The 143,557-nt window shown below is 50.1% G+C and overlaps 1 protein-coding gene and 1 long non-coding RNA gene across 3 annotated transcripts; one reads left to right on the top strand and one right to left on the bottom strand.

The window, feature by feature from the left end:
- The first annotated feature begins 7,314 nt into the window (after positions 1–7,314).
- On the top strand, positions 7,315–10,083 carry LOC138416975 (uncharacterized). Its single transcript, XR_011247924.1, has 2 exons — positions 7,315–7,474; positions 9,679–10,083. It is a non-coding gene; the product is annotated as an uncharacterized lncRNA (long non-coding RNA).
- Positions 10,084–30,243: 20,160 nt separating this feature from the next.
- On the bottom strand, positions 30,244–139,225 carry SYNDIG1 (synapse differentiation inducing 1). 2 transcript variants are annotated; one of them, XM_069546519.1, is made up of 4 exons: positions 138,806–139,225; positions 83,071–83,628; positions 62,806–62,943; positions 30,244–31,396 (listed from the first exon to the last, which is right to left on the bottom strand). In XM_069546519.1, the coding sequence occupies exons 2-4, from the start codon at positions 83,548–83,550 to the stop codon at positions 31,238–31,240; spliced, it is 777 nt and encodes a 258-aa protein (XP_069402620.1). In that variant the 5' UTR covers positions 83,551–83,628; positions 138,806–139,225; the 3' UTR covers positions 30,244–31,237. The 2 variants fall into 2 exon arrangements, with proteins under 2 accessions (XP_069402620.1, XP_069402619.1); XM_069546518.1 differs by having other exon boundaries at positions 138,336–138,913.
- Positions 139,226–143,557: the final 4,332 nt, after the last annotated feature.

Here is a 143,557-nt window from a genome sequence, read left to right as displayed (position 1 = left end):
GCTGTATGATCTGGATTCCTGTTTAACAGAATAAGCCTTCGTACTGCATTATTCCAGCCACCACGTTCATTTTTCAAAATCACTTAGCAGTACTAATACCCTTAATTGCTAAATAAATATGGTTGCTGAAAATCGAAAATAATACATTATAAACTCTATTTAAAGTGGTAAAAGAATTCACACTATTAGGAGCTTGGAGGAAATCAGCTATCTTTAAATGCCTGGGTAAACAAAGACTGTGCAGGACTTTGTAGGAACAAAAATTGCAAAGAACTGCTTGTTTGTTTCAGAGGAGAGACACGCAGCACTGTTTGGTATTCAGGTGTTTGCCCACAGGTGTTTAGTTGCTTTGTGGGGGGTAAAAACCTGAGATCTCTCCACTGAGAGGCAGTTCTGGGTCCGGCACATGCCTGGACGAAAAGAACAGAGCTGGAATCCAGTGAGAATTCTTTCCGTCCTATATCACTGTGTGCACCCGTGTCCCTCTTTCCGTCCTTTCTGCAGCCTGGTTTCCTTTTCAGGAACTACGCTTTCTCCAAAGGGCTGGCGTAGCAGACCATTCAGGCCAAACCACCAGGTATTCCCACTATGGTGTTTGCATCTCATGTCAACAGTGGCTTCTGGGAGAGACTGCCCACTGCAGAGAGTTTTCATTTCTCTCCTGGTCTCTGGAGAACCTGTCCCCAGTCTTGCCCCTGGACCTATGGGCTTCCTATATGTTCGTGAATTCTCTGAGTTGGAGCAGTTCTTATGAGCACAGCATTCTAGCTGATACATTTCCCCTCCACCAGCTGCTCTTTTAACTCATGCCGTGAGTTAAAGGACCTTCCCTCCTCCTCACATCTCGTCAACAAAGTATGCACCGTCTGTGACTTAGTTTTGAGGACGCATGTTGTGCCAGAAGCTGCCTGGGGCCTGTCCTTTCCCCTGCAGCTCATGCCAGCCAGATTCCATGGCTAGCATCTGCATCTCTTAGTCGCCCCGATCCCAGGCACCCCAGATGAGGTAGGGCAGAGACAGCCAGCCCCGCGGTGCCCTTTCTGAAGTCCGGGTGCTAAGGCACCACAGCGGCCATCCTGAAATTAACGGAGTGAAGCATGATGGAGTGGTGCTTCCCACCATTAACTTCAGGCTGACTGCCGGGCTGCACTGGCTGCTGGAACGAGGGCAGAGGGATGGGAGCTGGGAGCACGGAGGGCACCCCTGGTTCACCCCAGGATGAGTCAAGGCCAAGGGGACATGGGATGGAGTGGAAGCCCCTGGGGGGAAGTGGCCAGGCTAGGGTGGGGCTCAGAAGCCACCCCAAGGCATCCGCAGGAGTGAACGCAGTGCCAGCTCGCTGTGCATTTAGGCTGTTGAGAAAGACTCTTAGACCTAGGTTCTCATGAACAAGTGGGTTAATAATTGTCCCCAAACCACAGGGTTGCTATGGGGCTTCCACTGAGTGACAAGTTCTCTGGTGCACAGTGTGGGTGATGGATGTGGCCGTCCTCACTGGTGGTTCCATTTCTGCTCCTTCAGTGATGACGGGGACGTGATTTCCAGACACTCCCTGCAGAGGCAGTGTCATCGACCCTGGGCCCTGGAAGCTGTTTGGGAAAGAAGGCTCTACCCCACTCCCTGGTAGATGAGAGTAGCAGCTAGAGCACAGAGGTGAGGGGCTGGCCCCAGCACAGGGCTGGGGACTGAGGTTTCAGGCATTTCTGAACAAGGGCTTGTTCATCCCGAACTGTGAGTAGAGAGATGCTTGGAGGCTGGGACATGACAAGCCCTCACTGGGCGGAAACTGGCGTGGACTCGCATCCTTACAGTCTCCGGGCTGAAGGGTTGGCCTTTGATAATGTGCAAATTCAGCTATCTTCTTTTGTTGGTACCTAGTTTATCCAGAAGCAACCAGAATATATATTGGGTAGTTCCCAGGGGCTAGGAAATTTTCTGGGTGCCTGGGGAGAAAGTGGTGAGATAAAGGGACGAAATTCCTTGTCCATTCAGAATTTCATCCCAGTGAGAAAAGAGGAAGGCTGTGGACAAGACAGGTAAGAACATGGCACAGGTTGTTGGGAGCTGGTGAGTTCCAGGATGGAGAATGAGGAAGGAGATGAGACCTGATGATGTGGGGAGGGCGGATGGGGGAGGGACAAGGGTGAAGGGTGCGGTCCAGGCGCGCCCCGCCCCATCCCCTCCCCCAGCTCTGAACAGAAGTTTGGGAAACTTCTCCAAGGAACTCCAGGGAATGGACCACTTCCCCCGTTCGTGGGGTGGAGATGTCCTAGGAAGCTGAGGGATGGGTTTCAAGTCAACACTGGCATCCACCTTTCACCCAGCCAGGGCGGAGAGAAACTATAACAGCCAGGACAGAAAGCTCAGCAAAAGCAACCAGAATTTTGATGTAAATGCCATTTTGGAGAACTGATTAATATGTCAAAATATTCAGCTCCCAAGGTCTGTGATAAAAATAACCAATTTCATGATTTAACATTCGAATGAATGATTTAAATTCCATTTCATCAACTGCTTTTCAAACCTATCCCCTCTTTCCAGGGGTTTTGGGGCGGCTTCTCTGCTGGACTCTGAATTGATACGGGTCAGAATTTCTGGGGAGGGGGGAACCACAGGCTCTGGAGGACTGGGGTGGGGGCTGTCTGTGGGTTATCCTGACCGGAGCGATTTGCCTTTGTAAGGCATGGCCTTTGTGTCCAGCAGGGGGACACAGGAGGAAGCAGGGACAGGGTGGCAGGGGGCACTCATAGCCCTGCTCCTGGCAGGAAGTGACTCCCAGTATGGGGTCACTTCTCGGTGGGGCCCGTCCTGGCCTCGGCTCCCCAGAAAGCAGAGCCTGAGACACACAGAGCCAGTGTTCCCCTTTTACAGGAGGGGATTAGGGAGGGGTGGAGTGGGGGCTGGGGAGTGTGATCCCGGGGGAGTGAGGCAGTGGGGGTGAGGAGGGAAGGTGGGGAGCAAGCAAATGGACCACTGGGTGGGTGAACACCTTCAGAGAGGCCTTAGAAACTGCGGGGAGGGGTGTGTACCCCATTTCTCACTGCCCGTAGGTCCAGTCACCGTTCTGTGTCTTCAGGGAGCCTTGTGAGCCTGGGAATCGATACCCCTTACTCTAACCACCCTGCATCTCCAACCCCGAGCCTCCTCGCCTGGCAGCTGGGGAGGGGGCCAGTGCTGCCCCAGAGCTCCGGCCAAGGAACAGAGGTCCTGGCAGCCCAGGGGGTCAGTCCAGGCCCGCCTGGCCAGAAGCACACAGTCCCGGGGTGCGAGGCTGCTGACACACGACCTTAGAAGGACTCGTTAAGAAACGGTCAACCCTCAGGATGGAAGGAACTCCTGCGAATCAGCATCTCCCACGTGGCCCACAGGTGGGGTTGACGTGGATGCTGTGAGCCTGCACGTGGAGCCACGGGGCGGGGGTGGGGGTGGGCAAGGCCCTGTGTTCCCTTCATCTCGGGGAAGCATGGCTGAGGCTGCGTCCCAATGGGGGAGCACCCTCTGCACCCAGAAGGCTCACCCCTGTACCCGTGCTCATAGAAGGCTCGGTTCAGGGTCCTTATTTAATCAGCCAAGGGCATGACATTTTTCCAGGGATTCGGGGGCCGAGGGGAGAAAGGGTAGGGTACTCCCTGTGGACCAGCCCCCTAGGGAGGCTGCAGGAACTCCTGAATGGTGGTCCTTAGAGGGTCCAGGGTTACCACTGAATTGATTGGCAGAGGCTGCACTGGGAGAAGTCTGGGCCTGAGTAGGGCCTCCAATGCCAGGCTAGAGCTGGGTAATGTTGCCCTCTGGCCCCAGGCTGGCGGAGAGGGCCTCTCCCCCGACCTTGCCAGGCCCCAGCCCAGAGGCTGCTAATTTTTCACTCTATTTTCTTGCTGCCCAGGTGGCCTGGGGTCCCTTTGCAGCAGTGCTCCAGGTGGCTGGCATCTGTGTGGCCGTCAGGAGCCTGGGCTGCTGTCTCTTAGGGGAGATTTGTTGTCTCTTCGCCAAGGAAAAGCCAGAAAAAGCATCCATGAGCCAGAAATAGAAGTTGAGGCTATTAAGCAAATGTCCAATTATCTTTCAAGATGGGGCCTAAGGACTGTCTGCCTGTGGCTTTGCAGCCTTTTGGAGCAGCCGGCTGCTGGCCCATGTAGGGACTATCTGGGGAGGGCGGTCTAGACAGAGGCCAGCTCACTGTCCTGGCAGGTGTTCATTTCAGGGCGCTAATGTGGACACAGGCGCTTGCTTCCACATGCAGCCGGACATGTTTTATCAGCACCTCTCTTCCTGCGACAGCAACATTCCGGTCTTTGTAGATCCCAGCCTGCACTTTATGAGGTGATTACCTCGCAGAGCCAGGTGGAATCAGTGAGCCGCCCGCATCTGGCTCTGATGGTGCTTCTGTCCTTTAGATGTGGCCATTAGATGGCCATTTTGTGGCAAGCAAGCACTCTCCCAGGAAAACCAGCAGAGAAAATAGGCAGCATCAAGCTCGCTCATCACTCGCGAGATGAGGCTGGGGTGGCACAGGGAGGCCGCTGCTGGGGGACAAGTGCGGTTGCTGGAGCCTTCAGGAGGTGCCGCCAAGGCTGACACCACAGCTTCAGGATGCGGGCTCAGGGTCGGCTCAGCGTCCTTGCCTGCAGGGACCTCGGGCCAGGCTTCTTCCTCACCTGCTCAGAGAGGCGGCTGCCCTTGCCACGTGGCTTGTCTGGTACCTACTGTACAGCAGGTGGTCAGCTACAGTGGCGGTGGCCCCAAGGAATGTGACTCTTCTGCTGGGGTCCTGACCCCGGCCTGGAACACGTCTTATAAAGGAGTTTGTGTGGTTTCCCCAGTCCAAAGGTCTGTCCGAAGGATGCTGTTTGGACTTCAAAATATTGGTTAAAATTTCTGGGAAAATGAAAGATTTGACATGGGGCCTGTTTTTAAAAGTCCGAGCTGACTGCTGCTATGTACACATGACCCCTGTCATCATTGCCACAAATAATTGGTAAAGCAAATAGCCAATGTTTGTTGAGTACACACAAGCCAGCCTGGGTCACAGGCCTGGCTGAAGTGGCCTCATCTGAATGAGGCGTTTACTGTGTAGGTGATGAAGCTGAGGCTTGGATGTGAAGTCATGGTTCAAGTTCAACCAGATGTGAGAGGAAGACCTGGAATTTAACCCAAGTGTCTGGCTCTTAACCCAAATTTTATCATCCCATTACACAACCCCTTTCCTTCCAAGAGTCGAAGATTAAAGGAATCAGTCCACGTAAACCCTCTGGGTGCTGCGTTTCCCAGCACAGTGGACAATAAGTGCCAGCTGTTTCCGTATCACTGTCACCATTGCTGTTTCTGGAGTAACTGAGGGGGCAGAGAGTTAAACCCGGGCACTTTGCCGCAGAAGGGGAGAGCCTGGCTGAGAAAATGCCAACACAGATGGACACGGAATTCTCCAGGCAAGAATACTAGAGTGGGTTGCCATTCTCTTCTCTGGGGTATCTTCTTGACCTAGGGATTGAACCCAGGTCTCCCACATTGCAGGTAGATTCTTTACCATCTGAGCCACCAGGGAAGCCTCCTCATAAGCCTCACCCATCCAAAAAATGAAAAGACAAAAAGAGCTTCCTGATGATACTTCCTGAGTTCCTAGAGGCAGCCACACCTGATATCCACTCCTGGAGTTTTCAGTGCTGTGGGCCACTGCGTGTGTGCTAAGTCACTCAGTCCTGTCTGACTCTTTGCGACCCCATGGACTGTAGCCCACCAGGCTCCTCTGTCCATGGGATTCTCCAGGCAAGAATTCTGGAGTGGGTTGCCATTCCCTTCTCCAGGGGATCTTCCCTACCCAGGGATGGAACCTGCATCTCTTCCATCTCCTGCTTTGGCAGGTGGGTTCTTTACCACTAGCGACACCCTGGGGAGCCCAGGTGATATAGCCAACTTGAATTGGGGTCCCTTCACTTACAACCAAGAGTTCTAACACGTTCAAGCAGAGACAACCTTATCTTGCCTACAATTCCCACAGCCTATGTCTGTCATATATCCCTTGAAAAGCCAGATTTTCTAAATCGAAATCATGATCAATGCTTTGACACAGAGTTTCTTTTCCTGACCTGCCGGAGTCCAGCTCCAGCACCGACCTGAATGTTTCGTTACAGGAACTTAGTGGTTTACTAAAAAGTCACCTTTATGAAAGAACCACTGTTCCCTGAGCGCACACACTGCAAACCCAGAGCAGCTTAGCACCCCTTGGCCACAGGCATCGGCTCTCTCTACATCCCCCTGAAGGGACCCGTGTGCCGGCCGATTTTACCTTCCTGGCTTCAGGCATTTCACTGGGGTCTGCATCTGGCTGATTTTTGTGTCCCCCATGGTGACTTACATGTAGTCCCCTAAAAGGCAGGTTTTTGGTGAAAGTATTGATATGCGATGTTGGTGTTGTTTTCTGGGAACTTCTCTTAAACCACGAAGTCCAAAGACATCAGTAGATTTTTTTAAAATTGGCTTTTCTAGACCCTAGAAACACTGAAAAATTAATTAAAGGGGCACAGTTCATGCTTCCCCAGCTGGCAGGAGCCTAATGCACAGCTTAAGCATCTGATTTGGAGCCAATACCATTAACCTCTAATTAACTTCTATCCTCCTGACACCCATAATGTTGTGATGATGCTAATATGTGAGGTTATTAATTATATCTAATTATTCAATTAACGAATAGCAAATACCAGTGGAGATGCAAGTTTGTGAATGATTAACAAGATGACTCCAGTTTGACAGGCTATGAGCTGCTTAGTGGCAAGAGAGAGGATTTCTGGGGCTTTGAGTGGCCTTCAGGGGAGGGAAGGGTGCTTACCTGGCGTCCCTGGAGATGGAGATTTGAGGCCTGGAGACCCAGGCTGTTTGTGGGCTCAGAGCTTGCCCTGCCAGGCAGAGTGTGTGTGTCTCTCTCTGTCTTAGCTAGAGCTGGGGTGCCCTGGTCCCAGGCCCAGATCTCCCCGGGGGTGGGCAGGGCTTTCTGGCCGCTGAGCAAGTGGGGCTTGTTTTTAATACTCAGTGACTCTGCACACAGTCCCTGAATGCTGGCTGGGCCTTGAATGAGATACTGAGAAAGTCATGGACCAGAGGGCAATGCGGACTCAATGTTAATTTGGGGATAAGCAGCAGATGTGAATTCTCACCTGGGCACTTGCACCCTGGGGCACATAGACACAGAGGAGAGATTCCCAGATCCTTAGCATCCACATGCTGGCCTCTTAAGTTGACTGGGAGGCACGCAGGGCCCCTGTCCCATTCCCTACTCATGGTGCCCACTGATACCTCATCTCTCCTGTTCTGGAAATCAAGGCTGCTGGAAGATGGCAGGTGACTGTGGGGACCCTTCCCACATGAAACTTGCTCTGCTGGGAAAAGTGCTGGAAGGGAGCAGCGGGGCTCTGCATGTATAGCCCAAATCAGCATCACTTTCGGGGGACAGTCACGTGGGAGTGAGGCAGAGAGATTACAGGTAAGAAACACTGAAATCAACTTCTTTCATGAATTTAAAAATATCAGCTTTCTCCCTAACTTTGTCAGTGCTTGTCATCTGGGTATGTCATTTGGCTGAAAGACAAGTATCTTTGAGCAGTGGAGCAGGGATGCTTATAGCTTAATAAGATTATGGTTTTAAATGTATTTTGGGTTTAGGCTGAAACACGGCTGAAATTTGTTTTCAATATAAACATAGGCTGAAATTTGCTGATTAAAATTTTGTGTGCATTATTCTAAAGGAAGCTAAAATCCATTTTTTCAAATCATAGAATGAAATATTTATTTGAATTATAGTCAATCCTCATCTTTATCAAAATAAATATTTACGAAATTTATAAATTCCTGTTTTCATTGAAAAAAAAATTGTAAGCAACCAACAGACCCTTAGCTTTTTAGCATTTTCACCTTCTCTTTTTCTTAAATATAAAAAGAAACTTTGGTTACTATGTCGTATAAGGTAGATAAGGCTATTTATGATTTTAATAGATTATGCTAAATTATTCTCAAGGATTTTATAATATATTTTATTTCATAAATAGTAATTTTTCCTACATCTGAGATTATGACATTGCATATGACAAGTCCAGTTATGAGAAATAGCCTTTAGACTTGTTTTCACAATCTATCATAATATGAATTAATTATATTAGTTTTTGCATTTTTAAAAATATACTTTCAAAATATTATAAATTATACCTAAAATATGCATTATTTTTGTATCATGGTAAAACAAATGTAACATAAAGTTTGCCATCTTAACCCTTGTTCAGTGCACAGTTGAGGGCACAGTAACACTCACATTGTGCCACCATCACCAGCATCTGTTTCCAGAATTTTTTCCATCTTGTAAACCTAAAACTTTGCACCCATTAAACTGTCTCCCCAGCCCCTGATCTCCAGGCCTTGGCAACCAGCATTTCACAGTCTAGAAATAGAAAGTGTAAGAGATTTCGACTATGGGCCCTTAGTGTAGTGAAGTCATACTACCTGTCTTTGTGGCTGACTTAATTCACTTAGTGCAATGTCCTCAAGATTCGCCCACGTTAGAGCAAATGGCAGAATCTCCTTTTTTGTAAGGCTGCATAAGTCACCATATGTATGGACCACGTTTTGCTTCTCTATTTACCTATCGATGGACTCAGGTTGCTTCCATGGTTTGCTGTTAAGACTCATGCTGTTATGAACTTGGATGTACTAATATCTCTAGAGGTTCTAAGAGATTTCAATTATTTTGGGTATAGACCCAGAAGCAGAATTGCTAAATTGTATGATGGTGCTGTTTTTAATTTTTTGAGGAACCTCTATACTATTTCCCACAACAATTGGATATTTCCCTGTCCAACCAAAGTGCACACAGGTTCCAATTTCTTCACATTCCTGTCAACACTTGCTTTTTTTTGTTTCCGCCCCCGCCATACTAGCCATTCTAATCGCAGTTTTGATTTGCATTTCCCTAATAATCAGTGATATTGAGCATTTTTTTACATGCTTATTGGACATTCATATAGCTTCTTTGGAGAAATGTCTATTCAAGTCCTTTGCCCATTTTCCCATTTTTGAATCAGGGTTTTTTTTTTTTGTTTTGTTTTGTTGTTGTTGTTGTTGAGTTCTAGTTTTCTCTATATTTCAGATATTAATCCCTTATTATCATTTTAATCTTGATGGCTGTTAGTAATCTTTTTTATTTTTTTTAGTAAGACACATTTCACAATTTATTTCTCAATGATTTTCATGCTGTTTCTTGAAACACACATTCACACGCTCGTTTGACTTGAGAAATGTCTTATGCCATCACTGGGAGAAGTCCTGCTGGCAGTTCCTTGAGCTGTTTGAAGACACAGCGGCTGGCTTTCTAAGCACCTGTGGGTGGCATACCCATATTTGGGTTGGCTGAGAGATTTAAGCCTATGATAAAACAAAGTCTAACTCTTTCTCAGTGGCTTGGACCAAGCGGGCAGAACTGATGGTCCCCTGGGAGTACTATAATGGGGCTTTGGGGCAGACTTTCCAGAGAAGGTGTAAGAATGATTTCACTGTCACCTCTCTAAGGCAGGTGCTTTCTAATTCTCAGCTTCCAACAAAGTCAAAAGGAGACTTAACTGCTGTGACTCAGCAGGGGTTCCAAGCTGGGTGATGCTGGTGGCAGAAGGAGGCGTGAGTACAATTCCTTGGTGCTTACAGGTATAACATAAAACCCTGAAAACAAAAGGTGAGGATAAATGGAATGCCAAGCCTGCCTTGCTAATTCCAGAATGAAGCAATATCCGCCTATAGTGAGGCCTCAGCTGGAAAGACAACAACAGGACCCCCAGCAAAGTGGATTTGCATGAGACACAGGAGAAGATGCTCAAGGGGCTTCTGTACCCATCCTGCCGCCTCTCCTGGCCTCATTCCAGGGGGTAGACAGTGGGCACCGCCTCAGGAAACAGCAGCAACTATAGAACCACCATCTTGTTTAGAGACGTTTTCCCGGCACAGCCTCACTTTCTACATGTAATCACTCATCAAAATCTCTACTGTCTTAACTTGCTCAGTAACATCAATAATAATCTTAATAAAACTCAGAGAAAACATTTAAAACACCTAGACCTTTTTGATCTTAAGAAACCAAAATAGTTTCCATTTATACATGTGTTTCTGTTGCAGGATTTTATGAGAATGATAATAAAGCATGTTCAGGCATAAAATTCTATAATATGAGGATAAAATTCTGGGAGTGGAATGTAATGAAATTATATTTAAGGAGAAAAGAGGAAAGGGTAAAGTTTTTAACTCCTGGAGTAGAAATTGCCTGTGTAGTAGTATCTTTTTCATGTATGTTTTTTAATACTTAGTGTATTTATTCTTAAGTATAATCTTTTCTAAAAAATTATTTAATTATTCTCACTGTTATTTTATTTACTTTTATATTTTGGCCATGCGGGATCTTAGTTTGCAGATCAGGGATTAACTGGAGCCCCCTGCATCAACAGGGCAGAGTCGTAGCCACCAGACCACCTGGGAAATCCTGCTCATGTATGCTTTATCTTTTGTTTTATTCTTTGGCATTACTGACTCGATAGACATGAGTCTATCACCAGGAGTTGGTGATGGACAGGGAGGCCTGGCGTGCTGCAGTCCATGGGGTCACAAAGAGTCGCACACGACTGAGCGCCTGCACTGAACTGATTTTTTGGGTCTTTGTTGGTGTGCGGGGGCTTTCTCTAGTTATGGCGAGTGGGAGCTACCCTTTTGCTGTGAAGCTTCTCATTGCAGTTGCTTGTCTTGTTGCAGAGCACAGGCTCCAGGCTCGAGGGCTTCGGAGCCATGACCTGTGTGCTCTGGAGTGCTGGCTTCAGTAGTTGCGGTGTGTGGGCCTGGTTGCTCCTTGGCACACGGAATCCTCCCAGACCAGGGGTCAAACCCGTGTCCCCTGCCCTGGCAGATGGGTTCTTATCCAGGGAAGTCCCCATTTATGTTTCATCAATCGTGGTGGGTCTTACACTGATGTGAAACTTGTTTTCTACGATGTACATTCCAAAGAGATCTGAGAGTTTTACATGAAAATAATTTATAATATACTATAATTTTATTTATATTTAATATTTCTATATTTACAAATATAAAATATAAAAATATAAATATACTTATAAATATACACTAGGGTGAAAAGGCACATGTAATCTTAAATGTATATGAGGGGAGCATCACAGTTTTGTTAAAACAGTTGAGGGCAGTGCAGCGGCAGATGCATTACCGTCGTGGAGGCTGCAGCATGGCCTGGGTGTAGACAGCGGGGTGTCCGGGTGAAGAGGGGAATGGGGAGCCCTGGAAGGGAGGGGGGAGTCTCTAAGTCCTCAGTGAGGAGCCGGGGGAGTGTCTGGGTGGCAGGCTAGCGATGGTGGAGGCCATGGCAGGCAGTGACTGACCGTGTGTGGGGAGGATGGCGGATCAGGCCCCAGGGGCTGAGGGAGGCAGAAGGACCCAGGCTGGGGTGGCAGCAGCAGGAGGGAGGTGGCAGTGTGCATGTTTGGCAGGTAGAACTGACAGGTGCTTGTGACTCACAAGGGAGCGGTGTGGGTGGGGCGGGTCCAGCTTCAGGCTCGTGACTCATCTCTGGGCACAAATGGTGCTGGGGGATGGTAGCATAACCGGAGTCCTCAGGTGATACCTCCAGCTCTCCTGGGCCTAAAGAAGGATGAGTTCTCATCACAGCCACCAGCATTTTGCTGAATGTATACAAATGTTCCTTTTGGTCTCTGAACTCTACTCTCAGTGATGGAAATGGGAGGAGAGGGCTGGACAGGTCCCTGGCTGGGCAGGGAGGCAGGTCTCATTTGCAGGTGGGCTTGTCAAAAGAATAGCAAACATCCATCCCAACTTCTTATGTTACAAAGGAGGGAGCTGAGCTGGAGGGGTAACATGATGGGCAAGGTGACCAACTAGGTGGGTGGCAGTGTTCTTGAAGATGCCTTGGCAAAGGAGTAGAACAAGCAATCATTTATGCTTCATGGGTAGAAGGTAAAGTAAGGCCCCTCTTCCCGTATCTCCAGTTGGAGGCAGATTTGTAAACGGGCCAAACGTTCTAATTAAAAGGCTGAGATAGGAAGAACAAGACAAAAACCATGATCCAGTGATATGATAACTAAGAAAAGACACACTGGAGATTTTAAGACACAAATGATTGAATGGGAAAGGATGAGAAAAGAGATTTCCTGGAAACAGCTACCCAAAGAGAGCTGGAGTAAATGTACCAAGAGCAGACAAAAAAGAGTTTAAGGCAACAATTATTGCTAGAGAAAATTAAGTAATTTTATAATGAAATAGAAAATCCATCAAAATGACATAGCAATGATAACAACAGAGTCCCAGATATGTGAAGCCAAACAGGCAGATTTAAAGAAGAAATAAGCAATTCAAAATAATAGCTGGAGACTTCAGTAGCTGTACAGACATTAGCAAATAGACTTCCAACATCATGAAACAATGAATCCTCACAACTGTCTATACAACACCCTACCCAACAATCGTAGAAGACGCATCCTTTCCAAGCACATTCCCCAGAAGAGACAATTTATCAGGCCACAAAACAAGTCTTTGTGCGTTTAAAAGGAGTAAAATCATACAAAGTATGTTCTCTGATCACAATAGAATGAAATTAGGAATCGATACGAGAAGGAAATTTAAGAATTTCACAAAAATGTGGAAAATAAACAGTATACTTCTAAATAATCAATAGCTCAAAAAGAACCACAAGGAACTGGCAAATATTTTGAGTTGAATGGAAGTGAAAACACAACATACCAGAATTTATGGATACGCTGAAAGTAGTGTCAGAACGAAAATTATACCCGTAAATGCTTACTTTAAAAAAGAAATATCTGAAGTCAATAACCTCACCATTCATCTTAAGAAACTAGAATAAGCAGAGCCGGAGTAGGAAGTAAATAAAGCAGACAGAATCACATGAAATAGAGGATGGGAAAACAATAGAGAAAATGACGCACAAATCCTCAAATCAGTTCTTTGTAAAGAAGAACAAAATTGACAATCCCCTGTAGCTGGACTGATCAAGAAAGGAAGAGAGATTCATATACTAGATCAGGAATGAAGAGGGACATTGTTACGTGCCACAGAGAGTAAAAAGGATTGTAAGGGGACACTGTGAATAACTGTGTGGCAACACATTAGGTGATTTATAGGAAATGGACACATTCCTAGAAAGACACAGACAGCCACAGCTGACTCAAGAAGAGACAGAAGATCAATAAATTTATAACTAGAGATTGGACTGGTAATAGAAATGCTTCACACACACACACAAACCCCAGAACCAGATGGCTTTCCTGGTGAATTGTTGACAAGTTTGAAGAAAAATAAACAGAGTGAGCATTCATTTTAGGCAAAGAGGGGAAAAAACACTAAGCAAGACAGGAAGTTAAGAACAATAAGAGCAGGAACTGGTGAATCTGAAAACAGAAAATGAGAAGTGAAAAATAATCTTAAGTTGAAGATACACGTGTGTGGCACTCACAAACTCTGAGTCTCCCACCCACACATATGCACACGTACAGACGCTCGGTAAACTCAGCCTCAAAGGACAATTTAAGATGAGAAAGTGTTAGAAGTCACAGATGCAGAAAAAACAGTCAGATTCAAATGGAAAAGGATACTTTGCTTCACTCTGTGGATTAGATGACTGATGCCAAAAGACCCAGGAAACTGAAGGGTCAGTGGACACGTGCGAAGCTGAGCGGTCCTTCAGATGACCTTCAAGAGGGGCTGTGAGAGGGGTGACCGTGTCCAGGAAACATCTCCAAGGTGCCCTGTGAGCTGCGGTAACATGGCGCACTGGTGAACGCCCACACGTGGTGTGTGCAGCCGCGCCTGTGACCTGAGTACACGGGCACGCTGGGCACCATTGTTCTCTGGGTACCCAGGGAGCAACCCTGGCATACTGAGCTGGGGCACTCACGTGTGCAGGTGGGAAGAACGTGATTTCCACTGCACATCCTTTTGATCTAGCTGGCTGATTTTTACCACTTCTTATCATTTACTAATGCAAAAAAAAAAAAAAAAAGCGGGGGGGATGTTCCATGGAAAAATGCCAAAGAGGTCTCTCCATACCATTTGCTGATAAACACCCTCAGATACAAGCCTCAGGGGAGCTTGGGACGTCAGCTGAGGGTGCAGAGTGTCCTGAATGGAGTGTGGAAGTTGGTCTCCTGTAATGACCCCATGTGTCTCACTGGCCAAGTACTCTGTTGGCGTTGGTAACACTCCGGGCCTGTGGCCAAGGTCTCTTGGCCAGTAGCAGTTCTAACCCATCCCTTCACGGTGAAATGATAAAACTGGGTTGGCAGAATGGTTTCTGAAATGAGAATGGTGATGAATGCCCACAGCTGTCAGTCTTTAGCAGAAATTTGTCTTATTATACACAGAATTAAATCTATCCTCCATTAAAAGTATGACAAAAAGAATTAATTCATTTTCAATGTAATGACTTAAGCAAGCAGATCTTGCATAACAATGAGGGTTTCTGAACTTCTAATGAACTGTTTAAAGTGTTCGAGCTGAATTTGGGTCTCTGATAATAATTTCTAAGATCCAAGACTCCCCAGTTGGATGGCATTACCAATTCAATGGTCATGAACTTGGGCAAATTCCAGGAGATGGCGAGGGACAGGGAAGCTTATTGTGCTGCAGTCCATGGGGTTGCAAAGAGTCGGACACGGGGTTGCAAAGAGTCGGACACGACTTGGCAACTGAATAACGAAAAACAGCAAGACTCCCCTGAAGGGGCTGTTTGCTGAGATACTCTCCAAGGGAACTCGTCTGGAGACAATGAACTTACCAGTGAAAAAGTCAGAGACCGTGGCAGTCTGCTGTATCTATGGCCCCATGGTGACCTTACTCCCTGTTGATCTGGAGGTTGGCCATGTGGTTGTTCAGGGTGAGGTATTAACAACTGTGAGCTTGCTAAGTGCCATTGTGTTGGGGTCTGTGTTCCTGGGACACTGCTTTGTGGAAGCCAGCTGCCATGTGCCAAGGCCAGTGGCCTGAGGCCACCTGCTGTCAGGAAGCCCAAGCTGCCCCGTGGAAGGTCACACGGAAAGAGCTCTGTGCCGTCGGCTCTCGGCTGGGTCAGCTGGTCTGGCCGAAGCCCCACAGCCCAAGTGTATGTTAGTTGGAGGGAAGGACTGCCCAGCTGAGCCCAGGTTCAAATTTTTACTGTTGCTCAAGCTGCTAAGTTTTGAAGCATCTTGTGCAGCTTAGGCAACGGCTGGGGGAGGGTGGGGGTCTGAGGTGAGATGCACCTGGAGGAAAGGGAGCAGGTGCAGGAAATAAATGCACCAAGAGTGGTAATCCTGTCATCGTAAAGTGGTCAGAACTCCGACTGGTTCACAAGGACTCTCTAGGTGACAGCATAGCCAAGATCCATGTGACTCAAGTGTGGTCCCCACACTGCAGCGCTGACGTGCTCTGGGAGCTTGTTCATTTCTTAGAAAACCTCAAACCTGGGACCCTGCCCCAGAAACCTAGCTCTCCACATAATGTCTAGGCACTCCATGAGGAGGTTCAGGTCTCAGAGGCCTGGGTTTTGGGTTGTGAGCCCTGGGGTTGCCACACTCTCGGCAGTGAGCAGGTCATGACCATCTGTACAAAGATGGATTTCAAGATGTCCATCTCCCTGGAGACCTTTGCGAAGGAGTGATTCATCCACTGCAGGTCTCACAACACCACCCCCCACACACCCCCCGAATAATCAGCCTTCACGTTCCCAACCAGGAGCACACTCGGTCATGTGGCCATCCTCAGAAAAGATCAGTAACAGGGGGCTTTGTTCACTGCTAATGCAGAGGCTCTGTGTCGGTTGGGAAGGTGATGGCCTGGGAAGGGGTCTTGGGGACGGGGGTTGATGGCAAGGGTTCCACGACTCTGAGCTGCTGGTCACGCAATGGAAAGGCTGGCCCAGTGGCCCCTGGAAGTCTCATTGCTGGTCAGAACCCAGAGGCCAGGCCCTGCCCCTGGTGCAGACTTTGCACCAGGGACTGGGGTGGACCCGAGACAGGGCCTGCAGTCTTGACAGGCAGTTCTGGAACCATCCTTCCTAATTTAACCTGAGCAGTAAGGCAGGAGTGTGCTGTGAACCGGCAAGGCGAGATGGAAACAACCCACAGCCCTGCTGCCGTGCAGTATCCCGAGGTCTGCCGTGTGGACACTGAGACCAGCACAGACTCCAAGCCGCCAACAGCTTAACCGCCAGCTCCCTAAACCTAGCCTGGCAGAGCCCGGGAATCCCCGTCAGACGCTCACAGAGGGGTGGGGGTAGGTGGGGGTTGAGGGGTGTCGGGGGGCTGGCCCATCCCCCGCCCCTCCTGACCACAGCTGCTGGGCAGATGGGATGAAGGCAACCGAGGCTGAACTCCCGCCCAGGCCCGGGATGGGTGTCTGGAATGGAGCCCGGGGCCCCATTGCCGCTGACCTAGGGAAGATCCCTGGCACATCTTTTCCTGGAGCTCCAGCGCCACCTGGTGGCGGGGTCCCCACGCCCGGGTGCATCTGGGATCCAGATGGTACCACCTGGGCGTGTCCTGGGTGAGCTCGCATCAGAGGGAGAGGGTCCCAAAGAAGTCCCAGGAGGCCTGTGCCCCCTGCCCAGCCTCGGCACCTCCTGCCTCACTGCTGTGTCCTACAGGTGTATTTCTGGGGAATGTGTCAGAGTGAGGCTGTTGCCCCAGGCTCTGCTTTACAGGGACAGAAATTGAACCTGGTCCTGGTCCCTGCTCGTGCCCCTGTGCTGCCTCCCCCCTCCCCGGTGGTGATGTGGGGGCGTAGGGTCCAGTGTCCCTGCCCTGGCCGGACATCTGGGCCTGAGCACCCCGTCCTGCAGCCTGACCCGCTTCAGGCAGGATGAACTCCAAGAGCCGGGCAGCAACAGCCCTGATCATCCCGAGAGCCCAGGGTTAGAAAAGTGACCAAAACAGGAAAGTTTTGCTTTCTACAAGCCTTTTAATATCTTCTCCAAATCCCAAATTTCCATATATGTCTTTATTATAGTATTAACATGCAACACATTCATATATTATATAAGGTTCCCCAGCGGCTCAGTGGAAAAGAATCTGCCTGCAGTGGAGGACACAAGGGAGATGTGGGTTCAATTCCTGGGTCAGTAAGATCTCCTGGAGAAGGGAAATGGCACTCCACTGCAGTATTCCTGCCTGGGAAATTCCATGGACAGAGGAGCCTGGCAGGCTGCAGTCCATAGGATCGCAAGGAACGCTCTGTACCCTATTACCTGCCCTGAAAGGGGCGCTCTGCCCTGCCTTTTGTTCCATTTGGCACATTGGCTGTTTGGCTGTTGTCAGCCATCAGAGACTCTAAAGCCACCTGAGAAAAGGCCCCGTGATATTTGGACAAAGAGATGTGACATGGGGGGCGGGCAGCAGAGGCTGAAGGATGAGCTGCCGCCCCCGGCCTGTAATGCCTTCTTCACCCAGTGTGTCCCCACAGGCTTTGAGCTCAAGCAAAGTTATCCTTGGAGACCCACCCATTGTTTCAGTTGCTATGGCTTCACAACAAACCAGCCCAGGCCTCAGCAATTTTAAACAACAGTGTTTGTTGACCTTGAGCGTGTGGGTCAGGAATGTGGACAAATACAGCGCTCTCCACATGGTCTCCTGCTCTGAGGTGGAGGGGGCCGGCCCCCATGTGGAGGCCATGCCCCAGGAGAGAGAGGTGGCTCAGCCTCGGACGTCAGCATCTTCTCCTGTGAGGTGCACCGAGGTCGGACACATTTCACAGCTGCCTTTAGAAATTCATCGTCCAGGCCGCCATTTCACAGACGTGACCCCATCAGCTGAGCAAACTGGACATTCAGGGACCACATTGCTAGGCTGGGACAGAACAGGCTGGGGCCAGGGACTGTCCCAGGGAGGACTCAGGGTGTCTTGGAGGGGCCTCGGCCCACCCAGGCCCTGGCGATACCCCAGGTGTAGGGGGATGACTGGAGGCTCCAGGCAGGGGAGGAAGTGGATCTTGGTGATGAAGGGCCCCCTGTTACTTGTGGATCAGCAGTTCCTTCTGACCAGGAGGCCAGCCAGTGGCAGAGGATGAAGAAAGGGAGTGGGTAGGGAGGGAACCACGCCACCAAGATTGCAGCCAAGCTCTGTAGCTGGACGCAGGCAAGAGGCAAGGTTTCCATCAGCCCCATGTCTTAGTCCAGGGAGCCTCCCCACACCAAGAGCCATCCAACAGCGAGCCTGAGGCCTTTATGCTGGGAAGACAGACTGGGGCCTCTAGCAGCCCTGTTGGGTGCGGAAGGCTGAGGCTTGCCTACTTGTCTGGTGTCCAAGGAGATGGTCATCCCTCAGATGAAATTTGGGTGGAGGGAGGGCTCCTGAGACTACAATCTCCCCTGCTCAGATGTGGCTCCCAAAGCCAGGGTTCAGTGGTTTGCCCTGAGCTGGGCTAAAAAAAATCCCAGGATTCCCACCCCTCCGCATTTCCCCCTTCCTTCAGGAAGCCCTCCGTGCCTTCCTGCAAACAGGGTTCCGGCCTCTGCCCTGATCGCCCACTGTTTCAAGGTGAGCGTGTGGTCGAGTACTCCAGGGACTAAGTGCTGTCTGGTCCACAGTGGAGCCCAGACCCCCTCGCAGGCCTTGCTGGGTTGAGAGCGCAAGACTGTGGTTACCATAGAGGGGGCGGGGTGCTCAGCGTGAAGGGTGTTATGTCCCGTACACTGGAAGGGAAGGGGTAACGGCACGTGTCGGGAGCCCGTCGGAGCCCTTGGCCCCTGGCTCTGGTCCTGTGGGCAGGAACGCGTTCATCCGTGTCCACCCTGGGACAACGAGCCTGCAGGCTTGGTGGCTGTTACCCCAGCGTGTGGGAAGGAGGCTTACATAACTTGTAGCCTGAGCAGGGCGGACCCTGGTGGGGAGAAACTGCAGCCTGGGTTCGGAGGAACGGCAGGGCTGTTCCCCCTGGGGGCGCCCCATTCCTGGACCAGTCGCTGCTACTCACAAGGGTGCCAACCTGCCTGGCTCTTGCCGTTGCACTTACTGTCTCCACAAAGAGCTGCCCTGCTGGGACCGCGGGCGTGGCTTCGGCTTCCCAGGTGGAGTCTGGGGCCCAGGTGACTGCCTGGAAGCCCCGCCCGCATCCTCAGCATCACCCTGTGATCCTGGTCTCCTCCTCCTGGGGCCCACACGCCCAGGCTCACTGCCATCGTTTGAGGGGGGTTTCTGGGGCTTGGCTTCTCTTTCCACTTGTCACACGTCCTCAGGAGACTAAAAGGGACTCTGTCTTGGTGCAGTTTTTGTTCCAACAGAAGGTGACTCTTGTTCGTGATGGAGAGAAGGGGGCACCAGCATGACCTTGAGGCTGAGGTAGGGGCAAGGATGCTGGTGGGAGGAGGGAGGAAGATGGGGGCATGTTAATACAAGAGGGCTTCTGAGTGCACCCCACGCCCCCAGAGCTCAGGAGGCTGGGAGCAGAGTCAGAACTCCACTCCCAGGGTCAGCCTCCACCCAGCACCCAAGCTCCGAGCTGAGCCCAAGAGGCTGGAAAGGAGCCTGTGTGAGCCACAGCTCTCTCTGGACGTGGCTCGGGGATGTTTGGACTCTTAATTAGTGTGAATGTTCCTTAATCATCCCTGGATGGAGCTCCTGATGAGGGTTGCCATGGCCACGGGGCTCTGGTGAGTGAAGGGCCCTCCAACTTTCACATCAGTCACCTCGCCCCTGTGGAGCTCAGGCAGCTCTGCTCTGAGCCTTGGGCGCCTCCAGGAGCTCTTGGCAGCTCCTCCTTTTGTGGCACCCTAGTGCTCTTGCCTGGAAAATCCCATGGGTGGAGGAGCCTGGTAGGCTGCAGTCCATGGGGTCGCTAAGTCAGACACGACTGAGCGACTTCACTTTCACTTTTCACTTCCATGCATTGGAGAAGGAAATGGCAACCCACTCCAGTGTTCTTGCCTGGAGAGTCCCAGGGACGGGGGAGCCTGGTGGGCTGCCGTCTATGGGGTTGCACAGAGTCAGACACGACTGAAGTGACTTAGCAGTTAGCAGGGTCCCTGTGTGCTCCTGGCAGGAACCCATCACCACAGGCTACCACGTGGTGTGTCCTCTGGGCCCTCCCAGGAGTACCATCAGGGGCGGTGGAAGAGGAAACAGAGGTTCACAGAGGACCAGTGACATGCCAAACCCAGTGATGACTGTCTGCGCCCTGTTCGGGTGAGGACGCGACGACAGCTCCACGGCACCAGATGTGGGCTCGAGGCCTGAATACCAGCAGCCTGTGAAGTAAGTGCAGGTAGCCATCCCTGCTTTGTAGGTGAGGTGAGCGGCTCGGAGAGGCTGAGTAACTTGCCCCAGGTCACGGAGCAAGTGCGAGGGCGAGGTGGGCTTCTGGGGCTGCTAGTGCCTGCTCTCAGGAGCAGAGGCAGGGCCCAGGGTTTGCTGCGGATCCTGGGTCTTCCTGGAGCATGGATGTTTCCCCTTCCACCCCCTCCACTGGCCTGCGGTGGCCCCGAGGGCCATGGCACCATGGCATGAGGCAGGAAAAGTGGCGGTGACGGGGTGCTCCATGCATAGGCACCTGCAACCCAGGGTGGGTTTCACAGTTCAGTGCCCCATGGGGACTGTCCCCAGCCTCAGCCCAGCAGCTCCCACAGTCTCCTTCAAAGGGGGCTGAGTCTTCCTGGCTCCTGCCAGTGCACATGATGGTCTAGGGGCCAGGCCAGATATGTGACACGTCCCATGCCAGCTGCGGACATGCTAAGGGCACGCGGGGGGTGGGGCAGCGAGTGCCAGATGCCCTCCAGAGGGGTGCTGACAGCTGGGTCTCCGTCCTCGTCATGAATGTCCTGACTGTCGCCTGCCCTGCTGTTCCCGGTCTCCTAATTAGAGTGAGACGAGGTCATCTGCATCCCCTGCAGCTTTTCCGGACTGTTTTTCACCCAGCTGAGCTGAGGCAGGGCTGTTAGTCCTCATCACGGTAGATGATCACGGGTCACGCGTGGTCAGATGCTTGTTCTGGGAAGCTGGGTCTTCAGAGCGCGAGACTGTTGCCGCTGCCCCTTGTCCGTGTGCTGGAGGCTCCTAATCCGTGAGACTTAAGGAGGCCCCAGCGCCCTGGCTGGCTGCTTCTCCCACCCCAGGCGTGTGCCTTCCTGGACTCAACCTGGTTGTAGGTGTGCAGTCCTCTCTCCTCTTTTGAACGCCTGACTTTGTTCACATGGGCGGGCCTCACGACAACCTTCTCCGTGAGACACTCTGCAGGTAACCCAGGTTCTGTCTCCGTGGGGGCCTGCGGGCTGCTGCAGCAGAAAGACCAACGTCCCGACTCTAAAGCACGGACGTTGGTGCTCCTTCACTGAGCCTGTTGGCAGGTGGCTGCCTCCATCGGGAGGCTCCTCCCGGGGGTGCGTTCTCTGTGTCCTTAGCCCCACGCCTCGTGGCCTGTCCCTGCATCCAGGTGCAGGTGGTGAGGAGTGTGGGGAAGGCACAGCCACTTCCCAAATCCTGGACCAGGTGCTGGCCGGCCTTGCTGGCCCACGTCCCTGGGGTGAGGACGCAGTTGTCACTGCCGCCTGCAGGGAGGTGGCAGGTGGTGCTCTGGGCGCCAGGAGGAAGAGGGGACGCAGCCTTGAGGGGCCTCGGGAGCAGGTGTGAGTGAAGAGGGGGGCTCCCGGGGCCCGGGACAGGCCTGTCCTCAGCACCTTCCTTGCATGCCCTCCTTCTTTGTGACCCGCTAGGAGCTCGTCCCAGACTTGGCCATCTCCCCAGATGTCCGTCCATTTCCAAGCTGGTTGTGCATCAGAATCACCACTGTTCTCTGGAGACACGGACGCCTGGAGACACGGACGCCTGGCCCCAGGCCCCCTGTGCTGCTTCACAGGCCCGAGCTGGGGCCTTGGGCACCTGCAGATGTAGCAAGTCCTGCAGGTCCAGCAGTCCCAGCCCCTACGCTTGGCCCTGGTTCTGCCCCAGGTCCAAGGAGACGCATCCGTTGCCCACATGGAGACAGCATCGTGGGTTCACTCCCTGCCCGGCTCCCACAGGATCTATGAGGGCCCCAGGGCAGAGTGGAGAGGACGTGCCCGCCTTGGGGAGACAGGAGCCGGGAGACATGATGTCCCCGTCTGGAGGCGCAAGCTGCTAATTGTTTTGTTTTGCGTTATCGGCATCTGCGGGAAGAGAGAGCAAACACTGCCACTGCCCAGCCTGCCATCCCTGGAGGTGACCACCCCGTGGTCAGGGCTCTTGGCACAGAACCTGTCAGATGCACAGCTGAGCACCCCGTCTGGCTGCCCCTGTGTCCTTGCTGCTAAGACAGTCGTGCCCACACGCTGCCCTGAGAACGGGTGCTGTGGTGACTGCCACCCCTTCCTGCAGCAGCATCAGGAACACACTTCTTTCTCCTTCTCGAAGATTCCAGGCGGAACCTCTCAGCTCGGTGCCACAAACTGAACGCCTCCACCAAGTTTTCTCTCTCTAATTTTAAGGGCACTTTTCTCCCCAAGCTGCAGCTCTGGGCTCTCAGAGGATGCTGGCAGGCCAGAGCACACAGGGGCGAGGGGTGGGGGAATGACTAGGGCCTCCCTTACAGAACACCTTCAATGTTTCTTTTTAATTGGGTGGGTGGGTTCTCAGATGCAGAGAAAACCCACAGTGGCAGCCCTGTGCCCCTAGTAGGAAGAGGAAGTGCCTTGTCTGTTGAGAGGAGCTCCATTCAGCCTCTGAGCCTCAGTTTCCCTGTTTGTGAAACCAAGAACTAATCCCCCCTGCAACTGCATCACAGGGCTTTCTCAAGAGGATCAAATTTAATCAGGTTCAACAAGCTGTGTATTAATACAACACTTAAACTGCTTCCCAAATGACGTGCTGAGGGAATACATTTGTGCATAAAATGAGATGTCGTTCCCAGAAGAAACGGAAAACGCAGAGAAAGGCACACTCGTGTCAGCAAGCAGGATGCAGCGCTGAATTAGTGATCGTGAGGCAACCACGGCCCCGGAAGCCCCGTCTCCATAGCAGGCTGTGCCCTTGCTGGCCTGTGCCCACCCTGCCCCCAAACGATGAGGGTCCATCACACGCCCACAAAGGGGAGAACCCAGCCCGTCCTGTTGGGAGTGGAGACGGTGACCCCTGGGCACAGGGGCCATGTCTCTTGAACCTCCTGGTGCCTCAAGCCCAGCAGAGTACCTGGCACAAGCTCAGCCTCTGAGCTTTTTTTAACCATGAAACAAACAGATGCACAGCGACCAGTATAACAGTTTGAGAACCACAGCACCGCCCCGCCCCAACTTGCTTCCCATCTTCTTCATCACCTAAGGAAGCATCACTACCGTTTAGCTTTTCCTCCTTTGAACCAGGTCTGAATGGACGTCAACAGGCATCTTCTGGGACGTGTGTTTCTGTTCTCCGCCGTATTGAGACTCAGTTAGTTAACGTTCTCTCCAGGGCAGGACTGATGGTGGTGGGTGCAGTCAATGCTGCTGAATGCAGGCAGGGGCTGTGAAGGCAAATACCCCATGTGCCCAGCCGAGGAGGAGAGAGTTGCGAGCCCGCGGGAGCCCGAAGGCCAGGCTGGGCAACAGCTGCATTGCTTGGACCCTGCAGGGCGTGCCTGTCTCAGCTGGGTGCCTGTGTGGGTGGGGCCGGGGGGTGTGGAAGCGGGGGGCCCTGCCCAGATGGGGTGCGGGATGCTGGGGTATCAGCAAGGGCAGGGGCAGGGATGGGCCTCCTGGGGCTGGGGCCGGAATCAGTCCCTGAGCACATGGCTGCCCCCCGCCTCTCACCCTCAGAGGAGGCCTCCACACGGAGTGAGGGCTGAACTGCCCATGCCCACTCCCCGCAGTGAACTCCACGTCGCTGGATCACAGCATTTCTAGGTGGGGCTCGTCTGGCTGTCTGCTTGGCCTGGGTCGTGTCCAGGTCCTCGGCCTTTTCCCGTCTAAGACACTTTCCGGGATGCATGTCCACCAGATACAGATGGGCAAAAACTGCAGTGGGCCTGGCCAAGCTAGACCGAGCATATCCCCAGATCAGACCTCCTTCTGCCTCGGTCCCCTGAGGGCCCCTCGCCATCCTTCTACGTGGTAGGCACTCAACAAACTCCTGTCCGGCAGCCCTGAGATGCTGCACCTTGGGTTTGGTGCCAAAGCGAAGCAGAAGGATCCAGAATAGATATGTTCTGTGCTGACCTGCTGACCCGCGTCCAACCTGGTTTACAAACCCCTCCCCACTCTTCCTGGAGAGGGGAAAGGGATGGCACCCCACCAGGGCCAGCTCTGGTCGTGGGATCTGACATCCCAGTTACCAGCTAGGGGTGGAGGCGTGTGGCCCCAGGCCACCTGCCTGAGCCTAAGTCCAGGTCTGTCCCCTCCTCGCAGGTGACATTGAGGCCAGCAGCCTCCGTAATCTCCATTTCCGTCTGAAACTGTGGATCTGACGGGCCTGGCACAGGACTGCTGTGGGTACAAAGTTGAGTCTACTTGCCAAGCCCTCTTCAAATGTAAGGCTCGTGTGATTTTTAAAAGACCTGGGGTCTGAGAGCCCCCACAATGCCAGATGGAGGGCTGCTTTGGGAATGGGACCAGCTGGGCTCCTCTTTGGGCCTGGAGAGCTCCGTCGTGGGGTCCTACGTTTCTCCCATATGAGCCAATGTGAGGGCTAGGGAGGCTGAAGTGGCCTGAATCTGTTTCTAAATCTGACACTGTTGTTGGACACTGGTCATTTCCAGCTCCTCTTTCACAGGCCCTCTTGAGTGAGAAAATGTGGCTGAGCTGGGAGGTTTCATAGCCCTTCACTCACCTCGTTCCTGGGGCGAGAGCTCTATCTGCTAGGAGACTCTGCTCCCAAGGCCAGAAAGCACACACCAAGCACACACCTTATAGAACGTGCTGCAGCCACATGCAGGGAACAAAAACGTCGCACTAGGTGAGGGCTTCCCTGGTGGCTCAGAGGTTAAAGCGTCTGCCTCCAATGCGGGAGACCGGGTTCGATTCCTGGGTTGGGAAGATCCCCTGGAGAAGGAAATGGCAACCCACTCCAGTATTCTTGCCTGGAGAATCCCATGGACTGAGGAGCCTGGTGGGCTGCAGTCCACGGGGTCACAAAGAGTTGGACACGACTGAGTGACTTTACTTACTTACTTACTTAGGTGACTGAGAAGGTGCTCAGTCTTCCCCACCTTGTCCCACCTGTGAGGAGCTGGGGCCCAAATACAGATTCTCTGGTGGCGGTAGACAGCAGCCCAAGTCACTGTATGCTGTTCAGCTGAGTCATGAGCTGGACTTTGGTGACCTGAGGGGTCACAACTGAAGGCCTGAGGGAATGGAGAGCTGCGTGTCATGCTTGGATTTTGTGGGACCCCCCCAACCAAAGACTTGCAGGTATTTTATCTATTGTCTATCTAGCGTGTGTCTATCTACCTATCATTAAACTGGCCCCAAATGACCTGATTCCAGTGAAAACTCAGGTCCCCTAGAGACCATGGGGCAGTGAATACCCTCTCTGGCGTTTCCATGGCCCCCATCGAGCACCTTGAATTTAATCAGTCTCTGCTGGTCAGTAGAGTGCGGGATTCAGACACATGGACCTCTCTCTCTCTGGCAGGGACACGCAGCCCCCCTCGCTGGCTGCTGGCAGGAAGTGCACCCCTGGGTGACAAGGATGCTGGGCTGTGCTCAGTTAAAGGGACAGTCATCTCAGTGGGGTGGCCGGGGGCTGGTGCAGAGGCAAAGAGGAACCGAGGCCCAAGGCAGGAGCAATCTGGAGGTTGCTGCTGGGCTGGGAGAGGGTGGGAAGCCAGAGCCATTTCAGACCAGTATACCTGCCCCCTAGAGAGCCCGGGCCCCCCCCCCAACCTCTGGGGGTGTCCACCTGGGGCTTCTCCTTGGAGGTCCCCACATTCTGCTCCTATCATCCCAACCACACTTCCTGATTCCTGAGCTATCTTCTCCATCCAGCAGATTCAGTCAAATCTTTAGAGCCCGAGGGGCTTCCATGCCCTGTGACTCACTCAAGACACCAGCAGGGAGCCCCACTCCCAGGGGTCACCACATCCTGCTGTGCGGGGCGTCTGTACTTGCCCTCGTCATCCACCCTGGAGCCTGCGGGAGGCTGCGGCAGGCAGACCCCACCTGTCGTTCCTCAAATGCCCTCTGCATCCTCACCCAGGTGGAACTTTGGCCCCTTCCCATGGGTCAGTGAGATGACAAATTCTTTACTTGAGTTGCACCCTTGTCTAGTGGGGAGGCGGCTGTCTGCAGGCCCAGGTGTCTGTGGGTTTGGCATCTGCCTTTGCTTTGCTACCAGAAGCAGAATCTTCAGGGGGTGAGAATCCCAGGGGGTGAAACCCCTGACCCCTGGGGGGAAGCTCAGCTGATCCTGAAGACCAGGGAGGGGCTGTCAAGAGGTCAGAGGGAGACAGCACAGCCCAGGCCTCACTCCACTTCTGGCGCCAAGGTCATCGACAGCAGAGCACCGACGTGAGCGTGGTCTCTAGTTGGTCAGAGATGGGACAGCTGCCTTTCGGAGAGGTCAGCCTTAGCTCAGGGTCTGAATCCACACTTAATGGTTTATTGACAAAGTGGGTCAACAGATGTCAATATCCATGGCAACAAAGGCAGGTGGACTTTGAGGGGATGAAACGAAACTGTCCCCAGGGCTGGTGCTGAAGCCAGTCTGCAGGGCCTCTGAAGGTTCCTACTAAGTCTCAGGGGCCCCGGAAAGGCAGATTAGTGCAGTGGCCACTGGGCATTCATGTCTGGAAGGGAAAGCATCTGTTGGTGATGATTTTAAATCCAGAGTCTATCCCCAAATGAGAGGTGGCCTCTGGCATCTGGAGAGGTGCAGGATGACTGGCAGGGCTGAGGGATGACTTGCCCAGCTCTTGGGGTCAGTGGCCCCTGTTCCCAGGCAGCTGTGTGGCCCCGCTGTGGCATCTCTGGCGAGTGCTAACTGCACAGCGACTGAGCGTGGCTTCCCTCATAAGGCTCTCCTGGGGACCCAGGCTCCTTCCCCAGAGAGAGTTGGAATAACTGGGCAAGCGGGGAAGCCTGGTGAGGTGGGAGCACCTAGTGGGGGAACACCTGGTGAGGTGGGGGCACCTGGTGAGGAGGGGGCGCCTGGTGAGGTGGGGGCACCTGGTGAGGTGGGGACACTTGGCTGGAGGTGGACACCTGGTGAGGTGGGTGCACCTGGTGAGGAGGGGGCGACTGGTGAGGTGGGGGCGCCCGGTGAGGTGGGGGCGCCCGGTGAGGTGGGGGCGCCCAGTGAGGAGGGTGCCTTGTGAGGAGGGGGTGCCTTGCGAGGAGAGGGCTCCTGGTGAGGTGGGGGCACCTGGTGAGGAGGGGATATCTGGTGAGGTGGGGGCGCCTGGTGAGGAGGGGACATCTGGTGAGGTGGGGGCACCTGGTGAGGAGGGGATATCTGGTGAGGTGGGGGCGGCTGGTGAGGTGGGGGCACCTGGTGAGGTGGGGCACCTGGTGAGGAGGGGACATCTGGTGAGGTAGGGGCGCACGGTGAGGTGTGGGCACCCAGTGAGGAGGGGGCACCTGGTGAGGAGGGGGTGCCTTGTGAGGAGGGGGCGCCTGGTGAGGTGGGGGCGCCTGGTGAGGTGGGGGAACACCAGGTGAGGAGGGGGCGCCTGGTAGGGGGACACCTGGTGAGGAGGGGGCGCCCGGTGAGGAGGGGGCGCCCGGTGAGGAGGGGCGCCCGGTAAGGAGGGGATGCCTTGTGAGGAGGGGGCACCTGGTGAGGAGGGGATGCCTGGTGAGGAGGGGACACCCAGTGAGGAGGGGACATCCAGTGAGGAGGGGGTGCCTTGTGAGGAGGGGGCACCTGGTGGGGGGACACCTGGTGAATCAGGATGCCCAGGGAAGCAGGGGAGAGAGGGGTCTGGGGCAGCAGGAGACCAGTAGGCCACAGGCATCTGCAAGGATATGGGAGGGCCTCACTTATGCGAAGCAACATTTCCATGGAGGTCAGAGTCGGACACGACTGAAGCGACTTAGCAGCAGCAGCAGCACCTAGGCTCCTGCCCGCCCTGCCCCCCTCACCCCACCACCCCTGCCAGAGATATGCTGAGAACATAATCCAATGTCTTTTCGGATCCCTAAGAGTCCTGACCCACTAACATCTGGGCCCAGATGTGATTTCACTCTTTGAAAACCACGGCTGAGGCCACGTGCCATAAGAGGGTGATGGATTAGGATCTGGCTGTTCGGGGGCAGCCTGACTTTGCTGTTTCCAGGGAGTGTAACTTTGGGGAGATTACAGGCACTGGTCTCCGTTGCAGAAAGGGTTTGGACAAGACTGCAGTGAGCTGGCCAAGGGGAGGCTGTGCCCTCAGGGAGACCGAGGAGGTGGCTTCCACCGGGCACTCTGTGGCCTGCAGGGGCCGCCGGGGTGGGCCTGTTCCCGCTGTACAGCTGCCACATAGGTGGGGCCGGGTGCATCACCTTCCCTGACCCTCAGCTCTGACTCCCACCCTCTGGCACTCTCAGGACTCCGTGGGGAAAGGGCCCAAGGGCTGGGGCGAGGCCTGCCCGGGCGGTGCCTATGGAGGCCGCCGTGATTGCAGGTCAGCTTAGGTCTAGGGAGGCATGGCGGCCTCATGCTTTTAGAAGATGGCGTGCAGGCAGCAGCGATGGACACAGTCCCCTCCCCAGCAAGGCCGCGGGGGCCATGGGGGCCGCCCTTAAGTGAGCTTCAGGCCACATGTGGCCAGTCATCAGTCATCCTCTGAAGATTTGGCCCTGGCCCCCCACCCTCAAGGCTACAAGGCACTGTGTGTGGTCATGGTGCTGGCCCTGGGAAGGCCTGGAGGAGCTGAGGGCATGGGGAGGGCTGAGCATTTCAGACGGAGGCTGAGGGGAGAGAGGATGGAGGTGCGGCAGCAGCCCTGAGGGGAACACCGCCCCCAAAGGTGGCAGGGTGGGTGGGTGGGAGGGACTTAAATCCAAAGATAGGCAACTCTGGGCACTGCTTGAGTGAAAAACGGGCATTTTAGGACAAATACAAAGAAGAGCACTTCACACAATGGCTCACAATGAATGAATTGGAGAGGCTAAGTTGAAAGGCTAGGAGGGTGGCACCAAGCCTGGGGACCGGTCCTCGGGGCCTGTGACCACCTATCTCTGCCCCCAGCGGCTGAACCTGGCCTCCAGCCTGCGTTCACCAGCATCTTCTCTCATCACCCTCCCCGAGAGATGAGAACCAAGAAGTGTGCCCACCTGCCCGGGATCACAGCTAAAACCTGGGTTGGTTCGGTCCCAAATCCAGCCTCTCTCATCAGGCTACTCTGACTGTTCCAGAAATCTCTGGGCTTCTTCCATATATCCTGCTTTGAGTGTGGTTGGTTTGCTGTTGGTTTTTATTTATTTTGGCCACGCAGTGTGGCATGTGGGGTCTTAGTTCCTCGACTAGGGATTGAACTTGTGTCCCCTGCGTTGGTCCACGCTGGTTGGTGGACCACCAGGGAACTCCCTAGGGCATGTGTTTGGCGCATCCATGATTCAAATGCCTGATGGAGCTCAGTTTTGACCGAGGAAGGCAGTGCTAATAATTTTCAGAATGGGTGCATGCTAAGTCGCTTCAGGCATGTCCGACTCTTTGAGACGCTATGGACTGTAGCCTGCCTGGCTTGCTGTCCATGGGATTTCCCAGGAAAGAATAACTAGAGTGGGTTGCCATTTCCTTCTCCAGGGGATCTTCCTGACTCAGGGATCGAACCTGTGTCTCCCGCACTGCAGGCAGATTCTTTACCATTAAGCCACCAGGAAGTGTTTAAGGTCGAAGAGAAGAGCAGCAGGTGAGGGGATCAAACCTGATCCCTTATCCTAGGACCGTGGTTCTTAATTTCCACTGCACCCTGAAATCACCAGGCTGCACCCCTGATCAATCACAGAAGATTCCTGCAGCTGGAACCCAGGAAGCAGGGCCGTCCTAAGTGCCGTGGGTGGAACCGCTGTCCTGGAGCGATGGCCTCTGCATGTGTTGAGGTCTCAGGATAAAAATATTTACGGACATGTTCATGCGGGAACCTCAGCACCTGGGGACACTGTGACCCCCCGGCACCCCCAGGATGCCCCACTGCTGCTCCTGGTGGCTCTGCAGTCACTTTAACAACAAGGAAAAAGCTTCAGTGAAACCCAAGGATTGATATTAATCAGAAAGAAAAGGTCTAAGCAAAAAAAACCCCAAAAACCTAGAAGATAATTTTTGTTAAATAATGAACACTCGTGAAACAGCCATGAAATGGTATTAAAATGTCTGTGATTACTTATTTCTCAGCATTCATCTGATAACTGAAGCAGCAGGAAGCAATAGTTGCACTTAAAAAAATGACAAGAAAATAGCTATTCATTTAGTCGTGTCCTCAGTAAGATCACTAGTGTCACTGTCGTCACCAAGGTGTCAGCAGGTGGGGAGAAGCATACCCTGGGGTGTCCGCGGCTCCTGGGCCTGGAGTTCCTGGAGCAAACCTGGGTCTTCCAGGGAGAAGTCTGGACAGGGGCCGGCCTGCCCCTGGCCCCAGATCAACGAGGACCCCAGGACTGCATATTGCTGCATGGTGGCTGCGGAGGTGGGACGTGTTCCAGAGGAGGCCTGACATTCCTCGGCCGGGGACAGCGTGGAGGGAGTGATGTTCTGGGCCTGGGGGCGATTCTGGATTTGCATTCTCAGGGCTGGGCTCATCTGAAGACCCGTGACTGCTGGGGGTCCTTCCAGCAGCTGCTCTGTCTCTCCCCCTACCTGGCCTATTTCCTTCCCGCAGGGAAGGTGCTTGGACAGAGGGGGCGGTGCTGCCAGTGGAGTCAGGCAGGGCCACCGGCAGAAGAGCATGCGTCCCCCGCCCTCTTCCTGTTGCACCATATTCCAAAATAAATAAATAAATGAACACATGTTCCTGTTTGTCTGTTGCTAATGCTCTGGCATTCTGGGCACTGGCCATTAATCCACCAGGATCCATGCGGAGACAGCCTTGAGGGTCAGGATCTTCGGAGCATCCACTGGGAATGGGTCAGCGGTGCCCCATTTGTCCCAAGCTCTACACAGTGCTGTGAAAACGATATGAAAGGGTGAAAACAAAGGGAATCCATAAATCCCAGGGCTTCGTGGCGTCATTGGCTATGACTTACACTGTAACAGCCTCACACAGGTGTATCTCCACCTGTGTGTCCACCCTGGCCAGCCTTGCTCCTCTGTGCCCGCACACGACTGGCCCAGGCTCCTCGTGCGCCCGGGGAAGCTCATAGGTGGTTGCTCTTGGAGAGGTAGGCGATGAGGGCCACGGCCACGCCCACGTAGATGCCGGTCCCTATGGTGATGGAGAGCACAGCCAGGAAGAGGGCCCGCCGGGAGCTGGTGCTGGCCTGGTGGAAGTCCCCCTTGGCCACAGCTTTGTTCGTCTGCAGAGGGAGGAGGGAGAAGAGAAAGGGAGCCAAGATGAGCGAGGGGAACAGAGAGGGGACTGCCTGATGGGAGGCCATGAGTGCTCCCAGCCTATGGGAGGGGAGGCAGAGGTGCTGTCACTCACCACCATCCCCTCTCCCCCTCACCTCTGCCCTGCAAGGCAGGCAAAGCTTAAGAGAAAGAAAGCGAAGCCCCAGGGATGTCCAGACCGGCAGTGGTCAGCTGAGCACCAGCCACTGGAGTCCTGGGTCTCGGGCACCAGGGTGGAGGGTGGGGACGTTACAAGTTGGTGCCTCCTTCTGCCCGGTAGACACTCGAATGATAGTTCTACAGGGTGTTCACACTCACCTCCTCTAGTCCTTACAGCATAGGGGCCCACAGGGAAGGAAACTGTAGTTCTTATACCTGGAGAGGAACCTGCCATCTAAGCTTGTCCAGTCCACTGAGGACACTGAGACTTCATTCCTCAGCCAGTGGCTGAGGATCTGTGTGCCCCACGTCCCCTTCCCGCCATGGAGGGGGTGGTAAATTCACCTACTGGGGAAATGACTCTGGGTGAGACCAACACCTCTATTTCTGGTCACCCAGTTGCACAACGACACGCTGGTTTCACTAGGTTCCCGATCTGTGGGGTCATGAGTTGGAGGGGAGCATGGAGGCTTTGGATGTCGTGTTGGATTTGATGCTTTGTGGGGTGCCCACCTCCCCACCGCCAGCCCCGTCCTCCTTGTCCCCTTGACAAGGGAGGCACTGGGCTGTGGGGACCGTACGTGATTCAACTGTGACATCATGGAGGGCCAGCTCTCTGAGTGATGGCAGGTGAGGGTGGAGCCCCCCAGGGCGGGTGCCCCTGGAGCCCCAGGGGATGGCCAGGAGGGCTGACCCCAGGCAGGGGGCAGGGGTGTTCTCATCAAGGCAAAGGTGGAGCCTGCTCCCCAGGTGGGACATCTCGACTCCCTCAGGACCCATCTCCAGAGACCGGCCTCTCACCAGATCCCACTTCTGTGTGTGTTACATGTACGTCTACATTTTGTGGGCAGGATGGGAGGTGGCACACTGTTTACTCAAACAGCAAACTTGATGTGGTCAGAGGGCAGACTCAGAGGTCACTAGGAAATGGCTTTCTGCCCTCTGTGGTCCTCCCGCACCCACTCAGTGAGATGTCGGCTGGAAAAGGGACTCCTTATTTCTCTAACTTCTGGATCTTGAGTTTTTATGTCTTCTTTCTCAATCTGGGGTCTTGGAAGTGGGCCTGGGGACTCCCTGTGGGTGATCTTTGATGAAGTGGAGTGAAGGCAACACAGTGGGAAGCTGCCAGGACAAGAGTGACCCTCTCGGGACTCTTGGTGGCGAGCCATCCCTGCTGGCATGCCTCACCCCTAAGGGGAAGACCCCACGGGGGCAGGCAGGGGTGGGGACAGACCACTGTCCCAAGAATGGCTCAGGTTTGCCCCACAGAGTACATCATAAAAGAACAGAGATACATGCCACCCCCAGAATGGCTCCAAGGGAAAGAGACAGCGGAAACCCACACTCTCATTTGATCCTGTTGAAAGTGTGAATTCCTGTAGATGGAGAAGAAAACAGATGAGAAGTTGAGCCTATTGTCATTAAATTGATTAAGGAGGAGTAGGCTTGTGGGCTGATTAGACTACTTGGGAAATGGAGCACTTGTTATAGCTGGATGTATAGACACACGCACGACACAGGTGTTACCCCCTCCTCTGCTGTCCCCGGCAAGCGCTCAAGGGAAATGATGCATTTGTGCACCAAAGACACCTTCAAGAATGTCTGTAGCCACACCGACTGTTGTAGCCCTGACCTGGAAGTCATCCCAACATCCAACCACAGCCGAAGAATAGATAGCAATGGTACCTGATGCAGTGGGCTTCCTAGGCGGCTCAGTGGTAAAGAAATCTGCCTGCCAAGGCAGGGGAGCTCTGTTGTGATGGAGGCGCTTAAGTCTGTGCCACCCAGCCTGGTGGCCACAGTGATGGAGGTGGTTAAGTTTGCGCCACCCAGCCTGGTGGACACAAGTCACCTGTAGCTTCAGAGCAGTGGGGTTGTGGTGAGTGTGACTGTAAGTTTTTAATATCATCTGATTTAAATTAATTAAAATGTAAATAGCCAAACGTTAGAGGCCACCATGTTGGGTAGCAGACACCCAGAAGAAATGAGCAGAGGGTCCCACGGGGAGCAGGGAGGAGAGGAAGCTCAAAGGAAGGGGGCAGGATGAACCCAAAGGAGGTGGAAACCCCGGAGGGTTGGTTCAGGCATCAGTGCTGGGGAGCTGTGGTGGGGGGTGTCCCGCAACCAGAAACTGTTCCACATACACACCTGCCTCTGCATTTACCTGTGAATTTGTTTTGGTGGCTCAGTGTCAGGCGGAGATAATGAAACAGAGGCAAGATAAAGGAGGCTGGGGTGACCCTGTGAGGGGGGAAGGCCCATGAAATCTGCAGATGATGGGAGCCTTAGGACTGGGGCATGGAGTGAGCATCCCGGCCGAGGCCCAGTGGCCTTGCTCCCAGATGGGACCTCTCAGGGGCTGATGCTGGTCTCCAGGTCTCGTGACACGTGGCAAAGCCCGGAGCTCCATCCCTGCTGGGGGACACCTCCCCCGAGCCCCCTACCCCCGGGAGACGATGCTCCCAGGGTCTGGCACTGGACTGGTTTTCCCACAAGCTTTTGCCAGAGTCCTCATTTCCTTTGGCTAAGAAATATCTACTGTTGTTTGAGGTTCAGGAGAAACATGACTTTCTCTGCAATATATCCCTGCTTTGGTTTTCTTTCTTTCTTTTTTTGATCACATGGGTTAGGGGATCTTAGCTCCATGACCAGGGATCAAACCTGGGCCCTGGCAACGAAAGCATGGAGTCCTAAGCGCTGGACCACCAAGAAGTTCCCATTGCTTTGTTTTTCTTATGATATTTTGTATTTTTATTATTAATGTTATTTCTATGGTCTCTTATTTTAGGGGCAAGAACCGCTGAGGTTGGATGAGTCCACATCCACGTGGCTCTCTGCTCGGGTTGAGGGGCCGGGTCCAGGCACAGCTGGGGCAGACTGGGCAGGACACAAGGCTGGTGCCAGACTCCCACCTCCAAGGAGCGCGAGGGACACACTCTCTGCCTCCCAACCACTTCTCTGGAAATTTAGAGAACGCTGGGCACTTTATGGCTCATTTTTCCTCTAGCGCCATATCTGTTGGGCTGGATTACATTTCCTTGCATTATCGCAAAGCTGATTTCCTTTCTTTATTACTGTCTCCTGCTCGCTGTGCGCCAACGGGCACTTGGAGCTGTGTGGGGGGAGGAGGTGATTGTGTGGCGGTTTAACAGGCTCCTTTGGGGAGGGAGACCCTCTGCGGCAGCGTCTCACTCAGCCCCACACACGCATTTCTTATGTGTGTTCAGCTCCACGTGCATTGCTGTGACCCTTCTCTCCTGCTTTCATTTATTTTTAATTAAAGGATAATTGCTTTACAGTATTGTGTTGGTGTCTGCCCTTTCTCAACCTGAGTCAGCCGTAGGTAGACATATGTCCCCTCCCTCTTGACCCTCCCTCCCACCTCCCTCCCCATCCCACCCCTCTAGATTGCCACAGAGCTCGGGTTTGAATTCCCTGAGTCATACAGCAGATTCCCATGGGCTATCTATTTTATATAGGGTAATGTCTGTTTCCATGTTACTTTCTCCATATATCCATATAAAGCAACTTTTCTATTTTAACCCATTAAGAAAAATAAACCTTGCTAGTTAGGTCTGAATGGCAGACAGATCAGCCATGAAACAAATGTATCCCCTATGAATGAATAAAACCTGATGGGAACATAGCTCCCCTGCCCACCGCAAGGCTGCTCCCCAATCTGGCCTTGGCTTGGGTCACAGATGGAAACCAGGCCTTAGGACCAGTGCGTGGAGTGGGCATCCTGACCGGGGCCCACTGGCCTTGCTCACAGATGGGACCTCTCAGGGGCTGACGCTGTGCTCCACGTCTCAGTGACATGTGGCAAAGCCCAGAGCTCCATTCCTGCTGGGGGACACCTCCCCCGATCCCCCTACCCCTGGGAGACGATGCTCCCAGGGTCTGGCACTGGACTGAATTTCCCACAAGCTTTTGCCAAAGGAGGGGCTTCCTATGGTGGCATCTGTCAGGAAGGTCATTTTGTAGGGAACACGACAAAAGCATCAGCAGGAGCAGCGGCCCCTGTGCCGTCTTGTGTGGACGCCTGAGTGGCCTTGTCTCCATCCTCCATCCTTCAGCTGAGCTTGGAGGAGTCCCAGACCTCATGGCTCCTGAGAGGCAACCCCCTCCCTGTGCTGCTCCTCCCTCCCCGTAGGCCTCTCCCGTGCTGATCACGGGGCCCTGCTGGACAGAAGCCCGCCTTGGTTTTCCCTGGTGAAGAATCATTATGAACTCGTGCTTAGCTTAATATAGGCACAGATGGATACATACAAAAATAATTTTACAAATAGGCTATTTATATATACAAAGATGCTGTTGCTGTTCAGTCAATAAGTTGTGTCCAACTCTTTTGTGACCCCATAGACTGCAGCCTGCCAGGCTCCTCTGTCCATGGGATTTCCCAGGCAAGAATAATGGAGTCGGTTGCCATTTCCTTCTCCAGGGGTAGACACATGTATTTCTACATATAGAACTAATAACATGTGAGTATACACATGTGTATTTCCTATTTCCTAGCTCTGTTACCAAGAAAATCCAGAACCAATGACACCTCAGTAGCAACAAACACACCCAGTGCCTAGATTGCGGTTTCTAAAACCATTTTTCCAAGAGAAGGGACTAGACCTCTATGGGGAAGTGGCTGATTTTACAACTTGGGCAGGAAATATATGAGATGAGGCTGGGTGGCATTTTAGAGTACAGAAAAGGAAAAATACTTCAAGATCAAAAGGAGAGGGGCATGTCAGGGGGACATAGGAAATTCTCCTAATGGCCAAGGGACAAAACATTGGGTTGGCTGAAAAGTTCACTTGGGTTTTTCTGTAAGGTAGTATGGAAAACCCAAACGAACTTTTTGGCCAACCCAATAATATTCAGTTCAGTTCAGTTCAGTCGCTCAGTCGTGTCTGACTTTGCAACCCCATGAATCACAGCACACCAGGCCTCCCTGTCCATCACTAGCTCCCGGAGTTCACTCAGACTCACGTCCATCGAGTCAGTGATGCCATCCAGCCATCTCATCCTCAGTCGTCCCCTTCTCCTCCTGCCCCTAATCCCTCCCAGCATCAGAGTCTTTTCCAATGAGTCAGCTCTTCGCGTGAGGTGGCCAAAGTACTGGAGCTTCAGCTTGAGCATTATTCCTTCCAAAGAAATCCCAGGGCTGATCTCCTTCAGAATGGATTGGTTGGATCTCCTTGCAGTCCAAGGGACTCTCAAAAGTCTTCTCCAACACCACAGTTCAAAACCATCAATTCTTCGGTGCTCAGCCTTCTTCACAGTCCAACTCTCTGGATTATAAGTCAAAGTGTAAAATAAACATCCCTACTGATATTTGGTATGGATGTTTGATCTATACTGATAAATAAATGATTAGATGGATCAGTCCACTGGAGAGAAGAGACAAATCTTCCATACAGACAAATTCCAATTCATCTAGGTAGTTCCTCCACCTTCAGGGAAGTAAAGCACAAACCCCACCCGTGGACAGTGGGTGGCACAGTGACTTCCTAGGGCTGAGGATGAAACAGAGAGGGGAGGAAGAGTGACCTCGAGATGAAGAAACCCGACAATCACAACCCTGACCAGGTGACCAAGGTCAGCATCCTCAGCGACAGGTCATGTTGATGGGGGTACAGCCCTGACCTTCACCTCTGTGCTTCTCCTCCTCAAACCCGTAACCCCAGTCTAAGCAGGAGGAGAGCATCCAACAGCATCCCATGCTGTACCCAACCAGGGCTCCTTGCAACTGTCAGTCATCAGGAACAAGGGACACCTAAGACACGGTCACAGCCCAGAGGAACCCAAGGAGGTCTGACCACCCAGTGCTGGGTGGATCCTGGATGGGACCTTGTGGCAGAAAGAGAGCACCAGGCAGCTGCTAAGGTGATCTGGACAGGGTGCTTAGAGTACGATGATGTGGTAACACCGGTCATCGCCTGGGACAGACGAGCCCCACGTGAGATGCTGATGAGGAAGCTGTCAGTTTTGCACCACCTCTATCCATTTCCTGCAGAGCTAAACTGGCCTGAGATAAGCCGTTCATTTAAAAGGCAGGGTATGGATGGGGCAGGTGAGAGGCCTGACAGGTGCACGTTCCCTGGGCTCCATCCCTGAGAGCCTGGGGGAGGCAGGGGGAGCTTGGGACAAACATACCTGCTCAAATCCAGCCCTGGTGGGGTCTTGTTCAGCCCTTGAACTAGTTACTATTTCTCTGAGTATCATCATCACATATCCACTAGACAGGTGTTACAACTCTGCTTTAAACAATCCACTTTTGCATCTGCAGCTGGAGGTGAGGGCTACCAGCAGGGTCCTGAGGCCCTGGGGGCAAAGTCCTCGGCCATGGGAGGCGGGGCAGTTCTGCAGTCCCACTGGGATCACTGTTCCCTTGTAGAGCCTGTGTTCCCAAGGCAGGTCAGGAGGGTCTGTTTCTCAGCCCTTAGATGAATGCTGGCAATGGCTTCCACCTCTTGGTCATAGGAGGGGAAGGGAGGGCAGGTTCTGTCTTCTCACTCAGGAAGCCAACTCCCGCGAAGTCCCCTCTTCCTGGTGAGTGGTCGCACTGGGAGTCTGGTTCCACGTCCAGCTCTTTGGCCAAGTCTTTTCACTGTGACCTGTGTCCACCTCTCCGCCCAGTCCGCAGCCTTCCCCATCTGCCTGGAGCAGGGCTCGCAGCCCCTTCCCCTCCTATGGGGTGGCTGGCTTGTCCCACTGCATCCCGGCCTCTCTGTCACAACCTGTCCCTCTTGGCCTGTCCTGGAGGTGCTCAGCTGGTGAGCCCTGCCCTGCTGGTTGCTGGACAGTGCCTGCCGGGGGGACATGTGCTCGGTGTTTTGCTGGTTTGTTTTGTTTCTGGGACACCTGCTTCTCGTTCCCTTGATTTGAAACTTAGTGACTTGGTTGGTTGGAGAAGGAAATGGCAACCCACTCCGGTATTCTTGCCTGGAGAATCCCATGGACGGAGGAGCCTGGTGGGCTACAGTCCATGGGGTCGCAAAGAGTCGGACACGACTGAGCGACTTCACTTTGGTAAGCATTGGAGAAGGCTCACCCTGTGGCCGGAGCCCACATTATGCTGGAGTTTTCTAGGTCAGTAAGAGGCTTCACAAAGAGGATCCAAGGGCCAGATGGGATCCCGAGGACAGACCTCTCTGAACTGGCAGGCTCACTTTACCCATCTCGCCAGCATTGCTGCTTGTCTCAGGGGAGAGATTGTTAGAATGAAAGGAAGGGAGCGTTGGGGGGACTCCAGGAAAACCCTGCTCTGGGTAGAAGGGGTTTTATGTTGCCTTATATTTAACTGGTATCACGGACTTCCCTGGTGGCTCAGATGGTAAAGAATCTGCCTGCAATGCAGGGGACCTGGGTTTGATCCCTGGGTAGGGAACGAATTGGCAATCTACCCCAGTATTCTTGCCTGGAGAATCCCATGGACAGAGGAGCCTGGGGGGCTGCCATCCATGGGGTCGCAAAGAGTTGGACACAACTGAGAGATGAACACAAACATGTGAGACACACATACGCACTGTGTTCCGGGGCTGCGTTGTACCCATGGGTCTGTTCACTATGTATGTGGCAGACATGCTGTGTGTAGTGGGTGCTGGGCCCAGACCCCTTGGCAGGCCAGTGCCCCCTTTCAGCTGCAGGCATGGCCAGCATCTCTCAGGTGGCACTGGGAATGGCCTCAGTCCTGGTCCAGGGAAAAGCACCTTGAGACCCACCATGGCGCTTGGTAAAGTGGGCACGTCCTACTGAGCTTTGGGGCTCCATCTAGGATGATGAACTAGAAGTGAGTCAGCAAAGTATCTGGAAATACCCTCTCTGTAGGGACCAGCCCCGACATCTATGCCTGTGCCCCCAGGGGTCCTGAGCTTGCTGGTGCCCTGGACACCGTCAGATACTGGCCATGTGGGCAAACCTGGCCTCAACTGCACTCCAATGCATGCTGCCAGGGGCTCAGGCCAGCCCTGCCCTGGTCAGTCCTGCTTCATCATCCTCAAACTCAATAGCAGAGGAGCCCATCCTGTTCAAACTCTCACTAATGAACCAAACGTTGATTTCCACATTTACCATAATCCACTGGCTCTTTTTAGGTTCTTAGGAAATCTGTTCAATGAGAAAGAAAAAAATACTACTTTTCCCCTTATAATGAATAAAATTGCCTGACTCCTGGTCAGGGTATCTTGGGGTTACAGACAAAGGGATACTAGGGTGGCAGTGGGGTAGGGGCTGCGAGTTGGGTGGCAGAGCCTGGGGTCAGCAGGCGCTGGTAGATCCACACAGAGGGGAAGGCCAAGAACTCGTGTTTGTATACAGGGCTGTGACATCTGCCCAGACTGAAGGAAAGATGTGCTGGGTTTGTCTGGAGGTGAACTCACCAGGCAGACCACTTCCAGGCCCGCCTCCTCAGCGAATATTTACAATGGCGAGGAGCTTGCTGCAGGCCCCTGAGCACACCATGTTCACATTAACCTTGGCCCATCCCTCACTCCTGATTTCCTGGGGGATGAGGACCAGAGCAGAAATACGAAGAACCATCAGAAACGATGGGAAAGATGGTTCTGAGCTATGGATGCCGATGGCAACTTCACTGACCAAGAAGAAAATAAGAAACTTCGCAAGAGCCACGGTGTACACTCTAGGACCTTCCAACACGCCATGGCTTCTTATGGGTTCATTCCAGAAGGGGGGAGGTGGTCGTGAGCCCCTGTCTCTTGAAGCCCGGTCATCTCTCCCAGACCCTCATCCTCTCTCAGCTGCGGGAGACCTTCCTCCTGGAGGCACTGCTGTTTGCTGCCTTCTTTCCCCCAAACACTGGTGAAACTATCCGAAGGAAAGGGCAATGTTCTGCTGCTCTTCCCAGGTCACTCCAAATGTCAGTTTGAAGCTACCCACACTACATCTCAAGGGCTTCCCAGGTGGCTTAGTGGTAAGGAATCTGCCTGCCAAAGCAGGAGACTTGAGTTCGATCCCTGGGTTGGGAAGATCCCCTGGAGGAGGAAATGGCAACCCACTCCAGTATTCTTGCCTGGAGAATCCATGGACAGAGGAGCCTGGAAGGCTACAGTCCAAGGGGTTGCAGAGTTGGACATGACAGAGAGGCTGAGTCCATTGCACACTACATCTCTTCCTGGGTTTCCAGCCTTCCTTGACTTCACATACACAGGACCCCAGGCCGGCCTTTAATTCTCAGCCTCACCCCCGTGGATGACATTCCCCAGTAAGCCTTCTCCCTACTCATCAGGAGCCTCAGCCATTGTCCTTCCAGATCTCGCTCACTACTCCACCTTGCTGTCCTCCATCTCTGTGGAGTCTTATTCTTTGTTGCTCTTTATGGCTTTTCCCTTGAATTCGGTGTGTGTAGTGGTGAAAGCACTGCAGCTGATCGCTTCGGAACCACCTACCTCCTGGTCAGGAGATTTCACAGCTCGGGGGTTCTAGAAGCAAGTAGGGGTAGGAGTGGTTCTAGGAGTAGGTGGTACTCAAAACTGGTCCTGAAGGCTCAGAACAAGGGGGATGATCCCCACTCATGGCCCCCATCAACACAGAGGCTGGGAAGAGGGGCCATGTGGGGCTCCACAAGAAAGATGCTCCAACCCACCCAGACTCTAGGTTTACAGCTGGCGTTTGCTTCAGAAGAGCCCTGGCCACCCCCAAAAACTTCCCACAAGCCCTGGCAGCTGGGGTGAATTCCTCTCCTTATACCCCACAAGGGATTTTTCCATCGGAAGGGGGCTGAGCAGCTAAGGGTGGCTCGGGAGCTGGAACATGGAAGCTGTGTCCACGATTCACCCACACCCACCGCCTCACTCAGTTCCCTGGTTCCCAGTGGGGACCTCTCCCCTCTCACCCGAGTGCGTTAAGCACAAATGATCAAAAATGGTTTAATATCCACATTGTATGCCCAGGACATGAATAAAAGATCTAAAGATACACCACAGTGGAGAGCGCTGTTCTTCAATTTTTTTCTCTCCACCTCTGCTCTGAGCCTGGATGATCTCCGTGCCCAGTGATATGGAGCATTTTATCCTCTGTGAGCATGTACACCATCGACTAGGGGTCCTGCTCCTGGGGAAGATCTGGAGTCCTGAGAGGCTCCCTCCTTAAGATTCCTTCACCTGGACATCAAACACAAGCTCACAAAGGTCCCTTCCACTTTGGGAGTAAAGTGTCTTGCTGTTGAGAACTGAAAGTTTTCCCATGTCTAAGGATGAAGATGAAAACCATTGTCAGCTCCAGGCACTGGGATCAGGGAGACGTCACACTTTTTAGATGTTGGAAGACTGACCAAGAGAAAGACTTTGTAAGAGCAGGGAAACGCCATCTTGCTCAAAGGCCTTCAGGATATGGAGATGCCGGAGTGTCCTTGCCGCATGTAGACCCCATCCCAATTACATAAAAATGCCTAAGACGGGCCCAGATGCTGAGAGCTAGTCAAGGTTTCCAGGTGATTCCAATACACAGTCAAAGAGGGAACCATTGTTTGCACAGAGAGATGGCAATTCAAGGGGAGTCAAGTCTCCTTGCTTTCAAGGAACTGGTCCATTTCATCTGGGTTACTGAATTTACGGGCACAGAACTCTTTAATCTGTTGAAATCTCGTATTCTTCTCTTAAAGTCCAGGGCATCAGTAGTGACAACTCTTTCTTTCCTGGTACAGGTAATTTTGTTTTTTCTCTATTGGCTAGCCTGGCTAGCAGTTTATGAATTTTACTGACCTTTTCAAATTGCATTGATTTTTTTCCTTTTTGATTTCTTTCAAAGCACTGGGTTTTGATTTTGTTGACTTTCTGTTTTCCCATTTTCACTGTTAATTGATTTCTCCTCTAATTGTAGCTATTTCCTTCATTCTGTTTGCTTTAATTTACTCTTGTTTCTGTAACTTCTTAAGGTGGCCCCTTAGGTTATAGATTTTAGATCTTTCTCTTTTTCTAATATATGCATTTAATGCTACAAATTTCCCTCTATGTACTGTTTTAACTACATCCTACAAATTTTAATGTTTTATTTTCATTTAGTTCAGAATATCTTTAAATTTCCCATGAGATATCTTTGACCCATGGGTTATTGAGAAGCATAGTTCTAAAGTGCCAAGTATTCAGGAAATCCCAGGTGCCTTTCTGTTATTGACTTCTATTTTAATTCCTGTGTGTTCTAGAATGAACTTTATATTTTTTTCTTTAAAGTTTTTAAAAAATCAATTTTAATCAGAGAATAGTTGCTTTACAATTTTATGTTAGTTTCTACTGTACGGAAAAGTGAATCAGCTATATGTGTGCATATAACCTCTCTTTTCTGGATTTCCTTCCCATTTAGGTCACCACAGAGCACTGAGTAGAGCTCCTTGTGCTGTTCTCATTAGCCTTCTGTGTTATGCATAGCAGTGTAAATGTGTCCATTCCAGTCTCCCAATTCCTCCCACTCCTCCCCTCCTTTCCCCCTTGGAATCCATACATTTGTTCTCTACATCTGCGTCTCTACTTCTGCTTTGCAAATAAGATCATCTATATTATTTTTCTAGACTCCATATGTATGTGTTAATATATATTTAACAATGTTTAAGGATTGTTTTTTGGTCCAGGATACAGCTTATCCTGGTGAACGCCCCATATGCTCTTCAGAAGCATATGGGTTTGGCGGTGCTGGCTGACTGACAAAACTGTTCAGGTTGTCTATATCTTTGCTGATTTTCTGTCTACTTGATCTATCAAGTACTGACAGAGGGGACCGAAGTCTCCAACTATACTTGTATCTATTTCTTCTCTCAGTTCTGTAGTTTTGCCTCATATCTCAATTCTGTGGTTAGTGCATTCCCCTTAGTTTATAATTGTTATTTCTTGGAGAATCAACCCTGCATCATTATGCGACATAACCTGTTTATCTCAATAATCTGCCTTGTTCTAAGGTCAACTTTGTATGACATTAACATAAGATAAGGGATTTGATTTAGGTCAGACCTGAATGGTCTAGTGGTTTTCCCTACTTTCTTCAATTTGAGTCTGAATTTGGCAACGAGGAGTTCATGATCTGAGCCACAGTCAGCTCCCAGTCTTGTTTTCGTTGACTGTATAGAGCTTCTCCATTTTTGGCTGCAAAGAATATAATCAATCCGATTTTGGTGTTGACCATCATCTGGTGATGTCCATGTGTAGAGTCTTCTCTTGTGTTGTTAGAAGAGGGTGTTTGCTATGACCAGTGCATTTTCTTGGCAAAACTCTATTAGTCTTTGCCCTGCTTCATTCCGTATTCCAAGGCCAAACCTAGATAGCATATTGAAAAGTAGAGACATTACTTTGCCAACAAAGGTCCATCTAGTCAAGGCTATGGTTTTTCCAGTGGTCATGTATGGATGTGAGAGTTGGACTGTGCAGAAAGCTGAGCGCCAAAGAATTGATGCTTTTGAACTGTGGTGTTGGAGAAGACTCTTGACAGTCCCTTGGACTGCAAGGAGATCCAACCAGTCCATTCTGAAGGAGATCAGCCCTGGGATTTCTTTGGAAGGAATGATGCTCAAGCTGAAACTCCAGTACTTTGGCCACCTCATGCGAAGAGTTGACTCATTGGAAAAGACTGTGATGCTGGGAGGGATTGGGGGCAGGAGGAGAAGGGGATGACAGAGGATGAGATGGCTGGATGGCATCACTGACTCGACGGACTTGAGTCTGAGTGAACTCCGGGAGTTGGTGACGGACAGGGAGGCCTGGTGTGCTGCGATTCATGGGGTCACAAAGAGTCGGACACGACTGAGTGACTGAACTGAACTGAACATAAGATACTCCAGATTTATCTTGATTTGTGCTATAGTATATACCTTTTCCCATATCATTGCTTTTAGTATTTACTTTCAATCTGTCTAGGCGTTATATACAAGTTTCTTTAAATGTAGACTGCATATAGTTTACAAGTAGACAGCATATAGTTGGATCTCATTTTTTAAAAACCAGTCTGATAATCTCTGTATTTTGACTGGTGTGTTTAGACTAGACAAATCATTTAACATTTAAATGATTATTAATATAATTGAGGACTTCCCCAGTGGCTCAGTGGTAAAGAATCTGCCTCAGTGCAAGAGCCACAGGTGACACGGGTTCGGTCCCTGGGTGGGGAAGATCCCCTGGAGGAGGGCGTGGCCGCCACTCCAGTATTCTTGCCTGGAGAATCCCATGGACAGAAGAGCCTGGTGGGCTACCATCCATAGGGTTGCAAAGAGCTGGACATGATTGAAGTGACTTAGCACGCGCGCGCGCGCACACACACACACACACTATAATTGAATTAATATTTATCATCTTTGTATATTCTTGCATTGCTTTATTTCTTCTTTAAATTCTTTTCAGTCCTGTCTGGTTTTATTGAGCATTTTGTGATTCCATTTTACCTCCTCTATTGCCTTATCATTTATACTTCCTTTTAAAATTTATATCTCAGCTGCTAAGCCTACTATTTGAAACACAGCACCATGTTGTCTCAAGTATAGTGCTGGTACCTTATGATGGAATATTCCCCAAATCATTCCTCTCACTCTCTCATAACCATTGAACTTTTCAGCTTTTACATGTTTCCTGATTGTCGGAGCATGGTTACTATTACTGCGTTTTTTCCTATTCTTGCTTTAAACAGGCAGCAGTCTTTTAGATAAATTAAGAAAAATAAAAACAAAAATTATATCTCACTTTTATTTATTCACTTTCTGCTGTTCTTTCTTAAATAAATGTAGATCTGGTTTTCGACCCATATTGTTTTCCTGATCCCTGAAGAACTTGAATATTTTTCTAGACCTCAGGTCTGCTGGCAGTGAATTCCCCCAGTTGCTTATTTGAAATCATTTCTATTTATCCTTTACTTTTGAAGTATATTCTCCCTGGATATATGCCCAGGTTGGCAGGTTTTTGTTTATTTGTTTTATTCTCTCAACACTTTCAAGATTGAGTTCATATTCCTAGTTATGTGGATTCTGAAGAAAAGTCAGCCACAATTTTTTTTTTCTAAAGGAGGGATTTTATTTTTTCAATTTATCCTTATTTATTTATATGGCTGTGCCAGGTCTTAGTTGTGGTAGGCAGGAACTTCAATTTTCATTGCAGCATGTAGGATTTTTAGTTACAGTATGAGAACTCTCAGTTGAGGGCTATGAGATCTAGTTCCCTGAGCAAGGATTGAACATGGGCCCCCTGTACTGAGACTGCAGAGTCTTAACCACTAGACCACTAGGGAAGTCCTTTGGCCACAATTTTTAATCCTTGTTTCTTGGTAGGTAAGGTGTTTTATTTTCCTTTTTGGGAATCTTCAAAAATTTCTCTTTGTTTTCAATTTCTTGCTCTTTAAATATAATACATGTAAGTTTTGTTGTTGTTGATTTTTGCTGCTCTCTCTCCGCCTCTTGGAACAGCGATTTGGTATCTGTCACTAACATTGGAAAACTCTTGGTATTATTTCTTCAACTATTTCTTCTTCTTTTGGTGTTCCAGTTACACATGTTACACCATTTCCTGTGGTCTCACAGCCCACAATTCTTGGATGCTGTGTTCTTTTTTCACTATATGTTTCAGTTTGGGTAGTTTCTTTTGGCCCATCTTCAAACTCACTGATTCTTTTCTCAACTGTGTCAAGTCTACCAACAAAATATTTTCATTTCTGTTACTGGTATTTACTTCTAGCATTTCTTTTAGCTTTTATCTCTCTGCTGACATTACCCAGATCTTCATGCACCGTCTACCTTTTCTTTTAGACCCTTTAACATATTGGACACAGTTATTTCACATCCTCTGCTTGATAATTTTAACATCTGAGCCATAATCAAGTTTGGTTCTAGTGATTGCTTTGTCTCTTCAGACTTATCTGGACACCCAGTATGCCTTGTGATATTTTGTTGATAGATATCTTTATAGGGAAGCAGATATTAAAGCAAACAGGCCTTTCGAGTGAGTGTTTATGTTAATCTGGTCAGACGTGGAGAGTGTTTGATGTTTGTCATAGCTCAAAATTGTATTGTACCAAAAACTTCACAGTCTTCTAATGTCCTTATTAAAATTATTTATTTATTTTTTGATTAACCTGTTTGACTGTATCAAGTCTTAGTTGTGGCATGTGGGATCTATTTCCCCAAACAGGGATGAAACCCAGGCCCCCTGCACTGGCAGCTCAGTGTCTTAGCTACTGGACAACCCTAATGTCCTTATTTTTGTCTTTCCTCTTGGCTTTGGGAATTCCCTGTGTCCTGCTCCTTAAACAGAGTACATGTCTCATGTCCCCCACTCACATCCATGGTTATCATACTGGAAGCTTAAATCCACAAGATGGAAAGGTGTAGGGGAGGGAAAGCTCTCTGATCCACTAAGTCTTGTAACTGGAGCATGCGGTTGGTCAGGGGTGTACTCCACAAAGAGGGATGAACTCGTCTTGTAACTGGAGCATGCCGTTGGTCAGGGGGTACTCCACAAAGAGGAATGAATTCCATGATCTTTCTGTCCCCCCTCCAGAGTAAGATCGCTCCCCACATCAAAAGCCTGCGGGAGACCACCCAGCATCAGCTACGACTACAAAGGAAGTAATGAGATCCCAGCAGACCCACCGACAAAGGGAAATGAAGCCAAATCACAAAAGAGTTATTTCAAAATATGAATAAGCAGGGTGCTGACTTAGAAATGCAGTATTTGAGTAAATCTGAGAGGATACATCTTGTAAACGGCCACTTAACAGCACAAGGGAACCAACTCGGTGTTACTGGTGTGCTCAGCCAAGCTCAAACCTTTGAAGCAGAAGGCACTCATGATGCAATAAATTCTTTACTTAAGTTCAAAAGTAAATATGACAAGCTTTCCCAGTACTCTGCTTTTAGAATCACAAGTGAGATGCATGCTGAAGATAAATAAATGCTTTAAGATGAGTGTCTTCTGTTGAGACAGTTTCTATTTCTTTCCCTACACACACATGCTGGAAGGCTGGAGATATCTGAAGAAATAGGTTAACTTATTTTAAAAATCATGTAGGGACTTCCCTGGTGGTCCAGTGGTTAAAAATCCACCTGGCAATGCAGGGGATGTGAGTTCAACTCCTGGTCTGGGAAGATTTCACGTGCCACGGAGCAATGAAGCCCCTGTATCACAACTACTGAGCCTGCCTTCTAGAGCCCGTGCTTCACACAAGAGAAGCCACCAGCCCGAGAAGCCCCTACCCCACAACTCGACAGCAGCCCCTGCTCGCTGCGGCCAGCGGTGAAGACCCAGCACAGCCAGAAGAAATCACTTAGCACAGTTAATACTGTCATTCAGCCTTTCCACCATAGTGCTGTTTGCTAATTGAAAATTCACAAGATTCTCAGCCCTTCTGTCTTCACAAGGCAATGTGTTTATCATCAGTGTCACGCGTGCCCACTTGCATTTGATAAGTATAATTGTGCTGGAGTAAAATTACTTTTTACTGTAATAATGCCACGACCTCATAAACTAGAAGGCATTTTGGGTTTCAGAGGGTTTGCTAATTTCATGTGTTCTTTCTGAATATAGTATTTAGGAAAGAAAGCTGTTCTGTCCTTTTTCATTTTCCTATGAACCTAAGAGTATCACAGTGTTATATATCTAATTTCCTTCCATCCCTGTCAGTGCAGCTATGACAGACTATTTTCCCCAGGGTGGTAGCTGCGATGTTTTCCATTCCTCACAATCTTCTGGAGTTTGACTCTTAGACGCTCCCTCCCACAAGTCTGGGTGGACCATGACCAAGGCCTTGGCCAGCAGCGTCTGGTGGCGGTGATGTGGCATGGCTTCGGAGGCTGGGTCTTACCAAGGTGTGCTCTGCGCTGGTATTGTGGGACACTCGCTTTGGGAGTCCAGCTGCCACGCTGTGAGGAAGGTCAAATCAGCCCACATGGAAGGACACATGGAAAGGCTGTGTCCTGGGTGCTCCTGTGGACAGATGTGAAGTCCCAGCCAACAGCTAGCATCAGTGCCCAGACGTGGGCGTGACGAAGCCACAGATGTCCTGGCCTTGAGAGACCCCAGACACGATGAGCAGAGACAGGCCTTCCCACAGTGCGTCCTGGATCCCAACCACGAGCACGGTGTAAAGGTTGTCTTATGCCACGAGGAGCAGGGTGGTTGGCTTTGCAGAAATGACTGGATCGGCACCCAGAATAAAAGGCAGAGGCTTCTCAGAAAACCAGGGGCAGGTGTGGTGTGCCAAACGCTTTCACTGCAGAGCCAGGCAGGAGGCATGGAGACTACGAGCATTTGAGGAAACCACACCAGCTTCCCTGAGGCAGCAGGAGTCGTCCCTTCTGTAGAAGTCTTGGGGCATTTCTCTGGGGAGGCCGGGGTTGGTGCACGTTAATGAGTCCTCTTAGACATGGGGGGCTCAACCTGCCAGCGTTCTGCGGTGGTCCCTGCAGGGTCTGAAGCCCTGCAGAAGGCTCAGGGTCACATCTCCTCTGCCCCAGCACTGGCAACTCCACCCTCTGTGAGTTTAGACAAGAAAGTGCGGCTGGGTCACCCTGCAGGGATTTGGCGTCAGGCGTGTTCTGGTCACTGCCTGGGATATGGTCCTTTTATCTCTGGGGCTTTATAGTCAGATAATCTCATGAAAATAAGAAAAGTTAGCCAGTCAGGGCTAGACTGGGGCTTCCCTGGTGGGTCAGTGGTAAAGAATCCTCCTGCCAATGCAGGAGACACGGGTTACAGTCCATGGTGTCGCACAAGAGTCGGACACGGCTAGACAACAAGGGCTAGGCTATTACACAGTGACAATATGATCTCTCTCTGACTTTACAAACCTTGCAAGCACAGTATATGGGTAAGGTGCTTAAACTGCACGTGTGTGTGTGCACATGTAGGGCCTCGTTTCTGCCACGTAAAGGCCAGTTCCTGTGAGACTGTCAGTGGACATGAGCACAGGAAGGGCAGATGGAGGAGAGAGGGGAGAGCTGTCTTGGGCCCACAGACTTTCTCTCTGTTCCTCCTTTTTTTTAAAAAAATATATTTTCGCTTTATTTCTTTTTGAGTCTTTATCGAATTTGTTACATATTGCTTCTGTTTTTTGTTTTGGTTTTTTGGCCCCGAGGCATGTAGGATCTTAGCTCCCTGACCAGGGATCAGACCTGCGCCCTCTTCATTGGAAGGCAGAGTCTTGACCACTGGACTGCCAGGGAAGTCCCAGCAGGGAAGTCCCTCTGCTTCTCCTTTCATTGGTGTGTCTGCCCCTTTTGGAAGCAGTCTTTTTCAATAGCCTTGCCACCCTCTTCTCCACTCTCCATTGTAAGAAACAAGCAAAATCTTTCAGAGGAAAGTGCCTTTCTGGCTGGGGAATCGGAAACAACAGACTAGTCTGAATGTCGCTCTTCCCTGTTGCCCAGCCCTTCCAGACAATTCCTTTTGCTGGGTCCCACTTTTGGGTCAGGTATAAACTGGCTGATCTCTGTCTTGCTTTTCTCATCGCCTCCTAGAAGCCGAGGAGGAAAGGACACCAATGAATGGCGTGCATGTAGGGACCTGCCACCTTCCGTTCACTTAACGGCAGCTGCACTGAGAGGACAGCCTGAACCCTGACAAGGGACCGTGGACCCTGGGGGGCCTGGGGTGCTGGCTCAGAGAGGCCCGGCCAGTCCAGGTCCTTCCCAGCCACCAGGAATGGTCATGTTCAGCTAAAGGTTCCAACAATTCAGATGTCTGCTCTAAACACACACTTTTCCACTTTTGCAGTGTAAGTGATATATTATGCACCTTAATTTTTTTTATTTGTCAGTTATAGCTCAATAAAGCTGGAAAAAGTGATAAACCCAAGACCACTGCCTCCCTCTAGACCCTCTGGCAGTTCTAAGTTACAGGGGCTTCCAACAGGGGCTCTAGGGCTCAGGTGTGACCTGCACCTCCAACTAAGCCCCCAAGGTCTGCTCCTCCTCCTGGAAGAATCGGGGGCTTTGCACAGGCCGTAACTGGAGGAAAGGAGTGCTTCCCTCTTGCCATTTGATGACTCTCTTTGCTGTTTCTGGAAGATGCTCCTGAAAGCTGACATGCAAAAGCAGGGTGGGGGTGGGGGGTGCGGGGTGGAAGCAAACGAGGAGGGGAAGGAGCGAGAGGGAAAGAAGTAAGAGCGTCTTCCACAAAGAAGAAAGGTCACTGCAGCTATTTCCAGTGTGTAACATATTCCATTAGCTTTATTATGTGGAAGACATTAGCATTATGCACGGCGGGAAGGGACATTTTCATACAGAGCATCTTTTGCCAGCTTCAAAGATGAGAGCGAAATATGAAGATAATGGGATGATGTCTTTCTCTCCTCAGGGCTTTGTGGGCTGGCAGAATAACAGGCTGGAAGGAGCATACTATGTGGGCCAAAAGTGACCCTGGCAAGAAAAGGACATTACTGTTGTCCCAGTTCTGACCCTCAGCCATGCTGCAGGACCATCTTTCTGGCCCCTCTGGGAGCCCCTTCAGGGCTCCACCAGGACCATCCCTCTGGCTCCCCTGGGGCTAGGGGCCATTTTCACAATGGGGAGAAATGCTAACTTTCAGTTGGAAGTTGGTAAACATCACAATGAACTCATTTCCCACAAGCCCATGGATGACCCTGCTGGCCTGTCTGCCTGCCCTGGTGGGATCTAGGACTTGCCAGCCCCCAACCCCTGCCCCCACCAGGTGACACTCCTGGTAAAGAACTCGCCATTCAGTGCAGGAGATGACAGGGACATGGGTTCGATTCTTGGGTTGGGAAGATCCCCTGGAGGAGGGCACGGCAACCCACTCGAGTATTCCTGCTTGAAAAATCCCATGGACAGAGGAGTCTGGAGGGCTACAGTCCATGGGGTCACAAAGAGTCAGACACGACTGAAGTGATATAGCGTGTATGCATACACGCGCACCCCTCCGCTAGAGGAGGAGGGTGGGGAGGGGAAGACCACCCGGCTGCCCACACTTTCTGAGCTGAAAGAAGATGTCCAGGACTCCGGGGAGAGGAGGTGGTGGGGATGAAAGTGGGTGCTACCTCAGGGATGGTGTGTGGGGATGACAGCATCCTGTGTCCCCAGCAAAGCCACCTATGAGGGGAGGCCCTGGAGCAGAGGACCCCGATCTGCGGGTCCGTGAACAGGACAAGCGGGCTCAGGGCATTCCCGGTGTTCGGCCTCCATGGGAGTGTCCCCCCGGCTACATCCCTCGGTGTTAGGGTGTCGGTGTTTAAAGGAGCGTCATGTGGCTGTGGGGAAGCACGATGGACAAAGCCAGGGGAGCTGACTAAACGGATGTTAAAATATCACAAGGACGCAGCCTCACCTACTTAAGGCACTAATGTCATTAAGAATTCGATAAAGAGGCCACTGAAAGAACTCCTTCAAAAAATAAGCCACTGACTTCTATGGGACAGAAGAAGTCGTTGGGGGCAGTACTGCTGCAGTGGAAATGTCTGAGCATCCATGCTTTCTAGGACTTTTCTCCTAAGGTATCATTACCTTCTGTTCATTTCTTTCCCTGACACGCCTGTTGGGCTACACTCATCTGCCTGTAATAAATAACTCTATTGTGAGCATTTAATGGGTGAGCAGGACTCCTCTTTGACAACAGCTTGTCAGCAGGGACTTTAGCTGTGTGTCTGTCTTATCTGTTCACGGGCTGCCTCCAAGAAAGAATGAGGAAGACTGACTGTTTCCTGAAGGCCAGTGGCCCCCACTCATCCCGTTTCCCAGCTGTTCCCCAAGGTCTCAGTGGACTCACTGTCCCCATCAGGGCAACCTCTCAGCTCAGGAACTCATTTCAGCTAAGGAGAGTGGGCGACTCGGGGACGAGCTCTCTCATTCAGGCCCCTTGTTCCTGGACCTGCTCCCGTTTCTGTCTTCACACCAACCAGGCAGACACCTGGAGTGTGTTTACTAGACTCCTGTTTAGGCCACAGACCAAATACCACACCCTGGAGATGCAGCTGACTGGACAGTGAGGCAGCCCCCCATCCATCCACAGCCCATCGTGAGCTGAAACCCTTCCGCCACGATTTCTGACGACAGACTATCATTATAATTCTATCCTGGGAGCTAGGAGGGAAGAGCTCTGAGTTTAGATAAATTTAGAAATATAGCTAAGCCCAGTTCTGCTTGAAGCCTTCCCCTGGCTTTTGAATTCTGTTAAGATCCTGGGAAATAAAGTTAATCATCTTGCAGGTTCATAAAGGTTGTGCCAAGAGCACTTTTACGTCCTGCCGCCCAGGCTGTTCTTCAGTTTTATGGTTTGTCGGGCACCTGCGTTGTGCCTGGGATGTCCCATTTCTCTGCTGGGAGACAAGGGCAGCAGGTGGGCTCCGAAGTATTCCCAATTAGATGGCTGGGGTGTTTAGGGCATGCTCGATCCTGTCCTGACACCAAACAGCTAAGTCCTCTCTCCTGAGTAAAGGCAGCCCTCCCCAGTCTCTTGGCTGGAGCCAGACATCTCCTGTCTGCTGGGGAAGGGTTGCTGTCTAGGGAAATGAACCCAGTCACTCCGGGTCTCCCTGGTCTCAGGGTGATGATGTAACAGGGAAATTTCAGAAAGAACTGGCCTTTCTCATGAAAGGTTCTTATGCCAAGAATGGAGGCAAGTGGAATTTGTCTGCATTTAAACAACCAGGTGCTTATCAGCTTGATGATAAACGGAGTAATATCCACGGGGCAGTATTTCCTTGTTACTGAAATCAAGCAGCCTTGCAGCTATCAGCACAGATATGACAGACTCGGACAAAGCAGGGGGACCCATGGGTACATCTGGTTATAGCCCAGAACTCCTGAGTCCTCTCCTCCTGGACTGTATTTCTCCGGATGCTGACGAAGTACGGATCTGGCCTGATTCCCTGTGAATCCTGCATTCAGAGCCGGTCCCCACACCAATGAGGTGGGAGCCACAGAGCAAAACAGCCAGAAATGCCCAGCACGTTTCCTTGATGGTCCCCCTTGCGTATTGGGGTCACAGCATGCCTGCACAGAGCTGTGAACACTGAGGGGTCCTCCGGGCCAAGAGAGGCCTCTTGGGAGGTGCTGGGGCCTCTTCCTGGGAGGTGCTGGGGTCTGGTGATGCTGTGGGGGTGGGTTGTGGGGTCCTGGGGTCAGACTGGGCCCAAGGGGCTCTGGGCTCCAGCTGGGGGGCACTGGCTATTCTGTGGGCTGCGGAGTCACTGAGGCCTGTGAGCTGGGGACCAGCCTGGGCCCATCTGCGCACGGGGCACCGGGAGAAGAGGCACTGGAAATAGGGTCCTGAGCTGGGACAGCGAAGGCCTCAGAAAAGGGGCCATGAGATCAGGAGTTGGGTGAAAGGGCTGAGGGGGGAGAGGTGAGGACGAGGCTGGTACCTGGAGGGTGTGAGGAGTCAGAGCCCAGTGAACGCAGTGGGCGGGAGATGGACAGGGAGGCCCGGGCATCTGCGTGCTGTTTGCAACCTTGAGTATGGGCCAGTGCTGCATCCGTCCGCAGAGGAAAGAAAACACTCTCCACTGGCATCCAGAACACCCTGAGCACCTCCAGGTCCGGGCCTGGGAGCAGATTCCAAACTCTCCTCTTGGACTGGTGACGGAAGCCAACCTGGGGCAAAGACAGCCCTCGGACCACGGAACCAAGCTGCCAGCTTCTGCACCTGCCGCCGCAGACGAACACACGTGCCTCCAGGAGGCCAGGCTGCGGATGGCGCTTCCCTGCACCCGGGGCACCTGCCTCCCCGGGGAAGCCCTAGGACAGCTTTGGGAAGAGAGGCCACGCACCCTGAGGGGACCTGTCGCCCTTGGGGCTCCAGCCTCCTTCAGACTACAGCGGGTCAGCCGAATTCTGGCACACCCCTCCTGATCTGAAATTCACGCGTAATAAACTGACTTTCACAGCGAGCGGTCTCGTGAGACACCTGCCAGTTATCTGAAAGCCAGCTTAGGGGCCAGAGCAATCAGGGGTATTCTCTTGAGTTGGATCAGCACGCACTCCCTGTGCAACAAATGCACTCCCAGCGCCCCCGACGGGCGAGGCCCAGGAAGACTTACATGGACACGGAGGGCGCTGGACGAACAGTCGTCACTTACAAGCTCCACTGTGGTTCTGAAAGGCTGCCTGTCATTTTCAGAGGAATGGAAGGTACTTCATACACCTCTAAGGGCCAGGCAAGATGATGCAGTCATCTCAGGAAGGCAGAGACTGATTTTAGAACTGAGCTCCAGGGGCAGGGTCTCAGGATGGACTTAACACACCTTCACTGTGCTTAGATTCCTGGGATGACCACAAAGTACTACCAGTCTGTTCTCAGTACTTTCTTCCTTTTAAAAATATTTATCTATTTATTTTTATTTGTTTTGCTGCACTGGGTCTTAGCTGTGTTGTGTGGGATCGAACCATGAATGGAACCTGGGTTCCCTGCATTGGGAGTGCAGAGTTTTAGCCACTGGACCACCAGGGAAGTCTCTGTTCTCAGTACTCTGTGCACCCGTTAAACCTATCCTAGAAGCTTCTGAGGCTCTTAGTGACCAAAAGGGGACCACCAGAGACCCGGTCTGGTGGTGGTGGGCAGTGCAGGCCTGGGATGGGGCGGAGGTCTTGGAGGGAGTGGCAGGAGGGGGTGGGGTGAGGGCAGAATGTGGGTAGTGGGGAAGCTTTGGGGTTTAGGCTGGCTTTCAACACCTCACTCAGTTTGGATGGAGAGGGCGGTTGCTGGGGCTTTGATACTATCCACCTGGGACTGAGATGGGCCAAAGTGGCCCCAGACCGTGGAGCTTCCTGGAGAACCCCAGCCGTGCCAGAGGGGGGATGGCAGGGGCCCAGGGCCACATTCACCACCTGCATTTCTCTGCCCCCAGTGCAGGGCCAGTTCTAAAGGACACTCTCCACCTACGCGTCTTGCTGCATCTTGCACCCCCTAAGCCATCTGCATTATGTCACCTAAGAACTCACTGCTTCTTTATCTTTTCTTTACTTTTAAGGCAGCTGGCCCCACGGCTCTCCCCGACCAGCTTGGGCTGGGCACACAGGGCTCCTTCGACCCTGACCTTGTATGTGCATGGACGTGACTCTGAGGCAAAAAGCTTAGACCCATGTAAACACAGGCTGCAGTTTTGTTTCAAGGACTCTTCCTATTCATTTGTAATTTAAATAAAATTAAAGGTTAAGGATGAAGAATCCTCCGTCTAAAAGGAGAGAAGGAAAAATAAGAACGAGGAGTGCTCCATACATGCTCTGCAGGTCACAGTACGTGCTGTGCTCAAGGTGATTTTCCAGCTCTAAATTCAGCATCCTCTAAAGCTCTGTGTCTGGGATTCATGCAACTCTCAAGCACCAGAAAAATGCCAAAGCTCATCAAGGAAGCAAGAAAAGAGGAGCCCTGCTGAGAGCAGCACCCCCAACCCCCACCCTGAGTCAGGGGCCGAGGTCCCGTCCTCCTGCTGCACCAGTTCCTATGTCCAAGGTACCCATGTAAAGTCATCAGGACCGTTAACGTCCACGTACAGCTGGCCTCCTGGGTGAGGCAGCCCAGTGAGGGGTCTCTCAGTGCAAAAGGCTAAATCCCACTGATGCCAACATCACAGTGTCAGAGATGTACCAACAATGGCCCTGATTCCCACTAGAGTCCACTCGGCAGACTTCACTGAGCAGTGAGTCATCACAACGGCCCGCAGATTTCTATGTCCTGCTGACGTCACTGTATTGTGAATCCAGACACAGGAGGTACTGTCCAGCCCGTTCGTGCTATGGACAGTGAGATGGCCCAGTGGCCTAGCCGCCCCTGTGGCCGGGCCCAGAGATGCCTGTGCTGAGACTGGTGTCTGTCACAGACCAGAGCCCTCTTGGCTGAATGTGGCCAGGCTGGACTCAGCTTTCACAAGCTGGGCCACGGAGGTCACGGGCCACTGCACAGAGGCGAGAGCTCCTGAGACCACAGCTGTTTGGTTTGTTTATTTCTCAAGTTGTCACAGGACCCATGCAGAGCCTCAACCTCAGAAAAGAGGTGAAAGAAAAGACCAGCTCTTTTAGAGGCTATGTCCTCAGAGCTTTCGACACACCATCCCAGAGTCCCAGAGCAAAAAGATCACGCATTCGGCAATGCAATCGGAGGTGAGCACGAGGCCAGAGGGAAGAATGTAACACCTGCTGTGCATTTCATTTCCCAGGTTGCCGGGCACTGCATGCGCTCTGCCCTTGGACAATCAACACACGGGGTTCTCTGCTCTGAACAAATAAGCACAAAATCAGGACACTAATTACTGAGACAATACATATCCTATAACTGAAAAAAAAAATCATCTAACCCACTCCAGGGAACGGAACAGACATGATGCGTTTGTTCATTTATCCACCAAAACAAGCTGAGATCAGTGACTCAACTCCAGCATGAATCCCAGAGGAAGAAAAATAGATCAGAAATCTGGTTTGTCTTGGCTGCACAGGATCATTAATATTTATAAAGAATTGTTTAGATCCAGAAGTTGCAAAACAGCTCTCGGAAGCTACAATCGGCATATTAAATATACATAGAGAGATGGAGATAGCAACGGAGGAGAGCTGGGGAAGGAGGGAGGAAGAGAGGGAGGGAGGAGGAAGAGAGAGAAAGGGGAGGGGGAGGGGTGGAGGGGTGGATGGGGTGGAGGGGTGGAGGGGGAGATACAGGTTAAAATATATCTGTCTGATATATTAGGTTATCTTTCTAGTCATGTTTTCACTCCACTTCTGCAAAGTCAACACCATTCCTGCGCCTGTGGGACTCTTGCAGCCCCAGTAGTTCCTTGACCATAACCTTGGTGGTTGAGGGGAAGAGGCTGGTCTGTCCAAATCCTTCCCACCCCTCCTGCCCCTTGGTAGCATCTTCCTTCCCGGGTGGTCTGGTCACTCCTGCTTCTCCACACCAGCTGAGACTGGAAAGGGGTCTTGCCGGGTCCTTCTCTGTGACTCTCGAGGGTCATGGCTTTAGTATTTAGTTACCAGTGCTTTGTTGCCTTGCTGAACCAGATGGCAGCTCTATTAGAGGACCTGGGACTCTCATATATGAAATCGGGTCTTGTGCTAATTCTGAGTCTGCTAGGACTTGCCAATGCAGTCACCAGCGGTACTCAACTTCCTATAAATCAGAAGGCATTTGGGAATAACGAACTTGAGGACAAAAAAAAGGGACATGGTAACATACATAAAACATTACCTCCAGACCTGTGGATGATTATAAACCACAGCACTCAGTGCAGGCAGGACACAAGGGTCCAGTTTTACGTAATGCACCTGTTCCAAGCACACCTTTGAACAAACAAGAGCATTTCAAAAACCTGTCCTTGTTTGTGACAGGGTTTAGCTGGGAGAGCATGGAAATGCCGGTCCCTCGGGTGAGATGAATGGCTAGAGATGGACAGGTGATGGCTCCTTAAAACGCCCGCGGCATCTGCCAGTCAAGACTCTGCTGGAACCAAGCTCCCAGCTGACGTGGGGGTGGAGGGAGGTGAAAGGCCTGTTTCCCTCCATCTGTCTCCAGCAACCCCCAGGGTGCAAAGCAGAAACCCAAGGAGGCCCCACAGTGCCTGACACATATGCTCGCTTTCTTGTGGAAGGATTTTCTGCTCTGAATTGACTATTCCAGAGCATTTTGCTTCTGGGTGGTGCCCTCTGACACCTGTTTTATTTCCCATCCTTATCCTTTGGTTTAAAACCCTGTGAACAGACCGACTACAGTGTGTGATCAGGGCTCTTGGGCCCTGATCTGCCCTCCCGGGGCCCTCACATCACCTGTCTTTGTGGCTTCCTCCAGTGGGGAGCCCTCAGTCTATGGCTGATGCAAGCCTCTCCTTGGTGGGCAGCTCAGAGGATGGCACTGCCTCCCGGGGGCCCGAGGTGGGGGGCTTGTGTTGGCTCCCACAGACCTGAGCAGGGTGTGTGCCCAGAGTGTTTGGTGGCTCGACTTGATCTTTGTCATGGCAGCTCCTCCTGGTTGTGTCTGGACACCCTCAGGAGACACCACGTTTGTAAGCCACATGGTTCATCTTTAGGAAACGGCCAAACAGAAAATGGGTATGCAGGTGTTTGCATCAGACACACATGCAAGCCCCTCGAAGGGCCGGGCCTGGGGCTTTCCACCCATTATTCACTCGGTGGTGCCACTTCTCTGAGTCTGAATGAGGCTCTGATGGGCTTTGGTCTGTATGTCCCAGTGCACTTGACCACTTGCCTTGGTGTCGGAAGGAATGGGAACTCAGGTGACAGATAATCTAAGTTCCTCAATCAAGCCTTCAGTTTGCTAATTAAAAATATCCCTGTTGTGAAAGGAACACATTATCTGTATAAGTAATTAAGGGAAGAGAGAAATACAGATTTCTGCTTCTGCTGACGCAACAAGCCTTCTGCAGAAGACAGCTACAGATTCTTTATGAAATATTAAATAATACTTTTAAGCACTGATGCTATTCATAAAATTCATAATCTGGCTCTTAATTCCCTTTTCTCATTTAATTATTGTTATAATAGTGCAGTTAACAAAGGAAAGAAACATTTTGCGAAATGAAATGAAATCAGGACATGATAGATGCTCAAAGGTAGACAATGCCTGAAGCAGACACAGCGTACGGAGCCCTCAGGCTTTCCTTGGCTCCAGACTCAGGGCCTCTGGGTGGTGGGGGGACGGAAGCGTCTTCCAGCTCCAGTCTCAAGCTCAAACCTGCCACGCAGGCGAAGGCACCTAGGTAAACGCCCAGTCCCTTCTAGAAGGGTTCTTTTCCTCACTGTAACACACTCTAAGCAAGTGGGGACAGTGGATTTAGACATGAGAACTGTGCTTCTATTTTTTGTTTGCAGATAAAAGTCAAAGTTATATGGCAGGAGGGGAAGGAGGGGGCTTCCCTGGTGGTCCAGTGGTTAAGACTCTGTGCTTCTACTTCAGGGGTGTGGGTTTCATCCCTGGCTGGGTAACCTGCATGTCTCATGGCCAAAAAATAAAATTAAAAAAGTCTTAAAAAGTTATATTGCAGGAAATTTGATTTTGAGGGTTAGAAACATTGATATATGCATCAGGTACCATACTTGCTACATCTCTGATTTCAAGAAATTATTTAATCCCTTGAAACGTCAGTTTTTTCATCTATAAAATGGGGATAATAAATTCCCAGCTTTCAGACTCATTGCAAAGATTAAATAAGATAAAGTGAGCACATCAACTAGGTCCTAGCGTCGCTCAGCAAATTTGAGTTCCTCCCCACTCTCAGCATCACTCAGAGTATCGGTTCCTTGGTGGACTCACCAAAACTACACACAACAGTCTCTCTCTTTGGTGTATAAATCATGCCTACACTGGGGGCTGGGATCAAATGATTAGCATTGGAGTAAATGAAGTTGTGGACAGATACTACACTTGGGCCTCCATGCTGAGTCCCTCACACTGTCAGTTCCAACTCGCTGCCTCTTTGGGGGTGGCTCCAGGCCAGGCCCACTGCCAGCCATGTCTGGCCTTGGGATGTCATCGCCCTCCCTGATCCCATAGCCACCAAGTGATGTGAGGGCAGTGCCCTGTCACAGACTTCCTGAGAGAACACGTGTGTGCAACAGCTCAGACTATAGCAGCATCAGGAGGGAGGGAAGGCTTGTTCAACTGCAGGCTCCACGCCCCACCCTGGTGGCTCTCAGGGAGCAGGTCGGTGGGGCCAGACAACACGACTTTCTAACCCCGCTGAAGCTGTCGACGCTGTTGGCCAGGACTGCCTGAGAAGGCAGGTGTAGGGTGTTTAACCTGGATCAGGACCCGGCAGGAGCAGACGCTGCCCACCTCACTGATACTTTGACTGCTGTCACTGCTACTTAAGGCCTTTTTCGAATCATAAAATCTGTTGGAGAAAAGACCCCATGTCTCCGTCCAGCTGTCCCTTCACCTGGGGACTCAGGTGTGTGTTGACAATTCCCATTTCCAGTGTCTGCAGTCGGGCTTTAGAGGGAGGGACAGAAGGCCTGGGGGCCTCAGGGCTGGGCTGGAGTGCTGGGTGCCTGGGGCTGCCTGCCTCCCAGGCCTGCAGTGCCTGGGTCTCAGCCACAAGTTCCCATGGACCCATGTTCCTCGAGGGGCAACCGACGCTCACAGCACAAAGAGAAGAGGGGCTGAGAGCGGGGGACCTCGGAGCCCCTCCTCTTATTCCAAGAGTGAAGGCAATCCCTCAGGCCTCCAAACACTTGCTCTTCACATTTGCTGTTAATAAATGATCAGAATCCTTTCCATCAAAAGTATTAAACATCCTGACTGGTCAGGACCGAGTCTAGGAGGTTCTTAAGGTGTGAAGGATAACATTACCCTCTGAGAAAGTGAAAGTGAAGTCGCTCAGTCGTGTCTGACTCTTTGAGATCCCATGGACTGCAGTCTACTAGGCTCCTCCGTCCATGTGATTCTCCAGGGAAGAGTACTAGAGTGGCTTGCCATTTCCTTCTCCAGGGGATCTTCCCAACCTGAGAAGGAGGATCTAATGCCAGTCTCTGCAATTGTGGCTGGATTTTTGTTGTATTTACCATCTTTCAGACAGAGATGCTATGCCTGCCTTGCCCTGCTCCAGAGACGGGCCTCCCCCAGGATCAGGGAGAAGCCGAGATCAGGAATGACCTGGTCTGTAGGCAACCTGTCCTGGGCCCCACCTCTGCTTACCCAGGGCTTACGCAGCCCCTGCTGGCAGGTGACACCAATGTCCACTTGTAGAGTAAAAATATTGGTCCTGTTCTACAATTTGGCAATTAAAACACAGCTCTAGTGTGGAGGGCACCCTCTGCGGGGGATGGGGTGAGTCAGCAGGCCAGGACAGGAGGCTCGGGGTGGGCCACCCGCCTTCAACTCTGGATGTGTCAGGACTGGATGCAGGGGGCGCTGACGTCACACCCGGCTTCCCTTGGCTCCACCCTCCTGGACCTTCCTTCACCTCATGGAACCCTCTTGCCTGTTTGCATTGCAGGAACACAGGATCAGGGTGCTACTGACACGGAGTGGTGGGCTCCATGTCAGTCAGAGGTCTTCTGGCGGCCCCACCTGCCCACACACCTTTGTTCAGGTCCCACTGTGCGTCCCAATCCTGGGCGCACGCAGCACGCATGGCCACTGCTTGGGTCCAGGAGCTCCCAGCCTGGCTCCACTCACCACCCCCAGGCCCCTGGTGGCCCGCAGTCTAGTTCTACAGCCTGGGTTTGTGCACCCCAGAGTAGGGGCCTCTGGCGTGTGTAGAACCAACTCGCCAAAGAGATGCTCAGACAGACCCTCCAGGCCAAAGCTGGATGTGGAACAACCACTGGGCCCAACTCTGGCCAAGTAGGACGGCTCTGTCACCCCTCCCCACACCCGTACATCCTCTGAGACCAAGATCTCAGAGCAACGGCTGCGCCACGCCCCCTGGAAGGGCCTCTGGGGCCTCTTGGTTTCCTTGCAAAGGGAAGCTGCCTTCAAGCCCACTAGTGGATTCCCCTCTCCCTCCTCACTCCTTGTAGGATCAGGAAAGGGGGGCAGGGGACACAGGAGCACACAAAGGCACTCTCACCCCAACACACTGAATCAGAACAGACAACAGCAAGAAGCAGTGAGAGGCGAGGGTCCTTCTCAAAGCAAGAGGAATGAACGTTCCCAGCCCAAGGCCTGGCTGGACAGCCCCAGAGTCCTGGACACTGGCGAGGGAACCCCAGGTGCCCTGAGGACGCTGTGGGCTCTGGAGCAACAGAAGGGGCTTGCCTTCTTCCCCATCTGGTGGGGATAACGGGTGAGGCTGAAACTCCCTCTTTAATTGACAAGTACACATCTTCCTTTGATTAATAAGAAGGGGAACATAGGTAATTTCTGAGTGACAGGAACACAGAGGAAGTATTTGAAACCTGGGCTCCATGAAGGCACAAGGAGGAGGTTGGCCATGAAAAAGGGCCAGGAACTGACTCTCTTAGAGCCTTGCCACTGGACAGAGGGCCCAGTTACTGGCCAAGACAGGCTGTTTGGGGCGCGTGCACAGGTGCCATGTCATGGGGCTCTATTTTATGTGTGAGCCTTTCACAAAGAAAACAGAACCCACTTTACCTCTGTTCCAGCACCCCCAACGGACTCTCCCAACACAGAGTCTGTCCTGCCGGCGCCCCACGAGTGTCTGCTCAGAGGCCCGGGTCCCAACGTGCTGCTTTCCCCCATGGCCGCCCTCTGAGCATGCGCCCGGGTCTGCTGGGGTGAGGCTGAGCCCCCGAGACCAGGTTCCCCCCACAGCACCCCCACCCCATCGTCGCCAGCCTGGGCGCACCGACCGCATACATGTGGCCAGCGGGAGGCCTCACCTCGTGGGACAGGTAGAAGGCGGCGATGCCCAGGGGCCAGAAGCAGCAGAGCATGGAGAAGACGCTGAGGCCCAGGTGGTCCCGCGGGGGCATCACGAGGAAGTTGTCCTCGCTCTCCGTGTCGCTGGAGTAGTCACTCTGCCGGGAGAGACGGATGGGAGGACGAGGGTCAGCAGGGGTCTCCCACCATCACTGATGCGGGGGTCAGGCCCAGCAAGCCTGCCCGGCAAGTGCCGTCCCCCGCAGGAAGAGAAAGACCCCAAGGATGGGCTCTGGGCTGTTCCAGGGATATTAAACCCACAGCCCAGTGGACCCCTGGGATGGGGTGCAGACAGCGGGGTGTCCACTGGAGAATGGGGCTGGGTGCACACAAGCGGGGTGTGGAGTCCACTCCTCATTCTAGGACGTCAACCTGGTTTCAAGATGAGGCAGGACTGGTGTTGGGGCCAGGACACTGCCTTGAATCCCTTCTTTCCTTAGACTGTGACCTCTATAAGGATGTCGTGGGCTGGTCTTGAGCCCCGGTGTCCCTCCTGTTTTGGTTAATCAAACACACATAAAACTGCAAATCAGAGCGTCCACTGTGCCTGCGTAGGAAGCTTCCTGCTGGACTGTTTCTGTCTTATCTGGGGGAGAAACAGGCACACGAGGAGGGGCTCACCCCGATGGCAAGGAGTGACCTCCTGGGCCCCCAGGGTGGGAGCAGGTGATACACTGTCCACACAGCACCCAGCTGCCCTCCATCCATACAGACACATGTGCACACAGAAACACATACACAGACACACAAACACACACACAGACACAAACACAGCTATACAGACACAAGCACACACACAAACACACACAAACGCATGCACACAGTTACACACACAGACACGTGCACACACACAAACACACATCTGAACACAGAGACAGACACACACACACGAACACATACACACGGGTAGACACACAGACACACGCAGACACATGCAGATACACACAGACGCATGCGTACATACACAAACATGTCAAAACACACATCCAGATGAACACACACACACACCTCAGATCCCCAGCACCCCTCCCTTTCCCCTTCGCTGGGCCAGGTTTGCAGAGCTCCTGTCTTTCCTCTGTAGCTTCGCCTCCCAACGAATAAAGGGAAGGGGGGACACCCGTCCTCACTCTTGCAGAGGTGGAACCCGCAGCCCCAGGGAGGTGTCGCACATGACGGGGTCTGGGACTGAGGGCTGTGGGCAGACGCACATGTGCCCTCCTGCAGGGAGGCCGGAACCTTCCATCCAGGATGGGGAGGCCAGGTAGGGTCTCCAGGAACCTCAGCACTGGGCTGGAACTGCCACGCTGCCCTTGATGGCCCTCTGCATGGGGTCTGGGGAAGGGACCCCAGAGTTAGCAGGACCTGAGGGCCCAGGAGAGACACAGAGGATGGGGCCGAAGGACAGATCCAGAGAGGATGTGTGTCACGTGACAGGTCAGTCTATGCAGGTGGGAATCCTGGTGCCTGTGTGACATCTCTGACTGTGGGTACTTGTTCAGGCTTTGGGCTTCCCTGGGGGTTTTAGGCTTTGTTTTAGTTTACTATGAGTTTAAATATGTGGGCTGGCTGGATTCTCACAGCAGCTCTGGAAATAGAGGCTGTGGCTATTTTTCTGGTTATTTCTATTTGGCAAAAGACACCCTGGCCTCTGGGAGGTTACAATGTCCCTAAGCCACAGAACTGCCAGCTGGCCAGGTCACCCTGGACCTCTGTGCTCCCCACTGTCTGAACAGCAGTGTCTGGTCATCTGCCAACCCTACTAGCCTCAGTGGCTTCTTGTCTGAAGCTGGGGTGTCTTCTCCACACCCTTCCGCCCTGGGATTCTGATGACCACTTCTTGACTGCTTAGTTTCACGTGGCAACGGGGAGGCCAGTGGCCAGAGGGGTCAGTGGGAAGTCCTCCAATCGAAGAGCAGTGCAGTGCGAGCTGTGACCACAGACCCCGCAGAGATGCTGGGCCTCGACTCCCCTCTCTGGAAATAGCTTCTGATGACACAACCATGTAAAGAGTCACCCCTCAAAATCTTCAGAGTTTTATTTAGAGTATAAGGGAGCCACTTCTGTAAACTACGAAGTTGTGGCTACATAGCATCAAAACAACTAGTCAATTTTGATTAAAATTGATTTTTTAAAACTCAGATAAATTACAAGGCAGACAAAAACAGCCCAGCTCTCTGTACATTCTCCCTCGCATCAGCAGCAGTACTGTAGATACAACTGGTCCTGGGCATTGCGCCATCAGACGGGGGTGGGGGCCTGGGGGGGGTGACAGGGACACCAACAAACCAAGAAGAGGGAACACACAACTGCCACCACCAAGGCACGAGCCACACACAGCAACTGTTTCTGAAAATCCTCTTCATGGGTCATTAGATTAGAATATCTGCAAGGCAGGATGCAGGCATCCAAAGGTGTTCACCATCCATGTGGTTGGCGGAACAGATGCTTCAAGCGGGCAGAGCAGGTCTGGACCTCCTCCCAGTGGCCAGGCAGTCTGCCTTCAGCCGTGACCTCCATGCAGAGAGCTGGTTCTCTGCCCCTGAGGTTTCTTCCTTGGGAAGATTTCACAGGATAATCATAGAGCCTGGCTGGACACGTATCAGCCCTGTGAGCATGGACATGAGGGTACAAGGGTGCAGGGGGCTGTACCCCTTGTCACTCATCTCTCTCAAGGCCTCACCCCTACAGTAGCTCCCTGGGCCCCCACTGCCCCCTCATCCCCTGGCCTTCTCTGCTGGGGGAGGGAAGCATCTCTGCTGAGGGGAGCATCTCTGCTGGGCGAAGCATCTCTGCGTGGCCTGGGTTGGGAGGCAGAGGCCAGGAGACACTGGGCATCGGGAATTCCTGTGAAGTCTGCGTGGTGCTCCCGGCGGCACTGCTTCAAAACAGCAAAAGCACAGAGGACTCAATGTGGACTTTTCTACACAGCCATGGAAAATGGTGATGTGGGTGCTTATTCACTGCCCTGGAAAGACGCTTGTAATAACTGAGGGAAAGAAAGAGGTAGAACGTGGAATAAGTCACATTTCCCCCAAAATGTCAGAATTAAGCTGCTTCCAGATGAGGGGGCACATCAGTGATTTTTTCCTTTCTTTCCGCACTTCTGGTTTTCCCTACAAGAAGCAAGGTCATTGGCGATGAAACTTACGAAGGAGCAGACGTGCCCAGTGGGGCAGGTCAGAACTCAGCACAGCACTGGAACTCCTTGAGACGCAGGTCCGACCCACCAGGCCACAGAGGTCTAAGACCGCCGCGGTGCCCATGTCTACACCAGCATGGCACCACTGCCCCACGAGTCCACTATTGTATTCGGTCACGCAGTCGTGTCTGAGTCTTTGTGACCCCATGGACTGCAGCATGCTAGATTTCTCTGTCCTTCACCATCTCCTGGAGCTTGCTCAAACTCATGTCCATTGAGTTGGTGATGCCATCCAACCATCTCATCCTCTGTTGTCCCCCTTTTCCTGCCTTCAATCTTTCCCAGCATCAGGGTCTTTTCCAATGAGTCAGTTCTTCACATCAGGTGGCTAAAGTATTGGAGTTTCAGCTTTAGCATCAGTCCTTCCAACGATTATTCAGGACTAATTTCCTTTAGGATTGACCGGTTTGACCTCCTTGCAGTCCAGGGGACTCTCAAGAGTCTTCTCCAGCCCCACAGTTCAAAAGCATCAGTTCTTCAGCGTTCAGCCTTCTTTATGATCCAACTCTCACATCCATACATGACTACTGGAAAAACCATAGCTTTGACTAGACGGACCTTTGTTGGCAAAGTGATATCTCTTTGGAGGACATTCTGTGTGCCATCTGCTATGGGCCATTTTCTTTGCCTAGTGACTAGTGAACTGCATTCTTTGTCTCAATACTGAGTGTTAGCCCTTTGGTTTTGTTTAAATACCATGTCAAGTGCAAACTTAGATTCTCTCCATTTAGCTTGGTTTGTTAAACTGAAGTTCTCTTAAAAACTTCTTGCCTTTTGAAAGGTACTCAGGTGTGTGTTTAAATGTGTATTTTGAAATGGGTGTAATTTGCTTTACCTACTAGATGTATAAATGTAACTTGTGTAAGTAAAGAACAGCACGCTCTCTAGGTTTGTCGTAGCTTCCCGTCCAGTGCGCTTCTCTTCGTGTCCGACTTTCTGCACACAGAGGTTCATGTAATTGTGTAAAGCAATGCTCACACCTTTAGATCTTAGTCTTCCCCTTTATGTCACACCTGTCAGAGAGATATAACACGTTACCCACTGGGTTCCCTACTCTTTGCAGGTGGAAAGTCCATGGTAGCTTTGGCACCACAGGTTGGGATTGGTTTGAACTAGGACTTGACTCTCAGAGTCACATGAGTGCAGGGTCAGTGTCTGAAATTCCTGGCCTGGGTGCTCTGATGGTCTCGTCTCATCCAAGTGGAATGATGTCCATCCTCCCTTGAAGAAAGGAGAAGCAAAATCTCATGAAGATACCGTGTTCTACCTAAACCAGCCATCTTGTCTGTTAGGCTGTGGGGACACAGGCTGGCTGAATGCAAACTGGTGCCACCTTAGGAAGCAGATCTGTTAACGTGCAGCACAATTAAATACGTGCTGAATTTTGGCCCAAGAATCTCACTTCTAGGTTATTTATCCTGAAGATTCTCCTCCGATAATAGAAAAATACATATGTTCAAGGTTATTCATTGCAGCCTTGTATGTAATTGCAAAATATTGGGAATGACCTAAACGCTCATTCGAAGGACAGTGGTTACATAAACGGTGAGGCGTCCAGCCCATGGGATAAAAAGTGGCTGAAAAAAGAGTGTGTGATACTGATGTGAGAAGCCTGGATTAGACTGAGGATGTTAGTTTCCATCTATCTATAAATAGATTAAAAAAATAAGTATGCCGTGTACACACGGACTGTGAACACACAGTTACACACATGTGCTTATGTATGTATGTGCTACATGTTTCTTCCAGCTCAGTCTGTGGGGAGGGCCTGGGACAACACATCCACTCCCAGGTGGTGAGCAGATCCAGTGCCTAGACGTCGGTTTCTAAACACGGTTCTCCAATATGTGGAACCACGGCACTTTGAAGAAATGACCGATTTCAGGGTCAGGGCTGCCAAATCCAAAACAGACCTGGGACAGCTCTTTGCACAGGAAATAATGATAAAATGGGTAAGAGATGATGAATTGTGTCAAAAGGACACAGAGCCAACCAGAAGGGGCATCTGCTGTCTAATCTGTAACAAAGAGAATAAACACACCATGAATACTGTAAGGATGGACAGGAACCTATAGAGTAACAATCAATGGTCCAGCCTGTATGAAGCAATAAATGTGTAAAGAAATAAATATGGGGGAAGGGAAAACTCTACTCCATGGATGAATGCCCAGCTAATGAATACAGAAGAAGCCATGAGGTTAGGAGCTTGTAAAGAATGTTAAAACCAGTAAGTGAACAACTAGCGCTAAGTGGGGTGCTCCATCCTCACACAGCACCTCCTCGCAAGATGCTTATTAATTCCAGAGAAATGCTGCTTGGCTGGGAGACACCTGGCAGATGCTGCTTGCAAAAAGGGATGGAATCACCACTTGTCAGGTGTCCCACGGACATGCCACACTGGTAACAGGACACGCGGAGGCAGGTGTCTCCTCATGGGGGCCCTGCCCACAGCTCCATCTCCTGAATCCAACCAGCAGGAATCACCAGATGACCCAGAAGGAGGGCTTCCCTGTGAAACGACAGACCTGGACTCTCGAAACATGTCAAGAACATAAAGGTGATGGCGGAAGAAAGGTTCCAGATTATAGAGGACTATGATCAGAGAACAGCCTCAGGGCTCCCTGGTGGCTCAGTGGTGAAGAACCCGCCTGCCAAGGAGGAGACGTGGGTTGGATCCCTGGGTTGGGAAGATGCCTTGGAGAAGGGAATGGCAACCCACTCCAGTATTCTTGCCTGGAGAATCCCGTGGAGAGAGGAGCCAGTCCATGGCATTGCAGACTCAGACACGACTTAGCAACTAAACAACGACAACAAGAGAAGAGCAAGAAAATGCAAGGTAGGGTCCTGAACTGGGCCTGATTTTTTCCCCTTTTGCTATAAGGACAATATTGAAAGAACTGGAAAAATGTACATAAGGTCTATAGATGAGATGACAGTACCAGAATGATTTTAATTTCCTGACTTTTATAATTGCACTTGTTTTTAGAAAACATACCTCGCCCATTTAGGGGTACAAGGACATCTTGTCTGATACCTTCTTGCAAAGAGCTCAGGAAAACATGTGCACATTGAGAGAATGGTAACGCACCCAACGGTAAATGGTTAAGACCAAAGGAAACCAGGTGACAAGCATATAGGAATTCTTCATACCATTTTTGCAATTCTTCTGTCTGAAATTATTTCGGAAATAAAAAGTTAAAAAATCCCTCACACGTGCCATTTTAGGAGGGAAAGAATTATACTTTAAATTGAATTCTTTCTTTTGGGGATTAGGCATTGCATTCACTTTCCCCTCTTTTTTTCATTACACTTTAATGGAAACACTGTGAGAGTTATGGGGGAGAAATGAAAAAAATATCAAATTCACTCTTTTTATGACACATGAATAATTCATTTTACATTGTGATTTGGCATTTCATCAAGTTTGTCCTTTTCGTGTTTCTGCAGAGAAGCCACTTAGTAGTGTCAGTGTCACACGCCTGCTCTCTCAGGAGCTCGGAGGCGCGTGGAGCCCAGGGCGGCTCTTGGAACAAAGCCGGGTCACCGAGCCGACGGGTGGCTGCACGTCCACCCCCGGGGCCAGTGACAAAGGGCTCCCAGGTGATCCTGGTGGCGGACAGCTCACGTGGGCCTGTGAGGGTGACACTGTCCTCGACTGAGAGGCGAGGAGGGTGGGCAGGGAGCGGGGGCCCTGGCAGGGTGTTCACCTCCTGGGAACGAGCTACGGACACACATCCATCCAGCCATCCTCACCTGTCTGTCTGCCCAGAGAGGTGGGGCGCACACCTCCTGGGAATGAGCTATGGGGACACAGCATCGTTCCAATCGTCCTCACCCATCTGCCCACCCACCACAGGGGATCTGCACCCTGAGGAAGTGCAGGAGCTACTCGTGCCTCAGGAGGGGCAGTGAAAACCACAGGGCCTTCTTCTAAGAGCCCAGCAGCACTCTTCTTCCTGGGCCCCCCACCTGGCCAGGCTCCAGAAGCCTCTCTCGCTGGAGTGGGGGCCACGGCTGTCGTGCTCTGAAGCAGGCTGACTGTGGATCTCCTGCCTGTTTGATGCCTCCTTCACCCTTCTGTAGCATCAGGGACTGGCCAAGGATGCCAGCCCCTGTGCAGGGTGAGGTCCTCAGAGCTCCCTGCCCCACCTCTGCAGCAACGAGAAAGCCGTCTAAGAGCAGGGACCCCAGGGCCTGCCTACCTGGTGTACCTCACCCCCTTGCCACCGAGCGTGGCCACCGTCCCGCATGTCCACGTGCGCCTGTGGCAGAGGTGGGCTCCCTAGTTTGTAAAATGAGAGCATTTTCTAAACCAAGGGATGCCTCTGTGTAAGATCCTATCACAGTAAACCTATAGCCATATATCAAGTCACTGGCTGGGCTGTTCAAAGTCATCAGTTACCAGAGGGAGGTTCAAGAGGGAGGGGACGTATGTATACTTCCCCAGACCCTGAGGCTGGGAAAGACTGAAGGCAGGAGGAGAAGGGGACGACAGGACAAGATGGCTGGATGGCATCACCGACTCAATGGACATGAGTTAGAGTAAGCTCTGGGAGATGGTGAAGGACAGGGAAGCCTGGTGTGCTGCAGTCCATGGGGTCGCAAAGAGTCAGACATGACTGAGTGATTGAACAACAACAATGGCTGATTCACGTTGATGTTTTGCAGAAACCAACAAAATTCTGTAAAGCCATTATCCTTCAATTAAAAAATTAAAAAAATCACTCATTTCCCAAGTTTCTTTACTGTCCTAAAATGCTTCATTTTATTGAAAGGAATGCATGTATTTAAAATGTATTTTAGTTAGTTTGAAGATTATAGAATATTAAAATTCATTAAAGATGGCCTTGTACACAGTATGTGTATGTATGTTTATGAATAAATTATTTCACTCACTGTGTCTGTGTATGAGGTCATATCTAAAAACTCTTCAACTCAGTCTAGGTCACAGAGATGTATATGTGTATACACACACAAACAGACACACACACACACCCTTTGAAACAATTTTAGACTCACATAAAAGTGTCGAAACTAGAACAGAGTTCCTGTAGGGACTGCAAAGATAGAACGCATCCCCACATCCGTGACCGCACCTCTTACGTAAGCGTGGCCCAGAGCCTAAACTAGGATACACCTCTGCCTGGGGCAAGACCCCTGACCAGCCCCCTCAGCACCAGGCCCCGAGGGTCACCCAGGCTGCCGGGGGTGTCAGCAGTTCACTCCGTTTTATGCCCGAGTGGTTTTCCACGGTAAGGAAGTGCCGCTGTGTGTTCATCCATTCGTTCACCGAAGACTTTTTACTCTCAGTTTCTCGTTCTTACTAATAAAGGCTGTGATGCACTTGTGCAAGTTTCGGCTTGAACATAGAATTCGTGTCTTTAAATACCAGGAATGGGGTTGCTGGGTCACACAGTGTTTAACTTTACAGGAAAGCGATCAGCTGTCTTCCGGGGAAGCCGACTGGCTTCTGCATCCTCGCGGCGCTTGGTAGCTGTCGGTTCCCGGCTGCCTGCCCTCTGACACTCTGTGCAGGGCTCACTTGTGCTGGCTTTAGTTCGCACTTCTCCCGAGGTGGTGATGTGGACATCTCTGCGTGCTTATTTGCCATTTGTATCTCTTATTTGGGGAGGCATCTGTTCTCTCTTTGATGTGGCAGCTGGCTCCTTCCACACTCTCCTCCAAGTCCCTGGCATCCTTCCCTTAGCTTTTGCCTCCCAAATGCAGACGTCCTGCCCGCCAGGTGGACCCCGGGTGTTGTGAGAAGGGACTCAGAGCTGGTGGATTAGAGGTCAGCCTCCTGTCTGACATTCTCCTGTCTGCCAGGAGTCTGACATTCTCACACCTGACCCTCAGCCCATGCTAAGAACAGCAGACGGGAGGTAGGCGGTTACAGGGAGGGCGGTGGGCAGTTCCAGCTGGAACAGAGGACAGAGCTGCTAGTCCCTTAGGAACACACTGCCCGATGCCAGGACCCTGCCTGAGCCGCCGGTATCCGCCCAGCAAGAAGCTCACCTGCCTCCTCTGTGAGGCCGCACCAGTTCGTTGCTACATTTCTAGAAGACACATGGAAAGGATTCATAGCCATCCTCACTGCCCCCTGAGGCTAAGCATGAGGCAGGAGGACTTATGGAAAGAGCCTGGGGAGGAAGCGCCTGGGCAGAGGCAGCGAGTGAGGCCTGTGCCACCCGGACGCCAAAGGCCTGGCAGCACCAGCAGGCCTCGGGGAGGGAGGTTCTAGGAGGAGGGGCAGGAGCTCCAGTCTGCCCCACACTGTGCAGATCACCTCTGGATGATCTACTCACCTCATCTCAAGAAGGATCCAGAGCGACCAGGATGATGAGGAGGGTCAAGTGATGTCTTACTGGGAGGGTCCTGGGGCAGGGAGCTCAAGGGGTGAGCCTTGTCGATGGGTTAAGGGCCTTCCTTAGAAGAAGGAGAAAGAGGTCCTCAGGCATCACAAGGGGATGCTGGGGGCAGCCCCTCTTTAGTGAGAGAAACCTTCTTGTAGCTTCTCCATGAAGTGGCTTAGAAGCTGCCTGAACCACTGAACAGTGACACTCTCTGCCCTCACTGCTCAAAGTGTGGTCCAGGGGCGGCAGCATCGGCCTTACTGGAAGTTGTCAGAAATGCAGATGCCCAGGCCCCACCCTAGAGAGCCGGGACCTACCTACACAGAGGCTGCTGGGCTCCAGAGAGGTGTTTGGATGGGGAATCATGGGGATTCTGTCTTGGGGGCGTCTCTCCACTGTCACATGTCAAGAATGTCCCAAGTTGTCTGCCCTGATACCTACCTCTGGACCAACGTCTACTTGAGCAAATACGCAGCAATGACAGCAACGACAAGCCCACCGTCACTCATTCTGTTCTCTGTCCTCAATTCTCCTGGGTTCTTCAGCCTCCATGAGGCTCTTCATCTTGTTCCAACATGGACAAACTCTGCAGGGGACAGCAGCCCAGTGGCCATGCCGAGCTTGTCCGCACGCACCTCTGACTCCGTCCTCTCCGGAGAGACCACAAGGCTGTCCCTGGGAGCTTCGATCTTCTCAATCCCATGGACACTCTAAGGATGGGCAGGGGGCTGAGTGGGGTTGGTAGGGCCCCCCTGCTCTCTCTTCTTTCCTCCGCAGTCACGGGGAAGGTCTATTAGCTAGAACGACCTTGGGATTTCTCTCTTCTCTAATGAAATGCCAATAACAGTCTTCATGTTCTGCTTTCCTTATTCCTGGTTTGGAGCCTGTCTCTGTTTTTGCGGTTCATGGGAAACACTGTCTGCTCTTGTGTCTCAGCACCAAGCCGATCGCTGCCAAGAGGCCCTGGGGCCACCGCAGGCCCTGTGGAGCACTGTTCCCGTGTCTGCCCCATGGACTTGACTTTGGAGACTTTTTAAAGCATCCCATTAAACAAAGTCCAGGTCACATAAATGCTCACCAGGAGCATAAATGCTTGAGGAGCCTGGGTGCTCACACAGGGAGAGTCTGGCTGCATTTTGATTATAAAAAAAGGATGACACTGACCTGGAGTTCCTCGAACAGAGTCGTCTATTCATTGATAGACCGATCAGTGCAACAGGTCATCAGGTGCCCACTCAGTGCTGAGTTGGGGATGTATCCAGGAACTTCGCTTCTGGTCCTCACCTTGGAGGCTACACTCGACTCACCCATGGCCTGCTCCATTCACAGTGTCCATGGGGACACTGCCCACATCCCTGGTCCTGGGGCCAGGCCGGGCGCCTCTGTGCTTTGAAGCCCATCCCTCCTGGATGCCTCCCATCTTGCTCCCCGTGCTGACCGGCTCGTCTTCAGGGGGCATTTCCCAGTAAATCAGGTGCTCATCAGCCCTCATATCACTGATCACTTCTGGGAAATTCAACCTAAGGTGGCTCGGCAGTGTCCAGTGTGACAGAAAATAAACAAGCCAAAACACGGAGACTTTGTCAGCCGGGGCACGAACACTGTGACCTGGATGCTGATGAGAAACTAGCTCAGTGAAGGGGAGGAGAGAATATTCTGGGTGCAGGAGGAGCTTCAAAGGCATGTGGGGGGCTGGGAAGTTGAGGGATCAGGAGTCTGGGGATGCAGGGAATGAATGAGAGGTGAGGTGACGGGGGAGGGGACTGCTCACAGGACCCTCGAGTGTCTACACTTAATCTAACTCTCTTTGGGTGATCTGCTGCTTACTGACATTTCAAAAGGGATAAAAGCAAAAGGACCAGAAGAGGAGACTCAGGAATTGGCTAACCTATCGAAAGCTAGATCTTCCTCCTATTTCCTAGAAGAAACACAAGAGGAAAATCCACCCAATGCCATGCTGAAACATGTGCAGACTTTACCCAGCCTGGGCCAGCAGAGCACTGGATGGTGAGCTGGAAAGACCACCGTCCTCTGGGATCTGACCTCAAGTTACGGCTGCTCCCCCTTCACAACCCGGACCCTCCTCCACCAAGCCTCCCCGAAACACCACTGCTTTCTCTGCTAAATTCTTCTTGAATCTGTAGTTCACGGTGTAGACCTCCGTGGGCAGCATCTTATGTAAGGTTACGGTTCCAAGCAACATGTTCTGTTTCTAGATATACTTCTCTCCACTCTGAGGAGTGTCCTCCGACCTCTCAGGTTCTACCTGTCTGAGGAGGATACTGGCCATCTCCCAGACCCCCTGGTGGTTCTCACTTTTCCAGGCTTGAGGTTTCTCACGACTCGTCCGCTCAGCACCACTGCAGGCTGGTGGATGTTTTGCTGACAGATATCAGGTGGATATTTATGGGCACCTCGGGTGAACCATGCGAGGGGACATTTTCCTGTTTTCTTATGAACACTGCCATCAGCAGCATGCACCTCTTGCTGTGTGGATTTGTTTTTTAACTGAACAGAGGCTGTTTTCCTAACTCAGTTTCACATTTCTCTGGTGACAGGGGCGTGATGTGCAGTGTGGTTTTCATTATCAAGGAGAAAAGATCCTTCCTTCTGGGACCCTCAGCTGACATTCAGGACAGCCAAGGTGGGACCATCCCAATTCTGAATGGGGACAGCAACCTCCCTGGAGACCAGCCAGACAGGGACCCTCAGCACTTTGCACAGTGAGGCGTCTTTCTTGCCTTCTCTGTGTCTGTTTCCTCCTGGTGAGTATGAGCACCACGGATCCAATGCCCGGGACCACAAGGACAACATGCGGGCTCTTTGTCCATAAGGATGGAGTCTCTCTCACCTGCTAATAGTCTGAATGATCTGATGATCCTTGCACTGGCCAAATGCTTCTTGTTACAGAAATCTAGCATGACTCCAGCACACGAGGGCCAGCCACCTGCACTATTTCCCCTGCGTTGGGTTTTTTTTTTTTTTTTTTTGCATCACAGAATTCATAGAATGTCTGTGAACAACCATCTGCGTGTCAGCCCTGTGAGCTTTTCCTTATCTTTTTAGGAAACGCTGTGAAATGGCTTGCATGGGAAAAAAAAAAAAGAAAATATCGGCAATCATGAAGCTGGGCTCATGCTTGATTTCTGTGGTTATTCTTCCATTGTTCCGCAGAAGCACGATGGACAAAAAGCTGAACAGACCATGATATAGGGGTGATGCTTCACATCATTCCCTTAAAAAGGGCATTGTCAGACTTCCCTGGTGGCCCAGGGGTTAAGACTCTGAGTTTCCACTGCAGGAGGCATGAGTTTGATCTCTCATCTGGGAAGTTCTGCATGCCTAGGAATCCAGCTAAAAAAGGGTGGGGCACGCTGTCATCACCAAAAACTTTAAATTCAAAGGATGCGCTTCTTCTAACACACTTGAATGCTTATGATCACTTTCCTCTTCTGATAACATTATACTGTAGTAGGTGGAAGATGAGGTTTTTATCAACATGGGCCAAGGTTAAATGGCCTCCCCAGGGCTCCAGGCTGTGACGAGTGTTTTCTGCATGCACGGTGGTCAGTGAACGTGGGCATTAAGGGCACGCACTGAGGAGGGACGTTTCATGAAGCATTGAGCAAATCTGTCTCTGAGGGACCCCAAAGGATGCTCTTGGTACTGGGTTTTGTTGCATGAATATTGCTTAAAATATGTGGACCTTTGGTTAAGCTTGGAGAAATTTTATTAAACTCCAATGTGGTTTAGAATCAAATTTTACTGGTGTTTGTTCAAACTGAATATGAAAGAGACTCACCAAAGTCACGGACTCTCCTTTCACTGTCATTCAAATCACATTGTGTTAGTGCTTGACTCACAGCTATCTGTAATCTTATGAAAGCTGATTTCATTAGAATTGTTGTTCAGCTGCTAAGTCGTGTCTGACTCTTCGTGACCCCATGGACTGCAGCACACCAGGCTTCCCTGTCTTCACCATATCCTGGGATTTGCTCAAATGCATGTCCATTGAATCGGTGATGCCATCCAGCCATCTCATCCTCTGTCACCCTCTTCTCCACCTGCCTTCGATCTTTCCCAGCATCAGGGTCTTTTCCAATGAGCTGGCTCTCTGCATCAGGTAAAAGTTTTGGAGCTTCACCTTCAGCATCAGTCCTTCCAATGAATATTCAGGGTTGATTTCCTTTAGGATTGACTGGTTTGATCTTCTTGCTTTCCAAAGGATCCTCAGGAGTCTTCTCAAACACCACAATTAGAAAGCATCACTTTTTTGGTGCTCAGCCGTCTTTGTCATCCAACTCTCATATTCATAAGTGACTACTGGAAAAACTGTAGCTTTGACTATACGGACCTTTGTCAGCAAAGTGATGTCTTTGCTTTTTAACATGCTAAGTTTGTCACAGCTTTCCTTCCAATGAGCTAGTGTCTTTTAATTTCATGGCTGCAGTCACCATCCACAGTGATTTTGGAGCCCAAGAAAATAAAGTCTGTCTCTGCTTCTACTTTTTCCCCTTCTATTTGCCGGGAAGTGATGGGACTGGATGTCATTATCTTAGTTTTTTGAATGTTGAGTTTTAAGCCAGTTTTTCACCTCTTCTTTCACCTTCATCAAGAGGATCTTTAGTTCTTCTTCACTTTCTGCCATTAGAGTGGTATCATCTACATATCTGAAGTTGTTGATATTACTCCTGGCAATCTTAGAATAGCTGTGGTCTTTTTAAAAAAATTGTATTTGGCTGATCTAGGTCTTAATTGCAGCATGTGGGATCTTTGAACTTCGATGCGGCATACGGGATCTAATTCCCTGACCAGGGATGAAACCCAGGCCCCCTGCATTGTGAGTGTGAAGCCTTAGTTACTGGACCACCAGGGAAGTCCCAGAATAACTCTAGTCTTATAATGATGAAACATTCTCCCTCTGTCAAAACAGATAAACGGTTTTCTCCCAACTGTGATTCTGAGCAGGGGCTCAGGAGCCACGGATAAGGGATCTGATCAGTGTGAGCTTGAAAAAGTAAAAAGGTTTTATTTCCTTGGCATACAAATTCAATCTGATGCCCCAATCCTTCTGCTTATCGTAAAGTATTTCAGAGGAACATGATGAACGATCCCCTCGTGTTCTTATGACAGATGGATTTATTATCTCATAGATTCTCCCCCCATCAAACGGCTATAATTACACACTCCAGTGCCTTTTACTGGCAAATGTAAGATGAGAATATAAAGATATTGATTTTTACTTTTTAAGAAACATGCTGCAAGTCCCACATTTAAATGAGAGTTTCCCTTGACACAGAAAATGAAAACGGTAAATGGCACACTACTATTCCGATCATGCTTACATTGCACATGATATTTTTGAATTCGTCTTTGGAAATTGTCAGTATGTAGGATGCCCTCAAAATATTTATTCCATAAAGGTAAATTTAATTTCCAGATAGGAAGTTATTCACATAGGCTTGTTTACAGAAAGAGGAGTTTGCTGCAGGTTGGACAGCACTAGATCAGATGTGACTATAAGGAGGGTTAAGACAGAGCTCCTGATCATTTTGAATGATTTTCAGATCACTCATCTAAGGGTGAATGATCCGCACTTAGAGCCATAGGAACCTGGGATGTCCAAATATATTTTTTTATTTACAGAAAGATTGAAGGCAGATGGAGAAGGGGACGACAGAGGATGAGACGGTTGGATGGCATCACTGACTCAATGGACATGAGTTTGGGTAAACTCTAGGAGTTGGTGATGGACAGGGAGGCCTGGCGCGCTGCAGTCCATGGGTTTGCAAAGAGTCGGACACAACTGAGTGACTGAACTGAACTGAACATACTGTCTCAAGGGAGGAAAATGAGTAATTAAATTTCCTAGTGCTTTAAGTGGATATATGTCAGATTATTTAAAGATAATTAACTTGATTAAGATTCTTAACCTAAGCACAAGCCATCTGTGGACATATTCTTTGTCCACATCTAGTGCCTGCTGGAAAACACACGTAGCACTGCAGATAATATCCTTTTCCAAGACTTCTGGTACGACAGAGCCAGGAGGCAGGCAGATCCTGTCCCTGAGGAATGACTGAAGAGAATGTTCAAAACAGCCTTCCTGGAGGGAGGGGTGTTTGCTTACAACCACTGCTGAATCCTGAGTCAGAAGAGTGTGAGTCCGTAAACGTATGTGAAACGGCAAAGGAGACACAGATATAAGGAACATGGACTCTGTGGGAGAAGGCGAGGGTAGGGTGATGTGAGAGAATAGCATTGAAACATGTATATTACATACGTGAAATAGATAACCAGTCCAAGTTTGATGCACGAAACAGGGCACTCAAAGCCGGTGCACTGGGCCAACCCTGAGGGATGGGGTGGGGAAGGAGGTGGGAGGGGGGTTCGGGATGGGGGACACATGTACTCCCATGGCTGATTCATGTCAATGTATGGCAAAACCCACGACAATATTGTAAATTGCAATTAGCCTCCAATTAAAATAAATAAATTAATTTAAAAAAGAATATTATAAACAAAATCATGAAGTACACACAAAAAAAGAATAGTGTGAGTCTGGTTGTTCTTGCTCTGAGCTCATCCAGACTCATCACCTGCTTGGCCGTGAAGTATTTCTGCTAGGGAGGGGCTCCTCTTGGAGACCACATTCTCTGCTGCTAGATGGAGCTGAGTTGACTGGGGAGCACAGGGTGGAAGCTCCATTCTCAGCCACAAACAGGAAAGCTTGCAGTTCTCCCAACTTATGGCTCTAATCTGTTTGGGCCAAGTGGCAGAGAGCTGGATGATCCAGGAATTTAACAAGGAGCTCCTGGCAGGGAGAGGACCACAGTGCCTGGGAAGCTCTCCTCACGTCTTAGTTTGAACTAAACAGGAAATGAAAACACAACATATCACAGTTTATAGGAGGCAGTTGAGATAGTGTTTGAAAGTTACAGCTTTAAATACATATATTATACAGGAAGAAAAATCTCAAAGGGATAAATAAGCTCCAGCCTAAAGAAACTAGATAAAGAAGAGCAAATTTAGACTATAGAGAACAGGACAATATCAGAAATATCTAAGCGAAAATCACTGAAATGGAAAACTGAAATGAAGGACAAATCAGTGGAACCAGATGACAGATATTTGAAAAGATCATCAGAATTTATAAACCTTTGGCTAGGCTGAGCAAGGAGAAAATGGAAAAATCACCAAATTAGGCAGGAAAAAGAGGAAACATCACCAACTGTGCAGAAAGCAAGGAGATTTAAGTGCACTATTACGGACAACCTTATGCTGACAAGTTAGGTAACTAAGATAAAAGGGGAAAATCCCTAGAGTGGCACAAATTACTAAAGCTGAGTCAAGATGAAACGAAAACCTAAAGATTTTCTTTCAAATCATAAGGAAATCAGGTCTGATCAGTAGTAAAAAAAAAAAAAAATCTTCCCACCAAGAAGAGCCTGGGCCCCGGTGGCTTCACTGTGAATGACTATCTGAGAAGAAAAAGTCCCAGCGCAGGGCAGCATCTTTCAGACGGAAGAAGAAGGAACACTTCCCAACTCATCCTTTGTGGCCAGTCACCCTGACACCAAAACCAGGGAAAGACACAGGAAAAGAAAGCTGCAGTTGACAAGGACCAAGGGTCCTCATGGACACAGAAATAAAAATCCTTGCCAAGTTGTTAGCACGTTGAATCCAGCAATAAAGAGGCGCAAACGCCATGGCCAATTTATCCCCAAATGTAAAGGACAGCTTAGTATATGAAATAAATTAATGTAATAGGTCATAGCAATAGGGTAAAGACAACCCCCAACACACACGATGATCTAAATGGACATTTGGCAAAGTTAAACACCTGTTTTTTTGTATTAAAACACCCTGTCCAACCACATCTTGACAAAGGCCACTTTCTACATCTGATAAAGAGCCTGAAGAGCTTGGTCATTCATTTGAGAGTCTGAGCACTGCCCCTGAACCAGGAGTGAAGGGAGGAGCCCCACTTACCACCTCCCTCATCACTGCGTGTGAGGGTCCAGCCGGGGGCAGCCAGGCAAACCAACCAAACTGCATCCTGCTTCCTCGCCCCACCACAGATCAGCTTCACGGGACATGAGATTGTGTGCAAAACACTGCCTGCTTTTCCCTGAGTGATTTCTGTTTCCTCTGGGTCCCCTCTTCTATTTTCGTTGCTCTTTCTCATTCTCGCTTTGGGGTTCTCGTCCAATGTTTGCGTGTCCTCCCAGCTCTTCTCCTGCGTGTGAAGAAGCCTCTGCAGGTGCTACCTGTAGTGTGAAATCCTATCTCTCCTGACAGGTTTCCAGGACTTGTGGTTTTTCACGGGAGAGAGGTCCAGCTGAGGGCTCAGACGTGAGGAGGTGGCTGTATACGATACAGCCGTTTGGGGACCACACAGCATCACCGTCAGGACACAGGCGTCTGGAGCCAGCAGAGGCACCTAAAAGCCCTCCAAGCTTCTGCCTCCCACATGCAGTGTTAGGGACAGAGCCTGCCACCTGCAGGCTCCGGGGTCAGACGGGATGGTGAGAGGAGGGAGGGAAGATGCTCCAAAAACGTGCCTCTCCTTCCCCTTTGCTCTTGCGTCACTGGTTCCCAGTGATGACATTCCACGGGCTCTCTGATGGACGCACAGACTTGACTTTGTCACAAAGGGGCGGCAATCAGCCTTTCAACAGGCGGCGAGGCCCTCCAGTCCTGACCTGCAGCCACTCATTTTCAGCTTTAAACCCAAATTTGACAGTTTGCAGAACTGCTTTATTAGGTGTGCCTGCGTCTCTCAGTTTAAATTTGTCTGTGTGACAAGGAAATGTGATTTCCAGATGTTGGGGTCCTGGAGATGAGGTTTAGCTGTTGTGTCCGGGAACCAGGAGGAGGCCCCAGGGCTGCAGGGCCCCAGCCTGGTGATCACACACCTGGAGAATCCCCAGGGCCCCCGAGGTGGCATGCTTGGCCACCCTCCATCCTTGTGCACCTCCAGAACCCCCCAGGACGACTCTCCCTTGTGAGACAGTGCAGGGCAGATGCTGTGGCTGAGGCCCCTCTGCGAGACGCTTACAATCAGCTATAGATCTGCTTGCTAACACCGCCGACCCCAGAGCCCAGAGGACGCAGCCACACGAGCTTCAGCAGACGCGTGCCCGGCCAGCAGACCTCTCTGCACTAGGACTGCTCTGCTGCAAGTGCAGGGTGAACCTGATCAGGCAGGAGATGAGGGCAGAGGGGAAGCTCCTGCGACAGACCCTGCTCCTACCTGGGCAAAGCTCTCTGCAAACTGCAATTTCCTGGACACAGAATCGCTCTGCTGTTGACCCAGTGATGCTCCGGCCAAGGATGCAAAACCACGTTTTCTCTCTTGTCCGAAGTAGAGCTGCTTCCTGGGAAGAGCCTCAGGTCAGTGTGGACTGAGTTTTTTGTTTCATTCACAATAGAAGCATGGCTGTTCTCATTCCATTCAGTTTGACAATTAAAGAGTGATGGTGAGCAGTCTACACCCTTGCTCGCTGTGGGCTGCTGCCGTCCTGGCCCCCAGTTGAGATGTTCCTGTCCCGTCACCCTGAGCAGCCCCTTGCACACCAACTTTGGTCTTGGCCACATGACTTGCTTGGGACGGTCAGATGTAACGTGTGCTCCATGCACAGGCTTGAAGAGCTCTGGCTTGCTGGACTCACGCGGCCGCCACGTGATGACAGGTGTGTGGTCCTGTCTCCGGGGCCAGTGGCCAGCCGGCTTTCTCAGGCTCAGGCCAACAGGGGAACCTGGCAAGCCCAGTGGGGCAGCCTTCTTCCAGCCATCCCCACAGCCATGAAATGACTGCCCCCCAGCCTGGGTGCTGGTCTCCTGGGCTCAGACGCCTGTGGTGTTGCTCTCACCCCGCCATGGGGGCAGCTGTGTGGCACACCATGGGCAACATGCATGTTCCTAAGAGTGTGATCTGACGCCCGTGCCTGCCCTACAAGAGACAGGACTCTACAATAATTCAGCTTGTCTGCCCCTTATGCTATCAATTTCTACTATTTCTTCCAGCCGGGTTTAGGTTTCAGCTGTTCCAACAATGCTTAGTAAACACTCCAGAATGTCAAATTAAGGAAACCACATGTGGCAGCCAAAACATCCCAAATTGTCCCCAAGTGTGCACTTCCAGGCTTTTGCGGAATCTCCTCCCCCTGGGGGTTTTGGCCAGCGGCCACTGTTCCCTGGGTCAAGAAGAGTCCCTGGATGAGGGCATGGCAACCCACTCCAGTATTCTTTCCCAGAGAATCCCTTGGACAGAGGATCCTGGTCGGCTACCATCCATGGAATCGTACACAACTAAGCCACTTAGCAGAGCACAGCACAGCACTCTCCCCTGTGGCTGGGCAGTCAGCAGAAACCCCCAGCCCCCTGAGCTGCCAGCACGGTCAACCCTTAAACGCATCTTAGTCCCATCCTGATGGCCTCGACCTTGTGTCCCCTAAGCAGAATTCCCTCTGAAGCCCTAGGTCCCAGACCTCACCTCCTCCATCCCTGTATCTCTCACACAGATTCTGAGTGAAGGGCGCCCAGGAGGCTGTGGTTTCCTTGCACTTTTGCTCACTGGCTTCATGTCCTGACTTGCGCCTGCCTGGCTTTCGTCCCCCCAGAGCCCCACATCCCACTCCGGACGGCCCGTGACAAACATACGCTCTGACCTCCAGCTCCTGAAACTCCTCCTCCTCCTCCACATCATAGGATAGCGTGTGGATCTTGATGTCTTCGGGCGAGAGGTCAATGAACTTGCCATCGGGGTACTCCAGGCTCTCCTTGGTGGGCGAGCGGTCCTCGATGAAGGTGGTCTCACAGCAGTCAGCTGCCACGCCATCCCCCCAGGGGCGCAGCACACTCTCCGAGTAGAGGATGAGGTTGGGCCGGTAGCGGGACTCCACCGACTGCTGGAGTGTGCTGGGGTCCAGCAGCTGTTGGAGCGGCTCGTTCCGGGCGCCGTCTGGGCCAGCCGGTGCCACGCTGCCCACCACCCGGCAGCTCTGGTACTGGGGAGCGGGGTACACGGACACCAGGCCATCCCGGCTCTCGGCCACCAGGCTCCTGGTGTTGATGAGGCCATTCCTCTTGCTGGCCTCGCTGAGCTTGCCGCGCACCAGCCCGCTCTTCTGCTCCACGACTCCAGCCATGGTGCTGTCCTCCCGGCTGGTCGTCGGGTTGGCGGGCTGGACTCGAGGGTCACGCTTGCCTCACGGGGCCCATTTCTCCTGGAGGAGGAAGAAACAGAGATGAGGCAAGGAAATCACACCTGAAAAGCTCATCAGTCAGACCCTGATTGTCCCAGTGCGTCCTGGTCGCTGGGGTGAACAGCCACTGATCTGAGCCCACTTACCCTGATGGTTTAGACAGGCTTGGTGGGGGCAGTGGCCAGAGGGAGGCATAGATAGACCCTGAACATCTTTGGACAGACTCTGCTTCCCAATGAAGGTGGCTGTGCAGGAATTAGGTTCTCTGCTGCCCCAGAGAACCCCAGGATTTCAGCTGACTCCTGAAACCCACAGGCAAGCCCACCCACACCAGCTTCAACCACGGGGTGAGTGGGGTCAATCATTCAACTCTCCCAGGCTCCTCAGCCCAGCAGAAAAACTCACACCAAGGAAGATCCTGTGACTTAGTACTAATGGAACAAAGGAATAAAGAATTATTTCAGCTTTTGATCTTTTCAAATAGATTTTCAACAAGCAACCAACATACAACCTCTTGTGAATGAAATTTTGACTAGAGGGATTTAAAAGCTTTATATACTAATAAATTAACATTTTTTGAGTAATGTATTTTTATCTTTATATTTTCAGATGTTTTGTCTAGTATATCTTAAATATTGATCTATTTTATCTTTTCTTTTTTTCTGAAGAACTAAGTTGCTTTTGCTTATAACTTGGCTTCCCTGGTGGCTCAGAGGTTAAAGCGTCTGCCTCTAATACGGGAGACCTGGGTTCGATCCCTGGGTCGGGAAGATCCCCTGGAGAAGGAAATGGCAACCCACTCCAGTATTCTTGCCTGGAGAATCCCATGGACAGAGAAGCCTGGTGGGCTACAGCCCATGGGGTTGCAAAGAGTCGGACACGACTGAGCGACTTAACTAACTATGATAAAAACAAAAAATAAAAATGCCCCACACAGATTTAGAAGGTAAGTGATAAGAAGACCTATGTGTTAGTGCTGTACATGGACCGAGCTCCCCAGCTGAGGAAATCTTACACGCACATGTTAGTATGTTCTACACACATGTTAGAATTATTCTGACACTCACACTGGCCTTCAGCAGGGCCCCAGGAAGTGGACTGCAAATTTCCCTGCCTCAGTGGTGCTTGGCTTAAAGAAACACCTGTGTATCTGGGATACAATTAAGAATTCTTCTAAACGATTTCCCCCATTTCCTTTCTAGAGTTGCATATGTTAAGAAGAAGACACCAAAGTTTATGATTTTGGGGAGGCAGCTTTTCCTCTTTGCAAGTTAATAACTATTACGTAGCAACATTCCATCTTGAGGCTTTTGCTCTTCTGGCTTTCTAGGAGATTTAAGGATTGTCTTACATTATAACTGCTTTGTTTGGAGGTAGCTTCAGGAATCTAAGATGGCACTAGTGGTAAAGAACCTGCCTGCCAATGCGGGAAACGTAAGAGACTCGGGTTCAATCCCTGGGTTGGGAAGATCCCCTGGAGAAGGGAATGGCAACCCACTCCAGTGTTCTTGCCCGGAGAATCCCATGGACAGAGGAGCCTGAGGGGCTGCAGTCCATAGGGTCACAAGGAGTTGGATACAACTGAAGCGCCTGAGCATGTACATGCACAGGAATCTGAAATTTCACACCAAGCAGAGGAGAGAAAGAAGACACCCTTCTGATTAAGGGGAAAATAGCAGTTTAATCACGTCAACAGATGACCGGTCGAGGGCAGGGTATGCACTGCGAGGTGTGGGTGTCACCAGCTTGACACCGTGACACATGTAAGAGAGGCCAGAACACAGTGCCAGCTCTGCTCCTGGGCCTCTAAGCCCTCAGCCCTGGGGTCCAGTAACAACCAAGAGCTAAAACCAGAAATTCTAAGCACCTGTGAAGCACATCCTGCATGTGAGCATCACCTCCACACCTGGTCACCTTCCCAGCTCCTCCAGGTGTTTCTGGTCCAAACATCCAGCCTCTCTGATCTTCATCCTTCCACAGAGAAGCTGATGGGCCACTTGTGCAGGGCTGGGTGTACCACCAAGCCCAGAAAAACCTTCCTGAAGCTCAGATTGGCTTCTCAGACTCAGCTCCTTCTGCCAGGATCTGCAGTGAGTATCTTACAAATGACATGTGGTTGCATTTGTTTAAATTCCTCTCCTCGGATGGAGTCCCTTGTTCCAGCATAGCCAGTGTGACCCTCCCTTTTCTGGTGCGTTCCGGTTTCTCCTACAGCTCCTGGTGTATCCTTCTCTGCCAATGGGACAGCTATTCAACATCACCGCCTCCTCAGCCCTGCCCTGCCCAGAGCCTGAGACAAAAGGACCACAGTTTCCTCCCTGTTCTTGCCCTGGTATACAGCCAGTGAATGTCTGTCAAAAGTTACAGGATTGGACTAATGCGACTTAGGGATCTCCTTGCCTTGCACCAATCCAGAAGTCGGTTGAAATCGTGGCACTTGGAGGCAGGCACAGCTTACATCTCCACCACCCAGAGTCAACTGAGAACCTGCAGCATCAGCACCTTCTGGGCTTCGGTCAGGAAGGTGGAGTCTTGACCACCTGGAGCTACTGACTCAAATCCGAACAAACACCACCACAAGGGCTATTCTGCAGTTTTTAGGGAATGCTCTCTAGTGAATTGCTGGGAGGAATATCAACAACCTCAGATATGTGGATAATACCATTCTAATGGCAGAAAGCAAAGAGAACTGAAGAACCTCTTGATGAGGGGGAAGGAAGAGACTGACCTAAAATTACATATTAAAAAAACCCTTAGGTCATGGCATCTGGTCCCATCACATCGTGGCAAATAGGAGGGGAAAAGGTGGAAGCAGTGACAGGTTTCCTCTGCTTGGCCTCTAAAATCACTGTGGATGGTGACCGCAGCCGTGAAATTAGAAGACAATTGCTTCCTGGCAGGAAAGTGATGACAAACCCAGACAGTGTGTTAAGCAAAGAAAAAAAAGGTGCTCCAGCCAGGAAGAGAAACAGGTGGGATTTGAACCAGGTATGTCTGACTCCAAGGTGTACCATCTCCTCGCTCAGCTGGAGTGACACCCACGTGTCACCCAGAAAGTTGGGGAAGCTTGTCAGACTGTGGACCTCACCACCAGCCCTCATAGCTGAGGGGTGTGTGCTGTTTCAGGAAGATCCCAGTTCCGTTGTTCTTTCGTTTTAGTTAGTAACTTCATTCATTAAAAAAATAACAACATTTTTGGGATATAATCTAGAGACACAGGTTCGATCCCTGGGTCTGGAAGATCCCTGGGTCAGGAAGACCCCCCTGGATAAGGAAATGGCAACCTGCCCCAGTATTCTTGCTGGGAAAATCCCATGGACAGAGGAGACCATGGGGTTGCAGAGAGTTGGACACGACCCAGTGCACACGCACCAACATCATAATGTTCACCTGACTTTTACTTTTTTATTTTTAAAACGAATTTTAAAATGTTAATTTATTTATTTGGCTGCATGAGGTCTTAGTTGCAGCCCGAGGGATCTTGGCTGTGTCTGGTGGGCCCTTCGTTGCAGTGCCCGGGCTCTCTAGTTGTGGCGCACAGGCTCCGGAGTGTGGGCTCAGTAGCCGCGGCACATGGGCTTAGTTGCTCCGCAGCTTGCGGAATCTCAGTTCCCCGACCAGAGATCGAACCCACACCCCCTGCATCACAAGGTGGATTCCTAACCACCATGGAAGGCCCTGCCTGACTTTTAAAGTGTGCAGTTCCCAGGGCTGTAGCGTACTCACAGCGGTGTGCAGTCTTCCTCTCATCCAATTCCAGAATATTTTCATCACTTGTCACACAGCAAGCACTGCCCTCTCACCTGGGCCCTGGCAGCTGCCAGTCTGCCCGCCGCGTGTATGGATTTGATTACTCTGGATGTTCCACATGAAAAGAATCATGTGTGTGGTCTCCGCGCCGGGCTTCTCTTGCTGAGTGTCCTGTGTTCAGGGTGCACGGTGAGTCCGTGTCAGCGTTTTTTTCCTCCTGGCCGAGGGGTCATCCATTGCGTGGCTGCACAGCATTTTGTTGGGGGGGGGGGTTTCTCTTGAGATCCTATGTAATACTGGATTAATTACAACTGCACCTCTCCTGTTGAGTTGTTAATACAATAGAGCTTTCTTTTTCTGGCAAATGCGCAGTCAGAATGGAGTTGACTGTGTTAGTTGCTCAGTCGTGTCCGACTCTTTGGGACCCCATGGACTGTAGCCCGCCAGGTTCCTCTGTCCATGGGGTTTTCCAGGCAGGAATACTGGAGTGGGTTGCCATTTCCTCTTCCAGCGGATCTTCCCGATCCAGGGATCGAACCTGGGTTACATACACTGCAGGCAGATTCTTGACCATTTGAACCACAAGGGAAACCAAGTCAGAATGGAAATGTCTTCAAAACAGAACAAGGCAAAATGAACTCTCAGTCTGTGCCTCTGGAGTGCAGGAAAGGCATTTCACGGAGTGTGGAGAGCAGAGGTAGGGTCGCCCCCATCTCAGCCGGGCCAAAGAAAGCCCGCGGGGCAGACAGGCCATGTGACCTGCTGACAGAGGGCACGCCGCGAGCTGCACCTGCCTCCTCATTGGACAGAAAGCTCCGGCCCCAACGCAGCAGGGGCCTCAGAACAAGGCAGTCTGGACTGCAGCGCCAGCCTCCATCTCCCTCACCAGAAACAGGGTCTGAGCGATTCTGAGCTCTGTCTGGCCCCACCACTCATGCACACCACCAGGACCCTTTATTATGAATATGGCAGAATTATACATGGACCTCTCTGTGGAGAAACTGGGATTACATATTCCAGGTTGTGTTTCTCTCAATCTTGTTTCCAATATTTCACAAATGTTTTGCTCTGAGGAAGTAACTCAGAAAAAAAAATGTAAAGAAAGTTTGGGGAGCCAGAGTTGTTAAGTGTAATAATTTCCAGAGGTATGAGCAATGAAGTAAACGCAAGTGAAGAACTAAACCATCTTCTTATGAGTTGTCTTTTTCTCTGAGCCTGTACACAACTCTAGATCTTGAAAAAAAAATCTATTTCCCCACCTCCTCTCACTCACTCCCCCACCCCCATCATCTGCACTCCTAATCTGTGTCTATTGGGGGAGGAAGGAATTTCGTAGAGGAGTACTTGATGTCTGTGCCTCTGTGGCTGATTAAGACCTTTATCTGTGCCAGATTTTGTGCAGCAAGAGTCCCATTTAACACGTAAAACTACCTTTAGAGCAGCATCTTTGAATCAAAGGAGAGCAGAGCAAACTAACCAGGCAGTCGATGGGGAAAACAAAACTAATTAGCAGATTCGGTTAGCATGATGCTGGGCCCTGTGACAGGCCTGGATTGCTCCTCACACAATCTGCCTTCACACGGCTCAATCAGCAAAGTGTTAGGAAGGCACCAGGTGCGGGGTCTTCCCTAAACCCCAACACTGTCAGACGCCTCTTGCATCAACAGTAATACTTCCCTCCTGCTAAGCAAATAATAGATGTATTCTCACCAATGCCCAAGTGTCAAGAGAAGAGATCTGCTTGCAAATCCTCATTAAAACAATTAAAATCTGCCTTTAGCATAAACATACAGAAAAGCCTGTGATTTGGCAGTGGAGAGAGTTAATGAAGCATTAGAACCAGATCGGTTATTGTTATTTAACGTTTAAATGGCACATTACAATTGTAAAATGCTGCATCACCCAACTCATGACTTCGGGTGGCTGGGGACTTCCTGCTCACACAGCTGATTCAGACTCCTGTGGGGAGCCAGGCTCTGTCACAGCACCTCTGGGAAGAGCACAGGAATCTGAGCCTGATTCGTGACTCTGGAGAGGAAATGCTGTGATATCGGAAGTGTGTAAACCTGTGTATCAAGGACTCTGCTGTCTGTGAAAGTTGTGCTAACTTCCTTTAGCTCTGTGGGTCTCTATCTCAGTCTTAAGGAAGATGTTGTGGGAAGAGTCTTCCTTTCCAATAGTACCTCCATGTCTACCTTCACCACCTCTAGCTTTTAATCACCACCATCTCCACCATCACCATTACTACCATCATTACCATCACCCTCACCACTATCATTACCAGCTCCACCATCACCACCACCACCATCTCCACCATCATTACCATCATCACCACCACCACCATCTCCACCATCATCATCACCACAATCACCACCACCACCATCTCCACCATCATTACCATCATCAGCATCACCACCATCTCCACCATCTTCACCATCATCACCATCACCACCATCTCCACCATCTCCATCACCATCACCATCACTACCATCTCCATCACTACCATCTCCACCATCTTCACCATCATCACCACCACCACCACCACCATCTCCACCATCATTACCATCGCCACCATCTCCACCATCATTACCATCACCACCATCTCCATCTCCACCATCATTACCATCTCCACCATCATCACCACCACCACCATCTCCACCACCATCACCATCATCACCATCACCACCACCACCACCATCACATCATCACCATTTTCACCATCATCATCACATTACCACCACCACTATCACCACCAGGAATTGGCAAACTGTACCCCATCAGACAAATTCAACCCACAAGCAAGAAAGATTTTATACATCTTTAAATGACTGAAGATAAGAAGTATATTCCATGATACATGAAAACTGAGAAATTAAAAACTCCTCTGTCCGTGAGATTCTCCAGGCAAGAATTCTAGAGTGGGTAGCCATTTCCTTCTCCAGGGGATCTTCCTGACCCAGGGATTGAACCCAGATATCCTGTACTGCAGGCAGATTCTTTACCACCTGAGTCATCAGGGAAGCCTGTTAGTATCCATAAATACAGTTCTATTGAACCCCATCCACATCCGTTCACTCACATATGCCTCTAACTGTTCTGCACTAAAAGAGCAGTTAAACACCTGTAATAAGAGGCCATATGATCTGCAAAGCCTAAAATAGCTTTTATCTGCTCTTCACAGGAAAAGCTGACTGATTCCTGACCATAACCCCTCCCATCTGCCACCACCACTGCCACCAACATCACCACCACCGATAGCACGAGTGACATGGACACTGTCATCACCATCAGTAGCAGTGACACACCCCCTACCCAACTCTGTGGTTCAGAGGTATGGAGGCCACCTGTGTGTCAAAGAATTCCTCTAGAGGGCTCTGAGTGAGGACACAGATGCAAGCAAGAATCTTCCTCCTCACCAGTGAGTGATAGAGACAGCAGTCTTGCAAGTAAATATTCTTGTCCCTTAGATCTTGCAAGTGACCTGTAGCTTGGGGCGACTTCAACTCAGAGAACCTGCAGCCACAAGCCTGAACTTGGACCCCAAGCCCTCACCCTTTGTGTGCCTGGATCACTCAGTTTAGAGTGTCCAGGGCTGAGAAATCCCACTCACCTCTGCTCTGATTCTTGGCAGGAGCAAATGAAAATCCCCTCCGGAAGAATGTGCTAAAGACAGATCTCAGAAAATGTCCACCGATCATGCTGTGGACCTAGAGTCTGGGATTAAGCACTTGAGGAAACAAGCCCTAGTCATCAGGGGTGGGTGGCTTAGCTGGTAAAGAATCAGCCTGCAATGCAGGAGACCTGGGTTTGACTCCTGAGTTGGGAAGATCCCCTGGAGAAGGGAATGGCTGCCCACTCCAGTATTCTTGCCTGGAGAATTCCATGGACTGTACAGTCCATGGCGTTGCAGAGTCAGACATGACTGAGTGACTTTCACTTTCACTTTCAGTAGAGGTGAGCCAACACACAGAACTGGGGCCACACGTCAGACGCAGGTACAGGATAAACATGCTTACTGTGTTTAAAAATGAACTTAGAACTTTAAAAGTAAAAAAACTATATTTGTGAAATTAAAATCTCAACAGATAGACCATCCTTTCTGACTTTAAAGTTGACAACATGCTCCAAGGGTTTCTCTTACTGCAAAATAAAACCCAGGATTAGGACACACCTGGAGACATGCTGGTTGTGAAGGAAAATCACCAAAGACCACTGCCTTTCCATGAAGAACTGCTGGGAGGGGCAGAGTTAAACTGATACCAACCATAATAGTGACAGTGAGTCACACAGCTTTGGTAGAGACATAAGACTGTGAAGTTGATACCCGACCCCTAATTCTCAGCTGAGACTTGATGGAAGTGGCCTCAGTGTAAGGACTAGCATCACCAAGCACAGATTCCCAGGCCCCCAGCAGTTTCCTAGCCAGTGGGATGTGGATATGCATATCCATGGACCACACTTTGAGACTCACTGTTCGATAGATTCTGACATGGTGTCAAGTAAGTGATGACCCCTGGCTCCAGGCAAAAATAGAATCAAAGCTCTGGGATGGAAAGCTCTCCTAATTTAAGCATATAAGAGAGCTGGACCATAAAGAAGGTTGAGCATCAGAGAATTAATGCTTTCGAACTGTGGTGCTAGAGAAGACTCTTGAGAGTCCCTGAGACAGCAAAATTAAACCGGGCAATTCTCAAGGAAATCAACCCAGAATATTCATTGGAAGGACTGATGCTGAAGCTTGAATACTTTGACCACCTGATGAGAAAAGCCAACAGATGGGAAAAGGCCTGATGCTGGGAAAGATTGAAGGCAAAAGGATAAGGGGGCAACAGAGGATGAGATGGTTGGATGGCATCACTGACTCAATGGACATGAGTTTGAGCAAACTCAGGGAGATGGTGAAGGACAGGGAAGCCTGGCGTGCTGCAGTCCATGGGGTTGCAAAGAGTCGGACACGACTTAGTGACTGAACAACAACAACGAAGTATCAAACAGGGACTTCTCTGGTGGTCCAGTGGTTAAGAAACTGCCTTGCAGTGCAGGGGATGCAGGTTTGATTCCTGGTCAGGGAACTAAGATTCCACATTTCATGGGGCAACTAAGTCCTCACCTGGCAACAGAAGAGCCTTCCTGATGCAACAAAGATCCTGTGTGCCACAACTAAGACCTGACACGGCCAGAAAATATAAATATTAAGAAAAATAAGACCGAGCAATAAGCGGACAATTAAGGTTCCTCCCACACAAAGACTTCATGTCCCTGTGAGGGAGAATCAATAGGAAAAAATAGCTTTGGACAATCAAGGACTTCAGATATTAGATAGTAGGAATATAGAACAATTGTTTATAAAATATTTATGGAAATATTTATAGAAATACAGACTTAAATGATAAAAATAATTTGTGAAATATTTATGAAAGAAATAGAAATATTTAAAGACGAGCAAGTAACAAGAGACTATCAGAAATAAACAGAAAAAAATAAAAAGTTTGAATTTTAAAAAGTGAAAGTATTTCAGTTGTTAGAAAATAGCAAAACAGACATAGCTGAAGAAAAAAAAAATAAACCAGAAGATAACTTTGAGGAAAACATCTAGACTGCACTATTAAAAGAAGAAGAGATAGAAAATATAAAAGGTTGGTTAAGAATGTGGAGTACAGAATAAGAAGGTTCAACCCATTTCTAGTAAGAGTTCCAGAAAGAATGGAGAGATAAACACAGGAATGCCTCACGGACTTGCTGTAGTCGAGCTGATGAACATAAACTTCATGGAGACCTTATACGCAGTCAGAGGAAAAAGGCAGATAATTTACTCAGCAACGAACATCAGAAAGACAATGTGTCAAGAGAAAGTAGCTGCCCACTTAATTTTTTTGTGTGTCTTTAAAAAATTTGTATTGGAGTACAGTTGCTTTACAGTGTTGCCTTCGTTTCTACTACATGGCAAAGTGAATTGTTTATATGAGTACACATATTCTGGAGAAGGCAATGGCACCCCACTCCAGTACTCTTGCCTGGAAAATCCCATGGATGGAGGAGCCAGGTGGGCTGCAGTCCATGGGGTTGCGAAGATTTGGACACGACTGAGCTACTTCACTTTCACTTTCACTTTTCACTTTCTTGCATTGGAGACGGAAGTGGCAACCCACTCCAGTGTTCTTGGCCTGGAGAATCCCAGGGATGGGGGAGCCTGGTGGGCTGCTGTCTCTGGGGTCGTACAGAGTCAGACACGACTGAAGCGACTTAGCAGCAGCAGCAGCAGGACACATATTTCCTCCTTTTTGGATTTTCTTCCTATTTAGATCACCACAGAGCACCGAGTAGAGTTCCCTGTGCTGTGCAGTGGGTTACGTTACGTTATGTTATGTTAAACACTAGTTACGTTAGACACAGTATCAATCAATAGTGTATACATGTCAATCCCAGTCTCCCAATCCACTCCACCTCTCTCCCCCCCTTGGTGTCCATACATTTGTTCTCTACATCTGTGTCTCTGCTTTGTAAATAAGATTGTCTACAGCAGTATTTTTTTTTCATATCCCACATATATGAATCAATGTACAGTATTTGCTTTTCTTTCTGACTTACTCCACTCTGTATGACAGTCTCTAGGTCCATCCATGTCTCTAGTTGCCAACTCTGAACACAAGAAAATTGTCTTTCAAGAACAAAGTGAAATAAGATAGATCAAGAAATGAAGAGACTTGAGCCAAACACAGTTCTAAAGGAGGAAGAGAAACGAGGCTGGTGGGCAGCTTAGGGGGCAAGAGCTGGTGAACAGAGAAACCAACACTTTGTTCATGAATCCAAACAAATAACGAGGCTATATGACCCCCACCCCTAAACTGTGAGGTTCATTTAAAAAAACTAAACACTGGAAAACAATAGTATGTAAATCAGGAGGTGGGTGATACTAACATCTTTTCAATGTTCTAGAAATGTGTTAAATTATTCAGTTTTAGGCTTAGGTTAAATACGCCTGGGTAAATTTCAAGGATAACTACCAAATGAATAAAAATTACTATACACATTTCAAATTAGGAGAGAGAAAAAGGGAGTAAGACAGAAAAAAACAAATAGAACAGGACAAAAATAAAAATAAAAATTGAGGTAACAAGTGAAAATAGATCAGCACTCACAGTGGCCATTAATTAGGTGAAATTGCTAGTTAAAACTAGTTTTCACTCTGGGTTTAAAACAGTATCCTGACATATTTTATAAGAGACATACCTAAAGCATAAGGAAGTAGAAGTGCTGAAAACAGAAGGATGGAAAATATGTATACAAGAAAAATCCTAGGCAGAAAATAAACCTGGCACAGCTTAATGAATCTAAAACAAAGGAGAAGGGGCTTCCCTGGTGGTCCAGTGGTGAAGATTTAGCCTTCCAATGCAGAGGATACAGGTTTATCCCTAGTCAGGGAGCCAAGATCTCACATACCTCAAGGCCAAAATGTAAATCAGAAGCAATATTGTAGCAAATTCAATAAAGACTTTAAAAATGGTCCACTGTCCAAAAAAAATCTTTAAAAAGATAAACAAAACAAAGTAGACATCAAGGAGCAAAAAAGCTACCACCTAGTAACATAGATGCGACATAGTAGGGGTTCAATCCACCCGGCTCATTGCTCGACTTCCCGACACACAATCAATTCATATCACGGTCTCAAAGGAAAACTGGTAGAATTACAGGAATAATGGAATATCTTCACCAGCAGAACAAGAAACTTGAAAACACTCTCTAAACCATGTTAAGAAACAAACAGACCAAGAATAAGAAAGATGTGGAATATTCAAAAAGCAACAGTAGCAATTTTAAGCAATGCGCACATAGAAAATTCTGCATCCAGCAATTATAGAATAGATTCTTCCAGGCACTGGTATGCTGTCTTTTTCTCTGTTTCTCCTAATCTTCCCTTCCTTCTCTCTCTCCATTCCCTTCCTCTCTCCCTCCCAAAAGTGGATCAAGTACTAAGCCATGACGCACCAGCACATCTCACATCATTTTGTATCTTACAGAATGTGTTTTGGAACCACAGTACAGTTGATACAGAAGTTAATACGATTAGGAAACTTCCCAGGTGGCTTGGTGGTAAAGAATCCACCTGCCAATGCAGGAGACACAGGAGATGCAGGTTTGATCTCTGGGTTGGGAAGATTCCCCTGGAGGAAGAAATGGTAACCCACTCCAGTATTCTTGCCTGGAAAATTCCATTGACAGAGGAGCCTGGTCGGCTACAGTCCATGGGGGTTGCAAAGAGTTGGACAAGCATGCACGGTGGTCCAGTGGTTAGGACTCTGTGTTTTTACTGCTCAGGGCCTGGGTCAGGGAACTAAGTGCAGCCAAAAAAAAAAAAAAAAAAAGTCAATACATTTAGCAAAAGCCACTCTCAGTTAGAAGTGAAGGGAAAAAAAACACCAAACACTTTCTTAATAACTATTGGACCAAAGAATAAAATTATTTAGAACTGAATCCTGTTGAAAAAACTATGTATTAAAGCAAACTACGTACCAAAACTTGGGGTGTGGGTGAAGAGGCACTTAGACAAAGCAGCTTTACATGCACATATTAGGACAATAAAGGTTAGAACATAAATGAATCAACACCCAAATAGATAAATCAGCCAAAATAATAATGACGAAGGGAAAAGATACAGGTGACAGGTGGTAACAAAGACAAGAGCCAACATAGTGGAACAGAAAGCAGAGCCGTGACACTGGGAACCAGCAAAGCCAGTCTGTCCTTTGGAAAACAAGCCTCTGGTGGCCCGGGTGAGAGGCTACGCTGGAGCCAGGCTCCTGACTGCGGGAGGAGGGTTTGCCACGTCGATTGTCTTCTGTGTCTTGAAAAACCACTGAAGGAATGAGAAAGATCTTCCAGGCAGGGATAAACTGGGAAATTGAGATTGACATATGCACAGGCATATAGAGACTAGATAACTAATATGGACCTGCTGTCATAGCACCGGGAACTCGAGTCCGTACTCTGTAATGACCTAGGTGGGAACAGAATCTAAAAATGGGTATATGAGTATCTACAACTGACTAACTTTGCTATGCATCAGAAACTAAGGCAACATTGTAAACTAACTGCACTCCAATAAAAATTTAATTTAAAAAAAGAAAAGCTTACTAGAAGAGAAAATCGTATCAAATACTGAAAGGATGAAAAGCCACAGCCAGGTTCCCTTTTCTTTCCTGAAGGAGGAAAGTGCTGGAAGGGACAAGGTGGCCCTGGCCTGGAATCTGAGAGGCGGCCGGGGAGGCAGGCACACAAGCTGACATCTGACTTTCCATTAAGACAGCACACGCTGAACAGTGGGATCGTGCCTTCAAAGCTGGGAGACAAACTTTGAGTTATGCACCTCACAAGCGATCACTCAAGTGGGAGCAAAAATAAAAAGGAAGCCAAACAACAACAGTAAATATTTTCAGCGCTCAGAAAATTTATCTCACTCATACTCACTCTAAATAAGTAGCTCACAAATTTACTCCAGAAAAAAAAAAAAAAGACAGTGGAAAACCAAAGAAGTGGGTAATCAGAGATAAAGGAAACAGTGAATATCCAGAAATGATAAAAAGAAATCCCTGTCTAGCAGCTGTCCTGCAGCAATCTGTCCAATTTATAACGAACATCTGTGGGCTTCACAAAGGCAAGTTGTGTTCGTTGTGTTGTTTCCGTCAACAACAGGAAAGAGAACAAACACAGCACCAGAAGGCATCAGTGATGCTGCAAGAAGGCACAGGTTTCTTCCCTCAATGTTAAAAGAAGGTCACTCAGAAACTCCAGGAGAAACGCACAACCAGAAAGACTGCCAGAGTTCTGTGAGTCTAAATACAGAAATCCACCCCCTAAATTTCCCATTATTTTGGGCAGCTATGGAATATAAAAAGGCAGATCCTGTTTGACCTGGACACTAAGAATATTTCTACTCCTAGTACACGAGGTCTGGTACTGGCAACTAGTGTAAAGGAAATAGTATTTTATCACTACAACTTGGGCTTATAGTCAACGATGTTTAAAGAATTATGATGATAACTTTTATAATTCCACATTTGGAATCTACATAATTAAAAAGCAGATTTTAAAGGTTACCAGTCCTGACAAAGTTGTCATCAGCATTATCACCATCATCATTTTGGCCAAGAAGTGCTGGGCGTTTCCTAAACACCAGGCACTGTGCTAAGGTATTTATAAGGATCAGTCAGTTCAGTCGCTCAGTCATGTCCGACTCTTTGTGACCCCATGGACTGCAGCACACCAGTCCTCCCTGTCCATCACCAACTCCCGGAGTTCACCCAAACCCATGTCCATTGAGTCGGTGATGCCATCCAGCCATCTCATCCTCTGACGTCCCCTGGATTATCCTGTTTAATTTTCAAAATAACCCTTTTAAGGTAGGTATTATCATTATCTTCATTCCACTGACAAGGATCAAGAGGATGAGTACCTTGCTTCATGCTATCACCTACGAGCAGAGCCAGAATCACATCCAGGAAGCCTGATTTCAGGGTCTGACTCACAGTCATTAAGTGAGACTCATTCATTCTGGTGTAAAGTCAGGACATAACTGAGCTCATGGGAAGGCACATGGTATGAGGGAGGAAGAGTGGGCAAGCACGCTGCCCACAGCCTCCTCTTGCCTGGCAGGAAGATGGGAGATGGGGGTTTAATCAAGTCCCTTTACAGATAAAATAGTGGTGGATGGAAGGACTCAAAATTACACACCAGAAAGCTTGGGGGAAGGAGATGGGCAGTAATGTCAGTGATCTACATTCTAGCCTTAAGTAAGTGAAACTTTCCCCTTTCAAAACAAGGGGTTTACTGCACAGAATATAAAGCCAATGGAGTAAGAAAAGGCTGGATGCACCCAGCAGTCCAGGTGTGCTGGCTGTCGAGAGGAACGGGTGACCTCTGGAGAGCAGGTTGGGAATATGGCTGATATGTTAGGACTCAAGGTGAGAGGTAGGAATTTTTCACCGCTATCTTTGTCTACTACTTAATATCTTTCTGTGTCTTTGTTATCTGAGTCAAAACAACCACAAAAATAATTTGCAAGTCACTTATTGTGGAGGAATTGGAACCCTTGTACATGGGTACTGGCAGTGTACAATGCTGAGGCCACTGTGGAAAACAGTTTGGTGGTTTCTCAAAAATTAACCCTAGAATGAGCAGATGATCCAGCAGTTCCACTTGTGGGAGTTACCCCAAAGAACTGAGAGCAGGGTCTCTAGGAGGTATTTGTACACTGTGTTCATTAGAGCATTATTCACAACCCATGCGCCCATCAATAGATGAAGGATCAGCAAGATGTGTTACATTCATACAGTGGAATATTATTCAGCCTTCAAAAGGAAGGGAATTCTAACGACAGGGAGGAGACCCCAGAACATCATGCCCAGTGAAATAAGCCAGACACCAGAGGACAAATACCATATGATTCCACTTCTATGAGATACCTTTTGGTCAAACTCATTGAGACAGAAAGTAGGATGGTGGTTACCAAGGGCTAGGGGAGAAGGATGAGGAATGATTATTTAATAGATATAAGTTCAGTTTGGGATGATAAGAAAGTTCTGGAGATGGATGAGGTGATGACTGCACAACAATGTGAAAATACTTAACATTACGAAGCTGCATATCTAAAAATGGCCAAAATGGTAAATCTTAAGTAATGTGCATTTTACCATATTAAAAAAAAAAAAAGACTTTTGGGACTTTCCTGGCCATCCAGTGGTTAGGTCATCCAATGCCCCTTGCTGTATGTGGCACATGGGTTCAACCTCCGGTCGGGGAACTAAGATCCCATGAGCTGTGGAGCTACTAAGCTTGTGCACCACAACTAGAGAGCCCCTATCCTGCAGCTACGGAGCCTGGGCTCTGCAGAGCCCACGAGCCACAACTGCTGAAGCCCGGGGTCTTGCTCGGCTCCCTCTGCCGAGCCTGCGGGCCATAACTAGAGAGTCCGTGTGCTACAACGAAGATCCCATGCACCCAAATAAATAAATGAATATTTTAAAAAAACCTTAAAAAATTGCTTTCTTCAAAACAAGAAGCAGTGACTTTGGCATCCTAACCAATAAGATATGGTATATTTAATGTTATTTGAGTTTAAAATAAATTATTTCTTTTATCATTTTCTGGAAAGTACAAGAACTCTAGAACATGTTAATTCTGATTAGTACTCACAATTTAGTACTATTAGTACCTCCCAATTTAGTACTATTATTGCATTTATTGCATAATATATACAAAATATTATTTTAAAAATATATAATTATATGAAGTACATATATTTTAAACCCTAAATTACTTTATTATTATTTCATGAGGTCAGTATTCACTTAAATTGCCCACATACATAAAGACATGCTCAGGGAAGATCCTTGTCATAACTCAGCAAGTCTCAGTAGCCATGGATTGTAAAACACATCCCTATTTCAGAATTTCAGAAAAACATTAAAGTGTGAAGACTGTGCATGCTAGAACTGGAGAAATAAAATATTAAAGAGAACCTCAAACTGCAACATCTTCCCAGAAAATCCTTCCACATTGGCCAGTTAATAAATGGGCTTCACCTGCAGGAGTTATAGCTTGTGCTTTGAGGGGTGGCAGGGGTGTGTTGGTGTGTGTGTGTGTAAGAGCGTGCACACAGGGGAGAGAGACAGAGCGAGAGAGAGCTCGACCATGCACCCAGCAGACCAGAGTTTCACGAGGAATAAAATTACCAAAGGATCAAAGCAGCAGCACAGCAGCACAGCAGCCCATCCATATCCACAGAAAAGACACACTGAAGTGGGCTGAGGATTGGCTGTTGCTAGGATCCATTTCATGGAAAAGGGTAAAAAGAAGGCTGCAACAATGACGTGCTTCTTACCTTCCCAAGTTCACAGAAATAAATCCAGAAGGAGCCCCAGCTCCTCCTTCACACTGTAAACCAGCTACTAAAAGACACCTATAAGACAGTACGCAATCTCAGGGACCCATGAAAACAGACGGGGTTTGCTTTTTCCTGTACAATGAGGTTCCCTAAACCTCAGATTTGCTAAAGTACACTAAGGGCATAAAAACTAAAAGTGATATTCCCTCACATTTTCCTCATAAGGAAGGGCTTCTTCAAACCAGAAACACCCTTCATTACAAAGATTCAGAAACAGAAGCACCATCTCATGCTGCGTCCCTGGCCCACCTTCTAATTAATGGACACAGTAAACTTCACGCTGCCTCAGACCTTCATGGAGGAAGCACTGACCAGCTCATCTGTAGCTGAAGTGCACCTGCCAGAGTCTGCCTTAGAGATAGCGAGCCACCTTTCAGCCCAGCCTTCCCAGGCGACGTCTCAGGTTTTTCCCTGCCATGTATTTTCAGCCTCTCTGCCAGTCTGGCATCTTCACAGACCTGGCAAACACAACTGGAGTAAGGGAACCCGCTGGGCCGGTCTGGGGTGGGGACACCCTCATCGCAGGTCACCTGCTGCTTCGTCAATCTCATTAGCTTTCAGCAGAGCAGAACCGGCTATTTCCCAGGCGAATGCTTCAAAGCTCGATGGCTGGGACTTTACGGAGTGAAGATGCAGAGCTCCCAGTGGGTCACACGCAGAACGCAGCAAGATCGAGAGGCAGGGAAACAGGCAGGGAAACAGGCAGGGAAACAGGCAGGGCCAGGAGCTTCAGAAGAGCTGGGCTTTCCTTCAGAACAAGGACTTTCTCTTTGTTGAAAACATTTCCCTGAAAGGCTAGCTAAGTCCCAGGAGGAAAAACCAGCCCTGCTGGTGGTAACAATGTTTCCACCAGGACAGAGAGAAATCCTACAGAAATTCTTGTTTCTGCATGAGAAATCCACTGCCGACACAACATTGAAACATATACATTATCATATGTAAAACACAGCCTTGGGAGTTTGATGTATGATGCAGGGAACCCTGAGCTGGTGCTCTTCTGACAACCTTGGAGGGGTGGGGTGAGGAGGGGGGTAGTTCAGAGAGGAGGGGACACAGGTATGCCTATGGCTGACTCACGTTGATGTATGGCAAAAACCATCACAATATTGTAATTATCCTCCAGTTAAATAAGTTTTAAAAAGATCGACGTATATACACTACCATGTGTAAGATGCATAGCTCATGGGAAGCTGCTGTATAGCACAGCGAGCTCAGCTTAGTGCTCTGTGATGGCCTAGAGCGGCGGGATGGAGGGCGGCGTTGGCGGGGAGGTCCAAGACGGAGGTGATGCATGTATATACACAGCTGATTCGCTTCATTGTACACTGGAAACTAACAAACCATTGCAAAGCAATTATATTTCAACAAAAATATAATAATGTAATCTAAAAAACCCAAAACCTGCCTCAAGCTTTGCTTCTGAGTGACGCCCTCTCCCACCACCCAGCCCGGCTGCCTGGACACAGATTACAGTCCAGGCTTCTCTGCAAAGTCACATCCTTCGCTGCCCCCTCCCCAGTTGCTCCCGAGGATCACTGAGCACCGACCCCAGTCCTCAGGACCCTCCTCCTCTGAGGGTGCCGCCACCAGTCTATGCAGCCCCCTCGACTTGCAGCAGTGGCTGAATATGGCCAATTTCATTTGATCCCGGGCTGTGCTCCTTCTGGCCTTAGCTGGCGGGCCTGGACACAGTGAGCCTCAAAGTTAGAAAAACAGGCACCACAAGAGGCTGGATCACAGACACCAGCACGGAGACCAGGGTATATTCTGAGTGATAAACCAGAGGCTGAACCCAGGGCACTTGCCCCAGCCTGTTTCTGCCTATTTCAGTCCTGGTGTCACCAGATCACTGTTTTTCTTGGAAGAAATCTGCTTTGAGACAGACCGTGTGTGCGATGTGTAACCTCCTGTGATAGAGCCTCTGACCAGGTTGCGTAGCAGCAGACGCTGCCAAAGGCAGAGCTGAGCCCATGAGAGAGCAAGGGGAACATTCCAGGGCAGAGATGTTAAAGACAGACACAAAATACGGAGCCTGACACCTGAACTGAGGCCACTGCCTCCCTGTGGAGGGGTCAGTCTCAGTAAACGAGGCTTGGGTTGTAGCGGTCCCTCCAGAAGGAGTAGGAGCAGATGCCCCACATAAAGATGGGACTCTCAGAGGATGACACGTCCGGTGAAAGTGCTGCCTAGAATTGCTGTTCATTGGCACAGGGAGGGGGACAATGGGGCTGATCCTCTCGGCCTGAGACTGGGGCATGTTTTCTGCTGGAAATTCCATGTCATGTAGAACTGAGGTCTGAAACGTTAATATGCATGTGGTCAGGAAACCTCTCAAGTTGAGAGATTCACGTTAAAAAAAACAACAACATGGTCTCCAGTCAGGGATCCCTGGGGCACCTACCAGACACACCTTCCCATCAGGAAATCCTCAGCTGGAATTTGCAGAGTTCCACAGAGAAGGATCACAGTGTAAATATTTACAGTTTACCAAGAAACCACCCACCATGCGCCTGTGTCAGCGGATAGAGCTGCCTCCCAAGAACTCAGGGACAGTAAGAAGTGACTTGGTAAGTCTCTTCCAAGATGTTCACGGCATGCAAGGAGGAAGCATTAATAAATCATGAAGGGGGAAGCACACTTTCAAAAGAGATGAGGCAAATTGGAATTTCCTAAAGTAAAAATATGCACTGAATTTAAAACAGGACAGATGAGTTAATGAGCAAATTGAATGTATCTGATGAGAGAATTAAAGCACAGGAACATGGCGGGGCTGACACTGCCTGCAGTCAGCATACGGTGGGAAACGGGGGGCAGGAGGAGAAGGCAGGAAGATAAAATGAGAATGTCCTTTAATCAACTGATAGAAATGCTGCAGGGAGAGATTGGGGTTCCAGCATGAGGGAACACAGAAAGGAAGAGGCAACGTCTAAGGAGATTTGAAATGTTCTTAGAACTAGTGATGGAGAAGGAAATGGCAACCCACTCCAGTGTTCTTGCCTGGAGAATCCCATGGACAAGAGGAGCCTGGCGGGGTATAGTCCATGGGGTCACAAGGGTCGAACAGGACTGAGTGACTTTCACTTTCACAGAACTGGTGAAAGAAGCATATAATGCAGGGGATTCCACACCTATACATCTTAGAGAAAAACCACACAGAAAGGTGATCCTAACCAGAGGAAAATGTATAGATTGTCTCCAGGAAAAAGGCAAACCAAGAGGAGATGTCTCACCAACAGTCATAGAAATCATAAAAAAAAAAAAAAAAATCAACAAGATGTCAGAGAAAGTGAGAAAACACACTGGACCTAGAATTCAATACATAAACTATTTTTCACAAATAAGAACATATTGCATTTGGCCAAACACTGAGAACCACCAGCAGACCCTCACTGAAAGGGCTACTGCAGCATGTCCTTCTGCCAAAGAAAACTGATCACAGAATGAAGAAATGAAATGAAGATATAAGGAAGGGAGAAATGTGGTCAATCGTTAATAAGCATTGACTACAGAAGATGACCGAAACCCTGCGGCAGTAATGACGAATTCTGAGAGGAGTGAGAGGGAATAGAAATCCTGGACAATCATGCAAGATGGGAGGAGAATCCTAAGATCCTTACATCATTAAGGGACTTCCCTGGTGGTTCAGACGGTAAGAGCGTCTGCCTACAATGCAGGAAATCCAGGTTTGATCCCTGGGTTGGGACGATCCCCTGGAGAAGGAAAGGGCAACACACTCTAGTACTCTTGCCTTGAAAATTCCATGGACGGAGGAGCCATGGATGGATGCTACAGTCCATGGGGTCACAAACAGTCGGACACGACTGAGCCACTTCACTTTCACTTACATCATTAAGAAGCAGGATGATGGCAACACTAACTAATTAAGGAGTACACATAAAATTTTAAGAATCACAGCTAGCAATGTGAATAAAAACTATACCTTCTAAATAAGTTGGGGGGGGGGAAAGAATAAACAGTTCACAAGAATCCAGAGACTCAGATTTACTTTAAAATGACAACGAGTTAAAGTTGTGTGTGTCTGTGTGTGTGTGCGTGTGCATACACTCGCTGAATCCCTGAATCCCCCTGGGACTGAGTGCAACATGCCTGCAGCCCAGTGGGTCATAGATTCTGAGTGACTGGTGTCTGTGCCAGGGGTTTCTGCAAAAATTACAGGGACCCAGTGACATCTTACAGTAAGCTGATGTGCACTCCAGAGAGAGATTTACTCCTCAAGGCTGTGCTGTCCTTCATATATTTTATTTATGGTCTTTTTACGCTGTGTTACTTTCGTAAATCGCAATGAATGCATTCTGTTGTAGGACCTGGTGTCCTGGCAATTGCGTTTTTATTTCTTATTGGCCTGGTAGCAGTACTCTTGAGTTAATCTGTAGTTTCTTTCTTTCTACCTCTATTTTCTTTTCCCTTCAATTCTTTTTTTTTTTTAGTAATAAACTTTATTATTTTTTTAAATTTTTATTTTTACTTTATTTTACTTTACAATACTGTATTGGTTTCGACATACATTGACCTGAATCCACCACAGGTGTCACAGTCATTTCAGAGTGCGGGCAGGTGGGGTTGGGAGCTGGAAAAATCATGTCCTTTTAAAAAAATTTTTATTGTTTTGAAGAACTGTATCTATTTAGCTTTCAATTTCTATTCTCGCTTTAGCATTTGTGTGCTCATTTGTTTGTTGTTTTTATTTTAAATTTTAATCTTTAACTTTTGGCTTTCCTCTTAGTTTTGTGGCCTGTATGTTTTTTATTTGCTTGTTTTCACATCTATTTTCAATTTTTTTTTTTAACTCATCAACTTTTTTTCTCTTCTTGGAGCTTTAAGTTATCTGATGGTTAAATATCATCCCTGGTTCTAACTTTCCATTTCCCCACTGTTAATATTGAGTCACCCCTTAACCTCCTTCCCATTTCCTTAGTCTGTTGTTGTTGTTTTTTAATTTCCCCAAAAGGTAGATTTTATTTATTTTAAAACTATTTATTTATTTGGCTGTGCCGAGTCTCAGCTGTGGTACTTGGGATCTGGGATCTTTGATGTTCGTTGAGGCACCTGAGTTCTTTAGTTGTGGCATGTGGGATCTGGTTTCCTGACCAGGGATTGAACCCAGGCCCCCTGCACTGGGAGTGCAGTCTTAGCCACTGGACCATCAGGGAAGTCCCATAGTCTGTTTTATCCCTTTCTCTTCTTAGGGGGTTTTCTTTCCTTCATTTCTGGCCTTTGTTTTTAAGCCCACATGTGTCTTTGGGAGACCCAGACTCTTCTCTCTAGTTAGGTCTAAGCGGCCCCTTCAGGCCAGGGCTCTTATGAGGGACCACGGTCAGTTGACTGTCCTGCTTAGGGCTTCCTGGGTTTGTGGGAACAGTGCTCTGGATAGACCCTGGGGTCTTCTCTGCAAGGTCAGACCTGATGGAAAGGGAGTTCTTCAGTCCAATGTCAGTAACACCGGTGAGCACCCATGCATGGGCAGACACTGTCCTTGGTGCTGAAGGCCAGATGGGGGCCCGAGTGAGGAAGCCCCATTCTTGTGAAGCCCACGCTATACTTGAGGGTGGGAGGCAGACTTGAGTGATGAGGCTGGGAGCCATGGGCAGGGTGGAGTAGGGCAGGGGGCCTGGAAGCAGGGTGGGGAGGTACCTGGGGGTGTTTGGGAGATGCTGTGCATCGCAGTGTGATGTTGCTTCCAGGACAACTTTGCATCTCATCTCAGGAGCAGAAATAGACGATTCTCGCATGAGCCCAGGCTATTTTTACCACTTGGACACCATGAGTCATGCTGCTCACAGTGTCTCCCTCCTTTGCACTGTGGCTGTGAGCTCTCGGTCACTCTGGACACCATGATAGGATGTGGGGTGTTGACCTGTCTCCTGGCTCTGTCTCATTTTTTCCCCTAATCTTTTCTCTTTACCCATTAATATCACCTATGGATTAGCTGGATGGTTGGTTAACCAGTCTTGTTAACTGCCAAGCATCCTTGTCATGCCCAGGTGATTGATAACATGCATGACCCATCTGGTGGATTCCTGGCCATCAGCAGCAGGGAAGCCAGCCCGACTCCATGGCCCATAGGGAGGAGCAACTCAGAGAGGGACGAGGGTGGTTCACCGACCAGCTTTGCTTCCAGGCCACAGAGCTTCTGGGACCCCAGCTACGAATCTGGGGCAAAGAATGGATCACACATCCAGGGCAACCTCAAAACTTGGAGCACAAGTGTGTCATGCTCAATGCCGTGACTTCTGAATGAGCGTGGAGTGGATCTTTCAGAGTTAATATCCAGAGACGACCTTAACTAGTCGGAACTGAAAGCAGAATAAACACAGATACAGATAAAACTCTCTGAGGTGCTTTCCAGACATGCTGGAAACTGACGCTTTGTAACATGGTTGCTGGCACTCTTTTCTTTCTTCTATGACCTTTGGCTTTTGTCACCTTGGATGGTTGAGGACAGCCTGGCAGGCCTTCATGCTTTCCTATCCAGAGGACAAATGGTCCTGCACGTAGGGATGTGGTTTTGATCTGGAAACGCAAGTTACGTGTTCTTAAGGGATTCTGCCTGGGCCATCCATGGATTGATGCTTTCCCTTAAAAGTCACCAAAATGCCTGCAGAAGACAGGGGATAGTTGTTTCACAATCATGTTGGCTCTGCAGGAGAAGGCTCTTTTGTGGGGATCTGGAGAGGTTCTGTCTCCTCCAGATCCACTCCCGTCTGTGCCCGGGAGATGACTCATCCTGAGAGGCTGTGAGCTCTGTGAATCAGAGCAACAATATTGTGCACAAGCAAGGCTGCTTCCCAAGGCTCACTGCCTTCCAGTGACACACCAGCCCTGCCCTCACCAGCCTGGGACAGAGCTCACCTCCCGAGCAGCAGAGAAGCATAATCTTGGCAGGACCACCATCTTAGTAGGGCTATAAATCCATGTCCACAGTGATGCCCAAGTCTGCTGGGCAGGCTGGAAACAAGGACTGGCGTGTAAAGGGTTTATCAGGGAGGAGGTTCCAGAAATGTAGAGCAGGTAGAGGGGAGCAAGGCAGAGGGCAAGAAGGTGTGCATTGTTAAATTGTTACTGCTGCTGCTGGCTGGACCCCATCCCACCAGGGAGTCCAAGGATCGTACAAAACCTGGAGTTTTCCCACCTGAGGGGCCTCTGCCCACTGACCCTGGTCCACCATTGGTCAAGGGTCACTTCCAGCCCTTGCTCCCTGGCCCTGTGAGCCTGCAGGCTGAGGGATTCTATTGCTGGACAGTTAGGAAGTGGCAGGTGTTTGCTCTAAAGAGCCTGGACTCCCAGAGTTGAAGGTTCAAAGGCCCCTGCACACAAGACTCCTGGACGAGACTTCGAGTGGTCGTCTTCTTTACCCCCAAGGGTACAGCCGAAGTGTGGTGGGTGGTAGCAGGGTGATGAAGTGGGCAAGCTCCTGACAGCCTACCTGTCCTAGACATCCTGTAAAAGGCCTATGTAGCTTCAGAGCCTGTCTTCATCCTCTTCTCCATGTAGCTACCATGTCAGGAAGGCAGCTGGACACAGACATGGACCCGGCTGGGCTGTGCACAGACTTGTTTGGGGCCTGGAACAAATACGAAGGCTGGATGACATCTTAGCTGTCACCCAGGGCTGGTGTCAAGGGCGGTACAAAGTCAGCTGGACTGCCATCAAAGCACCAGAGACAGGGCGGCCTACTTGACTGACATGCATCCTCTCACAGTTCTGGAGGCTGGAATCCGAGATCAAGGGGCCAGTGCGGCGGGTTTCCCGTGAGGGTTTCTTCCTTGTCTGCCACGGCTTCTTTCTCTCCGTGTCCTTTCCTGGGTGCCTGTGCTGCAGAGGGTGAGACCTGCTTCTTCCTCTTCTTTTAAGGCCACTAATCCCATCACGAGGGCCTCCCAGGTGGCATTACTGGTAAAGAATCTGCCGCCAGCGCAGGAGACACAAGAGACCTGGGTTCGGTCCCTGGGTCTGGAAGATTTCTCTGGAGGAGGGTAATGGTAACCCACCCCAGTATTCTTGCCTGGATAATCCCATGGGCAGAGGAGGCTGGCAGGCTATAGTCCATGGGGTTGCAGAGTTAGGCATGACTGAAGCAACTTGGCACGCACACACAGTTCCATTGGGAGGGATCAGACCCGTGTCTCCTGCATCTCCTGCATTGCAGGTGGATTCTTTACCCGCTGACCCACTGGGGAAGACCTCTTCCCTCCCTGATTACCTCCCCAGGGCCCCACCCACCAATACTATCACATCTGAAGTTGAGGTTTCAAACATGGATTTTGGGAAGGATACAAACACTCAGTCTGTACCACCATTAAGTAGGAATTTTCAAGAGTTTTAGTATATTACCTATAAAACTATATCCAAAACAAAGCATAGATACTACTATTTAAAGTATAAAATAAATAACATACTTAAATATATGAAATATGCAAATACTCTCAGTACCTAGATCAGGAGACCTAGATATATTTCTTTTCTTAAAAGCCGCTCCCAATTATTCCAGATGCTTGCTAGCTTGAGGAAGTCTCATTTTTTCCCCGTGTTTCTAGTGTTTGTATGGTAGAGTTGGTAAGCCATCTGCTTTTGATTTCAATTTTCTCCACTAATTAAAAAATGCTCCCATGGGCCTCCCTGGGGTCCTGAACACAGGTCCCCACTGTGCGTGGAAGAGCCGGGGGGTGTGGCTTATTCCACTTTGTGGGAAATGGATCTCCCCCAGCAGCGGCTTCCAAGCCACTGTCCTGTGTTCCTCCCAGGGTAGCGCTGATGTTAGATAGACATGCTGATCTGTGTCAGCATCTTTAAAGCCATGCTTAACCAAGCGCTTCACAGAGTCAGAGGATGAAGCCATGTGGGAAACACAACGCCCTGCGGGGCCTGGACGCGAATGTTGCCCTGGATTTTATGTCCTGTAAAAATTCCACGCTTCTGAGAACACATGAGCCAGCAACGAGGTAGTAAACAGAGGAAGTTGTATTCGTGCTACTTGGAAGAGAGAAAATTCTTTAATCAGCCCATAAAAGCTGGATCAAGGGCAAAAACAAAATTAAAAAAAGAAAAACGCAGAGGGATTTTTCAGGAGTGGGAGATAAAGAGAAACTGAATTTTAGAAACAGATAAAAATTATATCACTCAAAAGAAAAAAATGAAAGACTATTTTAAAATATCTAAAGTACAAAAGTAGATATTTTTTTCTTCGACTCTGTTGGGGCTTTTAATTTAGTGTATGGGGGCAAGATGTCATATGTAGGGAAAAAATCATAATTTTTACTGCAGACTCAGTAAAGGAAGGATACAGCTAGAATTTACTTGCTCAGTGCTGAGCACTCTCGCGTTCATTACCCTGGGTGATCACCTTGCTGACCCCACTACTAATGGACCTGACTCTCACTTTATGGAGGAGGGAGCAGACGTGAGAGAAGCTGCCTCAAGCTGCTGGTCAGGAAGAGAGGCAGAGCTTACGCCCAGGTCTCTTGGAAGCCTACCCTCATACCATCACACACAACACCATGCTTTGAGAATCAAGAATAAAATACATTTAACAAAAGAAGCTGAAATGTGTACACCCAAAACTACCGAGACACCATTAAAGCAATTGCAAAACTAAGTAAAGACAGAGACACTCCGTGCCCACGGACTGCAAACTGCACGGCCGGAAGGGCCTGCAGGTCAGCCAGCAGATTCCGGGCAACCCTGTCAGCATGAAGCAGCGTTTGGGCAGAAAGTGAAAAACTTACCTGAGAATGCACACAGAAATGCTAGACTCAGGGTTCCTCTCCTGCTGCTGCTGCAATGTAGGGCAACCTGACGGCTACCAAGCACAAAACAGTAACAATCCCGCCTGTCGGACAGTCACTGTTAGGCTAGGGGTCCATATACTTCCCCCCGGTGATCTTGTTCAATGCCCTCAAAAGTTTGGGGTTACTCAGAATCGCTGCCATTTTAAGTCTGAACAAAGTGAAGGCCAAGTTTTAGGATTCGACCTTAGGTCTGAGTAAAACCCCACTGGTTTGTGATAAAGGAAAGTTCACCATGTTTATTCCAACCTAACCAACACTGTCAGAGGCTAGAATTGTCAATGAAGTGAGTCTCACCCAAGATGCCTTCCAGTCCCAACCCAGGTGATGCCCCAGCCTCCTTGCCATCACTCTTCGTAAACCAGGTAACCAGGGGAATGGAATGACATGGGTTCAGATTATAAACTCGATTAAGCTCAAGACATACATGGGGAGAGGGCAACAAAGGATGAGTGTTTGTATCTCCCCCAAAGGCAGCAAGGTGGAGGGTATCCCCCCAAAAGTGGTCATGTAGCCAAACTCCAGTGAGGTGGGGCAGCAGGCAGGTGGGTGTGAAAGATGCTTCCCGCCCATGGAGGGCAGGCCTGTCACCTGAAGTGGCTTAGAGAGACCCGCTCTCCCTGGCCTCAGGTCACAGAGTTGAGCTGGCACATCCCACCTTAGTGGAACTCGGATACATGTGTTCTTTCCCAGGCTAGATCCCTGCCTTACCTTATTCAGAGTAAGTGTAATAAGTACAGTGTCAATGACCACAATCATAGTAGGTACAAGAGTGACTGTTCCAATAAATAGAAATTCTTTCTAACTGACCGATGCTATATATCAAATGAGAACTGGCATTTCTGGGACCTTGAATTGAGCAGTGTAAACCGTTCCTAGCAGGGGCACCTACAGAGACACTGAGTGCTGGGAGGGACCTCACACCCACCCGTGGGGATAGAGGGCATCTGGGAATCCACCTTGGAGGGGGAGGAGGGCTGTCAAGTGCCTCCCACCCTAGGGGCGTCCTGAGAGCCAGAACCATGTGGTGCCTCCTCAGGGTCCCCTCCCCAGCACGCAGGGGCTCCGCTGGGCAATCACTCCGGGCTTCTGCACAGCAGAGGGAACAGGGACCACACTGGAGCCCTGGGTCCTCCCTGTGGCCGGTCCTGGCAGCCCTGCCCTGCCCGCTGCCTCATCCAACCTGCGGGAACCACTCACAAGGGGGAGATGTCACACCCTCCACCAACCACCCCTTATGTCACTGTTCTGTGGTTTCAGGGTTCACCCAGCTCCCTGGCTCCTCAAGGGGTTCCCTCCCCTCTCTGCATCCTCCCCCCGGAGCATCAAGCCTCCACCACCGCCCCCAGTGCTGAACTCCAACCCAGGGACCGGACGTCCCTCACCGTCTGATCACCTCACACCCCAAGCCCACGGCGTGATCTCTAACACACCATCACAAGCCACACTCACAGGCACAATTCCCTCACCTTCTTGGAGAAGCCTCTGTTCCTCTCCTGCCTCCCCGGCCCCAGTACTTGGTAAATGAAGGGGGTGACTGAGCCCCCAGCCTGGGCCCCTGTGGCCTGAGATCTCGAAGGGCGGAGCCTGAGGACTCTGGGTCTCCTGATTTCTGTTTCCTGGGCTGATCCTGGGTCTCCAGGAGTCAGGCTCTACAAGTCAGGAGAACTCTAGCTCCTTCCTTCATCTTTCCTTTCTTCCCTCTCCCTCGGGTAGGCTCAGCCAGTCCTTGGGCTCAGTACCCTCCTCTGAGCCTGGTGGTGCTGGTGGCGTCCACACTGGCAGGCAACATGTCCCCTCTGAGCTGGCAGTCAGCTGGGTACCCCCTGGTACTTCAGGGGATCAGCCCACCTTCCCTGTGTTCCTCTCCCACCTCCGTATAGCACAAAATGCCCTCTGGGATTCAGATGAATTTCAGGCCCTGGACACAGGGCAGTGAGCAAACAGGACAGGAGCCCGGCCTCGAGGGCATCCAAGTCTCGTGGCCATGCGGTCCCAGACCTGAGCTATCCTCCACTTGCCTCTTCCTGAGTGACACCGGCAGCCCAATCCCAACCAGGCATCTTTGGCCCTGCCCCCCCCGCCCCCCTGCTTCCCCTTCATGGTCAGAGTTGGACCACTCAGGAACTAGAGCCTCTCTCTCATGCTCCAACCACCTGTGAGAGTCTTGATGGACTCAGAACACAGCCTGGCTCTGGCCCTCCGCCTGGAGATGCCATGTGACCCCACCTCTTCATCAGTGAGGCTAACTCTGTGAGGTCTGCTCGGTCTCATCTGCTGTGCCCACACCCTCGACACACGTCTGGTCTTGGCCAGATCCTTCTTATCCTCAGGGTCTCGGCTCCAAAGTCATTTTCTTACAGCTACCATCCATGACCACTACATAGATAACATTCCAATGGCCTGTCTGTGGTGCTGGAGAAGACTCTTGAGAGTCCCTTGGACTGCAAGGTGATCAAACCAGTCTATCCTAAAGGCAATCAACCTTGAATACTCATTGGAAGGACTGATCCTGAAGCTGAAGCTCCAATACTTTGGCTACATGATGTGAAGAGCTGACTCACTGGAAAAGATTCTGATGCTGGCAAAGATTGAGGACAGGAGCAGAAAGGGGCAACAGAGGACGAGATGGTTGGATGGCATCACTGACTCAATGGACATGAGATTGAGCAAACTCTGGGAGATGGTGAAGGACAGGGAAGCCTGGTGTGCTGCAGTCCATGGGGTCACAAAGGGTCAGACACGACTTTGCAACTGAACCACAGTGGCCTGTCTGCCTGTCATGTGAACCTGCAGACTTCTTCCACAGTCTACACTGCCTAACCAGCCCCACGCCCCCCAGGAATGCATGTCCCAGTGGCTGACGCCAGCCTTACTCTCTGGTTGCTCACATCATAGCCTGGCTCATAAAAATGCTCAGTGGTCCACAGGATGGAGAAGTGGTCTTTCTAGAAGCTTCCAGCCCACACTGTCCCAGGTGCCTGCTTCACATCCATGATCATTCACACCCAAGAATTTGCTTGAATCTGCTTGTTCATGATTCACCACCAGACCAGCCACTGTTGGGCCTGAAAGAGGGCACTGGTCACACTCAGCCTGCTCTGACCTGGTCTGGCTGTGAGTGGGCAATGCACCTCTGCTGCCAGGCTCTGGTTTCACCCTGTCCATGATACCGGACTCAGCAGCAACTGGGAAATGGTGCCAGCTCTGGGTCCTTGGTCAGCAGAGTGGCCCAAGGAAGTCAGACCAACCACAGCTCCACATGGAGACTCTAGGGAAAGGCCATCTGAACACTTCCAGAACTTATATTAATACTGGGGATGTGGCACGGCTGGTAAAGAATCAGCCTGCCATGTGGAAGACCTGGTTTCCATCTCTGAGTGGGAAGATCCCCTGGAGAAAGATCCCCTGGAGAAGGGATGGCTCCCTACTCCAGAATTCTGGCCTGGAGAATTCCATGGACTGTACAGTCCATGGTGTTGCAAAGAGTCGGACACGACTGAGCGACTTTCATTTCACTTCAAGGATAGTTTGGATTTGGAGGAAAATATAGCTAAAATAAGTACACTAAAATCAGGAACCAACCTTCAAGAAGTGTGTACACATGTGGGCTTCCTGCCCCAAGGGGAACTCAGCCTAGGAAGTGAGTTCATTTAACCTTTAACAAGGTTTACAGATAATTACGAATGTACAGGCTTTCTGAGCAAGGAAGATTGTGTGGTCGGGTTTGCTGGTGTAATTAATTCTTCCAACAAAACTGATTTCACAGCAACTGGAAAGGGAATGATATTCACAAAATAGTCAGGGTTTCCCTAACTTTTGTGAGGACTATGCTTCCATAGCCTCATGTTACACAGGACTCCACCTGCCCTCTCCTGGCGTGCACATGTGCTAAGCTGCTTCAGTCCTGTCCGACTTTTTGTGACCCTATGGATTGTAGCCTACCAGGCTCCTCTGTCCATGGGGTTCTCCAGGCAAGAATGCTGGAGTGGGTTGCTGTGCCCTTCTCCAGGGGATCTTCCCAAGCCAGGGATCGAACCCAGGTCTGTCTCCTGTATTGACAGGTGGATTCTTTACCACTAGTGCCACCTGGGAAGCCCTCTCCTGGCACTTGCTCTCAACAGCCACCCTTGCCTGCATGGCAGTCAGGCTCTGAGGAAGTTCAGGGCTATCTGTACTGGGCACCCCCTACCAGGCCTGGGAGGTGGTCAGGATCCCCTGGGATTCGCCTCTTCCCTGGCTCGGCCCCACATGGACGGTTCAAGTTTACAGAGCATCTGAAGTGGCTTCTGACTAGGCATCTGTCTCGCCTTCCTCTGTGCCCACCTGGGCCCTGGCTGCCCAGGTTCCTAGCATGGCTTGGCCCCCCGTGCAAAACCCACCCTTGGTCAAGGCCCCATACAAGGGAGTGCACATCCCCTTGAGCTGGCCCTGACTTCAGCTGACATCACTGAGTGCTGCCTCATCTTAGCTCACCTAACAACCCTAGGCAGGGCAACTGGGGCCTCCTCTTCATTCACAGGAAGACCGAGGTACAGAGAGGTTGAATACCTTTGCACAGGGCATGGGATAAGCCAGGGCGCAGCCCTGGGCAAGTGGACCGCTAAGCCCCCAGCACAGTCTGCACCGCCGCCTCCCCACCACCGCCCCTCCGCCCCAGCCTCTCTCCAGTTTCCAAGCGTCCCAAGCAAGCCCCATCCCAAGAGCTCATAGGCAAAGCATGACTGCTATTTTGGGTGCAATAACTCTCTCTATAAAAATCAAGACGCTGCGAAGACAAGCCTTACATAAACTCCTCTGGGAACTGTACTCTTCCCCCGACCCCGACCCCAACCCTGTGTGGACACAGACCAGCCACCAGGAGGTCCAAGCACAACAGAAGAGACCCCCTTGCTGACTCTGCCTGCAGCTGCTCATCATGGGGGGAGAGCGGAGAGAATCCATTTACCTAAAAACCCGGGCCCCCGATCCACCCACATCCTTGCCTGACATGTGCTCTCAGGCTCCCACTGCCCCCTCCCTCCTACCACCCCTCTGCTGCTGTTTGCAGGCACCCACTCCTGGGGGCCACGTTCAGATCTGCCAGCCGGACGAGCCAGGAGCTCAGGTGCCCTGGAGAGAGGGCTGCCTGATGAGGAATCGAGTAGCCCCGTGAGGAGTCTCTGTGTCCCCTAGGACTGTCCCCTGGCTCACCCTCCAAAAACAGCTATGTCCAGCAGTGATGTTCACACGGTGGAATTTACTGCTCAGGGTGTGAGTGTGTGTGTTTCTGTAACTGAATGTACCCATGTTTATGTTGGTATGTTATGTGTGTGTCTACACGTGTGTGAATATGTCACTGTGTGCATATGCAGTCTGTGTGTATGTAAAGGAACAAGGAAGGAACGTGACCTTCGTCTGCCAACCCTATTGTCTTCTACAAGGAGCTGGATGTCCAGTTCTAGGTCAGGGCACTGGGAGGAATCTCGGCCTCCACAGGCAGCTCAGACTTGCCAAGACCATTGACAGGGCTGAGTCACCGCCGGAGAAATGATGACAACCCAGGAGGCTTTTTACATGTCACCCCCTTTTGTCCCAGAGTCAGCAGAGCCCGGGCTCAGTCCTGGCTGACCCAGAGCCGTGCTTCTAGCTGAGCATCCTGGCAGACAGGGTGTCTCTGTATTCAACTCTTGTTCTGCAGACACCCACACCTGGTCCCACTCAGCTTGTCGGTAAGGCATGTGGGCCCAGGATGAAGAGTCCTCAGTGAAGGCTGACCCGGGGAGATGCCGCTCTCTAGGCAGAGCCGGTGTGCCCATGGGGTGGGCTCCCTGCACCCACATCCTTAGGTCACACCACAGAGGACACTGGCCCCTCCTCAGCTGGTCCTGGAGCCCGGGGGACAGTCTGGAACCTGGATGATTATCACCACCTTGCTCTAGTACTCATCCATCTGGTCTACCTGTTCTCAAGCCACCCTGGGGCAGTGAAGCCACAATTAGGTCACTGACAGGGAGGTCAGTCCACACGACACTGTTTTGAGCACTTTGTGTGGGTGAAGAAGGAGTGATGTCTGCCTGGGATGCTAGGTCCAGTGTCCTGAGGAGGCAGCAGCTCACGTGGGGCAGGTCCTCTGCAGGGGCTCAGGGGTGCCAGCCGTGTCACTTCCCACCTTTCCTCTCTGCAGGGTAGCGAGTGGCATGCTGAACTCCCATCTGACATTCACTCAAGGGCTGCAGTATTGGGAATTTCCTGGCAGTCCAGTGTTAGGACTCAGCCTTTTCACTGCCATGGCCTGGGTTCAATCCCTGGTTGGGGAACCAGGATCCTGCAAGTTGTGCAACATGGCCAGAATTTAAAAAACAAAAAACAGGGCTGCAGTATTGAATGCAGTTCAAACACATATTTTTATGCAGATATATTTCCAGCCCAGGTTTTTCTAGCTATGGGCGTCAGTCATTATTCACTGTGTAACAAACACCCCAAATTTAGCAGGTTAAAATTGCAGCTGTTCTATTTGCTCACAGTCCTCTGGGTGACCAGGTGGGCTGAGCCGGGCTCCTTGGTTCTTGGCTGGTCTCTCCTGGGATCACTCAGGAGGCTGTGATTGCTGGGGCTCACTGGGACCGGGAAGCTCAGGTCAGCCCCACCAGTGCCACTGGTGGCTCCTGGCTGGACCTTGCACTGCCCAGGGCTCCTTCACCAGTCAGGCAAGGTCCAGAAGGGCAAGTGCAGAAGAAGCCAGGGCTTCTCAGAACCAGTACATCATTCCCCCACATGACAGTGTGGGTCAAAGTCAGGCAGGTGGCCAGGCCCCACCCAAGAGTGGAGAAAGAGACTCCTCTCAATGGGAGGGACACCGTGCAAAGGAGGGGCGTAGGGAGAGGAGAGGAATTGGTAGCCCAGTGGTTGCCAACATTTCAGCTCCAGGGACCTGTTTCATGGAAGACAATTTTTCTATAAACCGGGAATGGGGAATGGTTCAGGCAGTAAAGCAGGCAACGGGGAGCAACGTTGGGGCAGCGGGATGGGGAGGCACAGGGGAAGCTTTGCTCGCTTGCCAGCCCCTCACCTTCTGCTGGGCAGCCCAGTTCCTAACAGGCTGAGGACTGGGGCTGGGGACTGCTGCTGTAACCCATGTCTGCAAACAAGCTACTGTACCTCCCACGGGTCAAGATATTATGGAAGGAAGGAGACATGCATGATTCACGCATGTGCACATATGCACACGTGAACACATACACACTGTGGGTGTCTACACATTTGCATTCCTGTGTTCATTTAGCCCCCCTGCCAGCCAAGGAGTGCTCTGGAGCCTTTGTGGGATATTCTATCATGTTCCTAGCACCAACAGCACTGGTCTCTGGTTTGGAAGTGGAGAGAGCAGAGCACAGATGATAGAGACTGTAGGATGGGGGGACAGCCCCCTGAGCTTGGGCCATAGCCATGCGACCTGCAACACTCACCCCAGTCAACCTAGAGGCACAGAAATGGCCAACTCTAGCTAATTTGTTCTTTAAAAAATATTACATAAGATAAATTTTAAATATACATTACTTCTTGACCCTAAATCCAGGCTGTACAAGTCTGTTGCTGTTGTTGAGTTGTTCAGTTTTGTCTGACTCTTTTGCAACCCCATGGACTGTAGCCTGCCAGGCTCCTCTGTCCATGGGGTTTTCCAGGCAAGAATACTGGAGTGGGTTTCCTTCTCCTGGAGTCATTCCCTTCTCCGACCCAAGGATCAAACCTATGTCTCCTACCTTGGCAGGTGGATTCTTTACCATGGAGCCACCAGGGAAGCCCCATGTGAGTTTACATACAGTTAATAAGCTCACATGTAAGGGTTATCAGCATGCTGGCCTCTCCCACTATGCAGCTGGGACCCTTCCTCAGCTCACACCAGGCACAAGGGTTACGGTCCACCTCTTCTATGCCCCCACCCTCTCCCAACCCCTCAGCCCTTTATCACCTGCCTGCAAAGTGTGACCTGGGACCGGCAGCAGCAGCATCAAAGGGCACTTGTTAGAAACACAGATTTCCGGCTCTGACCCAGACTTGCTGAGCCTGGCTTGGCCCGTCTGCAAATCCCTGAGGGTTTCGTGTGCATTAGAGTTTGGCGAGTGTGGCTCTAACAGGTGTTTCGGTAAGAAGAGCCGACTCAGCTGCTCCTTTAAACATTATTGAACTCAATTTGTATTCTGCACGTTATCTGTGTATAAACTAGTTTTCAGCATCCCCTGGTGAATCCACTGTGCCACCAAATCTGCGAACCACTTGGACCTAGGCCACTCAGAGGGAGGCAACAGCATCAGCTCGGTGCCTGGTGAGGACGCAGGGTCTCCTGCCCCGACCCACTGCCCCAGAGCCTGCATTTACCAGCCCCCAGGAGATGCACATGGTCTCTTGGGCTGAGCCAGCTCTGCTCAGCCTTGGTCCTGTCTGCTGGGCTCAAGCCCAAGGTTTGTCACCTCCCTTGTCTCCACCTGCCTGCCATCCCTCCCCTGCACACTACACACACTGTCACCAGCAAACCACCGTGGTCCCTTGTGTTCACACGGACAGTAAGCCTCCTACACATGAACCTTCAAAATGCTCCCTTTCAAAGGAGCAAATGCGCATTCGCATGTCCGATCACATAAGCTACTTCGTGTTGTCTGGTGTACATTGTCACCGCGTGCATCCTCTACAGGTGGTTGGGCTTTTGTGTGCTTTACTGTCTGTTACAGAGTACGGTAATACGGTATCTTTATTTCAAGCCCAGGATGTCTGAAAGCAAGCATTAAAGCACGATGTAGCTGGTACTGCTGTACTTTTCAAGGTACCGTACTATAAGATTTAACATGGTTAATGTTTTTTTTTTAATGTATTATTTGTGTAAAAAGCACCATAAACGATTACAGTACAGGACTGTACAGCTGATTGTGTTAGCTGGGTACCTAAACTGTGTTTGTTGAACTTATGAAGAAACTGGACTTACAATCACACTCTTGGAGTGGAGCTTGTTCACGTGTAGGGGACTTACTGTACACACGGTCTGGTCTTCCCATCCCACTGCATCCCAGAATACCCCTTGGCACTCTTCTAGTTGACAGGTGGATGACAGTCACTGGCTGAATGGAGAGCCCACCACAGGACATCACCTTTGCACACCTTCACCTGGAGGCTGGAGAAGTTAAATCCTCCTCCTTACCCCAGGCTTTCTTATAACTGAGAGTGGTCACACACACAGCTTCAAGCCCAAGATAGCTGTGGGCAAACGTCTTCTGGAGGGGCTGTGTCCACCTCTCCCACCTCTTGCCTTGATCTCAGATGTGATGTCTGAAGCTGAAGCAGCCACCTGGGAACCAAGAAGTGGGAAAGACCTTGCCCTGACTCCACCGAGTTGCCAAGTCACAACCTCCCGCTTTGCTTATATCACATCAGAAAAATAACCCCTATAGTTCAGCTCCCATGACCCTGGTTCTCTGTTATTGTTGCTGCTTCATTTCTAACCTATGAACTTACACAGTTCTTTAAACAGGTCTTTTTATTTTGCACACAAATAAGGAAAAGGAGAAAATAAGACATGTAAAGGCAAAAGGTCGCATCCAAATCAGCGTTGCCACTGATTTCTGCATAAATTTGGAGAAGTTGTTAGACCTGTGAGGACATGAAACTTCTGTTTTTCTCACCTGTCCCTTTTATCTCTGGAGAATGATGGAACTGAACAAAATTTCCAAGACCAAGAATTCAATCACATAATAATGAATGCACCCACATAATGTGCAAAATCACTGCTATTAATCTTTGCCCCAGTTTCTGACTATGGGCCTAAGATAGCATCACATTCTAGAAGATTCTTTTGAGAAACAATGTGACTTGTGACTCACACGTAATTGATGAGATGTGGCAGGAGTTACTCCTGAGGCTATATCAGAAGAGTCCACATCAATTAGTCACTAGTAATTAGAACCTTTGAGCTCCAATTAATATGAGTCTTTTTTTATTGTGGTAAAAATACACAACATAAAATTTACCATCTGGACTATCTTCAAGTGTACAGTTCAGTAGTGCTAAGCGTATTCTCATTGTTGTCAAACAGATCTCTGCTGCTGCTGCTGCTGCTGCTAAGTTGCTTCAGTCGTGTCCGACTCTGTGCGACCCCATAGACGGCAGCCCATCAGGCCTCTAGAACTACTTAAAATTTTTTTTTTTTTTTTTAGGATCGAACATTCTCAGTTCCCAACCTTCCCAGTTCCCGACCTAAGTTTTCTCTCCACTTCACCCTTTATTTCCATTTTCATAGTAATTCCAAGAAGGAAGTGGGGAAGCATCTTCTTCATTTTACAGCTGTGAGAGCAGCGGTCGAGTCAGGTGGCCTCACCCACACCCCCTGGGCTTCTGGGTCATCTGGTACCCACTCCAACTCATGCCCAGGGACGGGTTCTCCTGAGTACAAGAAGCAGCCAAGCAACCCTTGCCGCAGTTTTGTCTTTGTTTTACTGAAGCCTAATTGACATATGTCACTTTCAAGTGAGTGGCGTATGATCATTTCCATATATTGTGACATGATCACAGTAGGTCTAACTGACATCCATCACAGGCATACTTACAATGTTTTTCTTGTGATGAGAACTTTTAAGGTCTACTCTCTCAGCAAGTTTCAAATATACAGTGCAATACTGTTAACCACAGTCACCATGCTGCACAGCACATCCCATGACATTCCCCTTATAACTGGAATTTGTAACTTTTGACCCTCTTCACCCATTTTCCTCCACCCCTCCACCACTGCCTGCCTATGAGTTTGGAGTTTGTTCATTTTTTTTTTTTCAGATTCCATGTACAAGTGAGATCCTATTGTATTTATCTTTCTGTCTTATTTCACTTAGTACAGTGCCCTCAAGGTCCACCCAAGTTGCTGCAAGTGGCAGGATTTCCTTCTTTTTATAGCTAAATAATATTTCATTGTATATATGTGTGTATATATTTATAGCTATATATGTGTCTATAGCTATATATAATCACATCTTCTTTATCCATCTATCAATTGCTTCCATATCTTGGCTATGGTAGATAATGCTATGGTGAATACAGAGGTGCATATATATTTTTGAGCCACTGTGTTCATTTTCTTTGCATAAACCCAGAAGTGAAATTGCTGGATTGTATGGTAGTTCTATTTTTATGTTTTTAGGAATCTCCATTCTGTTTTCCATAGCAACTGTACCAATTTACATTTCCACCATCAGTGCACCAGTTCCCTTTTCTTCAACAACTGATTTGTTGTCTTTTTGATAAAACCCCTTCTGATACGTGTGAGGTGATGCCTCATCAGACAGTCAGTTCAGTCCTCAGTTGTGCCCGACTCTTTGTGACCCCATGGACTACAGCACGCCAGGCCTCTCTGTCTATCACCAACTCCCGGAGCTTACTCAAACTCATGTCCATTGAGTCAGTGATGCCATTGAACCATTTCATCCTCTGTCATCCCCTCCTCCTTCCACCTTCAAACCTTCCCAGCATCAGGGTCTTTTCAAATGGGTCAGTTCTTCCCATAAGGCGGCCAAAGTATTGGAGTTGCAGCTTCAGCATCAGTCCCTCCAATGAATACTCAGGACTGATTTCCTTTAGGATGGACTGGTTGGATCTCCTTGCAGTCCAAGGGACTCTCAAGAGTCTCCTCCAACACCACAGTTGGAGCATCAATTCTTCGGCACTCAGCTTTCTTTATAGTCCAACTCTCACATCCATACATGACTACTGGAAAAACCATAGCTTTGACTAGATTGACCTTTGTTGGCAAAGTAATGTCTCTTCTTTTTAATATGCTATCTAGGTTGGTCAGCAATATGTGAACCGTGAACTCCCTGATGTTCAAGCTGGTTTTAGAAAAGGGAGAGGAACCAGAGATCAAATTGCCAACATCCGCTGGATCATCAAAAAAGCAACAGAGTTCCAGAAAAACATCTATTTCTGCTTTATTGACTATGCCAAAGCCTTTGACTGTGTGGATCACAATAAACTGTGGAAAATTCTGAGAGAGATGGGAATACCAGACCACCTAACCTGGCTCTTGAGAAATCTGTATGCAGGTCAGGAAGCAATAGTTATAACTGGACATGGAACAACAGACTGGTTCCAAATAGGAAAAAGAGTATGTCAAGGCTGTATATTGTCACCCTGCTTATTTAACTTATATGCAGAGTACATCAAGAGAAACACTGGACTAGAAGAAACACAAGCTGGAATCAAGATTGCCGGGAGAAATATCAATCACCTCAGATATGCAGATGACACCACCCTTATGGCAGAAAGTGAAGAGGAACTAAAAAGCCTCTTGATGAAAGTGAAAGAGGAGAGTGAAAAAGTTGGCTTAAAGCTCAACATTCAGAAAACGAAGATCATGGCATCCGGTCCATCACTTCATGGGAAATAGATGGGGAAACAGTGGAAACAGTGTCAGACTTTATTTTTGGGGGCTCCAAAATCACTGCAGATGGTGACTGCAGCCATGAAATTAAAAGATGCTTACTCCTTGGAAGAAAAGTTATGACCAACCTAGATAGCATATTCAAAAGCAGAGACATTACTTTGCTGACTAAGGTCTGTCTAGTCAAGGCTATTGTTTTCCCAGTGGTCATGTATGGATGTGAGAGTTGGACTGTGAAGAAGGCTGAGCACTGAAGAATTGATGCATTTGAACTGTGGTGTTGGAGAAGACTCTTGAGAGTCCCTTGGACTGCAAGGAGATCCAACCAGTCCATTCTGAAGGAGATCAGCCCTGGGATTTCTTTGGAAGGAATGATGCTAAAGCTGAAACTCCAGTACTCTGGCCACCTCATGCGAAGTGTTGACTCATTGGAAAAGACTCTGATGCTGGGAGGGATTGGGGGCAGGAGGAGAAGGGGACGACCGAAGATGAGATGGCTGGATGGCATCACGGACTCAATGGACGTGAGTCTGAGTGAACTCCAGGAGTTGGTGATGGGCAGGGAGGCCTGGCGTGCTGCGATTCATGGGGTGGCAAAGAGTCGGACACGACTGAGCGACTGAACCGAACCAAACCAAGGTTGGTCATAGCTTGTCTTCCAAGGAGCAAGCGTCTTTTAATTTCATGGCTGCAGTCACCACCTGCTGTGATTTTGGAGCCAATAAACTCTGCCACTGTTTCCACTGTTTCTCCATCTATTTGCCATGAAGCAATGGGACCGGATGACATGTTCTTAGTTTTCTGAATGTTGAGCTTTAAGCCAACTTTTTCACTTTCCTCTTTCACTTTCATCAAGAGGTTCTTTAGTTCTTCACTTTCGGTCATAAGGGTGGTGTCATCTGCATATCAGAGGTTGTTGATGTTTCTCCCGGCAATCTTGGTTTCAGCTTGTGCTTCATCCAGCCCAGCGTTTCTCATGATGTACTCTGCATATAAGTTAAATAAGCAGGGTGACAATATACAGCTTTGATGTACTCCTTTTCCTATTTGGAATCAGTCTTTTGTTCCATGTCCAGTTCTAACTGTTGCTTCCAGACCTGCATACAGATTTCTTAAGAGCCAGGTCAGGTGGTCTGGTATTCCCATCTCTTTTAGAATTTTCCACAGTTTGTTGTATTCCACATAGTCAAAGGCTTTTGCATAGTCAATAAAACAAAGAAGTTTTTCTGGAACTCTCTTGCTTTTTCGATGATCCAGCAGATGTTGGCAATTTGATCTCTGGTTCCTCTGCCTTTTCTAAATCCAGCTTGAACATCTGGAAGGTAAAGGTTCATGTACGCTTGAAGCCTGGCTTGGAGAATTTTGAGCATTACTTTATTAGCATGTGAGATGAGTACAACTGTGCGGTAGTTTGAGCGTTCTTTGGGATTGGAATGAAAACTGACATCTTCCAGTCCTGTGGCCACTGCTGAGTTTTCCAAATTTGCTGGCATATTGAGTGCAGCACTTTCACAGCATCACCTCTTAGGATTTGAAACAGCTCAACTCGAATTCCACCACCTCCACTAGGTTTGTTTGTAGTGATGCTTCTTAAGGCCCACTTGACTTCGCATTCCATGTCTGGCTCATGGTGAGTGATCACACCATTGTGATTATCTGGGTTGTGAAGATCTTCTTTGTATAGTTCTTCTGTGTATTCTTGCCACCTCTTCCTAATATCTTCTGCTTCTGCTAGGTCCATACAATTTCTGTCCTTTATCAAGCCCATTTTTGCATGACATGTTCCCTTGGTATCTCTAATTTTCTTGAAGAGATCTCTAGTCTTTCCTATTCCGTTGTTTTCCTCTATTTCTTTGCACTGATCACTAAGGAAGGCTTTCTTATCTCTCCTTGTTATTTTTCAGAACTCTGCATTCAGATGCTTATATCTTTCCTTTTCTCCTTTGCTTTTCGATCTCTTCTTTTCACAGCTATTTGTAAGGCCTCCTCAGACAGCCATGTTGCTTTTTTGCATTTCTGTTTCTTGGGGATGGTCTTGATCACTGCCTCCTGTACAGTGTCACGAACCTCTGTCCATAGTTCTTCAGGCACTCTATCAGATCTAATCCCTTGAATCTATTTGTTACTTCCACTGTATAATCATAAGGGATTTGATTTAGGTCATACCTGAATGGTCTAGTGGTTTCCTCTACTTTCTTCAATGTAAGTCTGAATTTGGCAATGAGGAGTTCATGATCTGAGCCACAGTCAGCTCCCAGTCTTGTTTTTGCTGACTGTATAGTGCTTCTCCATCTTTGGCTGCAAAGAATATAATCAATCTGATTTCAGTATTGACCATCTGGTGATGTTCATGTGCAGAGTCTTCTCTTGTGTTGTTGGGAGAGGGTGTTTGCTATGACCAGTGCATTCTCTTGGTAAAACTCTATTAGCTTTTGCATTTCTCTGATGACTGGTGAATAAAGCACCTTTGCAGGTACTTGCTGGCCATCTGCAGGTCTTCTTTGGAAAAATCTTTACTCAGATTCTCTGCCCATTTTTAATAAGGTCATTAGTAGTATTATTTGCTATTGAATTGTAGAGTATTTATCTATTTTGGATATGGACCCATTATCGATATATAATTTGTAAATATTTTTCCCAATCAGTAGGTCAGTTGCCTTTTCACTGTCAATGAATTGTTTGCTTTGCTATACGGAGGTTTTTAAATTTGGTGGAGTTCCACTTGCTTATTTTTGCTTTTGTTGCCTTAGCTTTTGGTGTCAAATCCAAAAAACCATCACTAAGAGTGATGTCATAGAGCTTAGCACCTACATTTTCTTCTAGGAGTTTTATGGTTTCAGGTCTTACATTCAAATCTTCAACCCATCCTGAGTTACTTTCTGTGTGTGGTATAAAATAGTTTCATTTTTCACATGTGACTGTTTAATTTTCCCACCATCATTCATTGAAAAGACTGTCTTTTCCCCATTGCATTTTCGTCTCCTCTGTCATACACTGATTGACCATATACACATGTGTTTATTTCTGGGCTCTCTCTTCTGTCCCATCGATCTATGTGTCTGTTTTTATGTCAATAAATACTGTTTTGATTACTATAGCTTTGTAGTATAGTTCGAAATTAAGATGTGTGATGTTTCCAGGACAGTTCAGCTGCTAGTATGAGGAGGGTACAAACAGTGGACTCCTTCCAGGCTCACCTTTCCTGGCCCAGAGGACCTGGTCAGGGAATCTAAGGAGGTCAAGGTGAGGAAGAAGGATTCAGAGGAAAGAGAGGTATAGATCAGGACTGTGCTCCCAAGCTGTCCTCTAAGGCTGAGCTGAACTCCAGCGGAGTCGTTGGCCCTCTGATCTGTGCCCCCAAGAAACAACTGAGCTCAGCTTGGTTTTATTCTCCAAGAGAGGGACCAAATTGGTCTTAAGGAGAAAGGGAAGTAGCAAGCAGAGTCCCATCTCACTGAAATGCATTGTTGAAACATCTGAAGCTCTGAATACAAATTCTAGGAAGACCAGCCTTTCTGGGCAGCATCTAAGGACATTTCTAACTCCTGAGAAAAGCCTTGTGCCAGAGCAGAAAGCAGGTCTTGCCAGGTGACCTCCCACCCTGTTTTATGTCTTTAGACATTCTCTGTGTCATCTGGAGCCTGCAGGAATAGAGGAAGCAGTTTCCCCTCCGACTGTCGCCTGTTGCACAGGACACACCTGTTCTCCTGGACGTCTGTGGGCACGCCCCCACTCGCTGGTCCACAGCTGGATTCCCCTCACCCCTGGCCACTGTTTGCTCACCTGCATGGACACTCTCCTCCCTGGAAACCACCACCCAGCACAGAGGGACAGACGACCCAGTGATGTTTGTCCCATTTGGCTTTTATCACAAAATGGAATTGTCTGTGTCTGTCAGTCCAAGATGACACAGGACAGGCTACTGTCCTGAGCTTTACACTAAGCACAGCACCAAGAAACCTGAGTGTGGGGGTGGGCAAACGTGACCCTGAGACAAACAGCAAAGGAACAGGTCCCTGAAGGGTCCATGCACCGGGCCCTTCCTCTGGCAACGGGAGGGCCACAGAGCCAGTGGGGAACCGCCTGGGGTTCACCCCACCAACTGCCAGATGGGGGTTCTGGATAAAACCGCTTAATACACACACTTGCCATGGTCACCCTCTCTTCCTGGCCTCGGAGGGAGAAGCAACGTGGGGCAAACAGGAGAAGCTTCTGTGGGTTTCCCTGAAGAAGCCGCGAAGAAGCTGCTGTGCTGTGAAAGCTTCCGTCTGGCCCTTCAGACGCGCGCTGATGCTTCTCCTCCAAGTGCGTGAACTCAATTTACTTCACAAGGCAACTGGGCCATGGGGCCCCCTTGGTGCAACTAGCTCAGGTGGGCACAGCAGCTCCACCCGAGAGAAGAGAGCAGGGCTGCCCACCGGGGAGGAGAAGCCAAGGGCTGAGTGCCTGCGGTGGTTCCAGACCCGGCCCCCGGGGAGCCTCTGCCACTGGAAGTGGAGGAGGGGCCCTTCTGGTGGCTCTTGGCCTCCCTGGGCCCCGCCTCCCTCCTCCCTCCAGCCCCCCTCCCCCAGCCCTCATTTCCACTGAAGGGCTGCCAGTTCCCCTGCGTCTTGGATCCACTGCAGCCAGGAGGGCGGGGCTGTGGGACTCACTGTCCTGGCCTATGGGTGGATCAGGGTTCACAGCCCAGAAGGCCTCAGGCACCCTGATCACTGCTCTCCTCTCAAGCTCAGCCCCACCTGGAGTAGCTCTATGTCAGGCCCACACTGCCCTCAGCCCCCACACATGTCCACAGGCTCCCAGGCCCTCAGCCTGAAGATGGAGAGACATCCACAGGTCTGGCTGGGTTCATGCTCCCTAGAGGTCACATACTTTCTCCCGGGGACCAGCTGGACAAGCCAGGAGCACGGATTCTGAGGCTGGGGTGGCTGTAAGAGTGGAGACCATTCTACAGATGGTGCTCCCATTCTACAGATGGAGCAGGGACCCTTGAGCCTGGGGGAGGGAGATGTGCCCTGGGAAGGTCCTGGGGACAGATCAGTGGTGCCTCCCCAATAGCAGAGAGGGGATGACCACAGCTCCAGTGAAGGGACAGCTGTTTGCCCCCTTCCCCACCACCCCCCACTAACAGTGTTCCAACGCCTGAGTGGAACAAAAGAGCTGATGGCAGACGGAGCGGGCACACTCCCAGTGGGCAGCGTTCTCCAGTCCACAGTGTGATGGGGCTGCATTTCTAAACTGGACTAGGCGATGACTATCTGAAAGTGACTGGACATCTGGGCAGGAGCCCAGGAACCTGAGGCAGCTGGAGTGCTGTGTGGGCGGCTCTAGACGGGCCATAGCTCCGGAGTCCACCCTCACCAAGGTCACTGGGAAGCCCTTTGCTCACACATCTGGGAGGCTGGCTGCCACTGTCTTGCTGTCTGTCCACAGAGCAGCTGGCGGAGGCACAGCAGCTCCGGGAGGGATGAGTTCAGAGCCCCCCGAGCTGCACCCAACAAGGAGCTTCTAAGTCGAGGGCCAAAGAGGGGAACAGGAAGAGGGGACGGTGGTGTGTCCCAAACGTCCACTCTCCTGGTGGATGGAGCGTGGGGGCTGGGGACTTGAACACATGGAAACCTCTCTACTTTGGACCAGGATCAAACACCCGTGGGCAGTGGGCACAGCCAAGCGGTCACAGCCTCACTGGAGCCACTCACTCTGGGAGGTGGGTTTGTCCTACACACAAGCAGAGACCATGAGAATCAGGGCAGGAACTCATGTCTACCACCCAAGAACCTGAAGTACATGTTCTTCCCAGAAAGGGATTTGGAAAGTCACTGCTGGAGTCCAGCAACGGAGAAGGAAAGTGCATTATTCGGCCACAGCCCATTTTCCTCCGTGGCTTCAGAACAGACCGTGATGGCCTCAAATAAACTCAGTGGCCCTGTTTACAGCTAAGGACCCTGTACGCCGAACACTCAGATCAACAATCCTGCCAAGAACACTGGGGTCAAAGGAGGATGACAGGGTCTGGGACACGGTCACATTGGTGGTCCTCCTGTTCTGAGCCGCTGGGCAGGTGCGTTGTGCTGAGTGCAGGGGATGTTAGGGCTGATGCCAGCAAGAGCCCTGAGATCTCATTCTGAGCAAAGGGGGCAAGGAAGAGGGTGCCCACGTGTCAGGTGGGACCTTCCATCCACAGCCAACAGAATATCAAGGGTGAAAGGCAGAGAATGGACTTAGAACAAAAGAGAAGACTTCCCTTTAGTTAAATGTTTAACAGGAATCCCTCTTAGTGATGGCATTGGGGGTATGGCCCTGCATGGAGACCTGAGCCAGGCGTGCTGTGTCTCTGGGTTCAGTGTAGAAAAGAAAAAGCTGTGGGCAGTGAGCGTGCTAATTCGTCCGCTTGGAGCCTGTGTTTTGCAGCTGCTTGCAGGGAGGACATGAAGGGAGAGGAAGAGAGTGGGAGAGAGAAGACGGGACGGGATTGTTTGCAGGCCAGGGGTCTTGGAAGGCCTTTCCAGGCTGGGCTAGGAGGGGTGGGCTTGCCCAATGCAGGGTCCTCTCCACTGTCTGCGTGCACCCTGGGCACAGTCTGGAGCAGACGCCGGGCTCTTGAGTCTACCAGTGGCTGAGCCGTGGGCATGGGCCAGCCCCTGTGCTCAGATGGTGTCTCAGACCCAGAGCACACTGTTGACCCGCCTCAGCTCACCTTTCCTGCTGGCTTGCAAGACACAGCAGCCTCACCCCAACTGGCACCGAAATGTTCCCTCTAAAGGAAACCCGAGGGAAAGGGCTGGGGCTGAAATTTCAGATACTAAGATTGGCTACAGAAATGCAAAGACTTTACCTTTACTATTTATTACATCTTTAAAAAATTTATGCCCCACTCTTTTTTGAGGAACATGGCCACATCGCTTGCCATGTGGGATGTTAGTTTCCTAACCAGGGATTGAACCCATACCCCTGGCCCTGGGAGCACAGAATCTTAACTGCTGAAGCACTAGGCAAGTCCCTGTGAATATTTTATTTAAAGGCAACCTGAAACATTGCCAACAAGAGAAGAACGGGTAGCAATCTTTGGTGGCATGACCTGGACATCCGTGGGGCCCTTCTGATGCTAAAGGGAGCTTAAGCCCAGGCCTTAGTGCTGGGTTTCCCAGCCCTGCATGCGTGTATGCTAAGTCACTTCAGTCATGTCTGCCTCTGAGACCCTGGACTGTAGCCCTCCAGGCTCCTCTGTCCAAGGGACTCTCCAGGCAAGAACACTGGAGTGGGCTGCTATGGCCTCTTCCAGGGGATCTTCCCAACCCAGGGATCAAACCCGTATCTCCTGCGTCTTTTGCATTAGTAGCTGGGGTCTGTAACACTAGCGTCATCTGGGAAGCCCTTCTCAGCCCTGACCTAGGACTTAATCACACTGGAATCCTCAAAAGCAAACCCTTTTATTTCAAACACTGCAGAGCTGAGAGCCGTGACACCAAGGTGAGAAGGCCAGAATCATGAGGGTCACATAAAAACCGCATGTTGTACCAGGGCAGAAAGGTTAAGTTTATGTCATATGTTTGTTCCTCTGCTTTACTGAGCAGGGCTGAAGCCTCAACATATTTGAGGTACGGTATTTTCCTCTTTTAGGAGTATCTTTGGTTCAAAACTGAGGCAATGGAACAAAACCTTTGTGGCTCTAATTGTCTGAAATGTTTGTTTGCTTTTTGGTTTTGTTTTGGGCACTCATGTCTCCCAACAAAAAAAATTATGGAAGATAGGTTTGAAAAGTGATTACTCAATCAGGTCAAATGTTTGAGAAGTAATATGTTTTAAAAATGTGAATTTAAGCTAAGCAGGCCCTTGATGAAAGGCTCAGATTGCAATCAGTTAACACCCACGTTCTCTCCCTCAGAGTCACAGCCCCAAAATGTCACTGTAGCATTGTTAGGACCAATGTTTAAAAATGACTGTGATGAACACAAGATGCGGTTGGGAGTTAAAAACTCAAAATGTTTTACATTGAACACTGACTTGACCCACAGAAGCAAAACTCTCACCTTTCTGGGATAATGTAAATTGAACTCGGTGGTATGTTCTTTTTAAGTAAGCCAATGTGCAGAGTTGTCCCCTGGGCTGGTCTTTCAGAAGCAGCTTTTCTGTTTATTACTTCCTATGCACACATATTGTTTCCTGGTTGTGTTAGTCTTAGTTCTAATGGTTTTCTTGGGTCCCAAGGCTTATTTGTTTTTGTTCTCCTTTAGTATTTGATTTTATTCATCTCATGCAATTTAACAGGCTATTTGTCAAAACATGGTTGAAGATGACTTGGACTTTTGACCGAAACATTTGTAACTAAATCATCACATATGATAAGCAGTACTTTGTGGTTGGTTGATGATCTGCTTTAAAATGTTTCATCCTTTTGCTGTCTCACATACAGGGTTATAGTTACCATCTTTCTAAATTCCATATATATGCGTTAGCATACTGTATTGGTGTTAACCCTGTATGCGAGACAGCAAAAGAGACACAGATGTATAGAACAGTCTTTTGGACTCTGTGGGAGAGGGAGAGGGTGGGATGATTTGGGAGAATGGCATTGAAACATGTATAATATCATGTAAGAAACGAATTGCCAGTTCAGGTTCAATGCAGGATACGGGATGCTTGGGGCTGGTGCACTGGGATGACCAAGAGGGATGGTATGGGGAGGGAGGTGGGAGGGGGAGTTCAGGATTGGGAACACATGTACACCTGTGGCGGATTCATGTTGATGTATGGCAAAATCAATACAATATTGTAAAGTAAATAAATAAATAAATAAAATAAAATCTGAAAGAAAAAAAAAAAGTTTCATCCTAGAGAACAAGCTTCACTTTTCTAAGGTAACTTTTCTAAGTTGATGTGAGTCTAAACACAGTTGTGTTAGAGGTATCTTTCATGAGCCTTTCCCACGTGCGTCCTCTGAACCCACACAGCAGCAACGTTGACAGTGCTCAGGAGGTTCCTACTGAGGGCATGTCCCTGTGGATCAGCGGCCCCCTCCCAAACCTTATCCTGACTCCTGCCAACAGGAATCTGGAGGGTGCGGGAGCAAGGACAGGCTGGGGCTCACACTATGTCCTGAGAACCACAGGGACAAGAACTTCACCCAGAGAGACACCCTAACACTCTAACCAAAGTGCTCCTAAACCAGAGTTGTTCCCATTTAAAAACGGTAGCAGCCTTTAATATTTTGTTTTCAAAACCCTGGGAAGAACACTGAGGAGAGAAACAGAATCTCAGGAAAGTTAAATGAGCTCAGCTCATTCAATGGGCAAACAGCAGAGCCTGTCTCGGCACAGAAATTCCAGGTGGTGTCTTGGGGCAGACCACACCTCCTCACCGCTTTCTCCCCCTCCTCCTTCCCCTTCCTCCTCCTCCCTCCTTCCTCTTCCCCTCCCACTTCCCCCTTCCTCCTCCCTCCCAGACCAAGTCCTCAGGCTGTCTGACCTGAACTAAGCCAGGCTGAGGGCACTGAACTATATAGTCCAGGCTGAAAGAGTTACAGCTGTTCCTGTTTAAAACATAAGCTCTCTGAAAAAAATGTGAAATGCCCTAATATCTTGCACAGAGAATGTAGAAAAATCACACTTGTTTAAACCACTGGGTACTACCTGCATTATTCCAATTCTGGTGACACGAGCAGGAACTGGGTCAATGTTCGGAATATTTAATATCTGAATACCTTTCATGTTTTATTTTTATTTATGACGTGTTGGCACAAGCCCTCCAGCTCAGTGATGCTGGGTCAAAGCTGTGGCCCCAATGTTGCCCCTGATCAGTCTTTTCCCTCCAAACAGCCTCATGTGACTTCCCACCAAAGGACCAGGCGTTTCTCTTCTCATTAGCCTGAGGCTGTGCTGATGCTGACAAACCAACACCCTATCCTTCAATCTTCTCACCTTTGCCTGCCCAGTCCAAGGATGTTGCCCAGCCCAGGATGTTGCTGTGACTACAGGTCACAGCGTTTCAACCAATTGTGCGTGGGACCTGAAAAGGCCAATGCGAGGTGCTGGGGATCACGCTGGTTTTTTCTGCTGGGGGCAGAGGAATGAAGGTGCTGGTCTCAGTTCAGTTCAGTTCAGTCACTCAGTTGTGTCCGACTCTTCGCGACCCCATGAATCGCAGCACACCAGGCCTCCCTGTCCATCACCAACTCCCTGAGTTCACTCAGACTCACGTTCATTGAGTCTGTGATGCCATCCAGCCATCTCATCCTCTGTCGTCCCCTTCTCCTCCTGCCCCCAATCCCTCCCAACGTCAGAGTCTTTTCCAATGAGTCGACACTTCGCATGAGGTGGCCAGAGTACTGGAGTTTCAGCTTTAGCATCATTCCTTCCAAAGAAATCCCAGAGCTGATCTCCTTCAGAATGGACTGGTTAGATCACCTTGCAGTCCAAGGGACTGTCAAGAGTCTTCTCCAACACCACAGTTCAAAAGCATCAATTCTTCAGTGCTCAGCCTTCTTCACAGTCCAACTCTCACATCCATACATGACCACTGGGAAAACAATAGCCTTGACTAGACAGACCTTTGTTGGCAAAGTAATGTCTCTACTTTTCAATATGCTATCTAGGTTGGTCATAACTTTTCTTCCAAAGAGTAAGCATCTTTTAATTTCATGGCTGCAGTTACCATCTGCAGTGATTTTGGAGCCCCCAAAAATAAAGTCTGACACTGTTTCCACTGTTTCCCCATCTATTTCCTATGAAGTGATGGGACCAGATGCCATGATCTTCGTTTTCTGAATATTAAGCTTTAAGCCAACTTTTTCACTCTCCACTTTCACTTTCATCAAGAGGCTTTTTAGTTCCTCTTCACTTTCTGCCATAAGGGTGGTGTCATCTGCATATCTGAGGTGATTGATATTTCTCCCGGCAATCTTGATTCCAGCTTGTGCTTCTTCCAGCCCAGCGTTTCTCATGATGTACTCTGCATATAAGTTAAATAAGCAGGGTGAAAATATACAGCCTTGATGTACTCCTTTTCCTATTTGGAACCAGTCTGTTGTTCCATGTCCAGTTCTAACTATTGCTTCTTGACCTACATATAGGTTTCTCAAGAGGCAAGTCAGGTGGTCTGGTATTCCCATCTCTTCCAGAATTTTCCACAATTTATTGTGATCCACACAGTCAAAGGCTTTGGCATAGTCAGTAAAGTAGAAATAGATGTTTTTCTGGAACTCTCTTGCTTTTTCCATGATCCAGTGGATGTTGGCAATTTGATCTCTGGTTCCTCTGCCTTTTCTAAAACCAGCTTGAACATCTGGAAGTTCATGGTTCACACATTGCTGAAGCCTGGCTTGGAGAATTTTGAGCATTACTTTACTAGCGTGTGAGATGAGTGCAATTGTGCCGTAGTTTGAGCATTCTTTGGCATTGCCTTTCTTTGGGATTGGAATGAAAACTGACCTTTTCCAGTCCTGTGGCCACTGCTGAGTTTTCCAAATTTGCTGGCATATTGAGTGCAGCACTTTCACAGCATCATCTTTCAGGATTTGAAATAGCTCAACTGGAATTCCATCACCTCCACTAGCTTTGCTCATAGTGATGCTTTCTAAGGCCACGTTCAAGGTCAGGAGGGGTGGCGGTGAGGAGATATCCCTCATCCAAGGTAAGGAGCAGTGGCTGTGCTTTGCTGGAGCAGCTGTGAAGAGATACCCCACGCCCAAGGTAAGAGAAACCCAAGTAAGACGGTAGGTGTTGCAAGAGGGCGTCAGAGGGCAGACACACTGAAACCATAATCACAGAAAACTAGTCAGTCTAATCACACTAGGACCACAGCCTTGTCTAACTCAATAAAACTAAGCCATGCCCGTGGGGCCACCCAAAATGGGCGGGTCATGGTGGAGAGGTCTGACAGAATGTGGTCCACTGGAGAAGGGAATGGCAAACCCCTTCAGTATTCTTGCCTTGAGAACCCCATGAACAGTATGAAAAGGCAAAATGATAGGATACTGAAAGAGAAACTCCCCAGGTCAGTAGGTACCCAATATGCTACTGGAGATCAGTGGAGAAATAACTCCAGAAAGAATGAAGGGATGGAGCCAAAGCAAAAACAATACCCAGTTGTGGATGTGACTGGTGATAGAAACAAGGTCGGATGCTGTAAAGAGCAATATTGCATCGGAACCTGGAATGTCAGGTCCATGAATCAAAGCAAATTGGAAGTGGTCAAACAAGAGATGGCAAGAGTGAACATCAACATTCTAGGAATCAGCAAACTAAAATGGACTGGAATGGGTGAATTTTTTTTTTTTTTTTTTGGAATGGGTGAATTTAACTCAGATGACCATTATATCTACTACTGCGGGCAGGAATCCCTTAGACGAAATGGAGTAGCCATCATGGTCAACAAAAGAGTCCAAAATGCAGTACTTGAATGCAATCTCAAAAACGACAAAATGATATCTGTTCATTTCCAAGGCAAACCATTCAGTAATCCAAGTCTATGCCCCAACCAGTAATGCTGAAGAAGCTGAACTTGAACAGTTCCATGGAGACCTACAAGACCTTGTAGAACTAACACCCAAAAAAGATGTCCTTTTTGTTATAGGGGACTGAAATGCAAAAGTAGGAAGTCAAGAAACACCTGAAGTAACAGGCAAATTTGGCCTTAGAATACAGAATGAAGCAGGGCAAAGACTAATAGAGTTTTGCCAAGAAAATGCACTGGTCATAGCAAACACCCTCTTCCAACAACACAAGAGAAGACTCTATACATGGACATCACCAGATGGTCAACACCGAAATCAGATTGATTATATTCTTTGCAGCCAATGATGGAGAAGCTCTATACAGTCAGCAAAAATAAGACCAGGAGCTGACTGTGGCTCAGATCATGAACTCCTTATTGCCAAATTCAGACTCAAATTGAAGAAAGTAGGGAAAACCACTAGACCATTCAGGTATGACCTAAATCAAATCCCTTATGACTACACAGTGGAAGTGAGAAATAGATTTAAAGGACTAGATCTGATAGATAGAGTGCCTGAAGAACTATGGACTGAGGTTCATGACATTGTACAGGAGACAGGGATCAAGACCATCCCCATGGAAAAGAAATGCAAAAAAGCAAAATGGCTGTCTGGGGAGGCCTTACAAATAGCTGTGAAAAGAAGAGAAGTGAAAGCAAAGGAGAAAAAGAAAGATATAAGCATCTGAATGCAGAGTTCCAAAGAATAGCAAGAAGTGATAAGAAAGCCTTCTTCAGTGACCAATGCAAAGAAATAGAGGAAAACAACAGAATGGGAAAGACTAGAGCTCTCTTCAAGAAAATTAGAGATCCCAAGGGAACATTTCCTGCAAAGATGTGCTTGATAAAGGACAGACATGGTATGGACCTAACAGAAGCAGAAGATATTAAGAAGAGGTGGCAAGAATACACAGAAGAACTGTACAAAAAAGATCTTCAAGACCAAGATAATCACAGTGGTGTGATCACTCATCTAGAGCCAGACATCCTGGAATGTGAAGTCAAGTGGGCCTTAGAAAGCATCCCTAGGAACAAAGCTAGTGGGAGGTGCTGCTCTAGGGCCTGGTTATTCACATCACAGCAGGCTGGCTGAGGATCCGGTTCAAGAGCTCACCTTATCAAGGTGTCTGAAAGCCCGCCCAGTCCTCCAAGCGCATTATTGGCAATTTTTAGGAGCAGCTTTTCTATAAAGCCAGGTGCAGAGGCATGGGGAATGGGAAGGGTGTGCAGGTATGGGGGCTCTCTCCCACAGTTTCCGGGGGCTGGCCCCAGGAGACCCTCTCCAGTCCACAGACCCCACACTCGGAACCCATCAGAGCAAGCAGTTTCCAGATGTGGCCAGGTGACCAGCACATGCTCTCTAATTGAGATATGAAATGTCAGCACTCTCATGAACCTCAGGATAGCACCGACTAGTGTCTCTCATAGAAAACTTACATAAGAAAAGAGCTTTTTAATCTATTACAATAGTAATAACTCCTGAGAAAATATGCATTAGAGCTAATGAGGAGCTGAGGCCAAGTCAGCGCAGTACTTTTAATGTGGGAGAAATTGCTTAATGATTCAAGTTTTTTTTTTTTTTTAACCGAAACGTATTCTTTTGCTTATCCTGGTTTAATTGGGATCTGTTTACCCCTTGCACGGCCACTGGCACAAGCCAAGTGCAATTGTTCCACATGTCTCTTTTCTCAGCATCTGAATTTTTCTCTCTCCTCCTTCAATTCCCCTCTTTGGGCCTCCAGGAGGTTAGCAGGTTTCTTTTCTACCCCATAATGGACATGGGGGCATCTTTGCTTCTATTTTAACATCACCCATTTCTCATAGAATCATTTGAAGAAGTTGTTTCTGTCCCTGGTTACATGAAAATGAAATGAAACGTCATCAGCTGGAGATTCATGGGGCCGTGTTTTGCGATGAAGGGAGCTGCGAATGGATTTCCAAACCCTTCCTCAGACATGGCCTCCAACTCGCAGGAGAGTGGTAAACAGGAGGGGAGGCAACAGGGTTGGAGGAGGGGCACTGACATCCTCCATCGTAAAAAACTTCAGACAGAGATTTCCCCAGTTTTTTCTGTATTTGATAAGGCCTTCTTGATGACCGCGATTCCATTTCCATGCAGTAGGTGGGGGCAGGGTGGGAGAGGGCAGCAGACGAGCGACAAACTAACCTCTGCTGGGAGCAGAGGGACCCCGGGGCGTTGCAGAAAGAGAGGGAGGGAGAGAGGTGAGGACTCGTCCTCAAACGCCTCACAGGCCAGCACCTGTGGTCTGATCTCCAGAAAGACATTCCACACCACCGCCAGGCACAGAGCATGCAATAATTCATCCCAAACCTGCTCCAGCCACTTCCTGTCCTAGCCAGAATGGACATCAGACCACCGCCGGGCTGGCTTTGCACTCTGGCTGCCCGGAGCATTTAGCGAGCCAAAGCCCCTCAAAAGACCACATCCCAGCACCAACTCTGACTGCCCGGCGATCTCTCCTCAGCAAGGAAAAGTTGGCCGGCTCCCGGTTTTGTTACCGGAGGCTCACCCCGCGGGCTGCAGGTCTGCGCAGCGCAGGAGCCTCTCCCTTTGGGCTCTGACCAAACACACTGGCCAGCAGGAGAGGGGTCAACAAGCTCCACAGACCCGGGGGCTCACCCCACTGTCTGAGCCTGATTCTAACTAAAGCACGGAGCCACCTACTCCCGGCCGCTAAATCGGCCAAACCCTCGGCCAGTGTCTGCCGCACCGAACCTGAACCCAGGACGCGGCCGAGAAGGCGCAGACAGGAGTTCGGCCAGGAGCCTGGCTGGCGCCAGAGCATCTGACGCCGCAGAAGGGCTGTGCGCACCTGAAGTCTGGGTGACAGGCGCCTAAGGCTCTGCGTGCACGGGGACCACCCCAGGAAACGAAGGCGACCAGAGGACCCCTTCCTCTAGTCCTTCAGAAAAGCCGAGCGACCCCATTGGCAGCCTTCCCAAAGCAGGACTCGAAGCGCCCACTCCACTGGAACCGCCGCAAACGCATCGCCATCAAAGCCCCTTCCCTAGGAAAAGTGCCCAGTTTTCCCTGTAACCCAATTCCCTCGCTCCTCACCTCCGAGAGCGCGCACGAAGAGACAGAAATCGCACCAAGGAAAATCGTGACCACAACTTGAACCCCCAAACGCATCCACTCTCTGCCCTCTTCGCGCGGTTGCTGGCGGCTCCTGGGGCTGCGGGCTGTAGCGGCCGCGAGGGGCTCCCGAGTCCCGGGCCCCAGCGCGCTCTCACCCTTGCCTTCCTTTTTCCCTCCGCTTGGTGAAGCGAAGCCCGCCTCCCTTCCCGGTCCCAGATGAACCTCGGTCCCCACCTCCGCCACGGCCCCGCTCACCAGCCACCGTCTGTCTCCTGTGAGTCACTCGAAGGGGTCTCCCGGACCCGCAGAGCCAATGCCTGCCGTGCGCCTCCACCGCCCGGGCAGCCCTGCTCCACCGCGCTCCCGGGTCTCGATCTCAGCAGCTCCCTCCGACTTTGCACAGCGGCTCCTCGGCGCCACCGGGGTGCCTGGGGTGGCGAGGCGCCAGGCTGCAGCCCGGGCTGCCGGCGCCCGGCCCCTTCTTTCTCATCTTCTTCTCTTGCTCCGATTCTCCCAGGCGCCTGGCGACCCCGCGCCTCCCCGGTCCCGCCGCCGGGACCGCCCGGATTCACCCCGGCGCCACCCCGCCGCCGGTCTGCGCGCTCCGAGGCGGAGCCAGGACTCCCTCCCGCGCGGGGGCCGCCTCCCCGCCGCCCGCCCGCGGCCCCCGCCCCACTGTAGCCGACCCCTCCGCTGCCCGCGCGGCCGGGGCGGTCGGGACTTACCTCCTGGACAAGGTGACCCGCTAGTGCGCTCGGCGACGGCCCGCGCGTCTCCGGAGACAGCGAGCGAGCGCGCGGGGCGCCGGGGATCCTGCGCCCGCCTCTGCTGCCCGCTCCCTCCCCCGCCGCCCGGCCCTCCCCTCCGTCCCCTCCGTGCAGCTCAGCACTGCGCTCGCCGCCCGCGCCCCCGGCTGCCCCGCGCGTCCTGGAGCGCCGGGACGCGGGGCAGCGGCGGCGGCCCGGGCGGCTTGAGCTAGCGAGCGGCGGCGGCGGGGCGGAGCCCGGCCCTCGGTCCCCGGGAGAAGAGGGTGCGGGGAGACTCCCGCGGCGCGCGCCCGGCGGGCGGGTGGGCGAGGGGCGCCCGGGGCGCGCCGCTTGGTTCGGCTGCAGAGCCTGGAGACACGCGTGCCTGAGGCGGCGGCCACGGGCGCGGGGGGCGGCAGGGAGGAGGAGGAGCAAGGAGGGAATGGCTCCGCTTGAAGGCTCCGCCAACTTTGCCCCGGGCGGCCGGGCCCCGCGGGGGATCGCGTCTGGCAGGTGGCCCGGGCCGGTGTCTGGGAATGTGGGTGACGGAGGCTGGGGGGGAAGAGGGAGGCCCCTGGAAACTAATGGGGCGGATTTGCCTCCTGGCTGGGAGGAGAGATGGCTCCCCTCGGTCCTAAAGGCCTCCCCAGGCTCTGGTTCGTTCTTTTTGAGGTTTCTAAGGACCCCCTTTACAGGCCTGATCTGCCCGAGTCTTGACCAGCCAGCCATCCTCGCGAAACCCAGCTTGGGGCTCAGACTCGGGTCCCGGCCCAACGTCTGCCTGGGCCTTGGGGATTTAGAGGAAACTAGGGCGGGTGAAGAAGGAGATGGGGGTGGGTGGGCATAATCCTGATGAAGAGAGTGGGTAGTGGGGAGGGAGGGCACCTCCCAAGATAGTCTGCATTTCCAAGGTTGAGGGAGGCGGGGGAAGTGGTGTTTTCAGCTGGGATTTCACAGAGAAAGACGAAAGAAATAACCAGAAAGAGTGATTTAGGGAAAGAATCTGTGAGCCCATTTCTGTCCCAGGCACAGAGGTGCCAGGCGGGCAGGCACTGGCCACGTGCTGGTGGTCATGGTCTGTTTCGTCCAGGAGACCCGCCACGGTGCACAGTCTGTCCCTGCCTGGTCACCAACCCTTTGCCCCCAAGAAGGCATCTCTTCCTCTGCCAGGAGCCTAGCGTGGAGTTTCCGGATGGCTGGGATGGGAGGTGGGGCCAGAACATAGGTCTCTCCCCAAGTTCCCTTTGAGGGACTGGCTCCTGTTGGGTCCCTGGCAGCCCAGAGAGAAGGCTCAAAGTGGGCATGGGGATGGGGGCATGGGTCAGCAGACCCGGGTCCATTGTGCTCTGTCTTTATCCACCCGAAAGCCACCTCCTCTCCATCTTTGCAAGGTGGCAAAGTGCAGCCAGGTTTCTTCCTTCAGGTCCCTGAAAGGGGTGTGGTCTGGAACTCTCTGGAAAGGGCACTAGAGGAACTGCTCTGATGGGAGGAAGATGCCATCTTACCCTTGTGAATTTGCCACTGACCCTGGATCCTTTCCTGGGTAGAACATTCTGTCATTTGAACCACTGGGCTGAGCAGATACTGTTAGACTCATTGGAGGTGGACAGGCATGACTCCTGTTTATCACCTGGGAGTTTTGCAGCCACTGAAGTACAGCTGACCCGGGTTCTCACCTCTCATTGCACTTGTACTTGTCCAGGCTTTGCCTTGGCTTCGGGGGCCTGCTTTGTCTTCTGCTCCAGAGAACACCAGCGTAGGGCGCAGCTGCACCTGCCCTTGCCTCCAGAGCACGACATGCCTTTTCCACTGGACTTTTCTGGATAGAGCAGGCAGGTACCTCGTGAGTGTGGTGTAACATGTGACCCCTACCTGTGCTGACTGCCTGCGTGGTGCTCCCTCCAGAAGTGAGGGGTGCAGAGAGCAAGGAAGGGAGCCTCTTCTCAGTGGCCTCCTGTGTGGAGTTCTGCGGTCCACCTCTGTATCGTGTCCTTGGTACTTTGGAACACCCCATGCTGGTGCTTTAGAACTCAGTCCCCAAGCTCTTCCAGGTGACGTGTGGAGAGTGGGTACGTGGGGTCAGTGTGGTACATTTCCGAGCAATCTCTGAGGCTTCGTTTTCATAACACACCTTACTCAGTTTAGCATTCAAACAGTCTGGTGGTCTTCCATTGTGGGATGAATATGGTGGCTCCCTTAGGTCACTATGTTTTATTCTCATTACGGCTTTTGGTCCCAGTGCATCCCAGGCAACTGACTGCACTAGATGGGGGTCACATAGGTAAAATTAGATGTCTCTGAGGAAAGAGGGTAATTTGAAGGAAAAGGGGAAAGTTCGTGATGTGGTGAGTTATTGTTGTTCATTTCTCCCATGCCACTCACATAGCTTCAAGCATTCCAGAAGTATGCTCTTCTCTAGATCCCACCCCTACACGTGCACAGACACCTTTTGCTGTCTGCATTTCCATTGTGTGTCAGTATTCACTGCGTGAGAAACCTGCCAGGGCCGGGAATCTCAGACGACGAGAGGGGTGTCTCCCGCTCCGGGAAGGTGTGGCCGCTCGGGGAAGGCACCAAGGGCCAGGTGGGCACCTGGCTGGTCTGGGATGGTAGGCAGCCACACCTACACGGTAGTTTCTCTTGAGCCTGGATCCCGAGGTGTTGCTCGGAATGTCGTCATCTCTGTTAACCCTGTGATGAGAGTTGAGATAGGAAGACACAAGAGGGACTGTCACGTACCGAGCAGCGGGACACAGCAGGAGTCACCAGATCTCCTGGGTGTCAAGTAACCTTCTCGACAAGGCTTATCTCTTAGGAGTGATTACAGAACTCGCAGAGCTAAGAGAGGTCGGGGGCCAGTTCCTGTGCTGTGAACCATCACTCAGGCGCCAGCCAGCTGTCAGGCTCTGCATGACTTTCTGGAGAAGCTGTTAGTGCCCAGAGGCAGGCGGGAGGATGAAAGGACGCATGGACTGGAGGTCTTCAGGTAGGAGATACTCCTCAGCACATCTCAAACTGAAAGCATCCAGACCCCAGGCAGAGCCTCCAAAGTGCCCTGCATGGTGCCTGCAGCTCAGCAGGACCCTTTTAAACCACCTTTAGATCAAATGTGTGAAGTGCTCAGCCTTGTTACATGCTGATTGTAATACTAAGGATAGAGCAACCGAGAAGGTATACCCAATTTTAAGGCAGTATCATTCATCTTGTTCCAGCCCTCCAATCTGTTATTACATAAATTGTCTTGATAGATGACATCCAGGAATTGAAAATGTCTTGTCCCAGGAGAAATTTGTGGACTCAGAAGAACAGAAAGATGACCAGTCAGGTGTTTAGTTGCTAAGTCCTGTCTGATTCTTTGCACCTCCCTGGATTGCTGCACACTAGGCTCCCCTGTTCTCCACTATCTCCCCAGAGTTTGCTCAAATTTGTGTCCACTGAGTTGGTGCTGCTATCTAACCATCTCATCCTCTGCCGCCCTCTTTTCCTTTTGCCTTCAATATTTTCCTTGTATCAGTATGTTTTCCAGTGGGTTGGCTTTTCACATCAGGTGGCCAAAGTATTGTAGGAATGATGGGCAAGGCTCTAAGAAAAAAATGAATTTGGTATCAGAAATAAAGGGAGAGAGATTCTGAACCTAGACAAAGTTTTGAGGCAATGTCGAAGTGGGAGCTTAAAACAGGTAAAGATGTACCGGAAGTCCAGAACATGGGAGTCAGCGGAGTTCCTGGTGCTCACCTGGTACAGCCCTCACCTGGCATGGCCCTCACCTGGTATGGCCCTCGCCTGGCATGGCCCTCATCTGGCGTGGCCCTCGCCTGGCATGGCGCTTGCCTGGTATGGCCCTCGCCTGGCATGGCCCTCACCTGGAATGGCCCTCGCCTGGCATGGCCCTCACCTGGTATGGCGCTCACCTGGTATGGCCCTCACCTGGTATGGCCCTCTGGTCCTCAGGTGGCCTGAGTGGGGTGTGAAACCCAGGTCCAACTTTCAGATCTGTGGTCTGGCGTCTGGATCCCTCGCATCACTTTTTAAAAATTGGGCTTAGCTTTATTGTGCTTCACAGATTTTTTTTTTAATTACAAGTTGAAGGTTTGAGGAAACTCTGCATTGAGCAAGTCTATCTGTGCCATTCCCTTGCACCACTTGGAAATGAATCAAGGAGGGCAGGAAGCTAACATTGTGAGCCACCTCTGTGGTCCAGTGGATCAGTTACCTGCTGCTGCAAACACACCAGCCCAAACATTGTGGTTGAAAATGGCAACCCTCCATTTGCTCACATCTCTGAGAGTGGTGGTTCTGGCTGATCCACTGGGCACCTCTGACTCCCATGGTGTCACCTGGGCTCCCATGGACATCTGTGGTCTGCTGCCCACCAGGCCTTCCTCACCTGTCTGGGGGTGGTGACTGCAGACTGGGGTGATGGGCCCAGGCTGGTGGTGCCCAGCACTTCAGGCCCAGTGCACATGGCCTTCCAAGCTCACGTTGTATAGTGAGGTCTCCCTGACCAAAGTCATCACATGGCCCAAGGTCGAGAGGTGGGAGATGGCCTCAAGCCTTTGATGGTGGGACCTCAAGGCCTTGAGGTCCCACTGGAGATCAGATGCATGAGAATGGGAGGCATCCGGGCTATTTTTGCAATCAGCTGCTGTTGAATCCTGATCAGAGCCTGGGGGGTGGCAGGACTGACCCCAGGAGAGGAAGAGGCTGAGTGTTGGACATGGTGATCTCACT

Source organism: Ovis canadensis, chromosome 13 (genome assembly GCF_042477335.2).
Source record: "Ovis canadensis isolate MfBH-ARS-UI-01 breed Bighorn chromosome 13, ARS-UI_OviCan_v2, whole genome shotgun sequence".
NCBI classification, from domain to species: Eukaryota; Metazoa; Chordata; class Mammalia; order Artiodactyla; family Bovidae; genus Ovis; species Ovis canadensis.
This window is presented reverse-complemented; position numbering and strand designations above follow the sequence as displayed.

What these genes read in the sequence shown, in the direction of transcription:
- SYNDIG1 (XM_069546519.1), bottom strand. Translation starts at nt 83,550, where the DNA reads ATGGCTGGAGTCGTGGAGCAGAAGAGCGGGCTGGTGCGCGGCAAGCTC. An exon ending in AGGAGTTTCAGGAGCTGGAG is followed by an intron (nt 62,944 to 83,070) that starts GTCAGAGCGTAT and finishes CTCTCCCGGCAG; the next exon opens with AGTGACTACTCCAGCGACAC. An exon ending in CCTTCTACCTGTCCCACGAG is followed by an intron (nt 31,397 to 62,805) that starts GTGAGGCCTCCC and finishes CTCCCTCTGCAG; the next exon opens with ACGAACAAAGCTGTGGCCAA.